This window comes from Larus michahellis, chromosome 17 (genome assembly GCF_964199755.1).
Source record: "Larus michahellis chromosome 17, bLarMic1.1, whole genome shotgun sequence".
NCBI lineage: Eukaryota > Metazoa > Chordata > Aves > Charadriiformes > Laridae > Larus > Larus michahellis.
Genome location: NC_133912.1, coordinates 7,414,740 through 7,524,134, shown reverse-complemented (window position 1 = coordinate 7,524,134; position 109,395 = coordinate 7,414,740). Strand labels below are relative to the sequence as shown.

General features: G+C 46.1%; 2 protein-coding genes and 3 long non-coding RNA genes across 6 annotated transcripts; 1 reads left to right on the top strand and 4 right to left on the bottom strand.

The window, feature by feature from the left end:
* Positions 1-24,978: 24,978 nt before the first annotated feature.
* On the bottom strand, positions 24,979-28,355 carry LOC141732356 (uncharacterized). The gene is made up of 3 exons (XR_012584076.1): positions 27,622-28,355; positions 25,633-27,450; positions 24,979-25,452 (listed from the first exon to the last, which is right to left on the bottom strand). It is a non-coding gene; the product is annotated as an uncharacterized LOC141732356 (long non-coding RNA).
* A 10,551-nt stretch (positions 28,356-38,906) lies between these two features.
* Positions 38,907-97,108, bottom strand: LOC141732290 (uncharacterized). Of its 2 annotated transcripts, none has more exons than XR_012584058.1 (4): positions 97,070-97,108; positions 45,405-45,511; positions 45,144-45,239; positions 38,907-39,303 (listed from the first exon to the last, which is right to left on the bottom strand). It is a non-coding gene; the product is annotated as an uncharacterized LOC141732290 (long non-coding RNA). The 2 variants fall into 2 exon arrangements; XR_012584059.1 differs by lacking the exon at positions 38,907-39,303 and adding an exon at positions 42,256-42,488.
* DRD2 (dopamine receptor D2) lies at positions 41,903-75,077 on the top strand. The gene is made up of 8 exons (XM_074561052.1): positions 41,903-42,388; positions 63,487-63,799; positions 66,737-66,846; positions 67,352-67,488; positions 68,174-68,364; positions 69,234-69,320; positions 69,973-70,309; positions 70,879-75,077. The coding sequence occupies exons 2-8, from the start codon at positions 63,518-63,520 to the stop codon at positions 71,070-71,072; spliced, it is 1,338 nt and encodes a 445-aa protein (XP_074417153.1). The 5' UTR covers positions 41,903-42,388; positions 63,487-63,517; the 3' UTR covers positions 71,073-75,077.
* A 508-nt stretch (positions 97,109-97,616) lies between the features above and the next one.
* ANKK1 (ankyrin repeat and kinase domain containing 1) lies at positions 97,617-105,481 on the bottom strand. The gene is made up of 9 exons (XM_074561159.1): positions 105,461-105,481; positions 105,146-105,363; positions 103,089-103,383; positions 102,517-102,668; positions 101,552-101,601; positions 101,299-101,454; positions 100,910-101,028; positions 99,876-99,921; positions 97,617-99,515 (listed from the first exon to the last, which is right to left on the bottom strand). The coding sequence occupies exons 2-9, from the start codon at positions 105,331-105,333 to the stop codon at positions 98,167-98,169; spliced, it is 2,355 nt and encodes a 784-aa protein (XP_074417260.1). The 5' UTR covers positions 105,334-105,363; positions 105,461-105,481; the 3' UTR covers positions 97,617-98,166.
* Positions 105,482-107,342: 1,861 nt separating this feature from the next.
* Positions 107,343-108,792, bottom strand: LOC141732342 (uncharacterized). The gene is made up of 3 exons (XR_012584070.1): positions 108,095-108,792; positions 107,727-107,916; positions 107,343-107,479 (listed from the first exon to the last, which is right to left on the bottom strand). It is a non-coding gene; the product is annotated as an uncharacterized LOC141732342 (long non-coding RNA).
* Positions 108,793-109,395: the final 603 nt, after the last annotated feature.

Here is a 109,395-nt window from a genome sequence, read left to right as displayed (position 1 = left end):
GGGCCATGTGCCTGCACCCTCCCTTGTGCTTCCCGCCTTCCCGCCAGGCTCCTGCCTTAAAAGTGTCACCCTGTCCCTTGGTCCAGGCATCCTCCCACTGCTCTGTATACGAGGGATGCTCTTTTGGGTACATTGCACTGAGAGACTGCATAACACAGGGTGGCAAGAGAGAGAAACTGAGATGTACGCCAGGTAAATAAATAAGGATATGATTACTACAGTGCTTGTTTTTCACTGTGTCACATTAATAACAACACCACCACCAACACCACAATATTTCCAGATACCAGGGGGATTAAACATCAAACTAATATTTAGCATGGTTAGGATTAAGCAGAAATAACAGCTTTATGATTAGAGTCGGAAACTGCTGCTAATAATGACTGATTACGCTCCTGCAGAGGAAGAATTATAAGTACTTAAGGACAAATAACCTACCAAAAATTTTTAGCAGCATAAAGCAGAAAAGTACTGAGAAGACCAATAAATTGTCTGCTGTAATGGGGCTGAACGTTTAGTGGACAGAGAAGTCAGGGGAGGGAGGATGTGACAGTGTTTCCAATAGATGAAACAACAGTTGCTTGTCTCTATGCCCACAGCTACCAAAGCTTCAGGGAAAAGTTAAACTTATGAGCAAAAAGGGAAAAAAAAATCCTTCTCAAGTTCCTGCTGCGCAGCGGCACAAGGCAGACTCTCCTCTCTGCATGGGACTTTTATCCCTTATACGCAGAGACCTTGCTTATTGGAAATTATTTTAACTGTAACTTGGCAAAGTCTTGCCTTTCTGCCAGTTTCCAGCTCATTAGGTTTGTCTTTATGAAGTTTGCCACCTCCTCTGGGCTCCTCTCAGCAGTCTACTTTTCTATGTGTTTATTTTCTCCAAAACGGCGATCACTTGGCAAAATGCAACAAGGCAGAGGCAGCAAATCTGTTCTGTTGTGTAAAGCTGGAAGTGAAAGAGAGAGGATCCTGGGGGGAATCCCCACCGGCCGCTTGCTGCAAGGTTAGAGACACGCAGCAACCCTCAGTGCCTGCAAAACACCAAGGGTGTTCGTGATGTTCTCCAGGGGCGCATTTTCTCTCCCACCTGGCAGCTCACCCAGGGCTTGGCCAGTAAATCTTATAGGTGAGAGACCTGCAGGGAAGAACATAACCCCTCAGGAACAAGGACTACCTCTTACGATACCTGTGTACCGTGACCAGCAGCACGGTGTGGCCAGGACAGCAATGCCTGGTGCGCCATAACATAGCTAAATAAATGAAAAAAGAATTGTCCGCTCTCCTTTCATGCTGAGACTGCCTTCTCTGTGTCGTAAGAAAAGCCTTTAGTGGGAAGAACCCCTGTTTCATTAGAGCTGGAAATGGCGAAGGGACACAGTTATGGGCTGGGAGCCATTACAAGCAAAGACAAAGAGAATTAGTGGTGTCTCCTGTGACAGCCAGGAGAGATCGACTGTCCTCCACACACCGCCTGAGACTTTTTGTATGGCAGAAAAACATTGTTTATTCCTGCTTATTGCTGTACTCGTGTGCATCCCTTCTTGGCTCATCTCTTCCCTGTCTTTCAGACTGTCTCAAAACGTTGGCAGTATCTGCCAAAACAGGGCTCTTGCTCAACAAGGCGTTCTTATGCTGCCATTATGCAATTATGTGCATCTTACTATTTGGTTTCCACTTCCATATGACCTGTAGCAGCCAGATCCATTCAACAAGATAGGAAGCCTGAAATTCTATTAGTCAGAGACAAATACATTGCCAGATTCACACAGTAAGCGCTACACTTACAGGAGAGTACTAATTCAATTCCATATGCAAATATACCTGCTGAAAACACAATGTACCACTGTGTATGCAAATCCAACCAATAGGTACTCGGATTACTCACATAAAAGAAAATAAATGCAGGATCCTAAGTGCAACATTTCTTTGCGTTTGAAATTCATGGTCTTGTTAACGCAGCAAACATGACTTTCTCTAAGTGTCTGTATTAGGAACGTACGGTTCTCCCAAAGGTGCCCTCATGTAGTAGAACACAGCGATATGAAGTGCATTCATGTAATTATTGTACCTAAACACATCTGCTGAAGAAAAATCAAATAAATTTGCAATGCCCATATACCACATCCTCTCCACCTCCCCTGCCATGTAACTACCATTTAAAAACTTTCTTGCTATACACTCAGGGCAACACTGAGCTCAAGCACCTCACAAAACCCAGATAACTCCTCCTGAGAAGGAGGAGTGCGTGTTGCACACTCCAGGGATTCAGTGCCTGCAGCTGTGATTGCCTGGATCTCAGCAGAGATGCTTTCCCTGACCAGGGATGTCGAGAGGCAGCCCTCCTCAGGAATGGTATTCTTCACTGGGTGGTGTTATCCCTGAACTTCAGTCTCCTGGGGGTGGAACTGGGCTGGGGAGACGCAGTCTCATGGGTCTCTGCTTTAATGACCTGAGCTGCAACAACCACCTAGTCGAGTTGCTTTGGAAGACAGGCAAGCAGCCATTTGACTGACTCAATGGCTGTTCCTTGTCTGAGACACCTTCCAGGCACCACAGCCAGTGTCCGCAGAATTCACCCACTTTGGCAGTCCATTTCAGACAGCCCAGTTCTGCCTCAAATATAAACTAAAGAGTGTGTGGGGTGGGAAGTGTCAATAGGCTTCTATAAACACCGTGGATTTTTTTGGTAGCAGTAGAGAGGTGATGTCTGCAAAATACAGCATGTTTACGCAGCAGTTGCCCTCCGAGAGCTGGTTTTATTTGCTCAGAAGCTGACAAGGAGAAGGAACAGCAGGCAGGAGGAGGGCAGCTGAGCATGTCCCGGGCGTCCTTTGCAGGCTGCTGGGCGCTGCAGACATCAGGAGGCACATAGACCCTAACCACAGCCGATGGGATTGACATGGGCTTTGCCTTGAAATGTCAGATGCCCAGGTCCATTTCTACAAACAGCTTTGCACGTCTTTGCATTTGCCTCAGGAGAAACCACAAGCCAAAGGCATTTCTGTTGAGGCCAGAGGAAGGACTTGAAAAGCTCTCTGTGCACAGTGTGTCAGCTACAGGTAAGAATACTGTCCCGCAGCTGGAGCAAGCTCATCTCCCGGTTTGGCTCTCCCGCACAGGAAGGTGCCTGGGTATGGGCACAAACATCATTCCCTGGATGTAAGAGGAATCTGCTGTCTGAGCAGCAGCCGTGTTCCTGGTGCCATTGGATTCTGTAGGGACAGGCATGGCAGTGCTTGCTATCCAGAAAGAGACTGTCAGGGCTGTAACAAGCACTGGACCATTTCATACACTTCAAGACAACCTTTCAAACAGCATGCTCTGAGGAGCGTTGCAATACATCTACCTTCTGTCACGCTGTCTCAGTCTTGCCTTTTTTATTTCACAGCCAGAGCGGTAGCTGAGGCTTGGCTGCGGTGTGGGGAAGACACAATGCCCAGCTTCTCGTTGGTCCAGACGTATGATGGGTACATCACATCCCATTTCACTCAGTATCTGAAGCTCGGTTCACCGTTGCCTTGAACCACGCCGCTCTGAGTGAGGAGGAAAGTAGAATGCTTTGGCCTTTCGCTCTTTTTGGCAGATGTTCGTTTTTGTGATTTCTGTGGATAAATGGGGGATTCCAGCCTTGCACACCCAGAAAAGTGAAACTGAGGCAGAGAGAGATTTGTAAGAGTCCTGACTCTAAGATGTCTCCTGGAAGCCAGTGTGTTGATGCCCCTCTGTGACCCCAGTGCGGGCTGGATGGTGCTTACGGATGAGGGGCTGGAGGGTCAGTCTGGCAGCAGGCAGTCCCGCCGATGTATTTCCAGGCTGCCGGATTTGACATTCCTCCTTTTTATTGCTGCATCTTCTTTCATTTCCCCTTATCTGGGAAGAATTTCAGATAAACACTGCTTGACATTTTAAAGTATGAAGTTTTTTGTTCCCTGTAATTACTCCAAATCTCCAAGAAAGCCTCAGGCAACTCTCAGCCTGGATTTCTCTTGCCAGCTGGAGTCTCTGCCTTTTCGTCAGGGATGGAGGATGTATGTGCTCATCGCCTCTGCCCAGGATTTGATTTCAAGTGAGGGCTGAAATGCTCTTCCAGGGAAGTATCCACTGCTGATGGGGAAGATAAGCAAATGGACGAAACAGGAGGCAGGAGAGAGTTCCAGGGGGCAAAATATTACCAGATAGGGTGTTTCGGTGGCCAGATTTAAATAAATCTTTGTGAAATCTTTTTCCCAGGATGCATCACTGGTTGACACCCTCCACAGCGTAGAAGAGCAGAGGGGTACGGAGAGCTGCAGTGGGTGGTATTTTATAAGAGGTGTATAAGAGATGGCTGATATTATGGGCATATGGTGCATGTATGCCTGCAGTCATCAGACTGAGCTAAGCAAGGCTGGCCTGTGCTCCCGTCTGGGCCCACAGTAAGCATTTAGCACTCTCTGGAGTGGATACGCAGGCCAGCATGGCCAGAAGATTCTGGGCAATGCACAAAAGATGGAAGTAGTCAATTTAACGGAAGAGTCCTTTAAGAGTGCCAGCCCCAGGCACGAGACGCAGCTCAGGAGACTGTGTGTGGCAGGAAGTTTGTCAAACGCTGGCTACATGCTAGTGACTAATTGATTCAGTTGCAGGATTAATAACGGAAGGGAAGCTGAAAGTAACTCCTGACTGCATCTTCTCCTTGCCCCTCCATCTGTCTCTAAGCAAACATCAATAAGATATTTTGTGTGATATATCAGGCTCTAAAATTAAGATAAGAACAATGAAAATCAGAAAGAAATCAACATAAACTTGCTAACAGAGAGAATGAGTGGCCCGTGGCAAAAGGGGAAATTTAAGGGCTTCTGGTATTGCACCGAGTAAAGCCCCAATATTTGAAAACCACGCACTGCTGGCAGCAGTGAAGTTTATGGCTTTGCTCTGCTGTCTGATGCCCCAGCTGGACATCAATTAGGCCAATACTAGTTCTAAGCACTCATAGAACGGTATTAAGCCGCAAAAAGAAATTTTGATCTGCAACAGCCTGGAAGAGGGTGTGCTGGATGGTATTGTGGTACCAAGGTGATGAGAAAAGCTTGACATTAGGCTGTCAAGACTGAGGAGAAGGAAAATCCATTTCCTCATTTGCTGGTCACTTGCAGGTCTGGGATTACCTATTTTTCCTGTAAGACTCTGTGCAAGTACATTTCGTTTTATCGATTGCTTGCTAACTTTGATTTATTTAGTGTACTCAAGACTGTCTGGCCAATGAGTTTGGCTCTTCTGGTTCCAGCTGGCTGCTGCCTGCTGGAGCACTGGACCCTTCAGATCTGTTCCTATCTCCCAGCTCTCCTTCCTGACCCATCCCACTTTGATTTGAGCTCCTTTTTCTCATTTTCATCCTGTCTCGGGTAAGCGACGGAAAATGAGTTGTGCAGCTTGCATGGGGAGGGCTGGAATTGATGGGCTCTGCCTGCAAGACTATTTACTACAGTATCATATTTAACCTGACATGCAACCAGACTGTGGCAGCTGGGAGCTGTGATTCATGGCCGACATGAGGCCTCCAGTAGCACATAAGCAGGGACTCATGCCTCTTCCACTTCGCTAATCAAATGAAAATAGAAATTAAGTCTTCAATTAATCTTCCCTTCCCCCCTGAGACTTGCCTGTGGTGCTGAACAGACCCACGTCAGTTTGCCAGGAGCCAACAGGGAGAGGGAAGCAGGCTGGGAAGAGGCGGCTCACATATTTTGCCAAAATATCAACAATAAGCCAGAGAGAAAAGTCCAGGTTGTGGTTTAGGCTGTGACTAAAAAGTTAATTTTCAGATGCTTGCTGTAACGTCACTAGCTATGGGGAGACATTTCATAAGAATGAAGTTCAGGAAAATCTCTAGCGCATTCACAAAAGTAAATGTGTGACCTCAAAATTAAACGCTTGCTTACAGCTTGGCCAGATCGAGCCCAGCACCAGCCCAGGTGTGGAGAAAGGAAGCTCAGTGCTGGCCGAGAGAGCACCGAGGGCTGCCCAGAACAGTCAGAGAGGTTGGCAAAAAGACAAACGCTACTGCCAGGGTAGAGGTGTGTAAAAATGGTGCCTTACCACCCTCATCTCAAATTGTGGAAATGTGAAGTAAACCTCCTCTACCTACAGATAGCTTCACAGTCCAGGCCACTAAACTGGATTTAGTCAGAGACAGAATAATAGATTTATTCTGAGAAAATCAATCAGAGGACAGTTCGTTTGCTTTGATGGTTGGCAGATATTTTAACGCGTGCCTAGGAAGGGCAATGTATCTGTGTGTGACGGGACTTTGGGATTGGAAAATTGACTATAAAACCTTACGACAAGGTAGACTGGGATAGTGACTGGAGCGAGAAAGGCCAGTGAATCTGTATTTAAAGTTAGAGGTGTGACAAAATAGCTCACAGCCTAAGCAAGGGGATTAGCTAGATGGAAGATGATTCCTGAAAGATAACAACTCCCTTTAGGCTTGAGACTAGGCTTTGTGCAAAAAGAGCTTCGGTTTTGGACGGAGGCAGCCCTTAGCAACTCTTTCCCTCCCAAAAGGCAGCATTCAAATGCAGCTGGCTGAAGAGTTCTCCGTTCTGCCTACACACACAGATAAACGTGGGCTGGCAATTAAAGTCCAGATTTTAAAATATAAATGAGTTTGCATTTGACTGCTGTGCACCAGTTGCACAGAGCAAATCCTGCATATGCATGCCTCTGCCTCCAAACCATCCCAACCCACATGAAGCACAGGCTGATCCTCTTCATTTGGATCCAGAGACACGTCTCCTGATTTCTGGTCAACATCCTGATATTCCTTTGTTTGCGTACCTTGCGACAGCTAAAAATAACCAGTCTCAGTCCTGCATCCAACAAGTCGTCTGAGAGCAGCAGAACTAGCAGAGCATGTTTTCATGTTACCTTCTTTGTCCGACTTTGAGATCGATGGGAAAGGACACAGTCTTCTTTCATTCACACTAGTTTGCTCTCATCCTCCCTTTAGAGGGAAATGTTTCTGAAAATGGTAACTCTGCTACAAGTTCAGCAAGAGGTTTTTGCAAAGCAAAGTTCAATAGATGTAAACATTTCCTCTTGATGACAAATATGTGGTAAAATACAAATACGTACAATTGCATAACACTGGGCTCACTTACCAAGCTAATTTTCTTTCATAGGCTACTGAAGCAGCTGCGGGGGGAAGTTATTCAAGGCAGCCATGGGAAATCAGGCCCCAGACCGATTGGCTTCATGCGGGAGGATTACAGTTATGCTTATCATCATTATTTATATAGTTGGCTTCATTTCTTTATGGGCATCTTGGCACTTTTTTTTAATGTAAGTGTTTGTACCGAGACCTGAAAGTACCAATTAAGTCATTAAGTCATTTGCCACACTAAATCTCACAGGGGTGGAGACAGACATGCCTTGCTCTGTTATTTTTGCTTGGCTGCTCTCTGCAAATGAACCCCACCATCGTGCGTGTGCGTGTCTGTACATTACATCAATGCTCAGTGGCTATAAAGGATGAGGACAGCTACAACGTGCCTTTGCAGACTTGCATAAAACAAACAAGAACACGAGTTAAAGCCTTGACGTGACATAAAAATGTTATGCAGATTCAGCCAGGAAAAAGGAAACAAACTCACAGGTGAGCAAACCACCTCAGCTGAAAGTAAAAACAACCTCATTCTGTGTAAAGCTTTCTAAGAAGAGCTGAGCACTACTATAGACTGATCTATACTACACTCAGCTACTTTGGAAACGTTGCTGCTCTCGCAGTGGCAGTAACATTCCCATTGCCATACTCAAGTGTTGAAAATCTCTCTGCCTCCAGGGCTATCCCTGGATAAAATAACACCCTGCAAGGTTTTCTAAGGTTTTGGAGTTCCCTTATTTCATACAAACCTTAAAGATCATTTCGAAACATTTCTGAGCCATTGAGTCAATACAATGGCCGCCACTAACACGCTTACACTCTCGTCTTGGTACAGCGACAGAATCTGCCCGCTGGGGTGAAATGATTGTTCTTGGATCCAGATCTTTTCAAAGAGCACCTGGGAAGACTTTTGAGTGTGAGTGTCACCCCTAAATAAATCTTAGTGAGGATCTTCACTTTGTGAGGTATTTGGTCTTTTGTTTGCGCATAGGTATTAAATAGTCTTGAACAGCTACGCATCACTCAAGAAATGTCCAGCAGGAAATTCAGATGCTGTTCCATTCACTTACTATTTTGGGGGGCTGGAGGAGAAAAAGACTTGTTTTTTTCTTGCAGCCTGCGGGCTTAAATCCTAATCCTTGTTCTTCCAAGAACCACAGAGCTCACAGCAAGCAGATTTCATCCTTCGTCCTCAAAACCTAGGAAAAGAGTTATTACTGGCAAGGTGTCTGAACTGTCTGACAACGCCTGGAGAGATTTGGGAAAGTTTTATTATGGCATGACACAGAGAACCCTTCTTCTGGGATGGGAACATAATGTGAGCACAGAACAAGGTGGATCAGTGGACTGAGAGTCAGTATGGGCAGTCCCAGAAAGACCTCTAAAAAATCCCCATACCTTATTTTAATAACACAAAAAATAGTTATAATTTCTGTCATTTGAATTTCAAATCCAACAGAAAGATCTACCCGATGCTTCTATTTTAAAATGTGATTCTTTCTTCTCCTTTCTTTTCATCTCCTTTTCAGAGCCAAACATCGTGTTTCATCTCCAAGCGCTGAGATTAAAAAAAGCCAAAACAATTAGTGGGGAGCTGATGAAGGTGACAGGGTCATAATTAGTGCTGTTCCTCTACAGCATGTGTTTATCATGCTAACAGAACAAGTCGCTCACAGGGTTAGAGTCATGAGCTGCAGGAGCACACATGCCTTTTGCAGCTGTAACACTGCTGGGTTTGTTCTGCAGAGAATAGAAGCACAAATAAAATATTTTAAAGGTGGGATATCACGTTATCTCGGTAAGCAAACAGGAATGGTTTGGCTACTGTCAGCGTCTCTGTTGTGCCTCACACTGTATGTAGCCCCGCAATTGCCTCTCTCTGGCATTTTGAGGGTGATCCATGTTAGGACAGGAGCGGTCCTGTGCTAATTCAATTCAGACTATGATATTTTGAAAGAAAATGGGTTTGTGTTATAGCACCAGTGACGCTGTTGTACACAGCAGTATCTGGCACCTGCATGATGAGCACAGGGGGCAGGAGATGCTGGAGGCAAATCCTTCAGTAGCCCTTGCCCAGCACCCCAAAATAGCCTCTTTGGCGTACAAAAGACAGACGAACTTGACCAGATACTTGAGACCCGGGCTGAGAGCAGGCAAAACTCAGCTTCCAGCTCTGTGCACAGCTGTTCCATCATTTACACTCCAGGTGCAATGCATACATTTATTTCTACTGCAGGGCAGCAGAGCAGACTCCTGTCCTTTTCCCAGCACTGTTCTGTGCTCAGCGTTACCCACAGCCTCAGTCAGACTGGAGGCTGCTCCCCACGACTCCTGGGATGCAGTCCTGAAGCTTCTTGTGATGGTCTTTGTTGTCCAGAACGATGCTTCTCACCAAGCGGAGAAGAAAGAAACTTGCCCAAAAACACCACTGCTGAAACTGCCCAGCTGGTTTTTGAATGTTTACTGAAGGACCAGAAAATAGGTCTTGGGAGAGCTGCTAGTGGAAATTTGTCTAATTAGATACTTAGTGAACTTTTCAAGAAATCTTTGTAAGTAGCTTCTTCTCACCCCTTCCCACTCAAGCCCTGATCAAGTATGGCTCAGCTACTGGGTGCTAGCAGTATTTTGCAAGGACTTGATTAAGCTGCTTAAAAATATTTTATCTTCCTGTATTCACAGATGAAAGTGAGTAGCAATCACCCGGGGAGGACTTCCCTGCGAGAATCCCTTGCTAATTATGTCTTCTTAAGTGATTAGTTCCCTTGCCATCCTGCTGTAGAATTTTACATTTTTCCCTGGTGTTGGAAAACCAATTGGAAAAAAGAAACAATCAGCAACTATTCTTTGACTAAATGCAATCACGTTGAGGACAAGTGCAGCAAGTAGGAAATAGGAACTGCTAAAGCTGTGGAATGAACATTACATGATATGTCCAGACCAGTGCCATTTCTTACCCTGAAAACTGATCAAAAATCGGATGCTTTAGAAGGGATAACAACCTCTCTGCTTCAAGACACAGCAGTGTTCCACCGGCGGGGAAGGAAAAACTATCCCTGGTTAAATTGTCCCTGAATTGCAGAAGCTTTTGCACTTTCCTTTGACGTGACTAGACCTGTAGGAAGATATTCATATGTAAGCTTTTGTAGAGAAATCTGCTAATATTCCTGCTTTATTGCTGCATCAGTTGGCCAGACCAACAAGTCAAGTGTGAGCCTGCAGCAGGCTGCAGTGCCGTATTCCACTGATAAAAGCAAGAGCTATTTACTAAATAGCAGTTCCCTTGCTAAGTCCTTGTTTTCACTGCGGTTTGGCACGTGTCTGCAGAAAAGTGCCCTGAGCAGTCCGTAATGACTTTAAATCATACAAATTGCGCATGCCCTGCTGCAGGATGGCTTCACATTTCTGCAATTATAGCTAGAACTAGTGACGTTACCGGTTTAACAATCTGATGTTTCTTCATTGATGGCCTGCTCAGTATGCTGGGCAGAGGTGGACTGCTGCAGGGTTAATAAAAGTCCCTAGTTTAGAATCCTAATCTGGGTGGAAAGTACCTTTCTAATTAAGCTCATTGACACCTGCTATCAATATATAGCCTATTATTGAGATTTCTTTTTATAATATATGGGCGAGTCTTAATGCAAGGGAAACCTGGAAAAGGGAAGTAGGGCACCTCATCTCCCAACAAATAATGGCAGCGCTAAAGCAATTTTCTTTCATCTATGATACTTATCCAGCTGTTACCATAGCATCTCAATGCCTTGCAGCCGTGCCTATCATCTGCACAGCATGCATTTACAGCAGGAACAAAGGATCGTTGTTGTTACTTCATCAATGCAGAGCCAAGGTACAGCAGGACTAAGTGACAGGGCAGAGAGCACAGGAAAAAACCTGTGTCAGAGCAGGTCATCAAACCTACTTGACCCAAATCACGGGTTAATGCAGGCTCCTTCTTCCATGGCAATTCACGAAGCTGTGGGATTCATGAATGCATTGCTGGCCCCTTATTAAACCAAGAAGCAGCTGAAGCAGTAACGGCTAGGACCCCCGTTTCAGAAACAACCTCTGATGCCTGATGCCTGCCTGGGGACTACCTGAACCTACATCTGAAGTGCTGAACACCTGCAGCTCATATTCACCTGTTGAGGGTTACCCGGGAACAGAGACAGGTCTCCCGATTCCAGCTGCTCCATCTGTAGGAGCAGGACTGACTGATTCCCCAGCACAGCTTTTTCAGGGAAGCTATGGCAGCTTCAGTCCTCGCAGCTCCTGTCCTCGCAGCTCCTTTTCCATGAGCTCAAGTGAGGCAGGGCAATATTCTCCCTGGTCACTTGCCTGTCTTTTTGTTCCTCTCTTCTGCCTTCAAAAGTGACTATTAATGCCAACAAGGAAAACAATACCTGAGCATTTTGGGATGCAGAGGAGAGACTATCTTGTACTGACCTTCTGTTAAAGAAAAGCTAGAATCAGATGATTCTGTAGTTGAGATGCAGGGCACACACAGACTCTACGTAGTGAGTCACAGATGGAAGGATACTGTTTGTACATACCGTGTCACGGTATTTCAGATCTGCTTAAATCCTGGACGGGGATGGGCATTCAGGTAACAGCCTGCCGGCTGTTTAGGTAACGTAATCTTCAGTTTACGTGTTTGCCAGAGTTCATTTATTTGTTCTCTTTACCTGCCTTCACACAGAATAACCAGTCTCCCAGGTGGGTATGCTTCTTGGAAATCGTATTGCAATCAGTATAAGCTAATTTGCTCACCGATTCTAGGATCAATACTGCTTTCTGACAGCCACAGGCCAGGGACAGAGAAGCAAAGCAGAGCAGAGACAGAATAAAGCAAGGGGAGGGTTTTGGTCTTGTTAAGTAAGTGAACTGGATAGGCAGTCCAAGAGGTTACAACAGACGGGGAGAAATGCTTGGAGAGATCCTGGGTGCTGCAAAATTACTTGACAGAATCTCCTGGTTCCCTCACTACACCTCAGCAGCCAGACAATGCCTGTGACAATGAACCGTACTGATCATGAACAAACTGAGCACCAGGGAAGCTTTAATAGAGAAATAGGAATAAAAACAAGGTAGCAGCTTCCCTTGGGTATGGAAGATGAGTTCCTTACAAAGACAGATATTTTCTGCACTATTTACAGACTTGCACAACAGCAGTACCCGGGCTCCCAGCTGAAACTGAAGCCTCATCTTACAGGGATCTGCACAGACACATAACAGAAAACATCCTCGTTTCCTGGAGAGTCTGCGGTCTAGAGCACCAAACCTTGTACCACCTAAGCAGTGATTCAGTGGGATTATTCCTGCCTAGGTCGCTGTAGGATCAGGCCTGTGGTGAAGGGCAGAGACATTATTGTCATTGTCCTGTTTTAACATTGGGAAGTCAAAACTTTGAAGAGACACTGCTTTTCCCAAGACCGCATGTGAAGTTAGCATCAGAGCTGAGAATGGATTTCAAATCAGCTCAGATCTGTTCTCTAATCAGAAGCACCGACTTCTTGATAATGAATGGTATGAAATCACCTACCAAAGACCTCTGTGGCATGAATATCTCTATCACCTAATGTAGCTGTAAGCAGAGTTGTCTTGTTTATTGGTTCGATAAAAAGCAGCCTATTATCCCATTTATCTGCTGATTAAATGTAAATTATATGAGATGCACACTACAGAATATCTCTGTGCAATTAGCAGTTAAATCCCTCTCTTTTTTTAATAACATAAGTATTCTGATTGCAGCAGTGATACATTCTGCAGACTCAATGGTTAAGCTTGGAATGAATGCAAAATAAAAGGGAAAAAATGTGCAGATAATCTCCAAGCACCAATTTGCCTATTAAAACTGATTTACTAACTCACGAAACAACCCTTTGCTAGTAACGGAGGGGGGAGAAGTTAGTAAATGGAGATGGTTGGAACATTCTTGAGAAAATGTTTTTTCCTACATATGCTGTTTTTACAGTTTAACTGTGAGTTTCAACAAAACTTAAGGGAGAGAATAAAAGGAAAGCGTGGTCTCAAGGATGTTGGCCTCAAACGCAGGAGACCCAAAGTCAACTCCCGTCTCTTGGGCAGAATCCTGCAAGCTCCAACCTAACTAATCTGGCATGCAGCATTGACCTTTACTGGCTTTTATTTAACAGGAGAGAGAGTCTCCTAAGGGATGGAAGCTTGGGCTCACCACAGCAGGTGATCTCTCTGTAAACAGAGGCGAGTCTCTTACTGAACTTTGCAGAGATTCTCAGTGGAGGGACAAATGCGCATGTTAGGGATGAGCAGCCAAGCCCCGTAACCCCTTCCTGCATGCCCTGAAAACACAGCTTCAACCCTAGCGTGTCTTTCAAATGCAGACGGATCGTTGTCAGAAGACTTTCTTAGCAGCCCTACCCAGGAACAGTCAAACCCAGCACCTTGCCATGTTACCTGCCGCTCTGGGAACACTTCCAAGGAGAAGCTTCCAACAGCCCTGTCACTTCGAGGTTTGTATAAAGGATCCATTGGCACCCAGGAGCCTGTCACTCATTCTTCAAAGCATGAATGGAGATGCAAGGGTGAAAAGCTCTGCAGACTCTAGGAAAAGACCCAGACTGTCTTTAATAGCAAATCAAACACCGAGTAGTTCAGCTTAAAGTTAAAGCAAAAGATCAACTTTCAGGTCCCCTAAGGTCTTAAAGAAAAGATCTCAGATCTATGTACACATGGAACTTCTTCTATAGTTCTTCCCCAATATCAGGTTTGGTTCGAGGAGGGAGCTACTTAGGCCTGGGTAAAACGTATAATAGGGCCTAGAGTGCTAAAACCAAGGGCTACAGTAGCACATGCCCAACCTGCCCTTACTGCTTTCAGAGTCCCTAGAACACACATGACTTCTCCAATATGGCACATGCTGGTATCAGACCCAGTTGCATCTCTGTTTGCAGAACAGATGTTCTGGTTCCTGGATCTACACCTGTGTTGTCTTTGCCTGGGAAGCTAGTGAGTAGCCGACATGGACAGGTCTAAGCTACTGTGGCAGTTAAATGCGTAGGACCAGCTACATTATTTCAACTGTATCCCAAATGAAGAACTTCACACACAAAACTACTATTAGATGTATTTTTTCCTCATTGAAACAAGCAACATTTTTATGGCAGGAGGGCTTAAAAGACATGCTCGTGGTTAACCTGGGCTGCATCCCGCCGGGAGAGCAGAGAGCTGCGATAGCCCTGCTCTGAGATTCCCAGAGGCCCACCAGCAACCTGTGCTCTCTGCAGTGGCACCTTAAAAGGAGAAGTAGCATTGGGAAGGTCGAAGAGAAACCTTTCAGTTCAGCATGGGTGAAAAAAGGCTGACTGGTAAAACCACAACCCCATTCTTTTTGTTCTCACAAAGATTCAGAAAGAGAAGCCAAATGAGGAAACATTTAGAACAAGAGGTCTCTGCAGGCCAGGTGCTACCTGGAGTGGCCTCATACGCAGAGCCAAAACACAGCCTAAGCTGTATTTGAGACTGGGTTTTTCTTCCACCAACAAAAGTCCTTCAAATACAGACGCATGCACAAGTAGCTTTTATCCCTCAATAATGGCACAGGCTAGGTGTAAAGAAGGCACTTGAATTTCCCTCACTCAGAGCATCTCCAGATCCCAAGCAGAGATATTTTGCATTTCACAGGCTACATTAGCACAACAAAATGCACCATGTATGAGAGCTATCCAAATTGTAAGGCAAAGGCATTAACAATAGGAACGTGAACTTGGCACTTAATTTTCTGTGTGTGACAATTCAAAGGCATAATTTCCATGACAGTTTTTTCCCCTAATTAGAAGCATAATTAAAAATCACACTTGAAAAAAGGTGGGGGTTTTTTTCTTCTATTTTCCCTTTTAAGGGAACAAAATCCTTTGAAGATCGGTTGAAAAGCAAGATTGCACGAGAACTACACTGGTAAATCCTTTGGAAACAGATGTAGCTGAAGTAATGTAATCTTGAAAAATTTAAGTGAATTCTTTCATGGATAAGTTATACGTATCTACCACTCTTGAGAAATCATTCTAGGACTTGTCTCAGGTGCTTGTAATTCTGTCTCTTCAAAAGGAATCCAAAAAGGCACTGCAAATTAATACAGAGCAGGAAACAATACATTTTGCGATATACGAGAGGCGTAAGACACTGTGTCACATTCAAGTAATGAGTCTGTTGAACCACAAGTGCAGGTGGGCCATCTTTGACAATGCTGCTTAATTCAGATGTAAATGGGGACAGTGAAAATTACTTTTGGTTCTGTAAGAACTAATTAATTCTCGTGTCACCCCTGGAAATGTATCAAATATTACTTTGCACGCTCCTCCAATTTCGGTAGCAAGACATTGGCTAGACATTGTTTCAAGGCTGCCATTGCTTTCCTTCCTTTTGTTTTTTTCCTTACTCCCGAGTTTCCAAGGAAAACATGATGTGGCTGTAACCAGTCCACCAGCAAAATAGAGTTTTAGAGGGTTCTCAAAGAGAGTGTATTCTATACATGCTATGAAAGTATGAAGCTGGGTAAAGAGGAGTGCCCCAAATTAGCATCTCAGTACAAAAAAGGTACTTCCTTAATTCAACAGTACTGCTTTTTTATCATAAAGATAAAATATCCCCAAAGGATTTTAACAAGAATTACAGCTTAGGTGGTGATAACCTAGGAAGTTTTTGATGATTGCTGCTTCATATGAAATGGTCTCACCACCAAATGTTTGAATCAAGAAAGGAAAACTCAGAGGCTTCAGGCAAGTAAGAATACTTTCATGGGAACAACCCAATTTATGTGATGACAGGCAGAGATTCAGAACACTCAGCTAATTACAAGGTGGCGGTAATTATTGGTATAAAACCGATGTTAAAGGCAGATGAAAAGTGCTGGTGTCATTTTTTAGGCACAGAGTTACAAGGCTCAGAAATGTCAAGTCAAAATTTCATTTTGAAATACAATTCCAAGTCTTTTATATCTATGTTTTTTAATCTAATGACATGCAGGAATCCTGCACTCAGGAAAACAGCTTTCCTTTATAATATGCATCAGAGGTTTTTTTGGATCATGTTTCTTCTCCACAAGAGTAAAATCAGACTACCACTCTGCCACAAGCCCTCTGTTTTAGGGAAGATTTTTTGAATTCTTTGATACAAAAGAAGAAACCTTATATTAAAAAACAAAAAAACCTCACCCACACGAAACCAAACCACCACAATCTGCGGTCACTGTCACTTCTATCTAAAAGTGGGAAACCAAGAGACACAAGATAAAATAACAGCTCAGTCAAACAGTAAAGAATGCTGCTAAAATTCTGGGCCACAGGTTAATTTATCAAGACGTTCAGGCAGTATCAGGTCTCTCTGGAAGAAGCGCAGAGCTAAAGCAAACAGAAGAGACTATCCTAGTAAGTACATGCAGTGCAGACAAAACCTGGACAGGGAGGAAATTTTAATTTTGAGTGTTATATTTCTCTTGCCCAGTATCTCATCAGGTGGCAGTAGGATGTATTCGCAAGTACCCAGAATTTCAGACATGATCGCTCTGAATCAGTAACAGTTCAATGCAGAGGGCATTTCTGCATCTGAGAGAACAGCGTTCTGGACCAGCAGATGCAATACTATTTCATCATTTCTTTACCTTTATTATCTCCAGGGACAATAGTCCATTCTGCATTTTACTATAGCTTTCTGGGAGAAGACTTTCAAGCAATTGCTCTGTGCCTGAAATACAGAAAGCTGCATTCTCACTGGGGACTTGTGAAACTTGCTTTGATATAAACCCTACACAAGCAAAAAACCTCTACTCAAGCAAAAACAGTACAGTTGCCAACAAAAACCTCTTTGGAAACCGCCATCTCATCCCTAAGGACTCCAATTGCAAACAGTTGGGATGAAAACACAACAGAAACACATCGCACCAAGAATAAGGTAAAACACAACTCAGTATAAAAGTAGCCATAAAACAAACATACTTCAATAAATATATTTTATTGAGTAAACACAGTAACACCACCAAGGGAGCTTCATGGCTGGATTAACAAACAACCAAAGGAGCAATACGGCAAAAGGCCAACAACTGCAGAAGCAATAGACCGAGCCCTGGTTACAGGGAGGTCGCCCAGCGCAAAGCCAGCCGGGGCACCCCAAAGGCGCCCGCGATGCTCTTACGTGCCCGTGCCCTGGTGGCGACAGGGAGGTAGGTGCCTTTGCCCAGAGCGCCTTTCTCGCAACCGCTCTCCAGCCCGACGCCGCTCCTCTTCTCGCTCACTCTTGCCTCGCCGTTCTACACGACGCCTCTTCTTTCTTCTCCGACAGCTGCCAACAAGGGAGGAGGAGGAGGAGGACACAGTTAGGCCTGAGAAGTGCCGACTCACTCGCCCGCCCGCCAGAAAGGGGGACCCCCTAAGCCCCCAAAGGGAGCTCCCCCCAAGGCACAACCCGCCCGCCCAACCCACCACCCCGCCAAAACCCTCCGACTTCAGCTTGTCTCACCAAAGCGACGCGCAGCAGACTTCCAGCCGGTGCCGGAGCTAGGCTCGGAGGCGGGCACCCTGGGCAAATGGAGCTGGGCATGCAAGGCGGCGGCCAAAGAGGCTGCACCCCTGCTTACAGGGGGCTCGAGCCGCTGCCTGGACTGTAAAGCGCCTGGGACTGCAGGGCACTGGCCGGGCCCTGACTTACAGGGCAGCCCTGGTCCCACAGGCCCTCGGAGGCTCCTTCTCTCCGATTTGGGGGCACCCTGACCCACACCCGCTAACGGGGCGGTCACCCCACACAGGCTGCCAGTGGAGCACAAAGGCTCCCAGACCCGGACCCTGGTTACAGGCAGGTCGACACCCAGGGAGCCAGAGAGCTCGGCCTACCCCCACAGCAACAGGGACGAGACTCACTCAACAGCCAGGCCGCGGAGCTTCCCGGCCAAAGGCCCACACACATCCCGGCCCCATGCCTCTGAAAGGCCGGGGCCAGGGGCACCCGCCTGATTACAGGGGGTCCCACCAAGCCCAGGGGACAGGCACAGCCCTACTTACAGGGCGGTCCCCCGTGGCTCGGCACTCCCAACAAGGCTCCACGGAGCCCGAGGCTCCGACCTGCGCCCCAGTTACGGGCCGGCCAGCCTGGCTGCAGCACAACACCATCTCTTCGGGAGCCCAGCGCGCAACCTCAACCCCAACCGCGGGGAGGTCACCCTAGCCAAAAGCAGCGCCAAAGGCAGGCCTGCACCCTCCAGCACAGCACTTCCTCAACCTGCACCCTCAAAAGAGCCAGGGAGGGCTCGTTCCTGTTGGCTGGCTAAAGCAGCCTCCCCAGCCCTGCTTACAGGGAGGACGGGCTGCTCCTGGGGACACAGGGCTCCACGGACTCGTGACACGTGCCCCGAGTACGGGGCTGTCACGCTGGCAGGTCGCCAGCAGGACAGGCAGCCGCGCAGGCAGAGACCCGGCCCCTGACTACGGACAGGTCGCCTTGACCGCACTCTACGACTAAGCGGCTTCGCTCTGTCCTTAGAAAGGAGGGGCAAGCCCGGACCCTCCCTCCGCTCGTGGCCTCAGAGGGGACGCCCCTGTTGCTGCACAGAGCCCTCTCTCCCTCCTGGGAAGTTTAAGCTAAACTGCAGCGATTTTATCAGGGGCCTAAGGGACAAGCTCACTCGCTCACACTCACGCCGACAAAAGACAAGGACACACACACACAACTTCTGAGAAGGGAGGGCGAGCTCTGCGCAGCCCCTGTCTGGGGAGCCATCCCTACCAGCGAGCGGGAGGGGAGAGCCTCAGACCCACCCCGCTGGGGCTGCATGGAGGCGTGAGGGGCCTCAACACGCCAAGGGGCAAACGGGTGGCCAAGGGGCAAACGGCGTGACACGCCCGACTCCTGGGGGTCATGCGGGCCAGGCCACCAGCAGGCAGAACGGCACCGGGGCCAGAGGAGGGGGCCGGGAAGACGGCCCTCCCCTGCTTACAGGGTGGGCTTGGCGTCCAGCGAGCTCCATTTCCCCCTCGGGTGCGGAGACGGTGGCCCTCGCCCTCCTTACAGGGTCGCCACTCGCTCCAGGCAGCCAGAGGAGCAAGACGGCAAAAGGCCAACAACTGCAGAAGCAATAGACCGAGCCCTGGTTACAGGGAGGTCGCCCAGCGCAAAGCCAGCCGGGGCACCCCAAAGGCGCCCGCGATGCTCTTACGTGCCCGTGCCCTGGTGGCGACAGGGAGGTAGGTGCCTTTGCCCAGAGAGCCTTTCTCGCAACCGCTCTCCAGCCCGACGCCGCTCCTCTTCTCGCTCACTCTTGCCTCGCTGTTCCACAGGACACCTCTTCTTTCTTCTCCGACGGCTGCCAACAAGGGAGGAGGAGGACACAGTTAGGCCTGAGAAGCGCCGACTCACTCGCCCGCCCGCCAGAAAGGGGGACCCCCTAAGCCCCCAAAGGGAGCTCCCCCCAAGGCACAACCCACCCGCCCAACCCACCACCCCGCCAAAACCCTCCCACTTCAGCTTGTCTCACCAAAGCGACGCGCAGCAGACTTCCAGCCGGTGCCGGAGCTAGGCTCGGAGGCGGGCACCCTGGGCAAATGGAGCTGGGCATGCAAGGCGGCGGCCAAAGAGGCTGCACCCCTGCTTACAGGGGGCTCGAGCCGCTGCCTGGACTGTAAAGCGCCTGGGACTGCAGGGCACTGGCCGGGCCCTGACTTACAGGGCAGCCCTAGTCCCACAGGCCCTCGGAGGCTCCTTCTCTCCGATTTGGGGGCACCCTGACCCACACCCGCTAACGGGGCGGTCACCCCACACAGGCTGCCAGTGGAGCACAAAGGCTCCCAGACCCGGACCCTGGTTACAGGCAGGTCGACACCCAGGGAGCCAGAGAGCTCGGCCTTCCCCCACAGCAACAGGGACGAGACTCACTCAACAGCCAGGCCGCGGAGCTTCCCGGCCAAAGGCCCACACACATCCCGGCCCCATGCCTCTGAAAGGCCGGGGCCAGGGGCACCCGCCTGATTACAGGGGGTCCCACCAAGCCCAGGGGACAGGCACAGCCCTACTTACAGGGCGGTCCCCCGTGGCTCGGCACTCCCAACAAGGCTCCACGGAGCCCGAGGCTCCGACCTGCGCCCCAGTTACGGGCCGGCCAGCCTGGCTGCAGCACAACACCATCTCTTCGGGAGCCCAGCGCGCAACCTCAACCCCAACCGCGGGGAGGTCACCCTAGCCAAAAGCAGCGCCAAAGGCAGGCCTGCACCCTCCAGCACAGCACTTCCTCAACCTGCACCCTCAAAAGAGCCAGGGAGGGCTCGTTCCTGTTGGCTGGCTAAAGCAGCCTCCCCAGCCCTGCTTACAGGGAGGACGGGCTGCTCCTGGGGACACAGGGCTCCACGGACTCGTGACACGTGCCCCGAGTACGGGGCTGTCACGCTGGCAGGTCGCCAGCAGGACAGGCAGCCGCGCAGGCAGAGACCCGGCCCCTGACTACGGACAGGTCGCCTTGACCGCACTCTACGACTAAGCGGCTTCGCTCTGTCCTTAGAAAGGAGGGGCAAGCCCGGACCCTTCCTCCGCTCGTGGCCTCAGAGGGGACGCCCCTGTTGCTGCACAGAGCCCTCTCTCCCTCCTGGGAAGTTTAAGCTAAACTGCAGCGATTTTATCAGGGGCCTAAGGGACAAGCTCACTCGCTCACACTCACGCCGACAAAAGACAAGGACACACACACACAACTTCTGAGAAGGGAGGGCGAGCTCTGCGCAGCCCCTGTCTGGGGAGCCATCCCTACCAGCGAGCGGGAGGGGAGAGCCTCAGACCCACCCCGCTGGGGCTGCATGGAGGCGTGAGGGGCCTCAACACGCCAAGGGGCAAACGGGTGGCCAAGGGGCAAACGGCGTGACACGCCCGACTCCTGGGGGTCATGCGGGCCAGGCCACCAGCAGGCAGAACGGCACCGGGGCCAGAGGAGGGGGCCGGGAAGACGGCCCTCCCCTGCTTACAGGGTGGGCTTGGCGTCCAGCGAGCTCCATTTCCCCCTCGGGTGCGGAGACGGTGGCCCTCGCCCTCCTTACAGGGTCGCCACTCGCTCCAGGCAGCCAGAGGAGCAAGACGGCAAAAGGCCAACAACTGCAGAAGCAATAGACCGAGCCCTGGTTACAGGGAGGTCGCCCAGCGCAAAGCCAGCCGGGGCACCCCAAAGGCGCCCGCGATGCTCTTACGTGCCCGTGCCCTGGTGGCGACAGGGAGGTAGGTGCCTTTGCCCAGAGCGCCTTTCTCGCAACCACTCTCCAGCCCGACGCCGCTCCTCTTCTCGCTCACTCTTGCCTCGCTGTTCCACAGGACACCTCTTCTTTCTTCTCCGACGGCTGCCAACAAGGGAGGAGGAGGACACAGTTAGGCCTGAGAAGCGCCGACTCACTCGCCCGCCCGCCAGAAAGGGGGACCCCCTAAGCCCCCAAAGGGAGCTCCCCCCAAGGCACAACCCGCCCGCCCAGCCCACCACCCCGCCAAAACCCTCCCACTTCAGCTTGTCTCACCAAAGCGACGCGCAGCAGACTTCCAGCCGGTGCCGGAGCTAGGCTCGGAGGCGGGCACCCTGGGCAAATGGAGCTGGGCATGCAAGGCGGCGGCCAAAGAGGCTGCACCCCTGCTTACAGGGGGCTCGAGCCGCTGCCTGGACTGTAAAGCGCCTGGGACTGCAGGGCACTGGCCGGGCCCTGACTTACAGGGCAGCCCTGGTCCCACAGGCCCTCGGAGGCTCCTTCTCTCCGATTTGGGGGCACCCTGACCCACACCCGCTAACGGGGCGGTCACCCCACACAGGCTGCCAGTGGAGCACAAAGGCTCCCAGACCCGGACCCTGGTTACAGGCAGGTCGACACCCAGGGAGCCAGAGAGCTCGGCCTTCCCCCACAGCAACAGGGACGAGACTCACTCAACAGCCAGGCCGCGGAGCTTCCCGGCCAAAGGCCCACACACATCCCGGCCCCATGCCTCTGAAAGGCCGGGGCCAGGGGCACCCGCCTGATTACAGGGGGTCCCACCAAGCCCAGGGGACAGGCACAGCCCTACTTACAGGGCGGTCCCCCGTGGCTCGGCACTCCCAACAAGGCTCCACGGAGCCCGAGGCTCCGACCTGCGCCCCAGTTACGGGCCGGCCAGCCTGGCTGCAGCACAACACCATCTCTTCGGGAGCCCAGCGCGCAACCTCAACCCCAACCGCGGGGAGGTCACCCTAGCCAAAAGCAGCGCCAAAGGCAGGCCCGCACCCTCCAGCACAGCACTTCCTCAACCTGCACCCTCAAAAGAGCCAGGGAGGGCTCGTTCCTGTTGGCTGGCTAAAGCAGCCTCCCCAGCCCTGCTTACAAGGAGGACGGGCTGCTCCTGGGGACACAGGGCTCCACGGACTCGTGACACGTGCCCCGAGTACGGGGCTGTCACGCTGGCAGGTCGCCAGCAGGACAGGCAGCCGCGCAGGCAGAGACCCGGCCCCTGACTACGGACAGGTCGCCTTGACCGCACTCTACGACTAAGCGGCTTCGCTCTGTCCTTAGAAAGGAGGGGCAAGCCTGGACCCTCCCTCCGCTCGTGGCCTCAGAGGGGACGCCCCTGTTGCTGCACAGAGCCCTCTCTCCCTCCTGGGAAGTTTAAGCTAAACTGCAGCGATTTTATCAGGGGCCTAAGGGACAAGCTCACTCGCTCACACTCACGCCGACAAAAGACAAGGACACACACACACAACTTCTGAGAAGGGAGGGCGAGCTCTGCGCAGCCCCTGTCTGGGGAGCCATCCCTACCAGCGAGCGGGAGGGGAGAGCCTCAGACCCACCCCGCTGGGGCTGCATGGAGGCGTGAGGGGCCTCAACACGCCAAGGGGCAAACGGCGTGACACGCCCGACTCCTGGGGGTCATGCGGGCCAGGCCACCAGCAGGCAGAACGGCACCGGGGCCAGAGGAGGGGGCCGGGAAGACGGCCCTCCCCTGCTTACAGGGTGGGCTTGGCGTCCAGCGAGCTCCATTTCCCCCTCGGGTGCGGAGACGGTGGCCCTCGCCCTCCTTACAGGGTCGCCACTCGCTCCAGGCAGCCAGAGGAGCAAGACGGCAAAAGGCCAACAACTGCAGAAGCAATAGACCGAGCCCTGGTTACAGGGAGGTCGCCCAGCGCAAAGCCAGCCGGGGCACCCCAAAGGCGCCCGCGATGCTCTTACGTGCCCGTGCCCTGGTGGCGACAGGGAGGTAGGTGCCTTTGCCCAGAGCGCCTTTCTCGCAACCACTCTCCAGCCCGACGCCGCTCCTCTTCTCGCTCACTCTTGCCTCGCTGTTCCACAGGACGCCTCTTCTTTCTTCTCCGACGGCTGCCAACAAGGGAGGAGGAGGACACAGTTAGGCCTGAGAAGCGCCGACTCACTCGCCCGCCCGCCAGAAAGGGGGACCCCCTAAGCCCCCAAAGGGAGCTCCCCCCAAGGCACAACCCGCCCGCCCAGCCCACCACCCCGCCAAAACCCTCCCACTTCAGCTTGTCTCACCAAAGCGACGCGCAGCAGACTTCCAGCCGGTGCCGGAGCTAGGCTCGGAGGCGGGCACCCTGGGCAAATGGAGCTGGGCATGCAAGGCGGCGGCCAAAGAGGCTGCACCCCTGCTTACAGGGGGCTCGAGCCGCTGCCTGGACTGTAAAGCGCCTGGGACTGCAGGGCACTGGCCGGGCCCTGACTTACAGGGCAGCCCTGGTCCCACAGGCCCTCGGAGGCTCCTTCTCTCCGATTTGGGGGCACCCTGACCCACACCCGCTAACGGGGCGGTCACCCCACACAGGCTGCCAGTGGAGCACAAAGGCTCCCAGACCCGGACCCTGGTTACAGGCAGGTCGACACCCAGGGAGCCAGAGAGCTCGGCCTTCCCCCACAGCAACAGGGACGAGACTCACTCAACAGCCAGGCCGCGGAGCTTCCCGGCCAAAGGCCCACACACATCCCGGCCCCATGCCTCTGAAAGGCCGGGGCCAGGGGCACCCGCCTGATTACAGGGGGTCCCACCAAGCCCAGGGGACAGGCACAGCCCTACTTACAGGGCGGTCCCCCGTGGCTCGGCACTCCCAACAAGGCTCCACGGAGCCCGAGGCTCCGACCTGCGCCCCAGTTACGGGCCGGCCAGCCTGGCTGCAGCACAACACCATCTCTTCGGGAGCCCAGCGCACAACCTCAACCCCAACCGCAGGGAGGTCACCCTAGCCAAAAGCAGCGCCAAAGGCAGGCCTGCACCCTCCAGCACAGCACTTCCTCAACCTGCACCCTCAAAAGAGCCAGGGAGGGCTCGTTCCTGTTGGCTGGCTAAAGCAGCCTCCCCAGCCCTGCTTACAGGGAGGACGGGCTGCTCCTGGGGACACAGGGCTCCACGGACTCGTGACACGTGCCCCGAGTACGGGGCTGTCACGCTGGCAGGTCGCCAGCAGGACAGGCAGCCGCGCAGGCAGAGACCCGGCCCCTGACTACGGACAGGTCGCCTTGACCGCACTCTACGACTAAGCGGCTTCGCTCTGTCCTTAGAAAGGAGGGGCAAGCCCGGACCCTCCCTCCGCTCGTGGCCTCAGAGGGGACGCCCCTGTTGCTGCACAGAGCCCTCTCTCCCTCCTGGGAAGTTTAAGCTAAACTGCAGCGATTTTATCAGGGGCCTAAGGGACAAGCTCACTCGCTCACACTCACGCCGACAAAAGACAAGGACACACACACACAGCTTCTGAGAAGGGAGGGCGAGCTCTGCGCAGCCCCTGTCTGGGGAGCCATCCCTACCAGCGAGCGGGAGGGGAGAGCCTCAGACCCACCCCGCTGGGGCTGCATGGAGGCGTGAGGGGCCTCAACACGCCAAGGGGCAAACGGCGTGACACACCCGACTCCTGGGGGTCATGCGGGCCAGGCCACCAGCAGGCAGAACGGCACCGGGGCCAGAGGAGGGGGCCGGGAAGACGGCCCTCCCCTGCTTACAGGGTGGGCTTGGCGTCCAGCGAGCTCCATTTCCCCCTCGGGTGCGGAGACGGTGGCCCTCGCCCTCCTTACAGGGTCGCCACTCGCTCCAGGCAGCCAGAGGAGCAAGACGGCAAAAGGCCAACAACTGCAGAAGCAATAGACCGAGCCCTGGTTACAGGGAGGTCGCCCAGCGCAAAGCCAGCCGGGGCACCCCAAAGGCGCCCGCGATGCTCTTACGTGCCCGTGCCCTGGTGGCGACAGGGAGGTAGGTGCCTTTGCCCAGAGCGCCTTTCTCGCAACCGCTCTCCAGCCCGACGCCGCTCCTCTTCTCGCTCACTCTTGCCTCGCTGTTCCACAGGACGCCTCTTCTTTCTTCTCCGACAGCTGCCAACAAGGGAGGAGGAGGAGGAGGAGGACACAGTTAGGCCTGAGAAGTGCCGACTCACTCGCCCGCCCGCCAGAAAGGGGGACCCCCTAAGCCCCCAAAGGGAGCTCCCCCCAAGGCACAACCCGCCCACCCGGCCCACCACCCCGCCAAAACCCTCCGACTTCAGCTTGTCTCACCAAAGCGACGCGCAGCAGACTTCCAGCCAGTGCCGGAGCTAGGCTTGGAGGCGGGCACCCTGGGCAAATGGAGCTGGGCATGCAAGGCGGCGGCCAAAGAGGCTGCACCCCTGCTTACAGGGGGCTCGAGCCGCTGCCTGGACTGTAAAGCGCCTGGGACTGCAGGGCACTGGCCGGGCCCTGACTTACAGGGCAGCCCTGGTCCCACAGGCCCTCGGAGGCTCCTTCTCTCCGATTTGGGGGCACCCTGACCCACACCCGCTAACGGGGCGGTCACCCCACACAGGCTGCCAGTGGAGCACAAAGGCTCCCAGACCCGGACCCTGGTTACAGGCAGGTCGACACCCAGGGAGCCAGAGAGCTCGGCCTTCCCCCACAGCAACAGGGACGAGACTCACTCAACAGCCAGGCCGCGGAGCTTCCCGGCCAAAGGCCCACACACATCCCGGCCCCATGCCTCTGAAAGGCCGGGGCCAGGGGCACCCGCCTGATTACAGGGGGTCCCACCAAGCCCAGGGGACAGGCACAGCCCTACTTACAGGGCGGTCCCCCGTGGCTCGGCACTCCCAACAAGGCTCCACGGAGCCCGAGGCTCCGACCTGCGCCCCAGTTACGGGCCGGCCAGCCTGGCTGCAGCACAACACCATCTCTTCGGGAGCCCAGCGCGCAACCTCAACCCCAACCGCGGGGAGGTCACCCTAGCCAAAAGCAGCGCCAAAGGCAGGCCTGCACCCTCCAGCACAGCACTTCCTCAACCTGCACCCTCAAAAGAGCCAGGGAGGGCTCGTTCCTGTTGGCTGGCTAAAGCAGCCTCCCCAGCCCTGCTTACAGGGAGGACGGGCTGCTCCTGGGGACACAGGGCTCCACGGACTCGTGACACGTGCCCCGAGTACGGGGCTGTCACGCTGGCAGGTCGCCAGCAGGACAGGCAGCCGCGCAGGCAGAGACCCGGCCCCTGACTACGGACAGGTCGCCTTGACCGCACTCTACGACTAAGCGGCTTCGCTCTGTCCTTAGAAAGGAGGGGCAAGCCCGGACCCTCCCTCCGCTCGTGGCCTCAGAGGGGACGCCCCTGTTGCTGCACAGAGCCCTCTCTCCCTCCTGGGAAGTTTAAGCTAAACTGCAGCGATTTTATCAGGGGCCTAAGGGACAAGCTCACTCGCTCACACTCACGCCGACAAAAGACAAGGACACACACACACAACTTCTGAGAAGGGAGGGCGAGCTCTGCGCAGCCCCTGTCTGGGGAGCCATCCCTACCAGCGAGCGGGAGGGGAGAGCCTCAGACCCACCCCGCTGGGGCTGCATGGAGGCGTGAGGGGCCTCAACACGCCAAGGGGCAAACGGCGTGACACGCCCGACTCCTGGGGGTCATGCGGGCCAGGCCACCAGCAGGCAGAACGGCACCGGGGCCAGAGGAGGGGGCCGGGAAGACGGCCCTCCCCTGCTTACAGGGTGGGCTTGGCGTCCAGCGAGCTCCATTTCCCCCTCGGGTGCGGAGACGGTGGCCCTCGCCCTCCTTACAGGGTCGCCACTCGCTCCAGGCAGCCAGAGGAGCAAGACGGCAAAAGGCCAACAACTGCAGAAGCAATAGACCGAGCCCTGGTTACAGGGAGGTCGCCCAGCGCAAAGCCAGCCGGGGCACCCCAAAGGCGCCCGCGATGCTCTTACGTGCCCGTGCCCTGGTGGCGACAGGGAGGTAGGTGCCTTTGCCCAGAGCGCCTTTCTCGCAACCGCTCTCCAGCCCGACGCCGCTCCTCTTCTCGCTCACTCTTGCCTCGCTGTTCCACAGGACGCCTCTTCTTTCTTCTCCGACGGCTGCCAACAAGGGAGGAGGAGGACACAGTTAGGCCTGAGAAGCGCCGACTCACTCGCCCGCCCGCCAGAAAGGGGGACCCCCTAAGCCCCCAAAGGGAGCTCCCCCCAAGGCACAACCCACCCGCCCAACCCACCGCCCCGCCAAAACCCTCCCACTTCAGCTTGTCTCACCAAAGCGACGCGCAGCAGACTTCCAGCCGGTGCCGGAGCTAGGCTCGGAGGCGGGCACCCTGGGCAAATGGAGCTGGGCATGCAAGGCGGCGGCCAAAGAGGCTGCACCCCTGCTTACAGGGGGCTCGAGCCGCTGCCTGGACTGTAAAGCGCCTGGGACTGCAGGGCACTGGCCGGGCCCTGACTTACAGGGCAGCCCTGGTCCCACAGGCCCTCGGAGGCTCCTTCTCTCCGATTTGGGGGCACCCTGACCCACACCCGCTAACGGGGCGGTCACCCCACACAGGCTGCCAGTGGAGCACAAAGGCTCCCAGACCCGGACCCTGGTTACAGGCAGGTCGACACCCAGGGAGCCAGAGAGCTCGGCCTTCCCCCACAGCAACAGGGACGAGACTCACTCAACAGCCAGGCCGCGGAGCTTCCCGGCCAAAGGCCCACACACATCCCGGCCCCATGCCTCTGAAAGGCCGGGGCCAGGGGCACCCGCCTGATTACAGGGGGTCCCACCAAGCCCAGGGGACAGGCACAGCCCTACTTACAGGGCGGTCCCCCGTGGCTCGGCACTCCCAACAAGGCTCCACGGAGCCCGAGGCTCCGACCTGCGCCCCAGTTACGGGCCGGCCAGCCTGGCTGCAGCACAACACCATCTCTTCGGGAGCCCAGCGCGCAACCTCAACCCCAACCGCGGGGAGGTCACCCTAGCCAAAAGCAGCGCCAAAGGCAGGCCTGCACCCTCCAGCACAGCACTTCCTCAACCTGCACCCTCAAAAGAGCCAGGGAGGGCTCATTCCTGTTGGCTGGCTAAAGCAGCCTCCCCAGCCCTGCTTACAGGGAGGACGGGCTGCTCCTGGGGACACAGGGCTCCACGGACTCGTGACACGTGCCCCGAGTACGGGGCTGTCACGCTGGCAGGTCGCCAGCAGGACAGGCAGCCGCGCAGGCAGAGACCCGGCCCCTGACTACGGACAGGTCGCCTTGACCGCACTCTACGACTAAGCGGCTTCGCTCTGTCCTTAGAAAGGAGGGGCAAGCCCGGACCCTCCCTCTGCTCGTGGCCTCAGAGGGGACGCCCCTGTTGCTGCACAGAGCCCTCTCTCCCTCCTGGGAAGTTTAAGCTAAACTGCAGCGATTTTATCAGGGGCCTAAGGGACAAGCTCACTCGCTCACACTCACGCCGACAAAAGACAAGGACACACACACACAACTTCTGAGAAGGGAGGACGAGCTCTGCGCAGCCCCTGTCTGGGGAGCCATCCCTACCAGCGAGCGGGAGGGGAGAGCCTCAGACCCACCCCGCTGGGGCTGCATGGAGGCATGAGGGGCCTCAACACGCCAAGGGGCAAACGGGTGGCCAAGGGGCAAACGGCGTGACACGCCCGACTCCTGGGGGTCATGCAGGCCAGGCCACCAGCAGGCAGAACGGCACCGGGGCCAGAGGAGGGGGCCGGGAAGACGGCCCTCCCCTGCTTACAGGGTGGGCTTGGCGTCCAGCGAGCTCCATTTCCCCCTCGGGTGCGGAGACGGTGGCCCTCGCCCTCCTTACAGGGTCGCCACTCGCTCCAGGCAGCCAGAGGAGCAAGACGGCAAAAGGCCAACAACTGCAGAAGCAATAGACCGAGCCCTGGTTACAGGGAGGTCGCCCAGCGCAAAGCCAGCCAGGGCACCCCAAAGGCGCCTGCGATGCTCTTACGTGCCCGTGCCCTGGTGGCGACAGGGAGGTAGGTGCCTTTGCCCAGAGCGCCTTTCTCGCAACCACTCTCCAGCCCGACGCCGCTCCTCTTCTCGCTCACTCTTGCCTTGCTGTTCCACAGGACACCTCTTCTTTCTTCTCCGACGGCTGCCGAGAAGGGAGGAGGAGGACACAGTTAGGCCTAATACCTTAAAACTCCATGAGCTATCATGAGTCAGAGAGTTTCTCATTGAGCAGTAATCTTAGAGTTAGAGAGAATTAGCATGCTGTGTTGGTCTACTCTTCCTCCATTCCTTTTAGATTTGTCTCTTCATTCCGTCCTCATTTCCTCCAGTACCATCCTTTCTTTTCACAACTTAGCTCTGTATCCCACCTAGTTCTCTATGTAGGAACCGTTTTCCTTTATCCCCACCATGAGAGAAGAAGTGTTTAATACTTTGTCCCTCAGTTTTGAAAAGTTTTTTGCCTCCCTTTTACTCACCGTGTGGCACAGGGAGTTCCCGCCGCTCCGAACGGCCTCTCTTCCCTCAGGGCGCTGAGGCGCCAATCCCTGAGGCGGACCGGGGCGCGCGCAGCCCGCTCTTCGCAGGCAACCCTCATTATCGCTTGCCCCTGCTCGAGACCTTAAAAAAAAGGCGCCAAACACCGCCCGCGCGTCCGCCAGCCAATAGGAATGGTAGAGGGTGTGGCGCCGGTCACGCGCTTGCGCCCTGTTGCTGGGTAGCGCGGTCCTTGCCTCGCGCCCGGCCGTTGGTCACCCGCCCCCGCCCCTCCCGTTCCCTCAGCGCCGGCCGCCGCCGCCGGGCTTGGGCGGGCCAGGCCGCGGGGATACTTGGCATGATGCTGCCCGGGACTTATTTCTTTTGGTGTGGGCGTTTTTGTTGTGGTTTTTTTTGTTTGTTTGTTTTATTACTTGTTTTTGCCAAACACTCCTCAGAACAAAGGCCTCAGAATCACACCTGAGGTGGTTTTTCTACTTCAGTGTGTCTAAGGGAGCAAATGGGAAACCTGCGCTGGTCCTGTTTGTCGGTGTAATCTTTGGGGGCACCAAAGAAAACAAAGTCTGAAAGTCTCAGCTTCCCAAATGCTCACTTCAGACAAGGAAAACATTACACGTTCCTTCCAATGCAGTAGATGTCCCCAAAAAATATTTTTTCTAAGTTATCCCCCACAGTGACTTCTAATGTCTCTGCTTCTAAAGTTAAATCCCTTTTGAACCCAGAAATGTTACACAGTGAAGGGCAAAAACACCCTATGTCGGACAGTCTTAGACTCTCACCTAGCCGGTTCTTAAAACCCAACAGAAAGATTTTTATCTTTCAGTAATTTATTCCCAGCATTTAATCTGCACTTTTTGAACTCTTGGTGTGGCCCCGCAGAAGTGTTTGAACAGATCAGTCAAGGAAAAAACATACGGCTGAGATTTGGTCTGCAGCTGTGTGTCTTTAATTTGGGGTTGGGTTTTTTTAAGTCTGAAAGAAATTTACGGAAATGGACTTCATTTTACAAAAATACTATGAAAATGAGATGATTTTTTTTTTACGTCTGTGTTTGTTGTGAGAAATACAAACAGTTTGAAAAGTTTTACAGGAGCAATTAGGTGAAAATTCATAAGTTTGAATATGAAATAACCTTGTCCGTGGAAACAGGCCCTGATCTAGTTACAGATGTCCCTGCTTACTGCAGGGGGGTTAGACCAGATGACCTTTAAGGGTCTCTTCCAACCCAACACATTCTATGATGCCATGATTCCATGAAAGCACTTGAGCAGTGCAGCCTCACAAATTTCACGTTATTGTAGCGACCTAATGTGTTTTGATGTCATTAAATTTATTTTCCTGAAACTGATCATAATGTGTGGCTTTGTGCTGGGGAAGGAGGGGGTCTAAGAGCTTTTTAGAATGTAAGGAAGGACTTGTGTCACTGGTGGTGTTTGGAACACCCACATCAAGACCCCTTCTAAATTAAACACCTGCCACATAGCTTCTGGGGCTGTAGGGCGTTAGACAAACTGACCCATCATGAAAAATACCCACATACGTTCTCTGCCCGTGAATTTCATTCTTTCTGCATTTTGTTCTACCAGCTTTTGACAAAGCTACTGTTCTAATTTTCCTTCTCAGCTCTATCTGGTGCAGGTATGTGTCCACAGCGGTCACAGCCTCGGAGAGAAGGAGATCTCCAGCTTTGTCTGATCTCCACAAATCCTGTCCCTTACAGCAGCCGTTCAGCCACAGAGGCAAGTCAGGACTGCCTCTGAATGGGCCCTTAGCAGCCTGACAGTAATGCAGGAAGAGCTGTCTATATTTATGTAAATTACACTTAATTAGTACAAGACAGTAAACTCTCGCTTTAGGCGAAGAGACACTGAGATTGGATACAACGTGAGCTATAAAAACTGGGGGATCCTACCACACGTGGTAGGGCCATCTGCTGATAGTATGCCCTGCTCTAAAGACTTTGATGCCTTGATTATGTAAATAGAGGAGATTATTCCATCCTTAAGACTCCAGCAAGATAATTACCAAACAATAAATCACCACAACTCAAGCAACTGCAAATGAATTTTGGGCTTTATTGCCATAATTGCAATTGTATTGCTGTTATTAACTGAGCAGGATAGAGGGTATCAGGCCCCAGAGATACTTCCCTACTGGTTGTGATTTAAATTAGAATGGTTTGGCATTACTTAGCCTGCTGGGAGGCTGCAAAGAAAGGGGTTTAGTTTGCAGTAATTTGACTTGGTTTCTTTACAAGTATGATTTCCACTTGCCTGGTATTCTGGGTTATAGCTGATTCAGATACTCAAAAGGCCTGATACAAAGTGTATGAAGTGAAGACCTGCCTTTCTCCTGATATCAGTAACTCAGATCCAGTGCTAAGCCTCACATCTGTTCAAACTACCATGATCAGAGCTGAAAAACTCCTTCAGTCCTTCTTGCCTGAACTCAGGTTGGTTGTCACCCTTACCTGCCTATAGTTCTCTAAGGTCCTGAGCATGGTTTACTATGGCCAGACATATTAGGGAAGATAAACTCAGATAACATCTTACACTTAAGCAGAGCACAGCCACTACAGGAGCCCCACAGAGCAGAGAGAAAATCCCAGGGCGTGTTTAAAGGCAAAAGCACTGGCATTTTTGGCTGCTTCAGGCTTCATTTTCCTTGGAACAGCCATGCTCCAAGTAACAAGGGAGCCAGGCCTGGAGCTCCCTAAAGCTGTGCTGCCGCAGGAGTTCTTCATTACATTGCGTCACAGGTGCCTGTAGTATTTCAACAAAGCAGATGATGTTTCTTCCGAGGTTAATTTACATTCAAACTTAATAAATTGTAGGGATTTAGGAGAAACATATGTTGTGGGTTTAGGTATAAAATGATGAGATCTATTATAAATACATTTATAAAGGAGGAAAATGTCTGATGGTTTGTGAAACTTAGAGATATTGAAAGAAGTATTTGACATCTATATTAACTCAAAGCCCTAAATGGGCTGGGCTTGTTTACATTGCTGCAGTCTTATTACAGGGTGAATTTTACCAGCTGTCTTGCTGAGCAGTCATTTAGCCTTAAACTATAGTTAAAACTGTCATGGTTTTAAGCAAATTATATTGCGTAAAGTAATTATTTCCCTAACTGCAAAGAGGATCCAGGTAGCTTGTGAATCTAATTTCTGAAAAAGAGCTAGCAGAGCGCCCTCTTTGTAAGATACGGGAAAGCACAGAGTTAAGAATTTGAAAAGATCTGTGTAATCCAGAAAAGGGCAAGTAAACTTGATTAGTTAGCTCTGTACATTTGGGTATGAAGCAGACAGGAAGGGAACAGATTTCTGCTAAACCAGTCTGTTAATTAAACAGATTGACCGCTGATTCCAAAACATCAAGGCAAAACTTGTTTCTTTCACAAGGTGTTCCTGCACTAATAAATGCGAATCCTCATGATTAATACAAACTGTATACTTACTGTGTCTGAGGGGAAACTGATAAAGAGGCATTCTGGGGAAATAAACTACAGCAATTAGGCGATAGCCAGCGTGAGGAAGGGCATTATTTATGTTTGATCTATTAGCGATATGCAGAGGTCTCAGAGAACCCTTAAACTACTCTTTGCAGCCAATATTCACTGTGTGGAACAGGAAGCTCCGGAGTGATTTGCTGAATCTGCTATGGGGTCTGAAAACCTTAATATATTCAAAGTACTGATGGGCTATGTCCCCCAGCCTATTAGGTACAGACTGTGCCCCCCTGTGGGTATCCATCCCTGGAGTTCTTACTAATATTGAGCAACTGCAGCTTTTCTGCCTCATTGTGACTATGCCTTTCCTAGGGTTCTCCGCCTCCTCAGCTCCATTGTTCCTGAACTCTACCCCCATCTTCCACTCCCAGCTAAGTGTTTTGCTGCTTTTACATACTAGATGATGTTTGTGCCACCAAGATGGGCCCGTCTGTTCTCCTTCATTCTGCTCTTTTCAAATTCACAGCAAAATTAAGAACTTGAACCCAGAACCCCGCACAGCACTGCCCAGATTATCCTGTACCTATTACCAGCCGATTCCACCAGTGCTTTAAGTAAAGCAACAATCACATTATTTAGGGATGCATGAAGCAGTAGCTCCCCAGGACAAATCTATACTTCTTTTTGAGCACAGGCCTGAACCCAGCTTTGGCTTCTGTCTAAATTTCTGGGACACAAACTGTGGGTGAACCCAGTGGTATAGAGAAGGAGAAGACTTGGGCTTGAGCCTCCCTTTTGGGCTTTCTTGAGTTTGCGCTACTCGCTGTGCCAGAGCTTTCGCTTGTGCTGCTTGCATGTCTTTACTGGCAGACGCAGGCCTGACCAGGCCTGCCTGGCTGACTTTTTGACCATGTGTAGCTACTTTTCTGCAGGTGGCATACAGCAGCTGATGCCTGGCAGAGAAGTTTGCTAAGCTCCATGCTATATGGATAGAAACCTCTCAGCAACTAAGGCAAATATGCCTTATACCATGTATTCGCTGTCTATTCTGTTTGGTACATTGCTGTGTCCTTTATTGATCACTTCTCCTTGCAAATCACTGTCTAACCAGTGACATTCTTTTCTATAATCAGATTTACCAACTCCTTCATTACCTGGTACTGGCTGTGGCTCTGTTTTTGATTAGGAAGGAAAAGCTCACCTCAGATGAGTATTTCTTCAGGACAGTCCCCTTGTGAGGCTGAATTTGGTACTACATGTAGCCTGTCTAGTGGCAATTTAACAGTGCCATCAAACATTCGTTCTAGTGTCAGAATGGAATTTGCATCATATTCATGGGCCTCATTTAAAACGTGTGCTGCCCAAGAATCCAGCAATTGATTCACTCATCAGCAAGAGCTGATGCACTTGCTATCAGCAGAGCAAAGCACTGTTGAAGTACTGCCTCTTTTTACATTGACTGTACTGCAGTCCACTGAGTAGCCACTACACCAGCCCATAACGATGCTAAATTAGATATTTTGAGGATATTTAGAAATGCTTTTTTTCCCGCCAGATACCAAGACAGGTTATTTAATGCAGATACTTCTGAAATCATTTGTCAAAGAGGCACAATGGAGCAAAATGCCCAGTGAGGTCTGGATCAGAAAAAGGGCAGAAGCGAGTTTTGGATTTGGTATATAACTGTGGGGTGTAACAGGATTGTCTTTGATTGTATATCAAAGTGTTGTCAGTTTCCTCCTCTGCCTCAGGGAAGAAAACTTGCAGCTGAAGTATTGATTAATACCAGAGGCTCTACCATAGATCTGTCACAGCCAACCACAAAAAGTAGGCATTGAAAACCTTGAGAAAACTGAACTCCCCTGGTTCCTGGTGCTATCATAGTGTACTATGTCTTGGCTTTCACAGCCGTTATTTTCTTCACTGCCAGTCCAGCACCTTTGTCAGGTGCTGGCAACGTGGCCTAACTTGATCATTACGCCAGTGAGACTCCTGGGGGACAAGGGGACATTGCCCACCTCCCTCTGTGAGCAGAGCAGAGAGAAGCAGGAGCCGCTCTCCTGTGCTCAAAGGCAAACAGTGCTGATGGCCGGACACTAGAGGGGGCTGGCATGGGGCTGTGGTGGCTGGGACGGAAGAGTGGTTCTGAAGACCTCTCACTCGAGAGCTTGCCCACTCGTGCTAACGGGCACCAGCCGTATGTGGGCCAGAGGCACCCTGAAGCCATGTCAGCGGAGGGGCTGTTGCATCACCGAGCGATCACAATTAACTTTAATTACATGTCTCTACTGGCTGCCGAGCTTTGGAAAAATAACAAGGAGGTGAAAAAAAAGAAAAGGCAGAAAAGAGGCTCTTGCAATCCAGGTGAATTTTTCCAAGCTGATTGCCAACACTCAAGGTTCCCAAGGGCTTTTGTTAGCAGAGAAAAAGCACCAGACAAAGAGATGGAGAGAACAGGAAGACTCTTCTTCTTTCTTTTAAAATAACCTAGTTAGCATTCAAAATTTGGGACATTTATACACGTGCTCTGCAAGTGTCTCCAACTGAATGGGGGCCATCACAGTAACAATTCTCTGCTTGCCTGATGTGAAGCGCATGTGACACAGCTCTGTCAGCACCTGACCAACCCCATCGGCACTGGGATATTGAAGTACTGAATTTTCTTAAGGTTCATCAGAATTAATAAACTGCACCTAGACAGGTGCTTCTAAATCATCATAGTCTTGTCCTTATCTGTCGTGAAAATATTGCATTCAGTGAGATGAGTATCCAGCACAAAAGGCACCAACTGGTGAAGAACAATGGCAAAGCCATGAAATCTTGGCCCTTTTCAGCAGCACATCTTTTATAGTTATCCACAAGAAGGAAAGTAATTGAGTTTTTAGTTCCCAAAAAGCCACCCTGAGAATTAAGTGTGTTTTCTGCAACCCCAAAGGCATCAATATGCATATTTCAATTCTTTATTCACTTACAAATATTTATTGACACTCTGCGTCAACCCTGGATTTGCTCTCTGGAGAGCTAAGTCAATATTTTTTAACACAGATACAGCAAATTTTATTTTATTTGAATGTGCACTGGTAGCATTTCCCCAGTTGAAAATCCTGTGGGAATTGAATAGACCACTTCAGAGGACAAAAGTAACTGTAAGAACTACTAAATGATTAAAAGAGAAAAAACAGCAGTTGCATAGTGCTCTTCTAGATTCAGGGGTATGTTAATAAACAAAATGGAGATAGGAAAGTCTTCAGGCTACCCTGTGCATTAAAGTAAATGTGTTTGTTTCATGATTCTCATGCCACAGAAAGGAAATCCATGGCAGAGAAATGAATGGCCATGTGTTCATGCTTGCACCTACATTGTGTTTCAAATTTGTCAGAGGCCTCAGCTTAAGATTGTGTCAGGCTACTCGATAATGGCACGTAAGGCAGTTGGAGTCATGTTGTCCAGATCAAGTATGTAAGTTTGTCTGTAAGGAGACAGACTTTATTCACCAAAACAGGTAGAGAATGCAGAGTGGGCTGAATCTTGGTTGAGCGTGTGAGATGCTGATGAATATGTAAACTCCAAGCCTACCGTAATCCAGAAACTTTGTTCTAACTTTAGGCTAAGACAGAGAAAAGGCAAAAACTTGCCCATTAGTGGCAGAGACAGGTCAGAGTTCCCTTTTCCCAATCCTCTCCCTAATACTAGAACTTTCTGGTGCATCGCTTTTGGAAAAAAATATTTTGAACTCATTATTGACTTCTTATTCACAGGAGAAACTAGCATTCTCCTCGCCCATTTTTGGATAAGATATAAGGTGATGAGAATTCATTTCCTTTCCAGAGAGATATCAATATCCATCTTGGCTTCTGAAGAAATTTCATGCAAAAGACTATTGATTTCTTAAACTTGAAACGAACCAATTCAGTCATCTGCAGTGTTGCGCGACTAGATTGGATCTTGGCTCAAACGCACTGAGAACACAACAGGTATGTGGCAGCCACGCCACTTCGAGGATCCCAGCAGTTGAGTGAAAACCGGCATACTACCTCACTGCCTATCACACAGGCTCCACGCCAGCAGACATCAAAGGCAGCTCATTTGGGCTACCTCTTCCTACTGACTCTCAGAGACCCAAAGATGGCAGTTCTCTCATCTGGAGTGACACAATTCCTTGGAATTTGTCGCAATGAAAGAACAAGGCGTGCCCATCAGTAAGCTGCATTTAATGGGCTGTTAGTGTGCTCAGTTGAATAAGTGCCAAAGTATTACCATTAGTTTGTATCACAGGAAAAACTGTGTCTTCCGAGTTACGGCTCCTTCATATTCCTGTGTGTTCTGTTAGATTACAATAAAAAGGAAACACAGGAAGTACTTAAGAAGCCATCAGGCCAAACCCTCAGATCATGTCAAGTGACATACTTCTGATGCAGCCCATGATTTTTACACCTTATTACTAGTTCGTTCTCTTAAAGGTACAGCATTTTTGATAGGACACTTCCTCGCACATTATGACTCTGTGCAGCTGGTTAAAACAATATTTACAGCTATGGCAAGAGCTTGGATTTCCCAAGGACTGATTTAGTATTATGCAACTAAAGGCAAGCCTGTAACAAATCATGTGTAACTTTCTCTAGCTAGTCCATCTAGGACTAACTAGCTTTCATGCACCAATGTAAGGCACGGAGCTAATCACCTCCCAGAAGCTAATTCTGACCCTAATAACTCTATGTGCCTCTTCTGCTGATGAAAGCGAAGTCTCCCTCTACCCTAGAAGCGAGTACAAGTAAGAGTCTGGTAATGTTACTTGTTTTGGCAGAAGAGATGAAAAAAATGCAGAGCATTCAAGTTCACAAGGCTCATTATGACTAAGCTGCCTTCCTGAGCTTCAAGTCTTTTATTCAGAAGTCGGATATAGGTCTACCCTGAGAGAAAGCATCTTCTGCAAAAAAAAATGCTAATGTGCTCTTCTATGTATTTATAATAAAGGTGGCACAACATCCAGCCAAATGACTTTGCAGCAGTCCTCTGTGAAGGAGGACTGCGCACATGATGAGAGAGAAGTCCTGCCAACTTCCATGCAGATTTGCACATAGATCCATCTTGACCTTTCCGCAAATAGTCTGGCTGCTAGGTGTTGCTGGTAAAGAGATAAAGAAAGAATGGCAGCCTGAACTGTAATTAGGCAGTGCAAGAGGAAGTGGGACTGGCATTTTGGCCCTCGACTGGGGTCTCCGTTGCTAAATCTAGAGTGTAACTTTGGCTGCAGGGGGCGGTAAGCGCCATAGAGAAAGGAGCTGCTGGGGTTGAAAAGCCTAGGCCTGTTATTGTATTTCTCTGACTTCCCTCCTAACCTTTGGGTTAGGACCCTTGGAAAAATGGCAGGTTTTAGAAGTCTACAGAACCAGTGTTTTGAACGAGGTGCTTAGCAACTCCACTTCTGCACTGTAACCAGGAGAGTTCTGCACTATTCTGAGTTAGGTTTTTTTTGTGTGACACGCTTTATATGAGATCTGAGCACTATGTAGAAGTGTATGTGAGGTACTTGTATCACCTAACTCATGTTAAGGCGTTTGGGTTTTTTTTTATGCTTGAGGAAGAACTGTGCACACTGAAGTAGCTTGCTCTGAAAATCTTCTTTATTTTTATATTTATTGAATGTTGATTCCAAGAGTCAAAGCCAAAGACACCATTGTGACACAGAAGGCAACAAAGTTGTGATAAAGTTGCAGGGAAGCTCATCCTACAGTTCTGGACTGGGTCCTAAGAAACCTCTGTCTTGTCCCCAGTGGAGTCAGAAACATTTCCTCTTCTGCATTTGTGGCTGACTATTCCTTGTATCAGAGAAAAAAAGTTGTCGGTCAAGACCCTATATTTTTTCTTCAAAGCTTTCCACACCAGCAGCACGTGACAGGACAGTAAAATAATAAGCTGTCTTTTTCTGAGGATCTCGATGACTGATATTTCGCTGCCATTTTACTTTTTCAGGGCCATGGTGCAGTGCAGGTGGCATCTTGTCTTATTCCACTTCCAGTGCTGTTCAGATGACTGAGTTTTCTGTTAAAGAAGCAAAAAGAGAGAACACATGTTGAGGAAATACTGCAGAACACTCATATTTGCCGCAGGAACTGAACTCCACTTGTTACATCCCTAAAATCAAAGAGGAGATAAGGCCTAGGAGTGATGTGTTTACTCCATATTAACCAGTATCGACTCTTCACCATTGTCTATTGCAAAGACCTGCTGTTGAACAACCTCTAACCAAAGCGCTAGTCACAGAGCTTCCTCAGTGAGCAATCACAAACCAGAAATGCACAGGGAAAAAAAAAAAAGATTTTGCTTCTTTTAAGAAGGTTGTATTTGTGGTTTTGAAGTTTCATTTTATTTTGGCTTCAGGTTCAGGGTTGGGGTTTTTTTGTACATCAGTTTTTCTTGTTATTGTGCTTTATTCTCTCCCATGATTCATCTAACTCCAGGGCATTTATTGAAATTCTTGATACAAAATTCAAGGGAAATGAATCTCACTTTAAACTTTATAAGGACAGCTATGTAGCCTGATCAAAGTCTCTTGCAGTTTTCACCAGCTGAGGATGTCGTTCTTCACGCTACAGACTAAAAGACCAGGTGCTTTTCTAGCACAGGCAAGAGATGTCATATGTACCACTGTCTTCCATCAGACTAGCCATTGCTTTAATTGGTAGCTTTCTAATGGACAGAATGAAAGCTGTTTTCTTTAGTAGGACTGAAAAAATGTGGTGGCAGTAGCACGCAGATTTGACTCTTACAAGCAGTTAAGCACATCTTCAGTGTAAATCAAAATGCCTCAGCAGATAGTAAACTCGGTGAGACTCAGAGGTCACCCATTAAATACCTTACCTGCTTATTAATTACTAAATTGCTGTTTCCCTGACTTGGACTATAGTTGATTTTCTTATAGATGAATGGATGGGAAGCATACTCGTGACACAAGTAGTAGCCCAAGAAGGGTAGGAGAGGACAAGATTCTTCCTGGCCTCAAAGAAAGCATAAACACATTAAAGTCCATTCATTAAATAAATACATTTATTTTGAGGAAAGTAAAATATCATATGTACTAAAACTTTCCTGTCCTGCTTTCAAGGAGAAATCAGTGTTCTAGATATACCAAAATAATAATATCTGATACCTCCTACACTGACACTGAGTAACAGTTTAGCGCTTCAGAGGAATGACTCCAGGTTACTGCAGCATTACAGCAATTGCTGTGATTGTTTCTGGGTTTTATGCTAAAGGTGGCAGCTCTGGTATTCATTTGGCTAGCTTGGCACTGCAAAAGTCAGAGTGGAACATTACTTGGATGAAAAGGAAACTATTCCAATAACACTTGGAAAGTTCAAGAGAACGTGGTTTGACTTTAACACTAAAGAAGACTCAGAAAGACAAGTGTATGTACATTTCCCAGCAATTCATGAATGCAATATCCTAAAGGGGTCAGTAGCTGTGCTGTAAAATGTTTAGGTTCCAGAGTCAAAAAAGGTTGCAAGCAGTATTCTAGATCCCCTCCTTTGTAGAAAATCCTCCAGAAATTGAATCTTTTTAAAAGCTAACCAGTGTTATCTGGTAATATGAAAAATACATTCAGAAAAGAGAATCAAGCCATTTCTGGAAAAAGAAATAAAAGTTCCTTAGGAAACACGCTTCAAATTATGGACTCCTAATGTTTTGAAAATTAGGTAGTATTAAAGATATTAAGCTAGAAGAAGATAGTAAAATACTGCAATAGAAGCTACATTTTCATCATCCTTTCAGGAAGCGGTTTCTCTTGGTATTTGAATTGCAAAGAGAGCTATTTACCATTACAGAGAGCGTTTAAACCAGGAGCTCTGTTGAGAATTTTAGCCTGGGTCGTTAGCAAATAAATAGGACCTTGCTGGGACTTTTCCGCAGAGGAAGAATGCGGGTGAGTGATGTCCCTCTTTAGCATTGGCACGTTTCTTTACAAAGAAAGTATGCAAGATGTTTACAGTGGAAATAACAACTACAGTCAGTTTCCTTACTCAGAAATTTCTGCCTTCCTACCCTGTCCATACTGGAGGGTCATTCCATATTTTCCCTGCCTTCCGTGTGAAGCCCCACAGCTATGCGCAGACCTGGGCACACGCAGGGGCAGCGAGTCAGCCTGTCGCCTGGAGGCTGCCCAGCGTTCCCAGACCCTGCGGGGCAGCCACCGGCACTCACCTGGGAGCGGGCTCCGAGCCTGCGGGCTGCCTGCCCCCCTACCACCGGGGGCTGCCCGGCATCCCCAGAGCAGCCGGCATTCCTGCGCAGGGCAGGGCAGGGCAGCCGGGCGGGGAAAGGCTCGTTTCCACCGGGGTTTTTCCTCGGAGGTTGGGGGCCCGCTGCTGCCTCCTGTCTCCGGGGCTGCGGCGGGAGCCGCCGCCTCAGTGCCCGCACCCCCGGGCCGCCCCGCGCTCCGCTCCGCCCCGCCGCCGCCCGGCTCCGGCGCTGTCCGCTCCCGGTGCTGAAGCCGCCCCCGCGCACCCGCCGGAGGACCCCTCGTCCCGCACCCCCGGGGAGCCGTTTCTCCCCGGCGGGAGTCGGTGGGATTCGGGGGAGGAAACTTTGCCCCCCGCCCCCCAGCAGGCGAGGCAGAAAGGGAAGCGCTGCGGGAAATCGCGGGCAGCGACAGGAGCTGTAGTGGAAACAGGTTGTTGGGATCTCGTCGTCGTGGGAGGAAGGGGCGGCTCTGATTGCCAGCTAGCCAAATCTGGGCTCTGGGAAATGGAGACGGAGCCGCAGCTTTCCCACCCAGCGATGTGCTGAAAGAAATGGAGAGCGAATTACCGCAGGAGAGCTTTGCTCCGAAATCGCCTCTTCCCAGGAAGGGAATACACTCCCTGAGCTCTTGAAGTTGTAGCGGTTGCTAGCTTAGCTTGGGGTTAACCTCAGCAAGTTTCATCTGCGTGAGTTCCCGGTTTCAGTGGTCAGGCAGGTGATTTTTTTCTTTTGGCTCCTCTACTTGTGCGTGAATATTGAATACCAAAAAGTCTGCTTGAGAGCCTGGGAGAGCTTGAGAAAAGCCACGGTGGAGAGTTGTGGTGTTTTGGATATATTTGACACAAAGTACTGCCACCTCTGCTCGAGACAGTCGTATGGCTTGAAGGTAAGAGATACTTGTTGGTGCTTTTCTTCAAGAAATACAAATGTTGTGAATATCCCGGAAAGGGTATAGAGACAATAGTATCTGCTGTAGTCACCGCTGCCTGGCAATGGAAATAAAGACAGTAGAAAAAGAAAATATTTGTCAGTATACCAAATGATCCATTGAGCTGTTCCCTTCTGAAATGGAGTAGGTGAAAGCGAGTTTTCAAATTCAAAAATGCAGACTGTCTTAATTTTTTCTTCTAAAACACTAACTGCAAACCCATAAACAATTGTTATTAAATGCTAAAGAGGCATTTAGAGTTGCTAAGAAGCTGGGATCATTTTTAGAAGTTTGATGCTTAACATTGCTCTCACATAGACACAATGGAAATAGATTGACAAGGAAAACTGTAGGAGGAGGATGCGTAGATAGAATATAATGTAGGTACATTCCATTTCCCCAAAGATTGAGATTGTTCTGTCAAACTGTTTGAGGGAAAACACTATTTTTTCTCTTATAACACTCATTTTTTTTTACATATGGCAAAACTTGTGTCCCTTAAAATTTCCTTCTCAGCACCAGTCTTGATGTTGAACAATCTTTCCCAGTGAAGGACGGGAGATCTGTCACCCTTCCCTGAAGAAGCCCTGGAAGGAAATCTTTCAGAAATACTCCTCTGAAGGTTGCGAGTAGATTTTGTGCAAGATTTACAGTAACCTTTGTGGCATGAAGGAAGTCTGAATTGTTCCTCTTTGTACCTTAATTTTTTTCCATTGCCCTTCAGTTATAAGTTTCATCTGGATTTTTGAAACCAGTGGTACCCTGGGATTTAGGGCAGGGAAGCAGACTCTAGGATTGCATTGGGTCTTATTCAGTGCTGAAGTATTTTTGTGCAAAGTTGTTGACTGTAGGTGGTTTCTACACAGATAACACATCCTCACATGTTAATTCTCACGTCTCTCAGCCTGACTGTCTCACATGCAAAGCATGGAGCTATAGAGCTAACAGCATGTGGAGCACGAATCACTGCTCTTCAAGTAGAGTTCAAAGTCAAAAAGAAAAACAGCTTTATTGTTTTACAAATAACAAGCCTCAAGATTATAATATAACTGGTCAAATAGGTTACACACGCAATTCACTGCAAAATAGGGTGGGTTATATTTCCTACATGTTCAGTGTTTCATGTAATTATTCTTCTTTAACCACAAAATGGGCTTAAAAACTCATAATCCTGTGCTTATGGGTTTTTATTTCTTTCAAAGTAAAAGCCCGTGAATTGCTTGTAGCAATACAGAAGAAACATTCTACTGACAATATTGCTAACTCTATCAAAGAAGTGTAAAGAGCACCGTCTCTGTAGTTTTGCTTTGGGTTTTTCTCCATTTAACTTCTTTTTCATCCTACACAAATTCTGTTACATTAGAACCTTTATTCCTTACTTCCCATACTTCTGAACAGAGTTTTTGTAAAAGTACTTTCCACTGATTTATGTACCGTGTGATTATCTTTTGCTTACATCGACAGTGTATGGCGTTACAGGCAAATACGATACAGAAAGAAAGAGAAGGGCAGACTTCAAATCTCCTGACCATTTGAAATGGTAACATCAGGAGGAATAACTCTATGTCAGGAGATTTACAAAGATGTAACTTTGGGCCTTGCCTTTTCAGTTAATATTCCTAAAGATAGCTATAAAGCAGTTATCTGACATGCATTAAGTGAATTGCCTTGCATGATGCGTCACATATCACAAAACACCACCCAAATGCATAAATCTGTTGTGCAAAATCTGCCATGCTATTACGTTTGCATATAAATTCCATGGGCGCACGTGCATGGAGATTGCATGTGTGTAAAAAAGAGCCTCAACTTGGTCCACTGTAGCATTTATAAAGCAAAGGTGCATGTTTTGGACTTTAGAGAGAAGCAAGTGAACCCTCGAAAGCCAGGTGAAGCTGGGTTAGTTATTAATATAGTTATTATAGGTTATCTTGTAGCTAACAGATCTTAGCCAGGACCAAACAGGTTCCTTTTTGCTTTACATTTTACTTCTGTGTTATTTTCACGTTCTGCATGAAAGGCTAGGTCATGATTTAGATCAGATAAGTGGTCACAGAACATCCATCACACCCATCTTGATACTGCTCCCACACCCCAATCCCAAATCATCACAAAGCCCACTGAAGTGAGTAGGTTACATCCACATAAATCTGCAAAGCAGAGATGATTTATATATGTGCACTCCTCTCATGAGGGAATCACAGCTTGACATACGCTCACTCTGCATGCAGTGCTTGTATGCAAGGCAGCAAGCACAAAGATTGCACTTTAATCTTTTCCAGCTTTGCTGAAGTATAAGACACCCGCCTGGGAAAAATACTCAGCTTTTCCTTTAATGGCACTTCATCATTGGTTCAACGTATTCTTCTTCATACTCCCTCAGGCTAGCAGACTTGGGCTATTACTACCGTTAGCAAAGGCTCAAGGCACTGGTCAGTTGACAGCACAAGTTACAAACACGCTGGTAAGTGCAACTGGAACAGAACAGCAGTGTTCTGCAGCTAGGTTGAAAGGTCTGAACAATGGCACAGACCGGTGAGGACCTGTGACTAAGATGTGCCCCCTCAATGAAATAGAAAGGCCTAGCTCATAAAGTATGATTTCCTGTGTGTTCTTCTAAAATCCATCCTTTGTATTAAATCAGCAAATCTCCACCCTCCCATCCTCTGTTTACTTAAACATTGGAATTCAAATTTGAGCTTATACTACTTACATTTTGATGCATCTCAAAATGCCACAGAGTTGCTCTTTCCACGGCACAACTGACTCTCAGAAAGTATCATTACCTGGTATGCCTCTGTGTTCATCGCTGGATAAAAAAAAGAAATTCACATGGCATCGCCATATTTTAAAAACCCTTACTACCCAATGGGTCATTTTAATCCTACTGGACAGATACGGGTCTACGCTATGTAACAGCCAAATTGCCCTTGTGACTGTAAAAACCTTGAGGACCAGGTATGAACTGACTTACCCCTAGGCTTTCTCATCCTTGGCACCCAAGGTATTATATGGAATTATCTTCTGAAGCTACCTCTGAAACTGCAGGGAATATTCGGATGGAAACAAAAATCAAGTTTCCTGCAGAAGAAAGCAGAATTTTACGTTACTTGGAAAACTTTGGACATTGTTATTTCTGTCATGTGAAAGAAGCCATGGAACAAGCTTCTAAGCCCTATGCTCTATATTTCTACAAAGCATTTGCTTTCTTAACACCCTTGTGCTAGACATACCCTTTTACTCACTAGCAATATTCTTTAACGAGTAGTACATACAAATTCTCTAAAACAACAAAGAACTTTGAAAAATGCTTAACTTCAAATGCACGAGTATTTGTAGCCCTTCAGATGTGAATAAGAGGGATTTGACTCATGAACCTTATAATACTTTCATAATAACTGCTTTTCAATTTCACCCTCTCTGCACAAATTTCTTCTGAACACTTAGGAAATCTGGAAACGAGTGTTTGCTTTCTCACATGCACGTAGCTGACATTTCAATGCCAGGAGATATAGGGCAGGGAGTATGTTCACATAACACGTAATTTAGCTGTAAAGCTTCTTGCCACGGGATATCTGGATGCTATACGTTCCTAAATGTTGTTGACCTAGGTTTCAAGGGGACACTAGGCAATTTCAATTCTAAAGGAAAGAAGTCCCCTGATCGTTAATAAGTGCACAGAAACCACACTGGCTCAGTATATAGCTGAGATGCAAACAGTTGGATGATGAGAGAGTACTTGCAAAAATGTCATATACACTCGCTCTGTTCTTGCACTCTCGCCCAGGCAATAGCTTTTGGATACCATTGGAGAAAAGATACTGGACTGGTTGAACTTTGTCTGACCTCTCAGGGTTATTTTTTTAAGGCTACAGGAGAAAATGCAGTCAGCTAAACATTAAAACATATTAAGGTTTGGAATATAGGGAGGAAAGATTTCAAAAGATTTGTTTGGGATCTAACTTCATTGTATTTTACAAATAAAAACTTTCAGTAACTATATTTGCTTTGGCTAACTCTTTAGGAGCACGCGAGACCGATCAATTTGTGCCAGGGTGCTGCTAACTAGATTCTTTGGGAAAGAGGGAGGCAATTGTTTAAGTCCTGTCAAATGCATCATTCCTTGTGCTGTTACAAAACCAACCTATATTCAATCTAAAATGATTGCTAATAACTATTAACTCCTCTACCAATTGTTCCGCTTCAATCATGTTTTCTCTTGCTGTCCTTCACCTGGTTATTTTTAGCATTACAGGTTTTTTAAGATGTGACTATGTGTTCAGTTGCTTCTTCTCTGTACATCCCTCCCAATTATCTTGGTGGGTATTTTTCTGTCAGCCCCCTGGAACGGGTTTATTTCTGGTTTACTCTTCCCTCTTGGTTTCCATGTGGTTATGTGGGAGGCTGCACATTCTTTATCAAAGCGGAGAGCCATGATTAGTCCATTCAGAAAATGTAAATGCAGCCTTATGTGTTATGTAGCACTGGAGAAAAGAAGATAGGCTGTAAGGAGCAATAAAAGCAGTCAATAATAGAACACAGTATTAAGCCCTGTAGGTAGGCCTGGATGATCACAGTGACGTCCACGCTTCACATTTCTAATGGAGCTAAATAAACATACTGAACCTGTGTACTGCTGTCTGGGGAAAGCTAATCAGAGCGCAATCCAGTCCTGCTGAACTAAGTGAAATCCACTGCAATTGTGCAGCCTTTGCTGTTAACATTAATTTTGATTTGTTTCTTCCTTTCTGTATGTGTTCCATTATTTATCCCAAATTTCAGGCTCTGTACCCTCAGCTGTATGTCCCAGGAGCTGGAAAAACACTTATTAGTTGATAAACACATGTATTTGATTTTGCTCACCGCTTCAGGTTGCCAACTGCTAACGTTGGGCATCTATCAGCAAAATCAACACTATTGAGAATGCACTGCGCAATTTGCAGCTTTATAGACAAATGAACTCTTCACCAACATCTCAGGTTTTTGAATCATGCTCCCCTGAATGCGGCAGCTGAGATAGCGTATCAGAAAAGTTAAATTTACTACCTAATATATTACACCTTGCAAATTACTTGTCTAAACCGAATCCTCACCCCAAACGCTATTTAGATATCTCAGGCAATTTGGACTTTTAGCAAATTAAGATGCTGTCTGTAACAAGCACTCTTCTGACCTCCACTTACCGCTGTATCTGTGTATTTCAAGCTTTTACATATTTGTATGACAGTCCAGGAAAATGTGATTATCTATGGGATTACTGAAGTCTGAAGCTGGATTTCTAACCTTTTTATCTGTTTTCTCTGGTGACCACTCCAGGCAAGAATACCTTTGAGTTACGTGCTTGGGAATCTAGCGCTCTCCCACATCAGAGAGACCAAGGTGCCTCCAGCCAGCTTTCTTTCCTTTAGACATTTACACACAGATTCAGGAGTCAAATTTTAGTCACCCATGCTTGAAAATATACAGTTATAAAGATCTTATTAATTTAAAAAGCATTAAAAATAGAAACACCACCCCACCCCCTGTATATATCATTAAACAGCAAGAATCACCCTGGCCCCAGCACATGAATCATTTATTGTCCCTGTGAGCTTATGGATGCTTTAAAAATGTGTTTGTCATTGTACAGGAATGCTTTAGCCCACCATCACTCTGAGTGAACGGGCTAGGCACATGTAAGATCCTTATTTGCACTTTTTTAATGGCAAACCAACAGTAAGAGTTAGAGGGTTTTAGTTATCTTACCAACTAGGGAATCAAAAAGTCAACATCAGAATCTCCATGCTAGTAAACATTCCTACATGTCCTTATTATTGGTGTGTTTTAATTTGTAAAGCATATATCTCAAGTTGGTCGTGATCCATGACTGGAGATTCTAAACCTTTGCCAGTGTAACAGGAGGTTATTAAAGCATTACAGTTATTATTATTATTTTACAACTGCACACAAAGATACCAGTGAACTTTAGGTTGCCCCTGGCCTTTCCTCTCCAGAAATCAAGACAAAAAGAGCAGTCTTTTCCTCAAATTTTGCAATTGGTTGTAAAGTAGGCTTTAGTATTTTCAAGGATAGCACTGGCGCAACTACTAGAGATAGAGTTGCCAGGTGGAAGGGATCCCTGGGTGTGGATCCGGTTCCAGACTGAAGACAAGGGCTGAGAGTAAATATCAGCACATTTGGTCACATGCAGTTTCCATCCACATCGCTGGCTGTTAGCCTGGCTCTAGCTCAGTGTCCACACTGCACTTTGAAGAAGCTGAGCTTAGGTGATCTATTAATAACTACAGGGCTTCCTTCCTATCTGTTACTGAGTGCTGGGCATTGGAGTTCTGCCGATAGATATTTCTGAGCAGGGATATACAGGCATGTATATTGCAAGGCAGGGGTACTCTCAGGGGCTCCCCTGGGAGCTGGGCCAGGCCCCCCAAGACACAAGACTGGGTGTTGAACTAGCAGCACGTAGCTCGCTGGCTTAAATAAAGTAGCGTCAACTTTACACAACTGTGTATTGCTAAAGTTTGCATATTTCAGGCACACACAGGCAGCACTCTTTTAAAACATCTTATTCTGATACCCCCAATCACAGCATGGGTTCCGAAAAGCTATAGGAACTAGGGCTAGCTGAAAACTTCATGGCCAAAACTATTTCCATTGGAAGTTAATTGAATCAGTATTTTGCAGAAAGTCACTGCTTTACTCATAAGTTTTCTTTCTTTCTTTTCCACCCCCATACAAGTTCAATGATTTCTTAACTAATGTTTGGTTTAGCTGCAAAAGTTCTGGCTTCAGAGCTTCTGACAGAGTTTAACGTTCCTAGAGGAGAGATCATTTCTGTCGCTGGCATTTTACCATTCCATTGTTCCACACCACCAGTAAAGTCCAAATAGTCTTTCTAGAGTACAAGCGTATGCATTTCCTTTGAAAGACATTTTACTAATAAAGGGAGAAATGCATACAATGACGATGTCCAGTTATTCATTATGTAGGAGGATGTTTGTGTACATATGATGTCTATTTCTTTGCAGTTTCCTTTGTCATCCTTTCCAAGTGTTATTTTTGTTTATCTGTAGATTTTTTTTTTTCTCAGTGGGAAGGAAGAATCAAATAGGAAATTACAACAGTAACAGAAAATGACAAAAAGGGATAATAATAAGGTTAAGATCCTTTGGGGCTATATATTGCAATTCAGTTTACCATTGAATTTCTCATTCAGAAGGCCTCAGAATCATACCCACAAAACCTTAGCATAAGAGACATTGTTGTAGGGACAATAAACATTCTTTAGGAAAGGAATGAAAAAAAGAAAACCAACATGCAAAGGAAATGTTAAAGTAAAGCAATTACTAAATATGTGCAGGAGATAGTTTAATAACTCGGACATTTCCATCAGCATTCAGTGTTTGCCACAAAGATATCATTCTGAAGACATCCTTAACGTGTGAGGTGTGACAGCACCTCAACCACTAAGAATATGTCTGATTCTGGTGTGGGTGAGAAATTAAAATTGTAGGCAAAACCAGCGACCCATGATTACAGAGCAAATCACATCACTTACAGATGGTGATTTTTTTTTTTCTTGGAGAGAACCACAGGCTCAAGAAGGAGACCTGTGTCTGCGGGATGAGCATCTCTCCTCTGCACTGCTACAATCCACTTCTTTTAGGAAGACGAAAGCCAGTGCCTGCTGGAGGTTTTTCCTGGACTTCTGTGCTTGTTTCACCTTCAGCAAGATCACGCGCATTTTGCTTTCGGTCTTCTGCACCCCCTTATTTGTATTGCTGATGAATTAAACAGACACTGAAGATAGCACTGGATTTAGTCCTGCCTCAGCTTTCACAATAACTTGTACCTAGCACTCCATAATTAAAAACATTAGTGGCTCCTTGTAATGTTTCATCTGAAAGAGTATCTGCTCCCCGCCAAATAGGGTGAAAATATTCATGACTTTCTGGAGCTCGGTTAATGACTTTGTGGACAAGAGAAATATGGAAACAATATGGAATTCATAACTAGAGCAGGTCCAGATTACTGGTTTTATGAATTGGGTTCATTATGGATGCTGTGTGCAATGTCTGCGCTTAAAAGCTTCAGCTAAAACAAAGTATTCACTGTTATTAGGTGCCAGATGTGCCCACCGCAGGAAATGGGCCCTGCCAGACAGAGATTGTACTTCTTTACAGCTTTGACAGTTGCAAGCTTTTTTTTGACTGTACCTGACAGCTGAGCCCAGATAAATTCTACTGGAGGAGCTGTCGGTGCAAACAATATCCACAGATGCTGTGTTCACCCCTTCCACTTGTAGCCTCAGACAGTAGATCTGGAGGGTTATGGGGCTGCAGGACCAGGGTGCTGGGGCAAATCAATTCTGCCAGCAAGCCAGGCATCGCTGGTGTGGGAAACCGCTCAGTGTTTGCACAGAGCGGAGCAGGAGCCCTTCCCAAGGGGCCTGAGTACTGCTGCAACAGAAAGAACAACAGTAACATTTTTCCTTTCTTGTCCTTTCCTGTGATTCCTTTTGTGGATTTAGCTAACAAACTTTCAGGGCAAAATGGCTGTATTTTGTATACTGAAGCCTTCTGTATAGTAACACCTCACAGTAGGGTGAAAGTTTTGCTGACAGCGTAAAAAGTAAACAGCAAAAACTTAGGAGAGCAGCTGTTGAGTGTGCACAGTCATCCCAGGGCTAAGCCAGAGCTAGAGAAACACAGGCAAAAGCCCTGGTTGTCACCTGGCCTCACCACGGCAGCTCCACTCCACTGAAATCCATAAAACAGGAGAGGTGTTTCACTCATTCCTTGTCTTGAGATTTGCAGCACCCTCCTGGAGCCCATTCTGTGTTTAAAACTCAATGTAGTCTTCATGCAGCAAAGGCCATGGCAGGATTTACACAGGCTACTAGTCCAAACATAACCAGCTACTCTGTGCTGGCCTCTTGTAAGAATGTAGTAAAAAGTCCTGTAACCTGCTCCCACCTGCAATAGCTCTCTCCTCTGACCAAGCAGACTTTTCTGCAATTTTGAAGCCGAAATGACTCAAATAATTCAAAAAATTGAACATCTTTTGAGTATGGAAGATTTGAATAACCTTTTCCCCTGGCTAGGGATTTGTCAGTGATGGTAGCCACAAATCATGTGGAGTACAGGTGGAAAATATATGTCTCTTCATGGTTTCTACCAGCTGTCAGGTTAACAGGTCCTGCTCCCCCACTGAAGAATCAGCCCAAAGCCCTCAACTGAGCAAGGGGTACTCTGGCAACAGGCTGGAGACCTGGGAGACCGGCCTGTTCTTAGGCTGTAACCCACACATGTGCTGTAGTTAGACTTCAGAATGCTAATGAGCTTGCCTGAATTTTAATGAAGGCCTATGGGACAAGTTCAGTTCAGTGCCTTCTGCCTAGTGAAAACAAACAGGACAGCTAAAATCTTAAACCACTTTTCTAACATCTTAGCTCAGGATAAGGCAAAATAGCCACGCATTCACCTGGAAAACAAGTTGTATCACACACGATGAAAGCAAAACACCTACTTACCTGTGGGTTGAATCACCCATACAGATTGCCTGAGGTCTTTGAAGAGACACAAGTGGGGTATCTTCTGCTTCCACTGCCAAATTTCACAAGACATGGGAGAACTTAATACATAGCGGGAGACCCCTCTGCTCTTAGGCACCAGTCAAACAGCTCCAAAGGCCAGGCAGAGAAAAATATACCCCCCAAAGGCATAGACAACAAACTTCCCCGACCCTGCAGTGTACCTAGATGAGCATCTTTCTTCAAGAAACCAGGATAAAACCATTGAAATCTCTTAGCTGGTGAAGGGCACAAAAAGTAGCAACCAAAACCAGATGGGCTATACAGAATGTTGAGGAGCTTCAACAAGTAAAAGCAAGTAAGAACAAACACTCAAGTTCTTTAGACGTGCTTGAAAATCCTGCCCACAAACACTGGCAAGACGAAGGCCAGTTTCTCTTCCTCCCCTCCATCTCCATGAGAGGCACATCAGGGCACAGCTCTGAAGCAAGCTGAGCACGGGGTGCTGAGAGCGCAGATGCTGGATTGCTACAGCAGGAGCACAAGGGAGTGCTTGACTCTCGCGATCCCAATGAGGGATTTGATGGTGAGTCAGGCAGGGGCAACATCAACATCGTATAGGTTTATCTGATCTCATGTGACACTTCTTGTCACATTGCATCTTTCATTAGCTCAGCCAAAAGGCTAAGGGGAAAGGATGCCCGGCTCCATTCTAGTCTGCTTCCCTGCTGTACGTTCACAGGGGAGTGGCTGTCCTCAGGTGCCCCAGGGAAAAGAGGGCTGTGAGTGAGGAGTCACTGCACCATCATCACAGGAGGACATGCCTGCAAATTTCCCCAGCCTCTGAAACGTGAATGACAACGGGAAATGGGTCCCACCAGGGGTCTCAATGGCAAGTGGATAACTCTCTGCAAGCTCACTCTCTGTAAAATATATATTCTGCTTTTTTCTTTTTTTTTTTTTTTAATTGGTTCCCTGGCATTCTCAGGTGAGTTTTATTTGAAACGTTGCATGTGGCTCGCTCTCTCACATGCCTACTTGAGTTCCAAATGCATATGCTACCTCTGCTACACAAGCTGAGGGCCAAATCCATTTGAAACCATGACAAAACTCCCATCGGGAAGAAAAATCATTCCTAGGAGTAATAATTCTTCCAAGAACGTGAACTTTTGTATCACAACAAGTAACAGTGAAAAAGATCTGTTGCATAGTGAATTTCTGCCTCTGTGGGGAGACTACACTGAACAAAGAGGGGACACAATGATGCAGCAGCATTAGAATGGAAAGACAAACTGGAGAGGAGATATATATTGCATATCTAAAAGGTGATGAACCATTTTGCATATCTAGGAGACATTCAAGAAGGCTAGATCAGGAAGTTCAGACAAACACTTGTCATGGAATGGCCATGGTGCCGAGCAGGAACCACAGGACTCTCCAAGTCCTTTCCAGCACTATGGCCACGATAACAGACGCTGATTTACAGAAGCTGATGATCCAGCCCAATTCCCCCACTCTGTGGGAGGAGATGTAAAAGGATAGGTCCAGAACTAGAGGTGTTCTTCTACTCACATTTTGCTTGCAAAGATGAGAGAGGTGGGTGTTGAAAGTCAGGATTTAAGCTGAACAGTGGAGCTGATTTGGGTCAGGGATTAAATGATTAAAGATCCTTAGGATTTGAAATTTGAGGAGTGCTGGCTGATCTGTATAGGAGGAATGCATAGAGCCTCCTCGCCTCCCCTCTGCTGATTGTGGCCTGTATTTGCACTCATTCGCCAAGAGGGACAGGACAGTAATTCAGCTGATGCTTTCCTGAAGTTTCAAATACAGGGAAAGTGGCACTTAGAGCAAGAAGGAGTCACATGAATGCTGTGCTGATTGACACATCTTCATCAAATCTTCTACAAAGAATCTATTAAAAGGGACTTCGTGGCAAATATTAGTCATATAGGGTTTGGGGCAAACACCCACAAAACCTGAAAAAGAGGGAAGGGAAGGGGGAAGGGGGAAGGGAACTCTCCTCTGGAATTCACTTCTTTTGGCAAACATTTTTGCAAACAAGCTTAGTGGCAATGAAAAGAGCAGGTGTTAAATGAATGTTAGATGACATAAGTGGAAGGCAAATATTTGATCTCCTCAATCTGAATTATTATTATTTACTTTTAATAAAGTCTGGCTGAAAGACTCTGAGCTAAAATATCTTTGTGCTAGGTGCTTCATAAACACAGAAAGCCTGACTGGAGGGAAAAAAAAAGGTTTATTCAACTAAGGAATTAACATAATCTATTTCTGCAATCAAATTAAGTTATACTCTTCAAATGCCAAGCACCAAAATGTACAGTGAACGTTAAACAAAATAAACCAAATAATTTAAAAAAAATCCTTAAACGTTAGCCACATTTTAACCAGTACTTCAAAGTAAACATTTTGTTTAAATTTCAACTGCCTCTGTACATAACTACTGGGGATGGGGAGCGAAGAGAATTCCTGAAAAATAATACAAGTAGCTCTAGTACTGATTAAGGGTTATTTGCAGACATTGGTGGATGATTTCAAGCACATAACAAATTCTAAAAGAAGATAGATCACCAGTATCATAAGACTGGGAATTTATTAGATTAGTCAGAGATCTAGTCAGAGAGCTTTGGCATTAGGATACATATAAAACAATTCAGAAAAAAAAGGGCTTTTGTACAGAAGAGGATGTTAGGTCTATAGCAATGCAGGACTTAATGAGAACCAATGTCTTTCTAGTCAGAAGACCTGTCTCTGACAGCCACCATCTCCATGTGAGAACGCAGGAGGGAAGTGATATGCAATACCTACGCTATTAATTCACAACCTTATCTGCAGCTGTTACAGATTTCATTAGATCCTGCAGCGCAAGATCTGATTGTTTCCACAATTTGTTTTCAAACGAGCCTAACGTAGACTTTGGAATGGGTTTTTGTTTTTTAAGAAATAAATTCTTTACCTTTAAACACTGAAAATTGAGATCTGTGTAATGCTTCTGGTTGGCTGTCCAAAATCGAAAGCACATACAGTCAGAAATGATTTAAAAAAATTCTTGTCTGCCCATCCTTTCCACCAAGCTGAGAACTGTTCAAGTGGGCTGCATTTGAGGTAGCTTCAGCTTGCAAAATGCTTCATCTGCCAAATGCTCAAAAGATTAAAGCTTGCCCCGTACCCACATATTCTTGAAGAGCAATAGGAATCAATGGCTCTACTCCAGCAGCCTGCCAGGCAGGCGTCAAATCTCTCTTCTGAATTACAGGTGGGTAGAGGGAGTGATGGGGTTTTCTGGAAGGAGATTATTGCCAGAGAAAACTATTTATACCTACCATTCAGGATGGAAAACTAGTCCATCGCGATGTAAACTGCCCTTCTACATTTAAGACGACTGTCTGTGCATTTGTCGAGTCTCCTTTGAGGAGGGCTAGCAGTGAGACCACATGCTCTGACAGCTGCTGCCATTTAAGAGCCCATGCTAGAAGTCTTGGAAACCTGATTTTAAGGGGAAATGGTTCTGGGCTTTCTAAAATTGTTTGCAAAATATATTCCAAACTTGGGTAATTAAAATGTTTGAAGTTAGATCTTTTCAAAGAAAAGGGCATAATTTAACTACAATTTCAGAGTAAACAGTTATTGTATATTTTTTATTTTTTTCTCATTTTGATGTGAGACGTTTGAACAGGTTTGAAATCCTGATAGATCCTAAAAAGGTCATTTATGAAAAAACCCAAACAAACAGACAAACAAAACCACAAAAAAACCCCAACCCGCTACAACTTTTCCTTGCAAAAGTTATTAGTTTTGACTGTTTAACATATTAGAATGAGAAAACGTTACGACCAGAAAATTCCAAGTAATTTCTGATAAAACCCTATGACAAGCTGTAGGTCTTGAATAAAGAGAAGGCCTTTTTAAAACGGAATCTGCTTTTTGTTAGCAGGAAGACATTCTAAAGCAAGTTAAGTGTGCATTTCTCCACCTCTAGGGAAGATATCACTGAATTCTTCCCTTCCATTAGGACTTGCAAAAAAACCTTGCAAGCCTCTAATTATGGGTGAGATTTCCAAAGGACGTGAAAGCAGGAGGCAGTCAATTCCCAGTGAAATTCAGCCTTAGAACATCCTTCTCCAAATGGTCCAGACTAATGTGTGCGCTGGTTTTCAATAGGGAGGGCAGTAACACACTGTTCCCTTTGTGCTCCTGCTGCCTATACCACAGCAGTCCTGGGAAACGTTTTGCTCCATCAGCACTGTACCCAGGGATAATGGGCAAGTGTTCTGGGAAAAAGAAAAACATCTTCCCTCTCCTCCCTGCAATGCAATTTCAAACTCAGGCGAAAATTCACGACATCAGGGGGAAAGAGGGATGATTAATGCACTAATACCACATACGGAGAAGTGAGAAGTGATTTCTTGAAGCCAAAAGTTTCAGAGCATCTGCATTAAAACCTGGCGTCAGCCTTACAGTTCTTGGGTTACAAAGCTATTGCAATAAGATCATCCTGCACCAAGTCCCACAGGAAGGAAACTCTCTCTGCATTCCAGAGAGCGAAGCTCAGGCTGCTGTGCTGCTCTTCACCTCTGTCCCTGTGCTGCAGTTAGGGAGGTGATTCACATGACAGAATTAGTGCAGAGTGCTCTGAACAATGCAATTATTGAGAAGTAAAGTGCTGTGAATAGAAAATATTGTGGCATCAATGAGAACGGTTAAAGTCAGTGACTCAAAGGCCTATGTGGCAGGAGTGTATTATATCCAAAACCCGTGCTAATAGCACTTCTGAGCACTTACAGGAGGAAGTGCTTAGATTAGGTGCTTTACAACACACTCCAGTGGGACATATGCACGCTTTCTAGTAGGAAGATCCAATTAGGTATTACGCAAGACCAAGTGAAACGCAGAAATGTTTCTGAATCCGAAGTGAGCAATAACTGTGGCCTTGCACTTGTATTTCAAATAACAATGGAAGCTTTTCAGGAGGCTTTTGCAAGGAGCTGACGGGAAGAACTGTTGTATTGGGTAGATACGAAGGTTGCACAGTGCTGAAGATAGAATTCAGCCCCTCCAAAAAAACCCAGCCTTGTCCGGATCTTTGTCTCTAATTTCTGTACCTCTAGGTGCAGAGGTAGCTAAGCCTACTGCTTGTGTAGTCTACTTACTACTAGAGACTGACTTACCACTAAGAAAACGCAAGGAGCGTTGAAAGTTAAGTTTGCCCAGTACTGCCTTCTGAAGAGATACAGTCAGTGCTCAAAACTGCTCCAAATGTAATTACTGCCAGGACCTCATCAGTCATGACTGTCAAATCCCTGCTGTATTTGCAGGTACTACTCAGTGCCTGGGAGAGTCGGGTGTATTTAGAGCCACTAAGACTTCACTTATTATGTTCAGTGCATCAGCTGATCCTGGAGTGTCAGATGCCAGTGGCTGGGATTTTTCGTCAGCGTTAGCAGAGGCAGTAGGTACTATGGTCCTCAGGTTGAGATGGAATTTACCATCTTTTCCTAATTCCTGACCTTTCCTTGTGCTTCTCAAAGTCTGCAGGCACTGTCCCCTGCGCAGAACTGGATGGGAAGAGATTCCTACTCACTGCTAGCTGTTACACACCTTCCTTGCTCTCCAGTGAGCCATGACGAGGAATTCACAGCACCAATTATAAATTCTGGGTTTACATAAAGAAAATAGTGAAATTACTCCAGAAGCTGCTTTCCTTTGCACAGAGCTCCTGAACAGGGAAACTTCAAACACGCTTTCCCCTTCCCTTTCTCTTCCACCACCTCCCTACTCCCAAAGAATATGTTATTTCCCTTGATGGGAATGCCTCAGTCACATTCTCAGCGGAGCCAAGTAAACAGCATCAAGAAGCATCTTCAGGACAGAAGGGATGTCAGTTTGACAGCTTTCCTGTGGCCCATTGATTCCAAGATTTCAGAGGAAAATGACAATATTCAGGGAGGCACTGTACTGTGCAAATTTCACTTAGACATTGATTTCTGTGAAACAGAAATGCCTTTGGAGCAAATCTGTCTTTAAACACCTTTCTCACACAGTCCTAGGCTAGACTTTCAGTAACCTGGTGGGTACGTCTGGGTAGCAGCAATTAGAAGGAAACGGGCGATCTGGCAAGAACTGCACGCAAGAAATACCTTGGGAAAGGGAGATAGAGACTGTTCTGAGGCTGCTGTGGAAACGGTGGATCTGCCATCAGAATATTGTCGCTGGCGGCTTTCGCTGTTGTTTTCCTGTTAGGTCTACAGAGAGTTCAGTCAGAGGCATTCTGGGAATCAGGAGTCCCAAGATTAGCAGCCCAGATTAGCTCCAAAGGCCACAGATCTTTACCAAACAGAAACCAGATGCTGCAGTGACATGCATCAAAGGGTCTGCTAGACACTGATGCTAGCTCAGGATCAGGCCTTCGAATATTTTATCCCTGAGGGTGTTTCTAAGCAGAGTAAAAACCTAAAAGTGTGTTACACCTTTGCTATTTCTGAAAGAAAAAAAAAAAAAAAAAAAAAAAAGGCATTTGCACTGAATCAGAGTATCTCTAACCTAGCACAGCACTAGGAAGAGCCGAGGGCAGCCCCGGGATACTATTCAAATGCAGGCAAGCTGTAGGTATGAGTTTCCGCTGGAGCCTTTTACCTTCTGCTTTCTGGTGAGCTGTCTGGTACATCCATCTCTGCTTAATACACATTTCATGTTTCAGATCTTGCCAGAAAGACAAACAGTTTTGCTGCTGCCAGTTGTGAACATTACACATTTGCCAGGGAGATGTCATGCTTTTTTGCCACAAGTGTAATTAGATGATCAATCATGAGGAGCCAAGGAGAAATACCGGCATTGCAAACAAACATATTTTTCAGTTTGCTTTCTGAAAAGAAGGGGGAGTTAACTACAAAGGAGAGAAAAGATCTGGCTCTGCATTCACAGCATCTGTCCTGGCTCCCTTTTCCCCGTCATTTCCAGCAGGGAGTAGCAGCCAGACAGCAGATTTCCTCCAGTTGCTGGAAGACAACTGGAACGCATGGGAACCTGTTGAGAGAGGCTGTTTTCCTCTGGATGGCAGACTGCTTCCCAGTTAGGCCATGCTTGACCAGGGGCACTCAAGCAAGTTAACGTAAGGGGGATTAGCAGAGCCTCGGGTGCGGACCGGACCCGACGGCAGGGGAGAGCAGCAGAGATGCTCGGTGCGATGCAGGCATGTTGCTGCACTGCTGGCATCAAACACAGGGCTGCAACCTTGCTGCTTTGTCCTGCCCTTGACCTCTCAGTAAATCCGCATCTGGATTAGCTCAGCCACACTAAAAATCTGCGTGGACTCTGTATGGGAATTAAAGTGGCTTTACTGTAGTTAATTCACAAAGGAATTTGTTCCATTTCAGGACTCTACCCACATCTGCATCCAAAGCCTCAGCTAAAACTGAGACTCTGTTCTGCCTTGTTTACAGGGATAGAGAAACTCAACAAGATCCCACAGGTCAGGGCATAGCGAGGTGCTATTTGTACTACTTTTTCTCTGTATTTATGATCCCTTCCCTTTGCCTCCATACGAAAATGCAGGTCCCTGGTCAAACACAGTAAAAATCACTTTATTTTCTAGTCACCTTTTAAAGCGGTTCTTTCTTCTCTACTGAGAAACCGTCAGCAGTAAAATAATAAGTGCTATTAAAGCAGTACTGAAAACTCACGAGACACTCTAATGGCCACCATAATGCTTCCAAGTGATGCCAGTTCTGTGGCTGGAGAAGTTAAGATTATTTTTAGGACTGAAAACTCAAACTCTCAAAAGTTAGGAATTAACAGAGTTGTCCATGTAGTTGTAGTTTTGTACCAGTACCATATGGATATGTACCAGATACAGACTTTAACTGCAAGATCACAAATTACATAGTCTTTTTGTTTCCCTATTTCATGCAAAACGTTTGGAACTTCTTTTGTGTTTCATTTTCACAAATTAAAACTTTTTTTTAAATAGAAACACCAAACCCTTTTCATTTTTACAATGTTCAAATGTAATCTTTTAACTTTCCTCATGATGATCAACTGCACGAAAAGACAAAAATTATTGCTGTAAAAGCAGGTCTACTGAAAGAAAAAAAAAAACCTTGCAGAAGCTGCAGAAGGGAACAGAAGAGGATTTTTGCTCACTTTATCCAGGGCCCTCTATATCCACCCTAACCCCCATCAAGTAAACGCCCAATAGATGGACATGAGAGATTAGCTGTATATAGTTCTTCCAACTCCACCACTGAGTTGCAATGGCCTGTAAAATGAGCAGGGCTAGATTTCCCGTGTACATCCCTCACCCCTGTCTCTAGCTTTTTCCCCGTGAAGCACAATTCTGTTTTGTGAACTGCAGTCAGAGCTCAGAAGGAGCCAGAACAGGACCAAGGGGCTGATCCTGCAGATATCAAATCATTCCACTCCTTTTATTCTTTTAAGATATTTTTCCATGTTCCTGCTTTTTTTTTCCATCCTGCATTTTATGCATGTTTCTGCCTTCTCTAGAGAGTTTTGCATTATCAAAGGGCAACAGGAGAAAAGAAAAAACGGTTGCTGCATTTAGCATTGATTTTCCCCCTTCACTCTGAGTCACATAAGCTAACATTTAATTAATTTCTGACACTTTGACAGTTTCTAAGAAGACATTTGTAGAGCTATCAAGTGCCGCTGATAGCACTGTCAGACAGACACTTTTTGAATTATCAGCTATTAAGGACCCATATGCAACAAATTTCCAAGGATTATTATACAAATTGTTCTTTGAATGAGAAAAGCACACAAAAGCTCAGTGAAACATAAAGAAACCATTGTTCCCGGGTGAATTTGATATTTGCAAATGTTTTGCTATTTTGATCACTTACATGGTTTAATAAATTGAATTCACTTTTTCTTTTATTAAGAAAATTAAATGCCCTGGTTTAGGATGTCTGAGAACATGGCCAGGTTTTCAAATCGCAGTGGTCTTTATGGAGATACAGCTTGAGAAACACGGAATACTTGCTTTTAGGAAGTGCTGAGCAGTGAATGAGGCCCTTTCAAAACCTCTCAAACCAGAAACCCCAAAATCAAAGTAGCCAAAATCTCCAGTTGCTTTTACGCAACTCTTGCCTTTACTCTTTGATCATGGTCTCTGATATGTCACCATTTCTTGATGTAATGACTACTTCAGGCCCAGGTACAGACCTCGATACTTTGCTTTTAAACACACAAGCAATCCTGGCAAGGGGCTGAAATGATCGATGTGGATTATACCATTTCAGAGACCCTCCGCAGCTGTGGGTGCAGTTCAGGTATGACAACTCTGTTTTTGCTGGCCTCACCATACTCATTTACCAGCTGACAAAGCAGCTCCGTTTCAACAAATGGGACAGAGCTGTTTCACCTCACTCAGTGGCACAGCTATGATTTGAAGTTAGCATTTGTCTGCCTCTGCTGTACACCAGAGTCCTGCTGTTATTATCAGACTACTCCACTTGCTCATCCTTGGAGCATCTGGCATTAATGGTTCTGGTGAGCTCAGGGGACCTATCAGCTCACACAGTGAAAATCAGCTCAGTGCTCCCCTCCCCGTGGCCTTTGTGGCTCTCTGAAAGGCAGACTCAGGTGCACGCCAGTCAGATCTGAGCATGTCCAGTTCTGCCTGTACTGCCGGCTCAGTTATGCAGAGAACAGGGATGATCTGCATACTGAGGCAATACTCATATTTTAGTCTCTACTCCTTCAGCAAACACACATTGTGTGGCGATTCTTTCTTTTTTGAAGTGTGTAGAAACTCCAGCAGGACCCAGACATGGTGTGGAAATACCCAGATGATGATGCCAACCGTCACAAGCACCCACTGCATAAATCCTGCCCTGGGAGCTCTTTAGTGAGCCCACCTAAGCAAGACCGCACAGCCAGGAAAGTCCTTCCAGTATGCCAGAGACTGAGGCCAAATAAACTACAGTCTCATTGCAAATATAAAATTTGTTTTTCATACGCTGGCACCAGACAAAAACCCCAATACAGACAACCTGCTGACAAGGCCTGCATGATGCAGCTTAACTTTTAGCCAGTTTCTTACAATGTGGACATATGTGCAGTTGGATGCCAATGATCTAGGGGTATGCAGTCCTGATACCACTGCTTTGCATCACCTGTTGCCATAAAATCCATATAACCTCAGGGACATTCATGCACCTTCAATAGCCTGCACCATACAGAAATAGGACCTAAGAGATATCAGTTCTGCTGTAGTCTATCATCAGAGCAGAAACCATAACCTTCCCTTCACGCACCACATCCCAAGCGTTAGCTTTGTTTATACATCGCCCTTGGTAGAGAGTAGCTTTTTGCTGCCTGCATTTGCAGCTAATAACTCACAAACCTCTATATCCAGACAGCAACAGTTCTTTGGAATATTGTTTCCTCATCTTTGTTCAGTTCACTTTCATTCTTCTTCCTCATCATCCATAAGAAATGCCTGTGAGCCTGGGACCCGATCCATAGCCAGTGGAAACCAAAGGAAGGCCTCTTGGAGACAGCCCCCTCACCATGTGCCGAAAACGGCCCGGCTACGGAAGCAGAGCACAGAAGCAATCCTGGGAGACAGAAAAAATCCAAAAGACTAAAAGACACTTGCAGTTGCCTTTGCTATGCCTGGATAAAACAAACACAAAAGCCTAAATAGGTTCTAGGACACTCTACAGGAAAAACCATGATTTGTTATAAGCTACCTTTGAACCTGTGCAGAGCATGCGGCCATTGGCCAGGGAAGAAGTGATGGTTTGGCATGATGCCACAGATTTCCAAGGAGACCTGTCTTCCCAGTGGCAGGAGCTGCAGAGGTTGGGCTGTGGGATGGCACCCAGTCATGCCCCCACCATGTTCCGTGTTCCCCTTTGCATTGCAACCTCACTGAGGGAATGGCGGAAGGCAGGCACAGACCAGCCCTGACTTCAAAACTGCTACTGTCAGCTTTCATTATCATCACAATTGGGTTCATAGGGGTTTTTTTGTTTGTTTTTGTTTTTTTTTTTTATTTCCCTGCTGGAGAAAAAAAAATAAGGAAAAGCAAAGGAAAAAAAAGGGGGAAAAAGGAACACAGCCCAAAGCCCCATGGAGCACATGAAAAATAAACAAAGTGAGTGATGGCATATCTGCCCTGAACTATGCCCGCCTAACATGGAGCAGTTAGCAGTTAGGGATTGTCAGGGGAACAGACGCAAAAGTCCCGGGCACTCTGGGTGAATCGGCTGCAACACAGAGTAGCCGATATCTTTGACCAGAGAAATCTGGTGGATGAACTGGAAATAGAAACTAACTTCTTGAATCCCTGCCTAGGTATCTGACCATCAGTTCAGCCTCCTGTCTAGGTCTTCATCGCATTTCCAGTCAATCAACCATTTGCACACAGGAAATCAGGGTAGGGGAACAGGCTCCAGAGAATCCCAAGAATGAGCTAGCACATGTGTAATTGTTTTATTGTTATTTTACATGTTGGCCTTTGACTGTCTTTTCAACATCTTTGTGTCAGGGTGGAGCTGGAACCTGGCACTTTTACGTCCATGGATCCCCTAAACCTCTCTTGGTACAACGGTGACATCGGTGACAGGAACTGGAGCAAGCCGCTCAACGAGTCCGATGCAGACCAGAAGCCTCAGTATAACTACTATGCCATGCTGCTCACCCTCCTCATCTTTGTCATCGTTTTTGGCAATGTGCTGGTGTGTATGGCTGTGTCCAGGGAAAAAGCCCTTCAGACTACCACTAATTACCTGATCGTGAGTTTGGCAGTGGCAGATCTCTTGGTAGCAACCCTGGTCATGCCTTGGGTGGTCTATCTGGAGGTAGGTGACCCAGTTTTCTTTTGCAGTACTGAATGTTTCTGGTGAATGGGGATAGAGAGAGAAGGTTTAGCAGCCTGGACATCGGCTATTTCAAGGCCTCCCGAATTTCTCGTAACAAATGCATTTTTAATTTGCTAACAGTTGGTCAGATTTTTCCAGGAAATCGACATGATAGCAGATGACAAGCTAACTTGAAAATGCACTGTTGTTCGGAGGACTAATTTACTAAATCCAATTGCATTGAAAAGCTGGCCTTTAAATAGAGGGATCAAGAGTGAAAGGACCCCAATTTTGGTTTCAAAACTACATAGATGAACTGTTCATTCCCAAGCATGAGTCTGCAACAACGTCATGGGTGTCACACTAATAAACTCCATCAAAGCGTAATGAAACCCGTATTTCTGAAGGACGACAGGAGGACAGTACTAAGAAGAGCAGGCAATTGTAAAAGCAGGATGTAAATCCAAAGCTTTTATGTCACAATATACAAGAGAAACATAATCGCAGCTGAGCTACTTTTCAAATTGCTGCCGTTAGCATGTCGTTTGGTACAAAAGAGTTCTATACTTCTGCATACAGAGCCATATTTGAGTGGCGCTGTGGTTTGTGAAAGCCAAATACTCCCAAGTCTGCCACCCGTTTACTTGATGGCAAATGACTCTTGCAACAGCACGTAGCCTGAAAGAATGAAATGCATCTCTAAAGGAAAGAATAAGAGAAGCTACGCAGCCCCTCTCCCTTGGGCCCCTTTGCTGGCTTGCCCGTGTTCTTCAGTCAGCTGAGAACTGGCGTGCCGGTGGCAATCACAACCAAGAGAGAATGAATGGTGGTGAGAGAGCATAAGACTGGAACTATACTGAGTGTACAATTAATTTTCAGGCACTTGTTTATGAGAGAAAATGATAAAACAAAGAGGAGAGCAGGGGAAGAAGCCATAATCAATTATACCATTAAGTATTAACGCAAAGCAAAACAAACCCACTGACATGACATAGACTGTCAAGAAACCACAATACTAATTATCACTCTAGTTAATTATTGTTTTCATGGCACTTTAAAAACGTAAAACATTATGCATCTGCTAAAGCTTATTAACATGACCACAGCCCGGTTGCGATTGTAGGCAATGCCTCTTAGACTAGTTATGCTCTTCTATTATATTCCTCTTTTGCGACAACCCATTTTAAGCAGAGGCTTTTGCTCTGAGAAGCTCTTGCTCTCTTAGGCCCAGGTAGGAGAGTCTCTCAGACACTTCTTATTTTAATGTGAAAGAATAAAGCGCAAATCGTGTAAGATACTTTCCCCTGTCTGGGCTCCTGGGTACGTGGAGTTGGTGTGGAACCTCACCTTCCTTAATCTGCCAAGTAGGACAATCAGGCCTTTACATCTGAATTTACTTTTGCCCTTTTCACTCTTATCCACACTCTGCTAAACCGACTGCTAGCTTGAAGCAACAAAAAACATGACAAATACTTGCTGAGAGAGAAGGAGCCATTGGACTGATGTGGATTAGGCACACTGTGGTCCCTCTCTGGGTCTGCAGTCTGAAATCAAAACTGGCCAGAACCCTTTGTTCTGTAAGTATCTTCATTTATTTTTTTTAGGATTTGTGTCACAACCTCGGACAAATAGGAACGTCAAAAGGAAACCCTTTTAAAAAAATCAGCCTTCTTGCAAACAAATCTTCTACCTCCAACTTTCTGAGGTTTCTCCTACATTAATGAAAGCACTAAGAGAAAGAACTGCTGCAGTTCACAGCATCTCCCATAAATTTAAAACTATACGTTCATGAAACTGATTTTGCAGAAGCTTATAGCTGGCTGGAAACCTTTGCCTTTGGGCAAATTCTCATCAAAGTTACTGATGTAACTGTCTCTTAAGTGCTTTTTTAATCACTGAGTATTCATCTGTCACTCAGGCTTCAATGCAGTCATTCTTTTTTCTTTATGCTGCCTATGGTTATGTATATCAGAGCAGAAATAACTGAAGAATAGATATCTTATTCATTCTATTTTCAAATGCAGTAGGACTCTATTTTTATTAGAGGGAAATATACCTTTTTCATCACATGTCAAATACAGCAGTCCTAATAATTGCTATTAAACTTAATTGGCAAAGTTCAGTTTCAATAGCAAGATATGTGAAGAGAAAAAGGCTATTGGTAACTGGAAGTGTTATCATTAGTTCTTTGTCTTTATCACAACATGTAGCGTGTCAAAGACTTTTCACTCTAAATTAAATAAATTTCCTTCACCAAAAAAACAAAAGGAGGAATTTCTACGTTGATTTTTTAAACTGAAAAATGAAGGAAACTCCTGCTTCTCTACTGCTGATCTTTGCTAGCTATAATTGCAAAAAAGTGTCTAATAAAAAGCCGTAAGTACAATTAGAGGTGCTCAGGATATAAATTTAATGTATTTCCTTTCTAATACTTCTTTGCAATGCTTCAGAGACCTGTTTAAGCTCCTACATAGTTCACTCTGAGGACACTTGCACTCCCTTATGTCATCGGAATATGAGCTCAGGTTTGTGTTTGCTGTTAGGGCTGTCCAACTCAGTACAGAGTAACAGGATGGAATTAGGAAGGACAAAAAAATCCCATCAGCCCTCAGGAAATGCTCTAAGAAATGGTTTGGATGGAGCAGAGTACTTCCTTTGCGGCCATGCCATCGTTTGACACCTTTAGACTAGACAGGAGAAAGCCCTTGAAGGCACTCAATGGCAAACAATCCTACTTGATGCAGCATGTGACTGATTACATATGACCCGATTCCAGCTGGAACTTCTGTAGACAAAATTTGAATCCCGCTTGAACCAGCCGAACTCCAGCTACCAGCAAGCGTCTGTGTCTTTGTGCAAAATCCTCCCTTTAGACCCTCTCATTAGCTGTGCATTCTCAGTGAGTTCTTTTACTGACCTTATACTCTCTCTTTACAGGTGGTCGGTGAGTGGAGGTTTAGTCGGATCCACTGTGATATCTTTGTAACCCTTGATGTTATGATGTGTACTGCCAGTATCCTCAACCTCTGTGCCATCAGCATTGACAGGTGAGGGCTCCATGGCAGCAAGTTGTATCAAACCCACAGCAGCAAGTCGCGGCCAGCTTTATATGGTCTAATTTTACCTGTAACACAGAGACTTGAAAATGCTGAGAGCTAGTGGTGTTGACATCTCTTGAAGAGTGATTTAGAGGACCTAAACGAGGTCTGAGCAGGGATTCCATCAGAAGCAGACATAGAAACACTGGTCTCAAGAATGTAAATGGAATTGTCTGTATACGTCCCCATTAGTTCAGTCCTTCTGTTTATATACTTTAATAGCAAAGCGATCATCAGTGGGAAGGCAGCAGCTCAGAGAGTGTGGAAGAAAAATGCTGACCCCAGCCTCATGCCTTCCAAAACAAGGAATGCAGACCCCTTGGAGATTCGTGAAACCTGACTTGCCCTCTTGCTGGACCAGGCTCTCAGACACAGTAACTAGGTGTAATTTCCCACAAAGTTTGTCAGCGCTGGCAGAATAACAATAAACTGTATTTGTATCTTCACACTGCAGGTACACAGCAGTAGCAATGCCAATGCTGTATAATACCCGCTACAGCTCGAAGCGCAGGGTCACAGTCATGATTGCTGTGGTCTGGGTGCTTTCATTTGCCATCTCCTGCCCACTCCTCTTTGGCCTCAACAACACAGGTGAGTTGTGATGCCACCTGCAGCCAGCTATTGGCATCTTTCTGGCTTTAGTGGGTTCCCAGATAGTCTTCTGTTACAAGTCAGGAATAAACATGGGGATCAGGTTTTAGGTGTATTGGGATGTGTCCGTCTCTGTTTCAGGTCTCCTCTCCTAGCGTCATCCCAGACTATTTCTGTCAGCTGCTTCTGGATCCGTTTCACCTCTTGCTGTTCCAGACCAGTGTTTTAGACACATCAGAACTGAGGTTGTGCAGAAGTTTACACAGCACTCATCAATGTTACATTAACATTTGTCCACTACAAAAATCAAAACCTCTCTTACATTAAAACACATGAAAAGGAAAGTCATGGGACAAATAGCTTCACTGAGACAGGCAAGAAAGGAACCGGGAGTTCAGCCATCAGTTGCATAGGAAGACTCGATTGTATACAGCATGGGATTTGCAGGCTTCTAGTTAGAAGGCAAGCAATATCCAGGGTCTTCGGGTCGTATGTGACTCCCTGTGACCCAAGGGGAGTTTGCTGTTCTAGTACCACTTCCAGCTGACGCAGTGGTCCCCCCTAGAACCCAAAGCTCTCACTCTCTGGGTACCTCTGTGCCTTCTGAAAGAGGGAGAGAAGAGGGGGAAGCCAGACCTGGCTCCTAGCAGCAGCGACAACAAGCCTGAAACTTTTTGTCTTCCAGACGAGAATGAGTGCATCATTGCCAATCCTGCCTTTGTCGTGTATTCCTCCATCGTCTCCTTCTACGTTCCCTTCATTGTCACACTGCTGGTGTATGTGCAGATTTACATAGTGCTGCGGAAGCGCAGGAAGCGCGTCAACACCAAGCGCAGCAGCCATGGCCTGGACTCGGACACGCAAGCCCCGCTGAAGGTAACTAGACCTCTGCCTTGCTCTCAGCAGTCTCCGTCCCTTCCTCTTCCTGCTCCGCTTTGTTCCCCAAAGCACGTCCTCCTTTCCCCAAATGGCACTGGCTGGACTAGGTGAAATACTGGATCACAAAGGTGAACGCTGTGTCCTGTGCCATTTTGGAGTCCCAGTCGCACAGTGGATTATCAGGTCACTGGCTGGTGCTTCACAGGCCTCCCTGGGTCTCAGGGGATGTTTCATCAGCAGATCTGCATTAGGAGCTGCTTCATTAACCAGGCTGCATTTCCTTTGGCTCTAAGTTTGGGTTAGTAGCCTGACTACAGGCTATACTATTTTCTGAGTCAGTCCTGCTGTTGTGATGAAGAAGTTCAATGGAAATTGTTTGCGTGGCTGGGGTGCAAACTACATCGCTGGTAATGATACCTCTGCAGTGAAAACAGCCTCTCAGAGCATGAGATATGTGTGTAAGTGGAGTCCAGCTGAGCGTGTTAAGTGCGAGACTGCTTGTCAAAACGCTACTCTCGTGGCACATGCAAAACAAGCAGTAGGAATGTATAGTCCCAGAGGCGCTGCCTCCAAATTGCGTTGCCTCAGAGGCCAGTGCCATGTCGAGCAAAGAAGGCACCGAGAGAGGGACAGACAGAAACATTAGCAGATCTTTGCGGTTTCCTTCCTTTGGTGAAAAGCATAAGGGATACTTGCCTCCATCACTGCTTCTTCAGAGTAGTTTTCCATCATTCTTAGCACCGTAGTCACACTGATTAATTTCTGCTTCCTGCCCTGTGTTTGTATTTCCACGTGCCTCCCTTACCAGCTTCCCTTCCCAATTAATATTTGCTTGTGTAACCTCTGAGCTGGTGCTTGCCCCTTAGGACAAATGCACTCATCCAGAAGACGTCAAGCTCTGCACAGTTATTGTGAAGTCCAATGGGAGTTTCCAAGTTAATAAGCGCAAAGTGGTGAGTGTTACAGAGAAGTCGTAGCTTTTCAGAGCATTTAGCTTTCCCCTTTTCGCCTCTCAGGCCACAAAATGAATTTATGTAGGGTGGGAGAAAAATAAACTAAGAACAAAGGTTACCATTCAATCTTAAAATTTAAATATTCTTCCCATTCCTTAGAGTGAAGCAGGGGGTTTAAGATCATAGAGCTCAAAAAGCCAGACTAAGCTCACCTAAAGATCAGCTGTAAAAGCCGTGACATTTTAACATTTTCTGTCTTTGATTTTCTTCTCCTCTCTGTTATTTATTTTAAGTCTTGGACCGCATTGGCTTTGTTGGGTTTTGCTTGTTGATTTCGTTTTTATTTATTTATATTCTGAAAATGAAATAAAATCTACAGGGAGCGGAGACAGTGTCTCTCCCATTTCTTAGCCTCTTTGTGCAATAACGGAGAGTCAATCACTGCAGTTCTGTCGATCCCATCTACCCAAAAGTGTTCTTATCTGTAAACACTTTACAGGCCATTCTCCAAGCACCTACCAAAAACGTAGGGAGGGAGAAGAGGGATTGATTGTTCTTCAACATCATCCAGCTTCACTCTGTAAGGAATGTTCGTTGCTCCTCTCTGTATATTTATCTGTCTTTGTGCTGCGGACATTTGATTCTTGTCCAGGAGCCGGAGAGTCACATAGAAGATATGGAAATGGAGATGGTGTCCAGTACCAGTCCCCCTGAGAAAATCACCATCAAACCAGCGGCACCAAGTAACCATCAGTTGATTGTGCCAGTTGCTTCTAATCAGGGCACCAACTCAACCCTGCAGGCCTTGGACAGCCCTGGGAAAATAGAGAAGAATGGACATGCCAAAGAAACACCCTACACAGCCAAGGTCTTTGAGATCCAGTCTATGCCAAATGGCAAGACAAGGACCTCTCTCAAGACTGTGAGCAGGAGGAAACTGTCACAACAGAAGGAAAAGAAAGCCACTCAGATGCTAGCCATTGTACTTGGTGAGAGTGCACATTGGCTTCCTCTTGTATTTCTGCAGAAAACCAATAGCTAGCCAGGATGAGGGTAGCCAGTCTGAATGTCCAGCGTAGACTATTCTTCCAGACCTCCACAGAAATAGTTTCACTGGATACGTTAGAGGATATGTAGGCAAGTAGGCAGGGTGCTGCCAATAGGAAGGCTACCTCCTTCCCAGCTAAGAACAGTTCCCAGTGCTGTACAAAAGGCTCAGAAAGCTGTCCATCTGTGGGGTGCTCGGACTGCCAAAAGACAGCTAGGTGCAGGGGCAAGAGAGCTCATGGGCTTTCTGGAACACAAAAGGCAGCATAGCTCAGAAAGAAACTGGCATCTCTGAAGGCCAGATTTTTTGATGCAACTGTCCTAATTATCCAAAAAGTTCTTTAATACCTGGATACTCAGAATATAGACTATGAGACCTAACAGACAAACAAAAGGCTTATTCCTTAGGGAAACATTTTTCTTTTATACCAAAACATCCTCGCTGTTCTTATAGTCTCAAAATTTGTCCAGCTTTCAGCAATCAAAATCTGTCTCTTTCCTTTTCCCCCAGGTGTTTTCATCATCTGCTGGCTCCCATTCTTCATCACTCACATCCTGAACATGCACTGCGATTGCAACATCCCCCCAGCAATGTACAGCGCCTTTACGTGGCTTGGATATGTCAACAGTGCTGTCAACCCAATTATTTACACCACCTTCAACATTGAATTTCGTAAGGCTTTCATGAAGATCCTCCACTGTTAAAAGTAAAAACAGCAACCGCATTTTTAAGAATGAGAAAAAAGAAACCAATGCCATTCACGCACACAAATGGGCAGCCATGGAGAGGTCTCGAGCTCTTGTATTGGGCATGAGGCCTAAAGTGTTACACCACTGCCATGCCCATGCGCCTCTTGGTGGGGATGTAACGAGGGCCTTCATGTGGGAGGTCCTCTCATCCCTCAAGGTGATCTTTGGACTCTGGGACACCAATCCCAAAGGCACTTTTCAGAGCTACCCTCACACTGTGTTTAAAGCGGAAGCAAAAATCAAGGCATACTCACTTGATTCTTGCCTGTGGCCATCTAACCTTGAGTGCATTAAACACAGACAGAGCCATGTGAAGGTAGCGATAGGTCACTGCCGCTACTGGCTTGCGTGTTACGTCATTGATACAATTCTCACCAAAGACAAGACCATCTTTTCCGCTTTACAATAGGAGCCAGACAGAGCTTGCGGAAACTCCATGCAATAGCTTTGCCTTCACCTCGAGCTGACTTACCCAGTATTAAACTCCTGAAGCCTTGAGAAAAAACTTTAAGAGGTCCCCAAGCGGGCTAAGAAGGTTCTGCCACCTACAGATCCAATCCCTGCAACAATGTGGGCCTACAAGCAACAGGCAAAAGGAAGAAGGGGAGCATAAGTCTCATGTGGGACCAGTACATCAGTGTAAATATGAATAAATGAGTTGAACAGAAGCCCAAGCCAAAAAATAGAAGGAGAGAAACTAAAGAAATTATATGCATGGTACACATTCAGATCAAACAGGACACCAACTGTCATCTATCATCAGCCAGCCCAGCAGCAATTTCTGCCCACCAGCATTTCATCTCCAGTCTCTTACAAGAAGTTAAAAAACTAGGTGAGGTGTGTTAGTGTGGTGAATGTTTCCACGGAAACATGAAGACAGCGTGCCAGGTGAGGCATCTGCAGCCATGTCCATCTCAGATGTGAACTTGAACAAGTCAGCTAAGTTAGGTCCAGTTCTTCTCACCTCACTTCAGGGTACCATGAAGCCAAGGACCACCTCAGATATGATTTGCCTATGTCTCTCAATAGAGAGAGCGCAGAATAACATCGTGCCTAGTTTAAATTAACAGTAAATGAGATAAAACTGTGTGTTTTAGAAAAAGCCAGAATAAAAGCCCAAGAGAGTCCCTAGCTGGACCCAATCCTGTGTCCGAGTTGGACTGTGGAAAGGTCTGGATGTTCCCAGCATCCCTTACCCTCTGATATCTATTTTTCACGCATTAAAACAATTGAAAACCTATAACAGCATAATTTTACCATGCTGACTCTGGCATTGCCAAATCCACACTGTACTTACTAATTATACTCAGTTCAAAATATATTTTGTAATACCTCTGTAAAGAAACTATAGTAAGATTAATAAAATGACATGGAAATAGGACTGGCTAGAAATTAATGTAGGATCTGGAGAACTAGATGATTACAATAGCCATATGCAGAGGCAGGCTCTGAAGTTCTAGTTACCTGCTGTTTTGTAAAGATGTTAAAATGCAATCTGGAGAGCAATATAATCCCTTTTCTCTCTATGCAGTGTGTGGAATATTCGCATAGTTTCTGTTTCAGGATAGATAAAGACCGCTGCCAAGGGGGCTCTTCTTTATTCTCTGGTTTTCCTAACAATGCTAACAAAGCATTTTCCTGTGGGATGGACTGCACTGGTAGAATGTGCTCCAGCTGTATATCGAGAAGAAATTATGCCAAGCAGCTATAACACATGTTCTCAGTTGTTTTCTGAAACTGAAACAGGACCCCCACCTTGATCCAAAAATTTCCATTCTAAACTTTGCATTCCTGGAAGAGGCCAATAGCCAGTGTTATTAGTATTTAGCCCATGGACTTGTATAACATTTAAACATGGCTCTTCAAGATCTGTTCATAGCTATAAATTTAAATAAAGAGTGATCCTACAGATGCCTAAATGTGTCCCAGCTTAGTGAGGGATTTTAGCATATACTCTCAGCAGAAATAGGTCCTATGTATTAACTGAATAGGAGAGTACATGCTTATCAGAGTGACATTTTATTGACATACATGAACTGGGTGTTACATGTTGCTGTCAGAACAAAATGTTATGAATATGTAAGATGGGACCAGTCACTCTTCTGTCTTAGCATTGTAATGCATAGCTAGGAAACCTTTATAATTTGAGCTGTAATAGAATTACAGGCAAGGGGAAAAAACACTTCTTACAGAAGCACAGGAAACTTTCCAATCCTTTTTTAATCAGAAAATTGGAAACACTAACTCAAGAGATCTCAGGCACACGTTATCTGTTCTTTGTTTCCCCAATTTTAACTGAGCAAGTTTACTCAGTAATGAGAATCAACTCAGACTGCTATTACTTAAAAGATTCAAAGAATAATGTGAAGTCAGTAGGGGTTTTTTGGTGGAAAAATAGTAACAAGCTACTGCTCAATTTTCTAACATATTTACAATCGCAAAGCAGAAAGGTGCCATTTGACTTAGTGAATTAACAGATGGGGAGATGAATCAAAATAGAAAATAATATGCATATAGACAAAAAAAGCTCTAAAGCATTTGGAAGTTGCCATAGGTGATATTTGCCCTGTACTAAAACCTGGTGTGAGCCCTCAAAATAAGTGGAATGTGAATAATGTCTTAACTTTGTGCCATGATTCTATTTTGTGTTCAGTGTTAACCCAGGACAAAATCATCATCTTCAATACAGTACACCTTGTTTGAAAATTTTGTTTCTGAATCTAGATGTGGAACATTGTAGCTCAACTCACCTGTGCAACTAGATGAATAACTCTTCCAAAACATCATGGAGGAAGAGAGCTGCTGAAAAAGGGCTTATGTCCTTCATACGTTTGCTAACTTGGACCAAAAAACCCAGGTGTTGTTTCCTAAACATTAAGTATTTTTTGGGAGAAATTACCTGCAGCCCATCGTTCATCCCAATGACAGTTTAAGTCACTCATTCCTAATACTCCAAACTCAAAGGTATCTTGTGGGAATATCTGTATCCCCACTACCCTTGGAAAGGTGGTAATGTCATGTCTGTTCATCTCCTCTGCAGCAAGTTTTCATTTCCCATAAAACATCTGCTCTTAAGGACAATAAACTAAAGCGCTTTCCACCCATGAATCAAGCCTTCATAACTCTCTTCAAGAGAGGACCAAAATTTATCATCATCTCTGACTTTACAAAGAATAAACTAACGGCAAGAGCAAGGACAGTCTTTGCAATCTGTTTGTACAGCACCTGGCACAATGACAACTAGCTCGTAGTTGTGATGGAAGGTGTTTGTAGAAACTTCTGAAATTATGAGAAGTCTGTTGCATCATACAGGACTCTGAGGCCTCTTGCTCACAGATCTGAGTCTAGCAAATACAGTCCTCACTGCTACTTCCACTCTGGAAAAAATACTGCTTTCCCAAGGACTTCAGATGGTGGGAGATGCTGATGATGGTAAGGGTACTGATATGTTTTTTAAAGCACATTGCTGAGAAGATTTCGTTTCTTTGTTCCTGAAGAAGAACTTAAGACCCTTGCTATAGTCCCTATTTTGTGATTCATTATTTGTAACTGAAGCTTTAGTTCTGCTTATTGAGTCTTCCTGTTCCTGCTTTTCTTCCCTGTGATTCACAGCTCGCTGAAGCCCGCGGGGCTCTCTGCACCCCCTGAACAGGTTTTAATTAAGAAGCTAGCGAATTCTGCCTGCACTGTATTTGGCGCTTGCCTGCTTGCTCCCACTACAGTCATGATACTGTTTATCTTCCTGATTGAAGAGTAAACTAATTACAGTAGGTCTAACCAGCTTATTAAATCCTGCTGAAATAAAAAGGAAAACAGAAAAAAAAGCCACTACCTCTGTGGTGAAAATCTCCAGTGAAAACATGACTCCCTCAAGAGTCAAGAATGTATAATACCCATCACAAGTACATGTGACACCAACAAATGTCTTCATGCAGCACTGTAATTAAATAGAGACTTGCACAAGCTACCCTGATGTTATATGCTTATTTCGTTCTTTTTACCAGAAGCAGCAAACACTGGTGTTTAGCTGTAAGGCGTCAGACTCTAGGGACCTAGGTTATGCTATACATAGTGCACCTAACAGGAAAAGATGGCCTTCAGATGAGATCTTGCATTTTTTCTGACTTGCTTTTCAGATTAGTTGCATTTTTTCTTTCTCTCCCTTATCCCAGTCTATCCTTAAGAATTCTAGCTTTTGTCTAGACTGAAGCTAGGTGAATCAGACATGGGAAAGAAGGGGTGCAGAAAGACACAGGCAGAAAATAAACTGTTCTTAAATGTATCCGTCTCTCTTCTCTTCTAGACAGAAGCAGGCTGGGGAGGATTTGGAGGAGGAAGGGATGAAAAACAGATAAGTACCTAGCAAAGAGCAGTCATGCTGGTACTCTGGCATCGCAACTGCTTCCTGTATTTACTTTTTGGCCATACTCATTCACATCTGGTCCATAGCAGTGCAGGTTCAAGACAAGGATCAAAAGCCACTGCTCTCACTGGGACACCGTTTGTCTACCTGAGCTGTAACAGTTGAGGGAAACAAATACATAGGAGTGAAACATAAGCACCAACCTGCATGAGTTTGGTTGGCAACAATAAACAGTTGTGTGGAATCTACAAACTCGTGATCTCTCTGCATGGAGAAAATAAATAGAAGCTGTTCAGACCACTATGGCACTGCAGACAATTTGTATGATAAATACAGTATTTTTAATGCTGTATTTTATGCAGAAGTTAATATGCCACAAAAAAGCAATTATGGACTTCACTTGGCTAAGCACACCCAATGTAAGAATTCACACGAGTGGGAGTATTTCAGCTGTCCATCTCTGTCCCTTGGTCTTGCATAAAAGGTTTTGGTGAAGGCACTGCATGAAGCTGGCAGTGCTGACGGCGCACTGCAGCTGAGCCCTGTGTGGTAGCTTATGCCAAGGTTAAGTAACTGGCACGTGGAAGTTTTTTCCCTTTTGCATTTCACTTGACCTATATGCTGGAGAACGTCATTAATTCATTTAAGAATATTTATATTTATGTTGCACTTACTGTTGCACTGTTTCCTCAAGCTACCCACTGAAACGGTTGGTAATTATGCAAGAACGAATCCAACAGACACATGTGAACTCAGCCAGGCTTAGCCAGCACAACAGTATAACCTCAGCTTAGACTGCCACACAAATGCAGTTTGTGGATAGTTCTCTCCAAGATTATTTTGTTTATACAAAAAAGAAGAAAAAAAAAGAAAAGAAAAAAAAGAAAAAAATCGCCTTCATACTGCTAGGGTAGAAAACTATGTATCCCCAGAACTAACAAACTGAAATTTCAGTTTAAGGGCCTTTTTGATCCTTGGCATGAACCAAAGGTCTTGGCCTACTAAGTTCTGAACCAACACAGAACAGAAAGATAATCCCTGCCGTGAAGTCTTCAGCTTAGACAGTAACCAGAACATGCAAAATGTAAGTTCAACTGATGCTTAATTCTCCTTGCTGTGTGATCAAACTCTATGCAACCATGACTGACAGAAAATTAGGTGCTCAAATGACTCTCCACCCAACACAACAGAGTAAATGATAAACCAGGACGAAACAATGGGACACACACCAGCTTGTTTTTAGCGTGTCTGGCTGGGGCCTGTCAGGATAAAAGGCAGCTACTATGAGGTTCTCCCTTTCTAAGCCTGTGGACTACAAAACAACCCCAGAAACCACTGCCAGCAAGCACTGTTCACACCATTCCAAAGAAATAAAACAGAACTGATATGTCCATCTCCTGGGGCATTTGAGCGAGTCCTATAGTTTGAGGTCAGGCCTGACAGATTAATGGATATGCTTTCTTCTGCCTGTCTAGCAAAAAAAAAAAAAAACCAAAAAAAAAAGAGAAAACCAGTTGCACTTGTTAAATTAACTCACTCTCTTTAATCAAAGCTTCTTTTAATAATTAAAACTGCTCCCCCAGCTCCCATCTTTCTGACAGTACCAGACCGTCTGCTTCACAGATAACTTTTGGCTCATAAATAACAACTTTCTTCACTAAAGAAAGAGTGACGATGGTGGACTAAATATAATTAAGGTATAATGAATAATTAAGAGACCTGGAAATGCATTTAAAGGGACTTCAGAAGCAAAGCAAAACCCAGGCCCTTTAAATGAGGAAAAACATTCTGCATTCCCAAGCTGACATGCTGGGCCCATGCAAAAAAGTGGGATAATGAAAACAAGTGAGCACATTTAACCAAGCTTAGCATTGCTTCCCTGCTGCATGCAATCAACTGTATCCATAGCTTTGATGAGACTGTAAAGATTACATCACTTAAATCTCAGCTGCAGAATTTTATGCCAGACTTACTGAAGGGAAGCGAGCAAACAGCACAGAGGTTTTGTGCTTGCTCTATGTTAGAAGCCATCGCTCCTGTTTTTAACCAAGCCACTACAGAGATATTAACACACTGCTAGGGGAGTTTGTAACATGGAAGAGGAATACAACATGTTGTACATTAGCAGCAAATTTTATGAAAGCAAAGCAAAACAGATGTCACAAATACACAGAAAGCTGATTAAAATAGGCTCTACAGGGTGATTGTGGAACTCAGCTGCTATCACTTCACTGGAGAGTCTCCTCAACAGAGGACAGACAAGGTACATCAGCCTCTCAGACCCACTGCCCTGTCTCACATGCGAGAGATTCTTCAGCTCTGTGAGAAGCCCAAGTGGGCAGGGGTCTGCGTGTCTCCTGCCTAACCCAGAAGTCAGTAGCGAGAGGTAGCTATGAATCCATGGCTCTTCAGCAACATGCTGGTTTCTCCTGCCCCAACCAGCCCTCTGCCCACACCACATGCCTTCTGCCCCCTCCCCTCCATCATTTCACGCACACCCATTTCAGCAGCATCTTCCTCGCTTTAGCTTCTCACTTTTCACCCAAAGCCTGTTCCGCAGAGAGAAGTGGGGCAGGGAATACCTTAAGGTAGGACGGATTCCTGACCACAGTGAGTCACACTGCGTTTCAAAATCAACAGGCCCCGGGCTCTGAGTGAGCAGAGGACAGGGAGCCGTATAAACCTGTAGCTCAGTCTAGCCAGAAGACAGAGGATCCAAGCACTGCCCAGATCCTTTTTCCTGTGGGACACACCGCATGTAACACGGACAGCAGCAGAAGACTTAATGGAGGCACGGTCGGGGCCTGGCTCCTCAGTGGCAGAAAACACCTCCATGAACCTGGCACACACAGATGTCCTGTTCAGTGTGAAATGCTGCGCTTTTTCTTTCTGCTCATGAATAGAGCAGACTTCAGCATCACTGGAACAAAGCCAGAGGCTGATACGATGGCTTTTAGTAGTGACTACTGCACTTGGGGAAAAAAAGTCATCAGTAGAAGACAAGTGTCCTCACGGACATCTCTGCTTCCTGTCTCCACGCATCTGTGGTTTAACCACTACAGAAATCCCTTTCTATTGCGTGCAGAACAGATGTAAAGGGCTACAAATCTCACTTGGGAGAAAATTGGGTCATAACTTCCGGCTTTGTAACTGCATCAAAGATTTCATAATAACCATTGTTAATATTTAGTAATGCAGCCATGAAGCTGGTTTTCTTTTCAGACCATGGGAAAAAGCAAAAAAACCTGAAAATTAACATTAGCAAGAAATCTAATCTTATCTCCAAACAACAGCAGCAACACAGGAACAAACGGCAACAAAGAAAATCTCTGTGCAGATCTCGTGAGCATGAGCTCAGAGCTCTGTCAAACCATAAGCTGGAAAATGTAACAGGCTACAAAGGAAAACCCAGGAGCTGGCAAATATGATGGAATGAGACAGGTTATGAGCTGAGAGCTTGTCTGTGTGAAGAAACAGGCAGTCAGTGCTAGTCTAAACAAATACACCTGTACATCTCTTTCAGAGTACTTCCTTCCTTTGGGACAGCTTTAGTCAAATAAAAGCGACTTTGATCAGGCATAATTGTTCTAGTTTCCTGGAAAAAAAACCCAGCAAGATTGCAAAAAGCAGCTGCTGTGGTACCTTTAAAGAGACTTGCAGTGTAATGGCATGAGAATGGGTTCACTCACAGCAGGGGACTGCCAATGCCTGGTCTGAAGAGGACGTAAATACGGTGTCATGTGCTCTGGCTTGTAGGTTAAAAACATACTTTTGTGCCCTTGTCTGGCCTGGATTAAATCCATTGCATAAGATGATTCGATGACACATGGAGTTGATATTAAAGAGCTGAACTACTGCTTCTACTTCCCTATGGGCCGTGGGCTGGGTTCACCAGCAGGGAATAGTACAGATAATGATACAGAATGAAAGGGTTTGACCCAAACCAAAACTGGTGAGTTTGGAAATGGGCTACAGAGTCTAAATCTAATGAGTAGGCTGGCTAAAAGCAGAGACATCAGGAAAAATGTTTATTCCTTTGTAGCACTGTACACCCACTTTGCACTCTGTTTTGCTATAAATGACAGTACAAATGCAGAAAAACAGGGAATCAGCTTCTGCAATATATATGAAAGCTGGAGTCTAGTTGCAAAAGTCACACCAAATTAACTGAGGCACGTAGATTTATGATGGAATTATTCTGGCTTGGCAATTTACTGTGCTACGGTAATTGAGTTTGTGCATGTTCTCAGCTGGTGGTAGATGTGCAGTAAAAGGCTCTAGGTTACATTCCTTCATTATGTTTACACTAACATGCCTACCTTGCACTTGCTATGAGTTAAGATTATGCAAAGAGTGATTTACTGTGGCTCAGTTAATGCATGGTAACCTGTTTAGCCGCGGAGATGTGCCTGCGTGTCTGAGCCCACTTATCAAAGGAAATATTCAGGTCTATGTGGCAGTTCTCAGGGCATCTTGGAAAAAACATGTCTGATTGCCTTTTTGATAAACAAGCTCAGTAAATTATTTCAAAGATAAACCCAGAATCACTCAAGAAGATTACAGAGAGTGAAATTCTAGGAACTGGAATGTGATTCAGAGATAGCAGTGAAAGGGAAAATGCTAGTAAATTCTACCTCCTTCTTAATTAAAAAAAGCAAAGGGAAGTTTTCCATGAAGTAGACTAATGTTGAGACGCTCTTCTTCACCCAGAGAGGCTGCCTGAATAAAGCAAGGTGCTCAGAAACAGATACTCAAAGCCAAAAGCCTTAGAGTAAGCTGTCACCCTGCAGTAACAGTCACTGCACTTCCACCAAAGTGGCACCAGCAGTGGGGTAGGGCACCTCCATTCACAGGGGGTTCATCCTGGCGTGTCCCTGTGCTAGAGGTGAGAGCAGAGGCCTTAGGCAGTATATTTACTGCCTGCAAGAGGAGGAGCTGACTGTATGCATACGTGTATGTGCACAAGCATGCTGGACAGGCTAATTCGTAAGCAGAAAAGATATTTTTGCAATAAGACTTGTCCCCTAGCTGTCTTTTCACCCTAACTACATGTTCCCCAAGAGTCTGAAATCCATGTTCGTGTTTGAGGCATAATAAGTGGATTTGAAATTTTCACGTCTGTCTACAAATGCAGTTAGGCCAAGCCATGGCCCAGAAGTGAGACAGTCCCATGCTTGTACAGCACCCAGGGTAATGGAGGCTGTGCCACAGCATGGCAAGCAGTGGTACAAAAGCTTTTACTTGTTTCTTTTGGGATCTTTGTAGAACACGTTTTCAGTTTTCTCCCCTTTTTGCTTTTAGAAGACTAATAGTGGAAGAAACTGACAGCCCTGATCTGAGCTAAACCAAACAAAACCCAGTCCCTCTGGTTATTTAGATCTTTTAGGGAAATCCCTCCTCTTTTGATCATTCCTCAAAGCAGAAAGTCTTCAAGTAAACTCCATGAGGGAAGTTTTCACCTTCCAAGGAGCTGCCAGTCAGTGACTGTGGCAGTGACAGAGCCCATCGGACCCCTGGTCTGTCTGGACTCCAGACCTCTGTCTGCAGACAGAAACCTCTGCTCTCTGGCTGGCAGATGCAGTAAGCAAAGAGAAAAATCACTGAGGAAAAGAAAAGGAGCTGTGAGTCCTAAATACCAGTCCTCTACCAGTGGAGAAGGTGCAGTCCCACCCTGAGACCTCAGCCCAGGGAATCCCATCAGGAGACCCCAGAGCACAGCCTGAACACTTATGGGAAGGGTTGGCACACACCGAGAAAAGAAAGGCAGAATGAATGCACGACTGAGCCTTACCTGAAGGACACCTGGGCAGCACAAGGATGAATTTTAGAGGTGACTGATAACTAGTGAACACAAAGCACACATGACTTCCGCTATCAGAAATGGGAGAAAGCATTCTCCTCTTCACAGCATGAAGAAAAGTGCAGACACAGCCTCCTAGGCAAATCGTCTGAAATTGCCTGTAACCTCATATAATCCACTTGCCTGAACCCCCTAAACAGTCCGTGCTTTCTGCATGTCACCCAGCATGTTCCAGATACCCCAGTTCCTGACCTCATTCACTAATTCTTTCCAAAAGTGGCCTTACCCTGCTGTGGCACCCTTCCCCACATACCAAGTTTTAAACCTTTTAATCGCTGCTGAAAAACAAAGATGTGATCTTTCAGCATGGAGACTGCGAAGAGGAGATGAGCTGAAATATAGGCAATAAAAACACTAATTTGGAGTCATTTCCCTTCTCAAGTCCTCTGTTAGCTTTAGGACCAAAAAATCCCAGTAAAATTTGAGTAGAAAAGCCAAAGCTTTCTAAAGAAGCAGATTTCTTCCTGAAATCAGAGTGCAGCTCCAGTTCCCAAGGAACTAATCCTTGCTGTTTAGCCCATGCCGCTCATGGGCCCGTGCCAATACACCCAGAGCACAGTTCACTTGACATCAAGGTTCAAGGAGCAAACCTGGCAATCTTAAGCATCTGTTTTGTTTGCTTGGTTTAAGGCTGTATTTTCTCTCAGCCTAGATCAATACTGCATAAAAGAGGCAATTTATCAGTTGTGCTTAGCTGCCATGGCCCATGAAACCCAAATGGAGATGAAAGAATTAATTATTGCAATTACCCTGGTCTGTGCTGATGGGCTGCAAGTCAACACTCCAGCACGTGCACCTGCCCACAGGACAGGGTCAGAGTAGGACTGTGGAAACCCACACACCTAGTAATGAATCCTAGCAAACATTGGTCGCTCTGTCCATTACATTGTCCATACATTGGATGTACGTAATGTAACGTTTGGATATTTTCCACTTGAATACCACCGTATGTCTGGATACCAGGCACAAGCTGAGAGGTGTGCTAACGTAGCACGTCCCTTCCTTCCTCACTGTCCTGGCTGGGCCCTAACATGCAACTGAGAAGATGAAGCAGTAAGCACCGTAGAGCCATTCTCAAGGCAAATGCGGTGCGTGCCGCACTGAGCAGCTCCAGTACGCAGCAGACTCTCAAGGGCAGCAAGAGGTCACGTACAACCTTCATTTGGCAAACTGATCGTGCTAGGTAAAAAGGCCAAACAAAGCTGCACTAAGCTGGGGAGGGAATGTCAACTTCTGTTAGCGTGCACAGCCATTCACTTCTAAATTAATAAAAGCTCCTCTGCTCAGATCCAAAGGCTGAAGTGAGTTTCCTCTGTTGCTGCTGTATGGATATGTTTATCCAATTAGGCTTGTGAAATGCCCATTTAACCCAGCCCTTCATCAACATGAAGTGTCTTGACATCCTGAACATCTTGTTAACGTGAAAACAACCTTGAAAGCACCTCTTTTCCAAGAACCTCACCAGATTTTGGATGAGTTCCACCTTTTCCTCTGTTTTTGTCTGTTGGTTTATTTGATGGTGGTTGTTGTTGGTTTTCTCCCTGTTACTTTTTAAAAATGTCTCAGTGGGTTCACGTCCTGTGACATTTTCCTGCATTCTCTGGAGTCTCTAGGGATGAGCCATAAGCAGAACACGACTGTGTTCAGTCAAAAGGAGGAACATACCGGCCAGCAAATAGACCTACTCAGCTCTCCTGGGAGAAATCATGCTGGGCATTAGACAACAAATATTTACTCAAAATAAAGGCAGGTCAGTCTCAGCAAAACCTTTTGACAGTCTGGAGTCTTTTCCAAAAAGACAAATTAATTCCCTGAACTCTGTATAAGGATTTTATTTTCTTTTCCCCTGCTTGGAGAAAGCTTTGTCCAAAGAATGGCAATAAAATCTTCACGGTGATAAGAACACTCCTCTGCCTTACTAATAAATAAGATCATGCTGATGAGCAGAAAAAGTGCCATGGAATGAGTCCAGATATGCCCCAAACTTAACATTCTGTCAAAGCTGGATTCTATCAGTATCCATGATGTTTCTCTTTTTCTAAAGTAATGACACTGTGCCACAGGATTAACAGCAGCAAACAAAGGCTCATTTTATTCTTTATTGCAGCTAATTACTGTACCTCTTTATTGTTGACCCCGGCCTAAACTTCCTCTCTATAACTATAATGGAATCTTTAACGTCATATTTTCTAACTAGTAAGGTTGTTTGAGTTTTTTGTGGGTTTTTTTTTGTTTGGTCTTTATTTGTTGTTTTGGTTTTTTTTAAATTCAGAAGCACTGTTACCATGTATCTCTAGGACGGAGAGTTAAGCCATGTGCATGGCTCTTAAGCCACGAGAGTTAGCTGAGCTCTCTGTCCATTGGATGATTTTGATCTTTTATCTTCCTGATTTTTCATTTTTCAAACCAGATTTTTTTAAAACAGAAATGAAGCACTTACTCATTAAATAAACAGTAATTCATCGTAGCTGCATGTTAGTTATGCGATTCGCAAATTGCCTCTGTTAACTGAATTATGCAACTCACGCAACTCAGTATATCATAAAAAGGTATTCTTATTTTAGAGAGTAAAAAAGCTTGAGGATATTTGTTCCAGGAGTTCACACATGTCCCCCTTAATAAGTGGCATTAGACAGAAGGGAGCTGTAATTAAATCAGAGTTAAGCTTGTCACACCGATCCCGTGTGGAAATTGATTAACTTAAGCTAAGCATAAAAAAAGGTTAATTCATTAAACGGTTGCACTTTTGCAGGTTTGGGACCCAAAACGCCAGTCTGGATACCTGTGTCCATAAATTCGAACTCTACTGGGTAAATCTGAGACTCATTTAAAGAAAAGCTAGTGCATCATGTCCTTGCAAAAGCAGAACAATTTCTTAAAACGCAGCAGTACTTAGTGACTCACAACAGCATCAGCAGTCTTTCCTGCCAACCAAACAGAACGCAGCTTTTCAACATGGATACAATGAGCAACTGCCTCTACATCATTATGTGATTAATTCTATTCTCGTAGGATTTTATTCTATTTGTAAATCACCTGCGCAAGAGTGTTTGGCCCATAATCCAGGGCTTGGTAACATAAAAATGAGAATGTTTTGTGTATTTCTAGTTGGGACTGATTATTTTAAGGTGCAAATGTTTACATCCTCATTTAAACTACAGCAAGGAAGATATAGGAACTCTACAGATATACAAACTCTAGTTTGCTTTTTTTTTTTAAACTGTAAGAATGGTGCAGTGAAATGAATTGCCCATGGAAGCGATCTCTGTAACTGATAGTTTTTAAGGCCAAGTTAAAGGAATGCGTTTTGGGGATGGTTTTATGTGGAGGACAGGATAGTATCCTCAGGGTTCCTTCCAGCTGTATTCAAAACACTGCTATTGGTACCACCAGTCCTTGTCAGAGAGCGAGCTATTCACTTTTAATAAAGACAATGTCCTTGATTTCTTCCATGTTTGAGTCAGCTAACCTGTTGGGCTAGCAGTACTTCAAAGAGGAGAGAATTATTATGGATTGAGTCCATAGGAGAAGGTTTGTATGGGATGGCTAAGTCGGCTTCTTCCATTATCTCATACCGCTTACTCTGAAGGCAGAGCAAAATGCAGGTCCAAGCTGAGGGACACGAGACCTCTTTTTACAAAATCCTATTATCAAGTCAGATGTGTTGTGGGGTTTTTTTTGTTTGTTCTCCCCCTACCTTTTCTTTTCCTCTGCTTCAGCAAGTGTGTTTTAGGCCAGAATTTGGCATAAAAAACAAGTAGAGTTTTCTGGGCCAGGAGAGGCTGCAACACAGACATGAGAGAAAGCATTTGCAAGTTTTCGCTGAATGAAGTGGAAGATCTGCAGTACCCTGCATGGAAGCAGTGCTGCAATCGCATCAGCCTTTGGATTCAGGGCAAGAGAGGCAATCTCTTTCTCTCAGTTTAATACTTCCAGCTCCTCCTGCCATAAACTCCAGTTCTCCGATCAGTCTTTTCTGCTCTCATCCTGCCCCTCGTTTTTACTGGACCAGGTGGCAGCTGCATCCTCTTACTATGCATCCTATCAAGAGATAACAGTAACCAGGTTAGGTGATCACTGCTAACTGCTCGCTGATTTGGTTTATTGGCAAATGCAGTGATCTTACTGTAGAAAGAGCACAGATGCTGCTCTGCCTTCATTCGCATGAGGCAACTCTTGTATTAGGCAGGCTTTCTTATGGTATCTCTAACGGGAGCATGCCAGTGTCTCAGCATTTCTGGGATTTTAGCCCAGAGGCGCAAAAAAAGATGTTTTCTTTCAACGAGGAAGGCTAGCCTGGGAGCTTCTCTTGCGCATGGTCCTTGCCCTGCCTATGGCAAATGTCCCAAGCACAGCTCCACCAGCTGCTGACCACACCAAACACAAGGCAGCTTCTGCTGGGAAGCAGCTTTATGGTTCTGAACCCCTGAGACAGTCTACATTACTCATTATAGTAGGGATATACATCTCTTTTTCTGGGCCTTGTCTGGGTACAAAAGACTTTTCCAAAGACCAGAGAGGGTGTGAGGAGCAGAAGACTGAACTGCCAAAGTCAGAGTCTGAACTATGATCTCTCCTCACCAAGCTGCCTCCATGCCCTTGAGCTCAGGCTGCTCTGGGGCCATAATGACGCTAAATATTGTCAAGCTTTAAAAAAAATAATTGTCGGATTGCGGTTTGGTGGTTTGGTTTGGGCTTGGTTTTTTGTTTCGTTGTGGTTTTTTTCCAAAATAAAAGAAAGAGGGGTTATAACTAGGCCAGTAGCAAATTACAGAAGAGAAGGGTTTCATGCTGTGCTCTAAGCCAGAGTAAAGGAAAGTAGCAGCTGATGAAAGGATCAAAAGATGTTAAACTTGCTGGGGATGAAATGCCTGGTAGGAGAAAACAGCAAGCGCTCCTTGATACCCAGTCAGGCACTTTTTTCCATTACTCTAATGGAAGTTAGCTCACACCTGCATGCAGTGATGGAACTGGGTGGAGAGCTGCGTTTTGAAATGATACATGGTTTTATTTCAACGGAAGAGGATGAAAATACTCCCTAAAGCTGGGGAGTAGCACAGGGAAGTGCTGGATAGTCTGGAAACAGAGCAGCCAGAGCAGGATTAAAATTATGTCAGGCCATGAAAAGCTTCTGAAGGGAGTAAGGCACGTCTTACGCTGACATCTGATACAGTACGTATCCTACAACCACCTCCTTGTAATAAAAAGAAACACATAGAATTCACTATTTCTTCTTACACTGAAATCACCCCCTCCTACATTCACATCATTGCTGTCAGAAACATCTTGATTCTCCACACCTAAGGGGCCATGGAATAAACCAAGCATTTCTGCTAAAAATAGACTTTTTTCCAAGCTGTGTTTATTCAGATCTCTTTTCCTCCAAAATACAGGATTACTTTAATTTTAATTTAATCGTATATCTAGATAATTCCAGTACTGCCAAACAAACAAATTGTAGTCACAGGGAGGCAGGAGCTTTCCCTCCTCCAGAGTTCCCACTGCTGAGAGAGGGCCTCTTAGGGAAGCAAACACTGGAAACACACACAGAAGAAAGTAGTGACTTCAAAAGGTTTCTGCTCTGAAAGTCCACTGCTTTAGAAAACTTTAAGCGAAACAGTAGAACTGCCTATAGAGTTGAATGCTGCTTAACCTGAAGCTGTTTGGGTAGAAGGACAAGACAACATCACACACACAGAGAGCCTTTGAAGATCCACTTACGTGATAAAGTATGTCAAGCAATTCAAGAGACAGCAGGGAATGAAAAGGTCAAAGTTCAGACAAATTTGGGTCATCTGAAAGATCTGAGATCTTACACCAGGGTGGAGACAGGATAAAAATTAGGGAGTTTGAGTTTTAATGAAGGTAATTTTTAAAAACAAGAAGAGAGTAACAGACACAATAGGGAAGAAAAGCAGTGTGCATTTACAAGCAGACACGTGGGATCTCACACAGGGGGTGCAGTTTGAATGACTCTGTGCTATGACCATATGATATTATGACCAGATTCATACCGATAGAAGGGATCATTCTGCAAATGAGATGCGACTGGGCATGCAGGTAGTATCAGGGATGGATTTGCGCTGAGAAAGGACTAGAGCTCTCCGATTCCTTCATAGAGGATGACAGCCACCTGCCTACATTGAATTAATGCAGATATCTATTTTTGTGGGCAAGATGTTTTTTTCCCCTCACCCTCTCCCACTCCGGACCATCCTCCTGCCACACTACGCAGTAAAGCGGAATGATCTGAAGGGCAAGAAACACTGAAATCCTTTCATTCTTCTGCCTTTTGTTACAAACGACTTTGCAAATGAAACACAAGATGATGATGGGAAGACAGTTTCCTAGAGCTGGAACTGGATGAACAAGTTGGGAAACCTTGAAATTGTAGAGATTTCATTCTAGCTATTGCAAAGTGCCAACTGTGGGGCTTGATTCTGTCTCTGGACTTCCCAGAGCTGCAGTGAATACCAGACTATGCACTTTTCTTTCAGCTGAAAGAAAGGAGTAACCGATTGCTACAGCTGTAAATAAAAAGGACAGCCAAAGGGAAATATCGTCTTCATAGAAGCAGTTTCTCCTCCTAGCAGAAACAATTGATCTTCCCTTCTCCCATACTTTTACAGCGTTGTCCGTTTAGACCAAAGTTGCCTCAGGGCAAGAAGCACTGCTACTTGCTGTGCAGGCACCCAGCGCTGTTCAGCATCCAGCACAATGGGACTTCAGCATCTGTTCTGCACTAATCCTCCACAAGTATCAATAACAAAAACAGTAGGAGAAATTCCAAAGGCCAGCAAAAGATGAACGGATGTGTGCTGCAGTGAGATCTATTGGGAATTTTTTTCCCCAGAAAGACTGTATTTCTCTGTATTCAAGACTGTCCTTTTTCCCAAAGAGCCATTTTGATCAGTGAACTAGGAATGATAAATTGCAAACTGCTGGAGTACCATAATCATGTACTTGTAAGTGATGGTAGTCCTTAGTCTGGAGAACAATCTCTCACGCAGATTTTCCCTTCAGTTTTGGAGGGGGGATGAGACAGTAGCAATGACTTTCAAATCCTTTCCTCTAACCCTGTTCCTAGGAGGATCACAAGACTTGTCTCATGGTGCGTGCTAATCATAAATTAAAATTAACCCTCCTCAAGCCAGATGCATTCTACAGCTCTCCTCTGGAAGAAATTCAAATATTGCAAGCATGCAGAATCAGTGAGAGATAAGTCTGTTCCGGTGATCTCTCTTCATAAATGATATGACGCTTCCTTTTTTCCCAGAATAAGCCTTAGGACCAATCCTGCTGTCCCACAAGATTCATAGCTGCCCTACGGCACTTGTGTCAAGAAGAGCTCATAGGCCAGTTCTGGACAGCCAGAACAAGTTCCAGTTGTGATATTTGTTTCAGATCAGAAAAAAGCCAGAGCACTGTCAACTTACATTAAGCATTATTTTGAATCCAATAGTATTGAAACAAAAAGATCTGGTGCTTGATTAATACAAAACATAAAGGCAAATGGAACGATTTCATTTCAAAACATTTTACTGTAAAGAGTTCTCCACAGAAGACCTGAACTTTTTACTGAAATGTCCACAAAGCATTTTGATTATGACAAAACCATCTCTCCTGCAAGCAAATTTTTCATCAGAAATTTTATTGCTCCATGCTACACATGACAAATCACCACTTCCTCACTTTCTTTTAGTTAGGTTGTAAATTTCTCAAGTGAAAAATTGTTTATAGTCAGATACAGCACTAAGAAAGCAGACAGCACTTAAGAAATCAATAACAGCCCTAGCTTTCACCCCCCCTGGTAAGCACGCGAGATGCGGTAAGACCATTCCTTGGTTCTGTTGATATATTTACTCTTTACTGAATTTATTTGCATGGCGTTTGTTAAGAACTGTATGTGTTAAAAGTCACACCCTGGCCCTTTCCCCACGAATCTCCTGGACAGAAGCAGCGGAAATTGAATGCAGGCAGCTGGTTCAGTATGCCCAAATTACATGACAGTGAATTAATGGAGCATGGTGTGGCTTCAGAAATAGCTCATGGGAATCAGATCAGTGGTGCCTTCAACCCAATACAAAGGGCAGTAGTAAAGCAATGTGAGAAACACATACTGGTTGTGTATTTTTTTTAAAAAAGCCAGTAAAAGCTGTGATTCAGTCTCCTAACCAGATCCATATAGAAATATCTTAAAAGCACCCCCCTCTCCATACGTCAGGAGCAAGGATTTCATTAGCTAAAGGCATCTGAAATTGCCCGAGAACCTAGTCACCTCTCAAACTGATTCTCCATCATCTTCGACCATACATAATGCTGAGTAAATGAAAACCACCGTGAAATCAAATTAGTAATGAGTTATAATTACACATTACACATGTGCGTCTGTAACTGCAATATGCCAGAGATTCAGTCTGTCAAGGTTTAATTCGGCTTTCAGTTTCAAAAGTACAAATTGCAGAAAACTCAGATTTCATCTATGTTAAAACCTTTCTACCATGCACAGAACTACCATAAGCCAAACATTGCTCCTTTTCACTGTAAGATGTTTCATTTCCAGAAGGATTTGAGCAACACAGAAAGAGAAGATTTTGAAGAGCAATTGATTTGAAACTATCCCTGTGGTTCACTCTGGCTGGGACTCCTACATGACACAGAGATGTTCAGGGTAGCGCTCCTGAGTCATCCCATCTGGAGGCAAACAGTACAAGAACAACACTCTCTAGAATTCCCCGACATGAAACGCCAGGTTATGAAGAATAATGATATCATGGGGAGCCCTGCCATTTGAGATCACTGACAGGTGGGTGCTGCACAACACTGTTCACCAATGGCACTTTTCAGATCAAAAGAAACCTCTTCTGATCCAAGACCACAGGTCCAAAGAAAGCCAGGGCAAATTTGGCCTACATAAGGCTTATGCAAAATAGAACGTGCCCCTTCCTTTCTGTTTCCTATCTACAGATCTCAGTCTTTACAAATACAGCGACCTTCCCAACACTATCACAGAAAATCACCTTTTCTCCAGGTATTGGGAAAGCTCCGTCTACTCTCCCTCCTGCCCCATATGCAATAGAAGAAATAACACTGCAGAAAATCAGATGTGCAACAAGGAGATGAATATGAAGCTTTCTGATACTACTCTAAGATGAGTTTAGAGTGCTGAGAATTTACTGCTGAAAGTGCTGTACAAATGCTCCAAACAGGGGCAGGCAAGGATCCTCAGCACGCATGGTTGCCTTCCATCCTGAGTTTGGGCACTGGAGGCTGTGCCGAGAGCTATCCCTGCAGTTCAAGGCCACAGGCAGTCCTTTCAGTCCACGCGAGACTCAGCGGAGAGACATTGCTAAGGCTAATGAGAGAGGAAACATCTTGTGCTGGAGAAGCGCTTACACTCGCCTTCCTGAACAAGGTCAGTGACAAAGTGAGAAACACCATTCTGTTCACCCAAGCAGCTTTGGATACCTGAAAGAAATTATTTTTGTGAGGCCCAAGGGTCAACAATTTTGGTATTTTTAAGAGTCTAAACAGCACGCTCAAGAAACGAGCCATTTAGAAGATTTATGTCCTGTTACTGCTCCCTTCAAAAGACACTACTGACATGTGCTGCCTTGACTGTCAGCGTTGGCAGTTCTTGGTTAAGAACATGATATAATCATCAGTATATTTATCAGCAGGGACAAAAGACTAAAATGCATTTGAACAAGGGAAAAAGGGCGGGGATGGAGACCTACGACTAATTTTAGAAATAACAAGCTGCAGGTTGCACAGTCACAAAGCGGAGGCTGGAATGCAGTTTTACAGAGTTTATAAAGACTCATTTAATTTCTATAGAAACTTAGCAGCAAACAGGTAATTTTCTCTGCAAATTGCTTCTATCACTTCTGTAACACTCTGCAAGAGGAATGTATTTCCCCTGTGTCTTCTTAATCCCCTGTTATTTTCATTATAAATTTAATTAAGCTTTTCTAGAGAGCATTCTATGATATACGAGCTGAGTTTTGTTTTTCTGTCAAGAGTGATGGCAGAAATGAGCTGCTGAGTTATGTGGCAATTGGATTGCTTTTTTCTGTGTAAATATTTCAAATGATATTAAGCAGTGGAGACATTCACTTTCCCCAGCTGAATCAATACAGCTAAAGTTAAGAGAAGGAGCCGTATGGAAAAAGTCTGAGTGCCTGAAGTATGCCTTCCAGCCAGCCCTTTCCTCCTTTGGACGATGCCCGCAGCTGCCGTTTTGCGGAACATCTCAAGAGCAGATTATCTCTGTGCAAACCAGGTAAATGCATGCAGCTCTAGGACCAAAGCTTCAAATGCAGCAATCTGCACAGCAGAAATGAATCCAGAAGAATATCCTACTTTTTGTTGTGAAAGTGGCGTTTAAAGATCTCCCCTAGATTAGAGCACAGCTGAACACCGCTTCCTCGTGATAGCTTTTTCTTTCTGTGCTGGCCCTCATTGCAAGATATTATTATTCCAGGGAGGACTCTTCTGAGTGTCCTCTTTGTTTTACTTGGGGCTGGTTACCAAGCAACACATGCTGTATTATCGATGTTCCATTAGAACGCAACTTGAATGGGACATTTTTTGTTTTGGTTTTCTCCTTGCAAATTTTAAAGAGAAGATTTATTCTAGGCTAATTCCCCATTTCTAACATCCTGCTCATTTCATACAGTTAGTTGACACTCTTGGATAAAATTTATCAAATTATAGGATTACCAGTGTCCCGAGTAACACAAATTGTGTCTGAAGACAGATATTATTATAATTACCATTTATGCTACCATGCATAGGTCCTCGAAACAGAATCTAGGCTGTCTTGTGTGAAAACCAAATCTACGCTCCTCCCCCCCAAGTCCCAGTTTTCCATTTTAACAAAGTGACAGTTGAGAACATCTGCCTTTGTTCCTGTCTGATAAGCAGCTGGTGGAATCAGTGATACAAGAAAGCCAGAAGTTTTGCAAAGGCTTAGCACTCACAACTGAGTCCAGATTTCTGGAGACCCATACAACCTGATTTCTCTATTTCAGCTGCAGGATTTTCAGAGCTGGACATAAACATCAAGAATAAAACCCAAACCATCCTTACCGAATAATTAAACCTTTAATACCTGTTGGTGCACAACATTTATGAGGGATTCTGGTATCCCAAAACATTTCAACTTCGCTTCCCAAGAAGAGGGAGAAGCAAGAAAAGATCATGCGATATTAGCTGACATCACAGTCGAATATGTAAAAAACATACTGATGCTTAAAAAGAAAAAAAAAAAATAAATCCTTCCTTTTCCATATCACATTAGCACATTCCCCAACTGCTTTCCTATTATTCCCCTCGTCTTTCATAAATGCCATCACATGTAGGAACACACAGAGATCACCAAAGAAGTGCATACATATGGATAAGGCATGGGGAAGTGAACCATGCTGCCTTTAATTCTCATGTCTCTACAACTCAGTAAAGGCACCAATTGCGATCAACGCAGACAAGCTGAGAAACATGCACTGTGCACAGCAGGCAGAAGTCACTCCTTCAAACCTCACTTCCCCCTGCCCCCCGCCATCTGCTACCTGGAGATTAAAGGGAGTAAAATGAACACCACAGGTTCCTGTCACAAATTTGAGCCCTTGAGAGCGTGCACTTAGAAAAGAAAAAGAATTAACAAAGAACCCCCAAACCCGCAAAACCCCTCCCTGGACTGACTTCATGACTACAGTTACTGCTGAGATTTTGGGTTGTTATTTGAGCTGTTGGATTTATTGCTTTTTTTTTTCATTTTTTAAGACATGACTAGTACAGGGAGACCAGTATTCCTGCTGCCAGTCACATCCATCATCTTGCAGAATTTCAAGCATCACTGCTAAGAAAAACATCTTCAAAGTGACATCAGAGTAAAAATGTCACACCAAGGGAGAGATATCTGTCTATGCCTCAAACTTTTTTAATGTTATGCCTTTGACAGCTTTACAACAGCTAAACAGCTTAGGTCTCAGCGAGAGATTTCGAGGCTCTTTGAGTATGAGAAGTATGACATTTTAATTAGAGGCGAAGCTTGCGATTTGCTACAAACACCCCTCTGTTTGAGGCTAAGCATGAGGAGTGCTCTTTCTGCAGCACAGCACGTGGCACCAATGGCAGCTGCACGGGTTTGAGTTCTGCTTTTCCCCCCCAGAGCCCCAGGCACCACTGTAGTCAGCACTACTGGTGCTAATGGGGCCTTTCCACAGAGAAACCACTTGTCCTCTCCACCCCACCCAGGAGCCACTGCCAGCAGCAGGTTGAGTTTAGGATCATCTTAAACTTTAACACAAAGGCGAAGCAAAACGGGCCTCACGTGATAACTTTTTCAGCAGTTTCTTCCTTCTCTCTCTCTCTCCCCCCCTGGAACCCAGGTCTGTGGTTTCTCCTGTCTGCCACGTTCTGTGAGCATCCCAGCAGACGCCCGATAGCTATGAGGCTGGCTGGGCCACCAATCTCCCAGGCTCCTCCTTGTTCTGAACTTAAGAGAAAGGATGCTCACTGTGCAACCCTGAGAACTCTCTGGAGAGAGTTGGAGACAGGAGACAGCTTTGGAGACAGCTCACTGCTGCCCAACTACAGTTAAGCAAAGAAAAGATGTACTTGCTTCAAAATACTCCTGTGAAATAATGAAGCTAGGGCACCTCATGAGAATGTCTGAATGTGAGGTGTTGAAGGACATCCTTATGGGAGCAAAGTTTAACTATTTCCACTGCAAGTGTTACTATGAAGGAATCCTCCCCCAGAATGTGCGGGTGGGTGTTAGCCAGCCAGCCATTCCCAAGTTTGCAGTTGTTGATGACATGTAATGCAATTTGCCTTTGGTATGCCACAGAATCCAAGAAGGTAACTATAACATCAGCAAGACGTGTGGAAAGGTATTGTCTTTTTCAGTTTTCTGTGACATGAAGCCATCAGAAATAGAAGATATTAGCCACAGACCTGCTATCTGAATGATATAACCAATATAACCATCTTGACTGCCAAGCTTACATCAAGGCACTGAGAAAGCACAGAGAACAGACAGAAGAACAACTGTATCATTTCAGAGCTCAACAATTGTGACTAGTTTCAGTGCATTAAATTGCAGGCTTTCCCTGATTAATGAGAAATGGATATCCCCACCCAGGCACCTCTGTGTGTGAAAGGTCCATTGAAGGAGGGCGGCATTCTGAGAGTCACTTGGGACCTTGGCCTTTACTCTTCAGTTAGCTGTCTTCTCTCAATTCCTTGGTCACTGACTTAATGCAAAAGATGTCATTATCCTCTCCCACTTCAACTGATGAGTAAGAAAAAGCATCAGCAGCAGAATAGCCTCTTTCAAAACGCTGCCTGTGTCCATGCCCTGGACTGAAGACAGGGCATATTTAACAGCCAACACTGGGAAACAGCTCTGGATTTCAGAGCTAGGCTTCAAAGCTAAACAGATGGCTTTAGCTCTCTGGCAGGGAAATACTATAATGGCTAAAAAAAGATCGGGGACCATACTGAGAAAGTGACACTCCCCCTTCATCTGAAGTGCAATTCTGCAGATGTTCTCTCTGTGCATAGTGCCCAATTCTTACAAAATTGAACATCATCCATGAACAAGAACTTAATTGGGAGTCATCTGAAATAATACAGTTTATGCATGTGCGATCTTTATATTACCCAAGGCATCCCCAGGGAGATACAACTGGGGAAAGAAAGGAAAAAAACTAAGGAGATATTAGCACAGGTGACTGAAAGTTCATTCCATATTGTATGGTGGGTTCCTTTGTCTCAATTACAGCAGCCTCTAATGCTGCTCTGTACATCTGTATTATGCGTTAGTATTTTAAGTCACTGTAAAAATGAAAGTGAAATTAGTAAAGGTTGGGCTTTTTAATCTTCTCAAGATTTGGGTGTTATCAAGCAGAGCTTAATGAATCACTTCAACTTTTTCCATAACATCATCCGTTTCCCCACAGAAAATGGTTCAATTGAAAACAACATCAACTATATCCCTTCATAATGTAATAAAATTAAGTCTCTTGTACGCAGACAGAAGAAAACCTTTTTTGGCATACAGAAAATATGGAAGTTTTCCTTCAAGATCTGAAGGCAGGTAATTGCAAGGCCATATTGCAGACATGGTAATTGTATTCCCACCATGCAAGGCAGGATACTGGACAGCCCATTCAAGCAGCAGGCAAGCCTGGAAGCCAAAGACTTCTATACCGTGGAACAGAGAGAGTAAACTGAGCAGCTTCCCGCTTTTGTGTTTCAGTAAAGGACCTTGCTCCTGCATCTGCCGTTCTCCAGAGCTGCAGCTGATCCTGCTTCTCCCACAGAGAAGCAGCCCATAGCCTGCCCTTGGGGATGTAGCCTGGCCCCCGTTTCTACCCAGTTTATCTAATGTACTCGTGACATGTTCCACTGGTCAAATGTCAAAAGGAAAATAAATGCATGAGAAGTGACTAAAAGATTTTTAATAACAGGCATTATCATTACAATCATCCCTCCTGATCTTTTATTTAGCGTAGTCCAGAGAGGTTCAGTGGGTTAAAGCTAATCTAAGGAAAAGCATGCTGTATTAAACAATGAAATATATTTATGACTCACGCATCACAATATAGCTTAGCTCTCAGAGCATTTTAAACCTGAAATTCTGCTCCGTTCTGATCAAACAACTGCCAGCTTTTCCTGGACAACACGCATTTCTCAGACACACCAACTCTAGAGGAAGCCACTGAACAGAACTTCCCTGTATTTCCCAATTGTAGTTGTTGGCCAGAGCTCCCTCTCATATGCCATTCACCCTTGTTCACATGAGGTACCAGTACAACATTTCCAAATGGCTAAAGCACTAAAGATGACACTGGAATACCAGCAGAGCAAACAAGAACAATTACTGATGTTCAGCTAGAGGAGACGGTCTCCAGCACAGTCATGTTTCTTTTCAGCCCTAGCGCAGCTACTGGAGCTTTACCAGCTGTCTGTTCAGACCTAGTAAGCCTGTTTGTCTGGAGCCCACCATTCTCTCACTGTAGGAAACAAATTACGCGTTTGCATTATTGCTTTGGCTTGCTTGCTGGGACCTGAAGTGTGCTGCATGCACAAATAGATTTTGCTGTTTCTCCATCTATAAAGGACAAAAAGCAACACTTGCCAAAGTAATGACTCTCAGCTAATAATGTCCATCAGGAAAGAGGCATCTTCTCCCCTGCAGAGCTGTGGATTATTTGTTTACATTGCAGCACCTTTCCAGCGAAGATGATGAAAGTCAGTCATCATCCCAGGCATGTTTTGGAAGTGCTTGGCAAATCATGGTAGGATTGTCACAGGCTGCACAAAAGCGCTATTTACTGTGACAAAAGAATCAAGTCCATGAAGACTACATGTTCTCCAGAAAAGTAATCAAGCTCTAGAATCAAGAATTATTTCCCAGCAGAGACATAACCTAAACCTTGACCTGAAAACAGACAGTTCTCTTGTGTATCAACTGTTAAGAAACAACTTCTTTGGGGCTAGAAAGTCCCCTTTGCTCTCAAGCCAGCATACTGAGTGACCTACTCCACTACCTAACTCACTGTTGAAGCAATTTCCCTGATTCTTCACCTCTAAAAACAACCCCCAGAAATAGGACCAGACATAAAAATAGGATGCATTTGTCATAAAGCCTGTTCTACTCATCCACAGAAGCATATTTTCAGCAGAAAAAAAATTAATCCAGAGAATTGAATTCAATACCTTAAGCACTGCTTTCCAGAAGACCCCATCTCTTCAAAGACTTCACCAAGGCTCTTAGAGACAAACCTTTTAAGATACTACATGCAGCTGACTGTTATAAGCCCCACCTGTCTGTTTCCACAGAAATTTCCACCTGCCAACTTTCCCAGCTGCTCAGTGCTCTTGGGGGGGAGTGGAGCTATAAGAATTTGGGGTAAACCAAATGAGATACTGCTTTTTTAAGTAGGAACTCTTTCAACCGGTCTATGAAACTCCCACAGCAGCATTTTGTAGTTAAGACTAGAGGTTATTGGTAGTCCTCATGGCAGGGAACAGGATTCAGAATGGCACACACTTTTTGGCTTATCCTTAGAGCCATCTTTCTAATGACAGCCTCAGTGTTTAAAGCCTGAAGTGTGGAGGTGGTCAATAAGTAATTTGAATGCTTAGGAAAGAAGCTCTTGGCTCTTTATTTTTCTGAAGGAATGGAGTGGAATTACTCTGGAATTTCTTTTCTCTGTGTTGCATCCATTTACATACTTCCTACTAGTGATTTTTCTTCCTTCCTTGTTTTGTTTTATTCTGGCTACAAAAATGAGATGTCAGAAAATCTGACACGTTGCTGTACCATATGCTCTGTGCCTATTTCCAGCAGCAGGTGAGAATCTCATGATTCAACTCCCACCTGTGGCAAGGCAATTTTACACCAATCTGCTCTATAGGAAAACATGGAATAAAAGCAATAAACTCTGTGGAAGACATGTATATATATGAGTTACTGTGCACAGTGTCAGCATTGCAGATATGAAAAGAGAGTACATATATCCATTTCCATCCCTGCACAGGAAGTATTAAAACAGGAAAGCATTGCCTAAAGCCAGCATCACCAAGCCAAAATGTTTTACAGGCTTGGTCAGACTGGAAAATAAATTGTCAGCTTCCTTCTGCAGCTCCAGTTGCTTCTACTCTTTTAGCGTTCATATTTAGAAACTTCTATTAAAAAAAAAAAAAGAAAAAAGTGGTATTTTCCTGTAATCACCAGGTGACAGGTTATGCTGGTTTAAGGCATAGCACCTGATATTGGAAAAGTCAAGTCATAAATGCCAGACTTGATGAATCTACAAATCTGTCCTTCCTGGAACGAATTTGGGTCTTGAAATCTTAGCATCATTCACCAGAGTCCCATTCCCCACTCTATTCATCAACGAGTCCTTGCCTTGAAGCAGCGTAATGATGTTTTCTCTCTGATGTCTAATTGCCAACTGGAGGGCTGTACAGCCAGTGATATCTTCCACGTCAAGCAGAGCACCAGCCTTAATCAAGGTCTTTATAATGGCCATATTGCCCTTGAGGACAGCAAGGTGCAAGGGGGTCCATCCCATTTTGTTCCTAGCATTGACATCTGCCTTGCACTCCAGAAGATTGATGACAGTCAAAAAGGAGCCCCGCTGGACTGCAAAATGGAGGGGGGCCCACTCTGACTTCTCAGCAATATTGGGATCTGCCCCACATCTCAATAGCTCACAGACTACTGGTTCATCACTGTAGCGAGTAGCCAAGTGAAGTGGTGTCCAGTCCATGCTTCCTTTGGCATTCAGTTTGGCACGGCTATCTTTTAGCAGGTGGATGATTTCAATGTGTCCTTTGAAAGAAGCCAGGTGCAGGGGAGTCCAACCTTTGTCTGTCCTTAGCTCCACATTAGCGCCGTATTTGATGAGTTTCTCACAGATGAGATACTTCCCCCTCACCACAGCCAGGTGCAGGGCACTATAATGATTTTGATCCAGGCTGTTGACAGAGGTCCCGTTCTTCAGCAAATAATGGACTACCCTGAACTTTCCCCTCTCCACAGCAACATGAAGTGGGGTTCTATGGTTCTTCTGCTTTTTTTCCAGGTCTGCTCCTTGACTGGCAAGCAGCTTCACCAAGCTGACGTGTCCAAAGCAAGCTGCCACATGGAGGGCAGTTTTCCCATCAACCTCTTGGGTGTTGGAATCAGCCTGGCGAGATAGCAGTACTCGGGCCACATTCTCAAAGTTGTTTTGTGATGCCAAGTGCAGAGGGGTCCACCCATCATGCTCTTGAGCATTTACTTGTGCCTGGTGGTCCAGCAAAAGGCGTACAATTCTGTCATCCCCATTCTGAGCAGCGAAGTGAAGAGGTGTCCAACCATCATCATCAGGCATATTGATGTCTGCATCATGCTCTATCAGAACTGAGCAGATCTCTGGTGACCTCTTCTGAACAGCCATAATGAGTGGGGTGTAGCCACAGACTACCTGGCTGTTCACATTGGCTTTACAGCTCAAGAGAAATTTCACTTTTTCTACATTTCCCTGGATCACCATGAGGTGAAGCAATGTGAGGCCATTTTCATGGACTCTACAGATTTCCTCAGACAAGATGTCCTCTGGACTTTCAACCTCACTGTAAGAAGGTGGGATACAAACCACCTGATTATCAGTTTCTAAAGGCGGGGAAACAAAAACAAGAGAGAGTAAGACCAAGTGAAATAGCTTGGTGTGCACAAGATGGGAGGGAGAGCACGTGAATCTTCATACTATGAAATGAAATAAACGTCATTTTAGAGATAGGCAATATGAAATGAGGCAAGACAACTACATGCAAGCCCTTAGAAAGCAGCGGGACATTTGGCTTCTCCCTCACAGGAACTGTATCTGCTATTTCCTGCATAGTTCATTTTGCTTAACTTGAAAAGAAAACTATCTTGAGCCACAATCTTATCACTGGAGAGCGAGGAAATAGGCTATTTTTTGTAGGCTTCCCCTTCTTTATTTTTGAATTATAAAGAAAGTCCCCTACTTACCACCCCTTCTGATGTCTTGGGGGAAGGTGAACTCTTCTTTGTCACTCTCGTTTTCATGAAGGGGAAAAGAAAAATCCGTAAGACAAAATGCTTATTTGCATTCTGTAATGTTTGCACAGAGTTGTTCTTTGCTACTGCTCTAGAATTTTGTATTATCACCCTAGTATTTTTTATCCAATCCTGTTACTGCATCCAAAACTCAGCAGAGCAAATCATGACACTAACAGGAATGTGGGAGCCTAAAAATTATCTCAGGATACCGGTGAGATGTTTCCTCCTCTTACTCATTTACTCCTGAGCATAAGTTTATTCTACTTCCTTATTGCAGCATGTGCCCATGGCAGCATCCCAGCTAGTAGTCGTCTTTGTCGTATAGGGAACCCAAACAACCCCACCTCCTCAATTCTCTATACTCGGGCATTTTGTTTCTCGATGACTGCACAACTAGGCAAAACCTCAAAATAGCAATAGTTCTCAACTGCCACTTCTCCCTGTATGAAGCTGTCTTCAAGGCACAATTACACTCCAGTAGCTAGGCTAAAATTGTGGCTATCCTGAAACCTGATTTTTGCTTAGTCAGAGAAACACAGGAATTTAATTTTTTTTTTTTCCTTCTAGGAGACTTGTTTAAACCCGAATGCCCTTAGTTCCATGGAGCTGGAAAATTGCCATCTGAGCACAAATGCCAGTGCCATGAGCAGAACCCCCCTGATTCTGTGTCTGCTTGAGCTTCTTTTAATGACTCTGGCCTACATGATAAACCCATTTCTGAGCAGGTAGAAAGAAGGGTCTTCCTCTAGGACTGTCTATCATTTAGAACACTGGCCAGCTTGCTAATTTTATTTCCAAGTTTCCTATCCTCATAAATGAATTACAGATGTACAACCCATGCAAACACACTGCACGAAGGTTGCTGAGGCGCCCTTGTCTGATGACAAACAGCGATGAGAGAGGAAACACATTCTCAAGAACTGGTAAGAACAGGGAAAGGACTCAAGGGAATTTCCCAAGCGGTCCTGGGAAGCCTTCCTCACCTGTTGGTTCCCAGAGATGGCAGGCTTGTGGGACATCTTCCTAACAAGGCGCTCATTCTCTGGATCCACTACAAGGCTTTGTATCAGTGACAGCAGCATGTCTGTTTCTACAGGGATATCTACCAGAGAAAAAAGACTGTTAGCTGTGCGGACTACCCAGATGTTCAGAACCCAGTCAGTACCCAAGGCTGTGGAAGTCTTCCATGTGTCCTCCACATAGGGAGGAAGGAAAGAGGGAGAAAGAGGATGTGTTGACAGCAAATAGGTACCAAACATTTTCAAGGCAACAGGCCATTTAACTGCCAAAGAGTTATATGCAAGCTTATCCCCCACTTGTTAATCCATGCGTCTGACCCTTGGCTAATCCATATCGCAATTGGATACTACACCTGTAAAGCTTGGCCTTTGCTTAGGGTCTTGGTCCCAACACCTCTTCATCAAGTCAATCATCTGCTGGCATTCGCCTGGCCAGTCATTGCTGATGGGTTCTAGGCAGGGCCTCTTCCCTGCTGCAACCTTGACTATAATGGCCATCATGTTGGCTCCTGAAAAAAAGCAATATGCACTGGGCTTTTTCTCTGTGAAGATGTCTGTAATAAACATTTAATAAGTGCAGAGCACACAAGAAGTGTTCATATTTACCTGCGTAAGGTTTCTTCTGCATAAGTACCTCCCAAATGACAATTCCAAAGCTGCAGGCAATGAGAGATCATGAGCAACCACTCCCATACGTACACAAACATAAAATTCACTTATTGCTTTCATGTTCTTGAGAAATGGAAAAATTAGGAAAGAAGTTCTTCAGGATGGAAGGCTTTCATCCCCCACACCAAAAGGACAAGATCTTATGAATCATCACATACATGTCTGATGCCTCAGCAAAAGGGTTGGTGTAGTGAATAAGGGTCTTATAACATTTCCTGTGAAAGTCAGGCTCTCGGTGCCTTTTTTTCACTCTATTCACATTGGGTTTTAGAGCCCTTTACTACTGCAAGTTTGTGTGGCCATGCAAATCCTCCTTTGCTTCTTGTCTTGGGTTACTGTGTAGTGTAGTGGCTAAGGAGCTGACAGATTACCAGAGCATATATATGTAGCTTTGCTTAAGTGAGCTGCAAAGTGCTTTGACCAAAAGGAAAAAAGTAAAGTTGAAACCTTTTCGCCACCTGTTACTGACCAAAAGGAAGCTGAATACTAAAGCAGACTGGCAATATTACAGTTGTTTTAAAATCAATGTAAGCAGCAAGTGCTATGAAAGAGCAGACACTGTCTGTTCTGAGCTCTAATCTTACTCCTTTTCTATAATAACGTCCAGCAACCCAACAGGGTGTGCTGGAACCTAAGGCAATACAGCCTGCCGCTCACATGGGATCAGTGCTGCACAGGGGCACATCTGGTAAGAGAGAGACGTTTATCCACAGACAATCCCACTTGCCATCACTGAGGTTGGAGTACCACATGTCACTCACAGCGTGTTCCCCACCAAGGACATTATGCAAAGCAGAGAGCCAGAATATAAACAAAGCGAGGCAATGTGCCAGTCTCTCCTGCTCTGCACAAGAGCTAGGTGGCAACCCTGTGTGACCACTGAACAGAAAGGCAGCCCTTACCTGTACACATCATATTTGATTCCTGGGGGCTTGCTGTTCTGGAGAAACATTTCTGGTGGGATGTAGCTCAAAGTGCCTCTCAAAGCAGAGCTTTCAATATATTGCATTCGGCTAGACTGCTCCATCCATTTTGATAGCCCAAAGTCTGAGATCTGTAATCAGAAAAAAAATCAGAGCATCCCGCGTAATGCTCACCATCTCACCCCTCCTTATTTTAGCTGGGAAACACCTCCATCCTTCACGATCAGGGATATAAAGAGGTACCTAGCAGCTGAAGCTTCATAAAACCCTGGTTAAATTGTAGTCAGTGCCTTTCACTTAGTCCAGGAGATCCGCATTTCCTCCTAAATTGGAGCCTTAAATTCCCGGTTCTGGCACAGATTACTTGTATGCTCTTGAGAATACCATGTAAATTGTTTACCAGCTGCTTCTTATAAGCCCCACTGGTCAATCTTTCATTGAGTGCTCCTGAAGAACCTAACTTATTAGGATTCTGGACTCATTTGGCAAAAATAACCTGTCTCTTATTTGAGAAATAAGCTGTCACTACAAACACAGCACTAAGGTCATACCTTGACATGCATATTCCCATCTAGGAGAATGTTCCCTGGTTTTAGATCTAAGTGCAGCAAAGGAGGTGTCATGCTATGCAGGAAATTCATAGCCAGGCTCATCTCATGGATAACCCGGAATTTGAGCTGCCATGACATTTTGTGAGTGGGAAGAATTTTCTCCAAGGACCCTCTTGCCATATACTCCATTACTATCCCCAAAGGACTGTTGCAGACCCCATAGATGGTGACAATGTGCTGGAATTTGATTTTCTCCATCTTGGTTGCCTCTTCCATTAGACAGTTCATACTGGTCCTGGAAAAATAAAAAAGAGAAAAGTGGAACCAAGACATGCTATCAGTTGATTCACAGGCTGTTACTGTATAGTAGCTTAGTGATATCCAGCAGCCCTGTCTACCCCAAAAAGATTCATTCCAATTTGCCCCTTGAATTGGTGATATTGCAACCACACACATCATGATCTTTCACGGATTAAAATCTAGCATACAAGGTGCTATGACTTTTGAAAACAAGCCAAGGATTGCCTGGGCAAATTCAACCACTAGGCTCCTAGAGAAAGCGATCCAAACTTCCATCTCAGTCCAGCTCTTAGAAGACCTTCAGTGATCACCGAAAGCCTGGTCCACGTGCTTGTTTTCACACTGTGGTGAAATTCCCAAGTGATGCTTCCCTGAAAGCATGATGTCAGGAGCAGGCACAGCATGGTGAACCGTGCCTTTTTCATACACCACATGTCCACACGGCAGCCGCAGTGATGGCCTGCACGCTTCTTGCGGGCAGACAGGGTCCAAAGACACACTAACCTGCTGAGCTTGAGTATATGGAGGCTTGTATGGCCAGAGGGCATGCCTTGGCCATACCTATACCTCTGGCTGAAGCTTTCTGTCCATGAACATAGTGAATCTGGTCCCAGAGGGAGTCTAGATGTGTCTGTCCATTATTGCCAGTTTTGGCAGACGTTTCACTAAATCTTTACATTCTCCAACCTGCTAAACAAGTTGGGGTGCCTGGAGCGTGCTGACAGCAGCCAAGCAGTAAAGTGCCAAAACTGCATTTAAAAAGCACACCCTGGGAATGAATCTGAGCTTGCAACAACATTATGCCAGGCCACTAATAGCTCTAAACATAGTTCAGCTAAGCAAATCCTTCTGCCAGACTTCCTCTAGAAAGCTCCCCACAGTGAAACGTACCTCTGTATTGAGGAATCTCAAGTATTGTCTTTCCAACTGCAGAAGAAAGGCTTAACACAGGAAGACAGTTGTAACCTGCAGCATAGAGGATTACACATTGATTCTTTCCCCTCCCAGGAAAATGATGGGTGTGGAGAAAGATTTTTAACCAGGCAGGATCCTTCCAACTTGAACAAAATACAATTTTAGAATAAATAATTTCATTGTCTCGGTTGTTTTTTCAGCAGGACTGCCTATATTGTATGTGGTATTGGTGGTGGCCGCGATTACCTAGCTTTGTTTTATCTCCAGACCCAAGGTAGTCAGCAGAAGAGTCTCTGCAGGTGAGAGACAGAGCAAAAAGTAAACTGAAGGTGCAGGTGCACCATTGAGAGAAAAAAACATATTTGGAGGGTAAGACAAGTGAGGGAGCAGAGACCTTTGCTAGCCCAGCAAAAACAGCTGGAAATTCTCTGTCTCTCAGCATTCAATATGGTGATTTTAATGACTAATTTAGTTTAATATATACTCATTAGTCCAAATGTCCAGTGAAACCTGCAAACAAGTAATCAGGATGCTTTTAGGCACGTGCCCATGTTTAGTTTAAGATGGCTACACTTCAACCTCCAGATTTCAACCCCAATTGTTCTGAATAAGCGTTCCTTTCCCACTTGCACATGCACATCACGCACACACAGAAAGAAGGAATGAACAAACGAACTCCACATCACTAGTGTTTTTTCCACTCCCTTTAGGTACTTAAAAACCTTACTTCCCAGGGAGAAGTAGCCACATAAAAATTTCCTTCGGGGTTTTAGCACCACGTCACCGCAGGTGGCTCTAACTGACAGCTTGAACTGCTGAGTGAAAAGAAACCGCATGGTTACCTCTCCACGCCGGAGTCCTGCAGCAGGTACGGAGAGCATTTCACTGCATAAACTGTCCTCCACCTCTTGTGCTTGACTTGGTACACATGCCCAAAGCCTCCGCTGGCCACTTTAATCCAGTCTTCTTCAAAATCCTCCTTATTAAAAACAGTTAAGCTGCCCAGTTGCCGGTCTTTCTCCGAAGTCATGACAGAAAAGGCAGCCTGGCTATCTGCCTCCTGCTCAGGCGGTATCAAAGAAGAATAAAGGAGCTCTTCCTACTTCTGACTTGCATAGGGAGGTAGGGGGTTACCCGAGGTGAGCCATGTTACTTACTGCCAAGAGGTGGATCCCAAGTGTCACTCTCATTTGGTAGGCAGAGGAGCTACATTACTTAATTACAGGCACTCCTGCCAGCCTCCTGCGCTGAGCTTGGCCAGGCTGGGTACATGTCTACACTTCCATAAGGCTGCCCTTCTCTTTCACATCAAGCACTGGGTGGGTAAATGCTGAAAGAATACAAGATGAAAAACTGTGCAACGCAACAATCCTTTAGCAATTGCACTGTGCTGAAGATGGGATTCCTCACCTGAGGCACGAGTGTACGCTGAGTGAAAGTGAGACAGACTGATATTTCAAGGGAAGGAAGGCCTTACACAGAGAGAAATCCACAAGGCTCCTATGCAGCACTGCATGTGACCTGGATAAAGAAGAAAAGTGGAAAACACTCCAAAAAGCTGAAGTACAGAGAAGACCCCAGAACTAGCATGTGGCAAACATGAGTGTATGAACCTGAGAAAACACTTAAACAGAAACGCAACTAACATGGTGAGCCAGAGCGATTACCTCAGGGATAAAGTATGCCATCAAATGCCTGCAAAGGGCATTTGAAGAGACAAGCGAATACTGAAGAGCTGGTCTGAGCAGTTTAACCATTGCCATGTGAGCACTAGTAACAGCTTTTAGTTGTTTTGTACCTTGACTCCCCAAGCTGTAAAAAGGGTTTAATGACACTCATCTGGGCCTTGGGCATATATGTCTTTAACAGCTTAACACTATGTAGATAAATCTATGTTAAATACAATGTGATGCTGGTTTGCTTAGCGCTACTGCAGTACAAATAATAATTAGTATTTCTGAAGGGCAATTATTATTGAGCCTTGATCTGAAATTTTTAGCTAGACATCAGACCTGAAGAAATTCTTGGAGGAAGACTGATCCAGGTGGAATTACAAGCTACTTCTCTGTTACAGTTGACACAAGGTGCTCTGGCAATGGCCCATCACTCACAACTGTGAGGCTTTGGGGAAAGAAGGAAAAGGGAAAAAGCCAGCCAGGCTCTGCAGCCTTTTAGGGGGAAAAAAAGCATCAGAATCTGCCACAATTATAACTAATTCCCTGCCCACTCCTTGGCTGCTGCCCACCAAGTGCGATGCTTCTGGCCCAGGTACCGCCCCTAGCCACCTCCACTCCCACTTACCAGCACTCACCTGCCAACACAACTTCAGAGCTGAGGACAAGCGCGATGGGGGTCCATTCACTTGTGGTCAGGCACAGGCAGGACAAGACCTCACCAAAATGCTCAAGTTTTATTGTAGAAAGTTCAAGAGAAGATGAGGGACTGGAGAAAAACACTCCACAGTTGCAGAGCAGCAGCAGCACAGCCACTGCTTCACTTCCTCCACAGACCTTACAGCTGTGCTGCATTTATTGGCAGTTAGCTCAGGCACCTTCCAGAGTCTGTCTCAACTTTAATGGCATTAAAATAAAAGGTTAAGAAGTGAGACAGTCACGCTGATCATTTACACCTTTGTTGACAACAGCAACTTCCATTTCTTGAAATGAACCTTTCCTGCTTTTGCCCCAAACTGGGGAGCAATTTTACCCCAGTCCACGCCAAAGAACACCTTGACTGTGGAAATGGTGCTCAAGCTCACTAGTTTGCAATTGTGATGCTTTCTTTTGAATTTCCTAAGGTGCAAGCTTGCAGTGCTGCTCTGAAGCAAATGGGAATACTGCAATTATCCATAGCCCTCCTCAGCCTCCTGAGGCAGAACGATAGAGGCTGTGATGGTCAGGGCTGTGGCCTTGCCCGCCCTCAAAAACCCACCCCCTATTTGCTCTGCACACGTCATGTGTGCGGTGCAATTTTGCTGGCATCAGCTAAAGTACAGCTAGGCAGGAAAGTAGCTAAAGCTAACACACTAACACACCATCAGAGAAAGCATTTTATTGGGTGCCCCCCTGCACTGAATAGCTGGGAAAAGGGAGACAACAGAAGCTGTTTCGGGAGAGGGAGAAGGAACATCTTCTTCCAGAGGCTGAGGTCCAGCGGCTTCCTCGCCCGTGCAGGTGCTGAAAGAGAAGCATTCAGAACAGGGGAAACCACCTTAAAATCCCTGCTCCCGAGTACTCGTTCCCCGGGGTGCACACAGCCTCAAAGGACACTCTGGGTGTCTGCGCAGCCCCTCCACTCCCCACATCTGGTACAGCAGTATCAAGCTACAAAAAGTAGTTTTGAGACAACTTTGGGAAGTCACATCATCTTAACACAGAATCGGAGCACTCCTAAAAATCTCGGGAACTGCCATGAGCCAAGTACCTGCTCCAGAGGCACAGAAAACATCCCCAAAGGGCCAGGGATGCTTTAGGCGACCGCAGCTCCGAAGATAGGGAGATCCCCTGCCCAAGAGTGCCTTTCTCGTGCCCTTTCTTCAGTCTGCTGCCGCTCCTCTTCTCCCTCGCTCTTGCCTGGCGGTTCCTTCCACAAACGACGGCTCCACCAGCAGCTGCTGCAAAGGCAGGAGGACGCGCTCAGGACCGAGAAGCCCCCGCTTCCTGCCTGGAGGACAGAGGGACGCCGGGCTGGTCCCCGCAGGGAGCTCTCCAGAGCACCGTCCGACCCCGGCCGTCCTCCCACAACACACCCCCACCCCCCCACAAAAAACCTCGCAGATCGGCTTTTCTCACCACATTGGTGTTCCAGTCCCAGCGCTGCCGCCTGTGGAGTTCCAGCTGGTGCCAGAGCTGGGCTCGGAGGTGGACGCCCTGGGCAAATGGAGCTAGGCATGCACAGTGGCAGCCAAAGAGCCTGCACCCCTGCTTACAGGGGGCTCGAGCCGCTGCCTGGAATTCAAAGCGCCTGGGACTGCAGGGCACTGGTCTGGCCCTGACTTACAGGGCAGCCCTGGTCCCACAGGCCCTCCGAGGCTCCTTCTCTCCAATTCAGGGACACCCTGACCCGCACCCACTAACGGGGCGGTCACCCCACACCGGCTGCCAGCAGAGCACTATCAAGAGTGTACTTTCTGCGCTGAAGGCAGGAGACTCGGCAGCAGTGGCTGGTGACTAGCAAGGGCTTTTCCCGGGAGGTTTTAGGGGCTTGGGCAGAAGAACGTTCTGTGGGTTCCTTGCCACTTGGGAGAAGCTGCCGCTTCAATGCAGAGCAGCTGTTTGGGAAGTGGCTGGTGTTTGGGGCCTGCAAGTGACATTTGCCACCCTAAACCTGCTGCGCTGCCCTGCCCTGCCCTGCCCTGCCCTGCCCTACCCTATCGTGCCCTGGTCCCCTTTCCCTCTGCTCTCAGCTGGGGAGAAAGAGAACCCCCGGGGAAGGCAAAAGATGGGGGGGAAGGGGCCCTTTCCACCGGCCTGCAAGCAGGGCCCGGGTCCTGCCCAGGAAGCCCTGACACTGGGCTTAATGGCGTTGAACTGGGCCGCCCCCCCAGAAACAGGGCCAGGGCCTCTCCTCTGTAAAGCCCCCAGGATGCTGGGCACCACACGGCGCCCAAGATGTCTAAGCCAAGGGGGGTAGGGGGTGAAGGGGGGAAGGACGGCCAGAAACCAGGGACCGGGGACCGCCGTGGGGAGATCTCTCCGAGGGCCGGCTTCCCCCTGTTCTCCGGGCGGAGGCGCTTGCGCTCCTGTGAAAAGACTGCACCGTCCCCCCCAGCAACAACTCCTAGACAAGAAAGAAAGAAAGAAAGAACAGGCATCAAACGTGTGTGTGGAACCACGAGGCAAGAGCGAATAGGAGGAGGAGCGGCAGGCTGAAGAAAGGGAAAGAGAAAAGCAAAGAGAGGCACTCTAAGCAAAGGGAGCTCCCTGTCACCAGGGATGCAGTCAAACAAGAGCATCCTTGGCACTTTTGGGAAGGTTTTTATGACTTTGGGGGAGGTACTTGGCTCAATGCCGTTCCCTGGGTTTTTAGAAGCCATTCCAATTCTGTGTTAAGAAGATACAACTTCCAAATTTTTGCCCTTGAAGGGCCAGGA

Excerpts from the sequence above, each read along its gene's own strand:
- DRD2 (XM_074561052.1), top strand. The coding sequence starts at position 63,518 with ATGGATCCCCTAAACCTCTCTTGGTACAACGGTGACATCGGTGACAGG. Across the intron at positions 66,847-67,351 it reads TGTGCCATCAGCATTGACAG|GTACACAGCAGTAGCAATGC; the intron begins GTGAGGGCTCCA and ends TTCACACTGCAG. Across the intron at positions 69,321-69,972 it reads AAGTTAATAAGCGCAAAGTG|GAGCCGGAGAGTCACATAGA; the intron begins GTGAGTGTTACA and ends ATTCTTGTCCAG.
- ANKK1 (XM_074561159.1), bottom strand. The coding sequence starts at position 105,333 with ATGACTTCGGAGAAAGACCGGCAACTGGGCAGCTTAACTGTTTTTAAT. Across the intron at positions 101,602-102,516 it reads ATCAAATATGATGTGTACAG|CTTTGGAATTGTCATTTGGG; the intron begins GTAAGGGCTGCC and ends CATTGCCTGCAG. Across the intron at positions 101,029-101,298 it reads GCAAAGGCCAAGCTTTACAG|ATATCCCTGTAGAAACAGAC; the intron begins GTGTAGTATCCA and ends TTTCTCTGGTAG.